The sequence below is a fragment of the Symphalangus syndactylus genome, chromosome 1, assembly GCF_028878055.3.
Source record: "Symphalangus syndactylus isolate Jambi chromosome 1, NHGRI_mSymSyn1-v2.1_pri, whole genome shotgun sequence".
Lineage (NCBI taxonomy): Eukaryota > Metazoa > Chordata > Mammalia > Primates > Hylobatidae > Symphalangus > Symphalangus syndactylus.
The window spans coordinates 152,249,498-152,366,551 of NC_072423.2; the positions used below are offsets into that span (position 1 = coordinate 152,249,498).

At 44.1% G+C, this 117,054-nt stretch overlaps 1 protein-coding gene and 1 non-coding gene across 3 annotated transcripts; one reads left to right on the forward strand and one right to left on the reverse strand.

The window, feature by feature from the left end:
* Positions 1–417: 417 nt before the first annotated feature.
* LOC129461229 (U6 spliceosomal RNA) lies at positions 418–522 on the reverse strand. The gene has a single exon (XR_008650431.1). It is a non-coding gene; the product is annotated as a U6 spliceosomal RNA (small nuclear RNA).
* Positions 523–2,711: 2,189 nt separating this feature from the next.
* On the forward strand, positions 2,712–113,073 carry MFHAS1 (multifunctional ROCO family signaling regulator 1). 2 transcript variants are annotated; one of them, XR_010114629.1, is made up of 4 exons: positions 2,788–6,284; positions 99,243–99,369; positions 105,989–106,099; positions 110,380–110,496. XR_010114629.1 is itself a non-coding variant. In XM_055288848.2 (3 exons), exons 1-3 carry the CDS (start codon positions 3,287–3,289, stop codon positions 110,411–110,413), a joined length of 3,159 nt encoding a protein of 1,052 aa, XP_055144823.1. In that variant the 5' UTR covers positions 2,712–3,286; the 3' UTR covers positions 110,414–113,073. The 2 variants fall into 2 exon arrangements, 1 of the variants encoding a protein (XP_055144823.1); XM_055288848.2 differs by lacking the exon at positions 105,989–106,099 and having other exon boundaries at positions 2,712–6,284; positions 110,380–113,073.
* The last annotated feature ends 3,981 nt before the right edge of the window (positions 113,074–117,054 follow it).

The following is a 117,054-nucleotide window of genomic DNA, read 5'->3' on the forward strand; positions in this document are numbered from 1 at the left end:
AGCCTGGGTAACAAAGCAAGACCCCCATCTCCAAAAAAAAAAAAAAAAACAAACGAAAAGAAAAGAAAAGAAAGGAAAATATAATTTTCTTTAGAGACAAAGTCTCACTCTGTCACCCAGGCTGGAGTGCATTGGTGTGATCTTGGCTCACTGCAACCTCCGCCTTCTGGTTTCAAGCAACTCTCATGCCTCAGCCTCCTGAGTAGCTGGGGACTACAGGTGCTCACCACTACGCCTGACTAATTTTTGTATTTTTTGTAGAGATGGGGTTTGGACATGTTGGCCAGGCTGGTCTTGAGCTCCTAACCTCAAGTGATCCACCACCTCGGCCTCCCAAAGTGCTGACATTACAGGCATGAGCCGTCATGTCTGGCCATTTTTCTTTTTAAAAAAATTTTTTTAAATAAAAATATTGTTAAAAAAATGAACACCATGAATTTGTGTGTCATCTTTGTGCAGGTGCCATGCTAAATCCTCTCTGTATTGTTCCAATTTTAGTATATGTGCTGCTGAAGCAAGCACAATTTTCATTTTTTCAATTGATTCCAGCTTCTGCAAAAGGAAGTATAATTTTCTGATGGCTTCTAAAGAGGAAGAGTTAGGTGTTATTGAGTCATAATCATGTAAGGTGGTGTAAGATGCTGATGCCTACTCCAGTCTCCTTACCCAGGCTGAGTTCATATTTGCGTTAGAAGGAGCTGCAGGATGGAGAATTTGGGGTCTGGCTCAAAACAGGGTGAGTACGGGTGATGATCACAGGGGAGTACATTCCACATGGGGAGTGAGCAGTCCTGCCTCTACTCTACCTTGCTGGCTGATTGAGAAGTCACTTACTTTGAGCCCATTTCCTCCTCTGTGGGGGGAAAAAAGGGTCAGCCTAGATGACTCAGAATATTTGTTGTAAAATTCTGACTGTCTCTGGGAGGGAGTGTGGGTAGGGCTACCCTGAGCCGTTTGAAGTCTGGGAAGTCCTTCAGAGTGAACACAGATCAGCTCTTGCTGTTCACTTACTCACATTTCACCTGTGGTGTCAGAGCCTCGGGGACCCAGCAGAACGGGGGAACATCCTCCAGTTACAGCATGTACTGCCTGCAGCCTGATAACCATCACTGCGGTGGATTTCCAGCCTCAGATATTCACGTGCTTTCTTTGGAAACACAAACTTCTCACGTTACTGCACCAAATATCGGTCCCCAAATGACAGCCATAGCGCACGTCGGGTAGAGCTGCAGTGGGTCAAGTGGTGCCTTTAACCAATTAAAGGCAGTTTTTGGTCCCTGAAAACTATTTGCTTCCTTATCAACCAACCTGAAGGGAATGATGGAGGCGACATTGGGAGTCTTGGTAGATTTCCAGGCTTTCATAAGTTCGGGAGAAATTATTGACTTAGCATAGATGTGAGCTCAAAGAAACATTTCCTAACAGCAATAAAAATAAGCATTAGAGTCGAACAATGGACTGTGTTTCCCGAAATAGCTATTTTCTTGAGTCCGCAGAACAACATGTGCTGTATTAATGGGGATATAGTATTTGTTTCACAGCGTTGTTGTGAAGATAAATGTGATACCCCAGATAAAACATCTTGTGTCCTCCCCATCTTAACAACTCTCATTTAGGCTGGCGGGCTACCTGCTCAAAAGCCTTCCCCAGGGGGGTTAAAACCGTGTTTTAGTAGGTCTGATACGGCTGGGCTGGGGGAGATACTCTAAAGCCAGTGCGACATTGACCCCAGCCAATGTCCAGGCTCTTGACAGTATCCAGAGAATGAGTTCAAGGACAACTCAGAAAATAGTGACAATATGGAGATTTATTGCAAAGGGAAAAGTACACACTCAGGAAAAGGGATTGAGGGTGTACTCGAGAGAGGGTCACGCACAACGGGGCTTGGGGCTGCTACCTTTATGGGTTTCTTTAACCAAGGGGTGAAATATTCAAGATAATCCCTGGAAAAGTGTGGAGATTTTTCGGGACTGTGGTTGCCATCCATTTTTACTTCAAATATGGGTGTCCCTGGAACTGTCATGGCACTGGTGTGATTTAGGACGTTAAAGAGTATATAATGAAGGCCTAGGAGAAACTTAAGTCAAATCCAGGACCACGTTGGGTCCAGCCGGTCTTAGCCAGTTTGGTACACACCCTGGTTTTCAGGGTCTTATCAGCCCATAACCTCTAGTCAAGTGAAACTGCTGCCTGGAATTTTTTATTCTCCTCTGACCACCCTGCATTACTCCTGTCTCATGTTCCACACGAAATAGGGCCTCAGGAAATATTTAACAAATGAATGAATGGTTGCCTGTTCTGCTTTTGTTTAACCACACTCTTGTCCTAAGCTCCTATGATGATACCCAGGGCTTCCGAGTTCTGCCAGTTCCACTACGGCGTGGATGCAGGGCGAGTGGCACGGGAGCAGGTAAAGGATGAGTAAGGGAAGCCGGCGGATCCGACGCATTAGAGAACAAGAAAAAGAAATCCTTAGAGACTGGGGGCCAACAAAGAGCCAGGCGCGGGCGAACCCACCAGGGGAGCCCGGGAGCCCCACATCCGCCGCGGGGACGACCTCCCGCCCGGCATGGTCTGGGGCGCAGGCCCGCCCCCCGCCAGGCGACCCCGGCCCCGCACCCGGCGCCCTCCGCAGCTCCCGCCCCCGGGGCGGTGCCGGGAAAACGCGGCGCCTCCGCCGGTCACGTGGGGGCCGCTCCGGCGGGCGGCGCTGCCGCTTCCCAATCGCGCCCTCCCAGCGCCGGGGACGCGGCGCCCGCGCTCCCGCCCGAGCCCGGGGAAACGGAGACAGGGAGGCGCCGCCGCCCCCTCCCCGCGGCTGCGCCCCGACCCTGCGCCCGCAGCATGCCCGCCGCCGGGCCGAGCGCCGCCCTCCCCCAGGAGCTCGAGGAGGCGACGCCGCTGCCGGCCGCGGGACCGCGGCTGCGAGGGTAGCGGGGCCGGAGCCGGGCACCCCGAGGGGCCGCGCGGCGGGCGGAGAGGGAGGAAAGCAGGCATCCTCCGCGGCGCGCGGGCGGCGGCCCTGCTGCCCGGCGCGCCCATGGCCCGGCGGCAGGGAGAATGCAAGCTGCTCTCCACGCGCTCGGCGTCCCCCAGAGCCGCTCGCGTCGCCGCCGCCGCCCCCTAGCCGCCGGCGCTCGGCCGCCGGCTGCGCTAGGACCCGCGGCCGCCGGCCGCCGAGCGCGGCAGGGCAGGCAGGGGCAGGAGCAGGAGGGCCCGGGGCGCGGCGCGGCATGTAGCCGCGGGCTCCCGCGTCCGCGTGAGGCTGTCGGCCGGGGACCCCGCCATGGCTGGGATGGACAGTGGCAACCTGAAGACGGCGAGGCTGTGGCGGGACGCCGCCCTGCGTGCCAGGAAGCTGCGGAGCAACCTGCGCCACCTCACGCTCACCGCCGCCGGGGCCTGCCCCGGGGCCGGGGCCGACGCGCTCGAGTCCCCCGCCTCTCCCCAGCTCGTGCTGCCGGCCAACCTCGGGGACATTGAGGCACTGAACCTGGGGAACAACGGCCTGGAGGAGGTACCCGAGGGGCTGGGGTCGGCGCTGGGCAGCCTGCGCGTCCTGGTCCTGCGCAGGAACCGCTTCGCCCGGCTGCCCCCGGCGGTGGCCGAGCTCGGCCACCACCTCACCGAGCTGGACGTGAGCCACAACCGGCTGACCGCCCTGGGCGCGGAGGTGGTGAGTGCTCTGAGGGAGATGCGGAAGCTCAACCTCAGCCACAACCAGCTGCCCGCGCTGCCCGCCCAGCTGGGCGCTCTCACTCACCTGGAGGAGCTGGACGTCAGCTTTAACCGGCTGGCGCACCTGCCTGACTCCCTCTCCTGCCTCTCCCGCCTGCGCACCCTGGACGTGGATCACAACCAGCTCACTGCCTTCCCCCGGCAGCTGCTGCAGCTGGCGGCCCTGGAGGAGCTGGACGTGTCCAGCAACCGGCTGCGGGGCCTGCCTGAGGATATCAGTGCCCTGCGTGCCCTCAAGATCCTCTGGCTGAGTGGGGCCGAGCTTGGCACGCTGCCCGCCGGTTTCTGCGAGCTGGCCAGTTTGGAGAGCCTCATGCTAGACAACAACGGGCTGCAGGCTCTGCCCGCCCAGTTCAGCTGCCTGCAGCGGCTCAAAATGCTCAACCTCTCTTCCAACCTCTTCGAGGAGTTCCCTGCCGCGCTGCTGCCCCTGGCTGGTCTGGAGGAGCTCTACCTTAGTCGCAACCAGCTCACCTCGGTGCCATCCCTTATCTCGGGCCTGGACCGGCTTCTCACCTTGTGGCTGGATAATAACCGCATCCGCTACCTGCCGGACTCCATCGTGGAGCTGACCGGCCTGGAGGAGCTCGTGCTGCAGGGGAACCAGATCGCGGTGCTGCCCGACAACTTTGGCCAGCTCTCCCGGGTGGGTTTGTGGAAGATCAAAGACAACCCACTGATCCAGCCCCCTTACGAGGTCTGCATGAAGGGGATCCCCTACATCGCAGCGTACCAGAAGGAACTGGCTCATTCCCAGCCGGCGGTGCAGCCCCGGCTCAAGCTGCTCCTGATGGGGCATAAGGCTGCAGGAAAGACTTTGCTGCGCCACTGCCTCACCGAGGAGAGAGTGGAGGGATGCCCAGGAGGAGGGGACGAGGAGAAGTGCTACCCACCGTCACCTCCCCCTGTGAGCAAGGGCATCGAGGTGACCAGCTGGACGGCCGATGCCTCCCGGGGCCTGCGGTTCATCGTGTATGACTTAGCTGGGGATGAAAGTTACGAGGTGATCCAGCCCTTCTTCCTGTCCCCAGGGGCCCTATATGTGCTGGTGGTCAACTTGGCCAGCTATGAGCCTCGCCGCTTTCCTACTGCCGTGGGCTCCTTCTTGCATCGGGTCGGGGCGAGAGTGCCCCACGCGGTGGTGTGCATCGTGGGCACCCACGCGGACCTGTGCGGAGAGCGTGAGCTGGAGGAGAAGTGTCTGGACATTCACCGCCAGATCGCCCTGCAGGAGAAGCACGACGCGGAGGGGCTGAGCCGCTTGGCCCAGGTGGTGGACGAGGCCCTGGCCCGGGACTTCGAGCTGCGCTCTGCCAGCCCCCACGCAGCCTACTACGGCGTTTCGGACAAGAACCTTCGACGGCGCAAGGCCCATTTTCAATACCTGCTCAACCACCGGCTGCAAATCCTCTCCCCGGTGTTGCCTGTTAGCTGCAGGGATCCGCGCCACTTAAAACGCCTTCGGGACAAGTTGCTGTCAGTTGCTGAGCACCGAGAAATCTTCCCCAACTTACACAGAGTACTGCCTCGATCCTGGCAGGTGCTGGAGGAACTGCATTTCCAGCCACCTCAGGCCCAGCGACTGTGGCTAAGCTGGTGGGATTCGGCGCGCTTGGGCCTGCAGGCGGGTCTGACCGAGGACCGACTGCAGAGTGCCCTCTCCTACCTGCATGAGAGCGGCAAGCTACTCTACTTTGAGGACAGTCCGGCCCTCAAGGAGCACGTCTTCCACAACCTCACCCGCCTCATCGACATCCTCAATGTCTTCTTCCAGAGAGATCCCTCTTTGCTGCTGCATAAGCTGCTCCTAGGGACCAGTGGAGAGGGCAAGGCGGAGGGGGAAAGCTCCCCGCCCATGGCGCTGCCCACTCCGAGCCAGGAACTGCTCCGAGCCACCCAGCTCCATCAGTATGTGGAGGGCTTTCTGTTGCATGGGCTCTTGCCAGCTCATGTCATTCGGTTGCTGCTTAAGCCTCATGTCCAGGCCCAGCAGGACTTGCAGCTGTTGCTGGAGCTGCTGGAGAAGATGGGACTCTGTTACTGCCTCAATAAACCCAAGGGCAAGCCTTTGAATGGTTCCACAGCTTGGTACAAGTTCCCATGCTATGTGCAGAACGAGGTGCCCCATGCAGAAGCCTGGATTAATGGGACCAACCTAGCTGGGCAGTCTTTTGTGGCTGAGCAGTTGCAGATTGAATATAGCTTTCCTTTTACCTTTCCACCTGGGTTGTTTGCACGGTACAGTGTCCAGATCAACAGCCACGTGGTGCACAGGTCGGATGGTAAATTTCAGATCTTTGCCTATAGAGGGAAAGTTCCTGTGGTGGTGAGTTACAGACCTGCCAAGGGAGTCCTGCAGCCAGACACCCTGTCCATTGCTAGCCATGCATCATTACCAAATATATGGACCGCATGGCAAGCCATAACCCCCTTGGTGGAGGAACTGAATGTCCTGCTTCAGGAATGGCCTGGACTGCACTACACCGTGCACATTCTCTGTTCTAAGTGCCTTAAGAGAGGATCGCCCAATCCACATGCTTTTCCAGGTAAGCGGAGAGAGGGAGAGGTTCTGTGGTATGCTGTAAGATACGTTTTTGGAGATACTTGGTTCTCATTTGGAAGAATGTTTATTTAACTTCAGGGGTTCTCCAGGAAAGCTGCATAAGGGAAACAGGGAGATTTGGAGATGAGCAAAAGGCGGTAAGTACCTGAGCCTTACGAAATGCAGTCACAAGTGTCATCCTCTCCTAATAGACTCAGACTTCCAAAATGGGTTCCAGTCACAACATTTGCCATCTGCTTTCTCCTCTTGTCGATGTAGCCCACATTTGGTGGAAGGAAATTTCAGGTGGTTGAACAAATGCTGCATAGTGTCTGATATTAGCCTCTTACTGATCCTTGGCTAAAGGGTTTATTAGACACATCTCAAAGGGGTAGATGAGTTTGAGTTTCAAGTGTCTGGTGTCACAATTTTTTAAAAAACTTTAATTTTCGTGAGTACATAGGTTTGTATATTTGTGGGGCGCATGAGATGTTTTGATACAGGCATGCAATGCATAGAAATCACATTGTAAAATGGGCTATCCATCCCCTCAAGCATTTAAGCACTCTGCTTACATTCAGAGTGAAATTAGAAAGTAAAAATTACTGATCACTTTTCTTAAGAAATTCCAGAGAAAATCTTTTGTAATTGGAGTGAACGATGGATGAGTAAAGACAAAAATTTCAGACTGTAATGCATGACTAAATCCTGGGGCTGCTGCTCCCCTCCGCCCACTCAGGGGCATGGAAGATAGATGACTGAAATCTTTGAGGGGCGTTTCCTGGGGAATTTCCTGGCAGTTTCGAGTTTTACAGACGTCTTAAGGTTGTTTTTGGTAAGTGTTAAGCAAATGAAGCTTTCTAGCAGTGCTTAATCATTGAGATGGAAGGGACAAAAAGCTAAGAGTTTTCTGGGGAGTGTTTTCCAGTAGACATTTTTTTCGTTTTCTTTTTTAAACCATCATAAGCAAGTGGAAGAATTCCAGGACTAGTTGTCAGGTGTTTTTTTTTTTTTTTTTTTTTTTTTTTGAAGACTTTTTTTTTTTTTCTTAGAGCAGTTTTAAGTTTATAGCAAAACTGAACGAAAGGTAGAGATTTCCCATATATCCCTTTCCCCACATGTGTAGCTTCACCAACATCAACATCTCCCACCAGAGCAGTACATTTGTTTCAGTTGATAAACCTGCAGTGACACGTCAGTATCAGCCAAAGTTCATAGTTTACACAGGGTTTACTCTTTGTGTTGGACATTCTGTGGGTTTGGACAAATGTCCAATGACCTGTGTCCCCCATTATAGTATTATACAGAGTAGTTCTACTACCTTAAAAATCCTCTGTGCTCTGCCAATTCATTCCACCCAACCTTGATCTTTTTACTCTCTCCGTAAGTTTTGCCTTTTACTTGTATGGGATTTTTTTTTTTTTTTTTTTGAGCGTGGTTAATTGGTATCAAACTAGTTTTTAGTTGGAAACATGTCCATTTCCTCATCCTTTGTAGTTCTTTAAACAACTGTTTTTGTGTGTGTGTGTGTGTGTATGTGTTTTGTTTTTTGTTTTTTTGTGGAGCAGGCTTGGTTAACAACATTCCAAGGGTCCGAAACACAAACCAGACAGAACAATAGCATCCTTGCACGTTTCTCACCTGGGTCCCCACCCCCAGGGGACCCGGAGGGGTGATGAAATGGAAGACTGCGTCCCACTCTGATCTTTGTCCTGGTCAGAGGGGGACAACAAGAATGCAGCTGGTAATAGTATCAGGAAGGAATTGAATACCAATATTTCCGAAGGTGACATCTTTCCTTTGCCCTAGATCTAGGTTGAATTTAATTCTTCAGTGTGAAAAAAGCCGGTATATTCAGTTACCAGTCAACTGAGCCATCCATTCTGTATGTTTATCTGGAATCTTGTCACACTCCATGACTTGGTAGACTCTTCAGTTTGTTTTATATTTGTCATTGTGTGTTATTCATGGAAGCAAGATACTTCTTTATTGTGATACCAAATTGAATAAAGTGACTGGGAGTTACACATTTACAGGGTAGTTTACTAAAGGAGCTACCTGAAGCCATTCTTAATCCAAAGTAATAAAACGAATGTTATTAACAACAAAAGGAGAGACACAGGTTATTGAGCAAGTAAAGATCTTCTAAGAGCTTTGAGGAGTAAGGGGCGAGGCTGCAGGTTTTTTTTTTTTTTTCCTAACCTCAGCTCTTTATGTTTGATTCTTACCAGTCATAAATTCCACAGACAAGCTTGCACTGAGATGCAGAAACAAGCCCCTTGTCTTGTTTTGTCTATTTGCCTTTCAAATGAGGCACACCTGGTTTTGCAATCCAGGCTATAAGGAAGAGATTTTTTTTCAACGTGGAAAACAAATGATTGAAAAATTGTAAAATTATCTTACAGATTGAATAGAAATAAATCATCAGTTGTTTGTAGAACACAATTATAAAATATATACATATACATATAATTATAAAATATGTACATATAAAATATATACATATATATACACCAACATACATATTTTTGTCTTATTTATAGTCTTTTTTTTTTTTGAATTGTGTTTTTTTCAAAAGTAGCAAAGGGCATAGAATAGTAGAAAACATGATTATAGTACATTTCTCATTACATTAAGAAGATGCAAATAACATTTTCCTCTTCTGTATTTCTCTGTGATAGCCATCATTTGTTAGTAATTGTTACAATTGCGAAAGACTTGGTAAGAGTTAAAATAATGAGTTAGAAATAAAAGCTAAATGTCGGAACAGAATTATGTGGAGTGTTTAAGTAGAGCATACGTTAAAAATAGATTCATTGAATCCCTAGATTATTAAAATATATATTAATTAAGCAGAAACCCTTTGAATCTATTGGTAGCCTTTGCCTTTTCATGTTTTTTTGTTTGTTTGTTTTTGAGATGGAGTCTTGCTCTGTTGCCCAGGCTGGAGTGCAGTGGAATGATCTTGGCTCACTGCAACCTCTGCCTCCTGGATTCAAGCGGTTCTCCTGCCTCAGCCTCCCAAGTGGCTGGGTTTAGAGGCATGCGCCACCATACTTGGCTAATTTTTGTATTTTTAATAGAGGTGGGGGTTTTGCCAGGTTGGCCAGGCTGGTCTTGAACTCCTGACCTCAGGTGATCCACCCACCTCAGTCTCCCAAAGTGCTGGGATTATAAGCGTGAGCCACTATGCTTGGCCACCTTTGTCTTTTTAAGAAGTCATTTTCCTTTTGGGGACATTAAAAATTGGTTACTTTTGTGTTTTATAAAAGTGTCAAGTTGTCCTATAAACTATAATAATTTTATGTGCAATGCTGAAAAAGTTGGACTTTGAATTTTCTTAACTTTGGGATATTAAAGTAAGAGTAAATAGTAAATTACCGTCTCCCTTGATTTTATACAAAAAAATGTATAAAGTTACATTAATATCTTTTAAAATATTTTTATGTGAAAAGCCTATTTTGGCCTTGTCCTGTTGGATTTTCTGGCCTGAGCTGCCCTACTGTGTTTGACCACGGGAAGTATAATGATAAATTCCTCTTTTCTTATTTTGGTTTATACAAGAAAAGTAATGGGCAGCTTGCAGTGGCTTATGGCTGTAATCTCTTTGCTTTGGGAGGCTGAGGCAGGAGGATCACTTGGGTCCAGGAGTTCGAGACCAGCCTGAGTAATGTAGCCAGACTCCTTGTCTACAAAAAAAAAAAAAAAAAAAAAATCAGCTAAGCATGTACACTTGTGGTCCCAGCTAGTTGGGAGGCTAAGGTGGGACAATCACTTGAGCATGGGAGTTTGAGGCTGCAGTGAACTATGATTGTGCCATTGCACTCTGACCCTGTCTCTTTAAAAAAAAAAAAAAAAGAAAGAAATGATTGGAAAATGCACATTCAGCAATCACTAGTTTCATAGTTTTTTGTAAAAACAAATCACATTGCCAGAGAGATGACCTATTTGTCCTGTTTACAATAGGTAATCTGACAACGTGATTATCTTTTTAAGACATCTTATTTAAGACAAAGGAGTTGAGTGACAGGGGATTCTTTTGGAAACTCGGAGATGGCCTATGATGAAGCCTAAATGTCACTGTGAAAGTCTTGACCTGCTTTCTCCATCCTGGCCAACATCCTAGCCTGGTCAACATGGTGAAACCCCATCTGTACAAAAAATACCAAAAAATTAGCTGGGCATGGTGGCTCATGCCTGTAATCCCAGCTACTGGGAAGAATGAGGCACGAGAATCCCTTGAACTTGGGAGGCGGAGGTTGCAGTGAGCTGAGGCTGTGCCATTGTGCTCCAGCCTGGGCGACAGAGCAAGACCCTAGCTCCAAAAAGAAAGTCTTTACCTGCTTCCTGCAGGTACCCTTTCTTTTCTGCAGACTTGCTGCCCGTAGCTGGTAGCCAGGATTCCCTTCCTTTTGCTGTTTTCTTTCTCATTAGTTCGTCCTGTATACTTGTCTTAGAGCAAGTTTCTTCTTGTGGGATATTTGCTTATGCTTTTATTTTGTTCTACCAGTATGACCTCTAAACTCAGAAAGTTGGTGCTCTCGAAGTCGAGCGAGGATATATTAAGATGTGGTGGTTAGAACATAGGCTTGCATCAAGATTCGAGTGCTTTGATATTCCTTTTAAGCAGATTAGTGAATACTGTGTGTTTTTGAATTGGAAGAGTGTGTCTTAGTGAGTCGAACTTCGCATTGACTGCAGATTTTCACTAAATATCCTACTCTCCAAATTATTTAAGATCATTTTAAAAAATAATGAGAAAGCAACCTAAATCATTAGATAGAATGAGTTATGTGGCTTTCTTTAGCTTTACTGTCTTTCATTTACTCAGTAACTTGATGCCTTTCTGTATCTCCTGCCAAATGTCTTCTGTCCTTTAGTTTCTTGCACACGGAGTGTACCTCTCCGACAACACTCAGCATATTTGACTTGTTTTGTTGGTGTTTGGGTGCGTCATGATATATCTTTGATTAGGTTGTTCACTTGCTGCTTCTGAGCCAGAGACACACCCGAGACTTTGTAGCCTCTGCAGAGCCTCTCAGATGTTTGCTGAATGATAGTTTGGTCTTTTTATGAGAAATACCTTTTCTTTTTTTTTTTTTTGGGGGGGGGACAGGGTCTCACTCTGTCACCGAGGTTGGAGTGCATTGGGGCAATAATGGCTTACTGTAGCCTCGACCTCTTGGGCTCAGGTGATGATGCTCCTACGTCAGCCTCCTGAGTAGCTGGGACTCCAGAATCACCCTACCATGCCTGGCTAATTTTTGTGTTGTTTTGTAGAGACAGGGTTTCGCTATGTTGCTCAGGCTGGTCTCAAAGTCCACCTGCCTCAGCCTTCCAAAGTGCTGGGATTATAGGCTTGAGCCACCAAGCCCTGCCTGAGAACTATCTCTTTTTCTTTCTTATTCACACACTCAGTGAAAATCCCAGGTGGTATTGTAATGATTATCTGGCTTTGTTTAGCTTCCCAACTCCCTCCCCCTCACAGTGTTCCTCCAGCACTCCCGTTGTGTCTCTATGACTGGTCTTACCCTTGAATGGGTCCTTCATTTTGACCACTGAAGCAAAGCAAAATTCTTGCCTTATTATATCTAAGTTTTAGAATTACTGGAATGTGAGCATGACCTAGTTGTTTGGATTGAATTAGTCATTGTTTTTAATTAAACAAAGGTTATTCAATATGTCTTTGGTTAAGCTTTGTTAATATTGATGCTTCTTGGCTTTTCTTTTTTATGAACAGGCCTCTGAACTCCCTGGGACTTTGTTTTATGTAAAAATCAAAACCTTAATCAGGCACTAGGATAAACAAATACTGTGCAGAATAGAATTCTAGAAGGCTAGAAAGGCCTTTGGAGTATTCGAATTATTTTAATATTGGGTGCCTCTTCTTTCAACCCTGGAATAGGCTCTCAAGTCCATCCCTGCACAAGTAGTTTAGAATTTCCTAAAGTATTTTTTCTTTAAAAGTTTTTTTCCTTTTGTGTGTGTGTGTGTGTGCGTGTGTGTGTGTGTGTGTGTGTGTGTGTGTGTGTGTGAAAAATAGAGATAGGGCCTCGCTATGTTGCCCAAGCTGATCTTGATCTCCTGGCCTCAAGTGGTCCTCCCCACTCAGCCTCCCAAAATGTTGGGATTAGTGGTGTGAGCCACCATACCCAAGCAGTATTTTTTATTTAATGGATATTTTATGTCATACTCTGAGGTTATTTCCCTTTGTCTGTGAAGAGGTGGGGGGTTTTAGCTCCATCTTACAGGAGGGGAAAGAGTGGGGAAAGCTGGAATTGGACATTTCTGGTTGTCTTCTCATCTACCCATTAACTTGCGAGTCTCGCTCTGTCGCCCAGGCTGGAGTGTAGTGGCGCTGTCTAGGCTCATTGCAACCTCCACCTTCTGGGTTCAAGTGATTCTCCTGCCCCAACCTCCTGAGTAGCTGGGATTACAGGTGCATACCACCACCCCCAGCTAATTTGTGTGTGTGTGTGTGTGTGTGTGTGTGTGTGTTTAGTAGAGACGGGGGTTTCACTATGTTAGTGAGGCTGGTCTCGAACTCCTGATCTCGGGTGGTCTGCCCACCTTGGTCTCCCAGAGTGCTGGGATTACAGGTGTGAGCCACCATGCTCGGCCTATGATGTTCTTTACCTTAAAGTATGCATTTTAAAGGAAGCCAGTGTCATTTTCCCATGTGGTTTTTCTGGTATACACATTCCTGCCTTCCATATGTATCGCCTAATTCTTATAGAAATGGGGGAAGAGTGGGCAAGGGGCACTTAACAGCAGAATGGAGGTGTGCATTTAATGTAGGAGCTGGCCGCAGAAAGCCTTCTACCACCTGACCTTGAGGGAGTGAACACTCCAACCTCCCAGAGCTGATGTCCCTGGCTGCTGCTTTCTTTCTTTTTCTTTGTTTTTTTTTTTTTGAGACGGAGTCTCGCTCTGTCACCAGGTTGGAGCGCAGTGGCTCAATTCTCCTGCCTAGGTTCAAGTGATTCTCCTGTCTCAGCCTCTCGAGTAGCTGGGATTACAGGCAACTGCCACCACCCCTAATTTTTATATTTTTAGTAGAGACAGGGTTTCACCATGCTGGCCAGGCTGCTCTCAAACTCCTGACCTCAGGTGTTCCGCCCATCTCAGCCTCCCAAAGTGGGATTACAGGCGTGAGCCACGATGCCCAGCCAACATTCTCTAGTGGGGAACATATGGATGGTGAGGAGCGTGAGGTCTGATGGTGGAGGTGGAGTAGGTGGAATAGGTGCAGGAAGGAAGGTGTTTTCAGTGGTTCCCAGAAAGTGTGTGTACAGGTTACACCTGCTGGTGTGAGTTCCTGGAAGGTCATGGAAGAGTGGCTGGCATAATGCAGAGATGATCGCATGTGTACTCTATACCATGGTGGCTGCGTGGATAACAGTTCCCAGATTCCACTGCCAGTAGGGCTGACTTATTTGTGGAGAGCAAGAATGAAACATTCTGAGTTATTTTTATTTTTGGCACTAAATCCTTCAAAACATTTTTCCTTCCTCAATCTCTTAGCTGAAAATACTGGGGCTTTGTTTATTAAAAGAGTAAATTTAATGAAAAGCTATCACCAACAAGTTTTTTTCTTTCACTGTAAATCTATAGAAGCAAAGAGTCTAAAAAGTGCACGTTAGAGCAGGAGAAGAATGTGGGCAGAGGAAGACAGAGGCACTGGGTTACTGCTGGTGGGCTTGCAGGGTCATTGTGAGTTTGGAGCCTGTTTCACCCATCTTAGGAAGGGATGGGTCAGGCGTGGTGGCTCACACCTGTAATCACAGCACTTTGGGAGGCTGAGGAGGTGGATCACTTGAGGTCAGGAGTTCGAGAACAGCTTGGCCAATGTGGAGAACCCTCATCTCTACTAAAAATACAAAAATTAGCCAGGTGTGGTGGTGTGTGCCTGTAATCCCAGCTACTTGGGAGGCTGAGGCAGGAGAATCACTTGAACCCAGGAGGCGGAGGTTGCAGTGAGCTGAGATCGCGTCACTATACTCCAACCTGCGTGACAAAGCAAGACTCCATCTGGAAAAAAAAAAAAAAAAAAAGGAAGGGATGTCCTGCCCTAGACCAACAGCCTCCAGCACCCAGCCTGTTGCAAATGGTTTCCTTCACTTTTGCAAATCTGAACAAGCACACTTGAGAGAAGGGTGAGGAGGCGGGGAAACTGGAGTCATGTTAAGACTACTCTCTGGAGGTTTCTGTTTTGCATGTGCCATTCTGCTTTTTCGGTGATGTGGCTTAATGAGTCAAGCCCTGATGACTGATGCTGCTTTTCTTCCTCATCTTGCTCCTCCTCCTCCTCTTGAGTGAAAGTCACATAATATGAAACAGCCATTTTAAAGTGAACTATTCCATGTCATTTAGTACATTCCCAGTGTTGTGCACCTGCCACAGGTGGAGGGATGGGGCAGATACATTGGTGTCATTCTTCCTGGGGCCAATTGACTGGGAATTCTTTTGCCAGACTTTGTAGCAACTTTCTTTCCAAGGTATGACTTAAGAAGAGTAGGGGTTTTGGGGCTGGGCCTGGAGATGCCATGTTGATTGGAGATCTTTGACATGGTTATGGGGATCCTCTTACTGTGGATGAGAGGACAGAAAGGAGGGCATCCAAGCCTCCTGGTCTGTTGATTTAATGAGGGGTGACATACACGAGCTCCATAAAGAACACATAGAAGAGAAGTACAAATAAATGTTATGTAATTCCTGTCTTCTGCATAGAGCTTTTTTTAAAAAGATAAATTTTAAGTTTAACTCCTGGAATGACTGGCAAGACCTAATGAAGGTAGAGTGGCAGCGGGTGGTGATGGTGGCAGTGATACAAATTTAGATGATGACCAAATTAGATAAGTGTCATCAATCACTGTTGAATACCTGCTCTATACAGAAGTTTGTACTGAACTGGGAGTTCTAGGAAAATCAAATACGTGATCTTGGGCTTGGGGAGGTGTGTTGGGATCTTGGTTAATGTCATTGTTGATTCTTGTAAGTACAGAATCTGACCCCGTATGGAGAAAATCATTTGCATATTTGAATATTACTTTGGGGGGAACCCTGGCTTTTGATTTTTCCAGGAAAAATATATGATCCTACTGAGCAAAGCAGGCCACAGCTTTGAATTTCCTTCCGACGTACAAGTAGGTGGAAAGTAATGCTCAAGTCCTTCTTTTGAGTTGACTTTCAGTTTGGATTACTTGTTTGCGAGAAATCTCAGGCAGAACTTGTGAGGATGCTGGAAAAAGGAAATTCATTGTACATGAGGATTTTTAAAAACTTCCCAAACTAATCAGCCTTTCCGAGGAAAAGAAATGCCTCTTCTTCAGGAGTCCTTACCTTTTTTTTTGAGACGGGAGTCTCGCTGCCACCCGGGCTTGAGTGCAGTGATGCGATCTCAGCTCACTGCAGCCTCCACCTCCTGGGTTCAAGTGATTCTCCTGCCTTAGCCTCCCAAGTAGCTGGGACTACAGGCATGTGCCACCACGCCTGGCTAATTTTTTTTGTATTTTTAGTAGAGACGGGGTTTCACCATGTTGGCCAGCCTGGTCTCAACCTCCTGACCTCAAGTAATCCTCCCGCCTCGGCCTCCCAAAGTGCTGGGATTACAGGCATGAGTCACCATGACTGGTAGTAGTCCTTACCTTTTTTGTCATTTATAGACTTGCTCCCCTTTGGGGAAGGATTCAAATCATCAGTCATTTCTGAACACCAAAGACTACATGAATGCTGACTCCAAAGACAGCATCCATTAAAGTGCATACCATCATAATAAAAATATATGACTGCTGGATTTCTTTGCTGAGAGATGCTTTGATGAAGTCCTTTTCTACTATTAGTATATTAAATGTGGAGAAAATTAAAGAGTTTAATTTTCTTAGATCCTCCTTATTCCTAAAATGAAGTCTATGCTATTAACAGTGTGTTAGTACTAGGTTATAGCAGTAGTGAATTTTAGGTCTCTAGAACAAGCCTCCCTCCTTTCCTCCTCACTCCTTCTGTCCTTCCCTCCTTTTTTCCTTTTTTTTTTCTTTTTTCGAAAAGAAGGAATTTTTAAAAAAGTAATGGAAAGGGAAAATATAAAACTAGAAAAATATTTCGCCTGGGTGCCGTTGTTTGACTCACCAACTTTATTATTGTTTTAATATGATTCTTGTTTTTCATGTCATAAAGGTTATTGTGTTAATCATCACATCAGTCTCCCTATTTTTGGAGAAAAATAGAAAAGGTGACAATGTTGACATTTTCTCATGTTGCAGAGACGGTGCTAAGTGCCTCCTAGGGGTGATCTCATGTAATCCCCACAGCAGACCTAGGAAGTAGGTATTATTACTGTCTTTGCTTTCAAAAGGAGAAATTGACATTTAGAAATTAAGTGAATTCCCTAGAGTTAGAGAACTCTAGGATATCAGCCCCGAACCTCAGCTCTGACCCACCGTCGTGTGGGTCTCACTTAGGTTGCCATTGATTTACAGAGTACACCAGCTCACCTCCTTTCCCTTCATATTCTAAGTTCTGGGCAGACAGAGTCTGGTACTGCATGGGAGCTGCCCGTGCAGAGGTCAGCGGAGGTCATGGTCAGGTGGAGGTAAGGTGGGGAGAGCACCATCGGGGATCTCAGAGAAGGGGTCCCAGAAAAGCCACACTGCATTTGAGTGTCAGAGGATGATTTCTAGTTAACCACCTGAAGAAGGGAGGTGGAGCATTTCAAGTTAGAATGCCCTTTAAAAGGCAGGGAGCAGACACAGATTTCAGCAGGCCTAGGTATGGGCATGTGTGCACAGGGGCGTTTTGCATTTAGAAATTATAATAAGGGAGAGACTTCTTTGTTTAAATGACATTCATGGAGTGGTAGACACTTGCCAGTGACCCACTGGCCCATCAACTAGAGTTTTGGAAGCACTGTTCTAGCCTGTCCCTTTGTCATTGTGCTGGGCTCTCTTGAGACCTTGGAAGAGATTTATGGCTGGGAAGCCGGAAGGGTAGTTGCACATGATTTGCTCAGACTCATCATCAAGTTATTGTTAAGCTGACAGAACACCTGCTCTGCAGCGCCGTGTCTAAGTGTGCTGCTGGTCACTTTGACTATGTCGGAGTAGAGGGAGAAGAGGAGCATTGGTTCTTCATTCTAACATCAGCCAGAGAGCCGCATGCCTCTGTAATCCCTAGGAATGTGTTCCAGAACATCGATTTTCCCTGCTCTAAATCTTACCCTAATAGACCCTGCAATGAAGGCAAATTCGGATCTGACACAATTACCATTTTATTGTGGGCTGTTTCAGTTTCACTATATTTACTTTATGCTTTTTTGTGTGTGACACTACTCACTGACTGAAAATGCCATTTTTATTAAATTTGCATTAATGGAACACCATAGTGTTTTTTTTTTTTTTTTTTTTTTTTTTTTTTGAGGCTGGGTCTCACTCTGTCACCCAGGGTGGAGTGTGCAGTGGCAGAATCACAGCTCACTGCAGACTTAGCCTTCTGGGTTCCAGTGATCCTCCCACCTCAGCCTCCGCAGTAGTTGTGACTACAGGCACATGGCACCATGCCCAGTTAGTTTTTATATTTTTTGTAGAGACAGGATTTTGCCATGTTGCCTGGGCTGGTCTCGAACTCCTGGGTTCCAGCAGTCCACTCACTTGGCCTCTCAAAGTGCTGGGATTACAGGTGTGTGCCACTGCGCCCAGCCCTGGACCACCATGTCTTATGCATTTCATTTGTTGGACACTACTTACCACACTATGACAGTGGTTTCATTTTTTTTCTTTTTTTTTTTGACTGAGTCTTGCTCTGCCATGCAGGCTGGAGTGCAGTGGCATGATCTTGGCTCATTGCAACCTCTGCCTCCCGGGTTCAAGCGATTCTCCTACCTCAGCCTCCCGAGTAGCTGGGACCACTATTTAGAAGAGTGATAAGTTTGTGGATAAAAACTCTTTTCTTCATAGAAGAGGTGGAATACAGTATGATCTCTGTTCATATGAACACCTTATGCTCTTTTAAAAATGCTTTTCCCCCTTTATAAAAACTTACAGGCTAGGTGTGGTGGCTCACACCTGTAATCCCAGCACTTTGGGAGGCCGAGGTGGGAGCATCACGAGGCATACACCACTATGCCCGGCTAATTTTTGTATTTTTAATAGAGAAGGGGTTTCACTATGTTAGCCACGCTGATGTCGAACTGCTGACCTCAGGCAGTCTGCCTGCCTCAGCCTCCCAAAGTGCTGGGATTACAGGCATGTGCCACCACACCCGGCCGACAACAGTGGTTTCTTGCATCTTATCATCATTTGAGTTTGTCTTCCCTTGCCTGCCAACTTATCAAAGTTTCCTCAATTACATTTAATCAAATCCTAGGAAGGAGAATATGTTTTTAAGTGTTAGTTTATATTTTGTTTGTATTTGCTTTATAGTTTGACTTGAAACAGTTGGGATTTTGTGTAGTTTTCTAATTGAAGCATTATAATATGGTGGTTAGTTGCAAGAGCTCCTGCAGTAGACTGCTGGGCTGTAATCCCTGTGCCACTCCTTCTTAGTTGTGTGACTTTAGGCATCATAATAGTTTGTGTTGGTTCTGAGGATTGAGTTATATGTGTTAAATGCTTAGAACAACGCTTGTCACCTGGCAAGAGCTCAACAGGACTTTGCTGCTGTTTCCACCATTCCAGAAGGTACAAGAGTCTAAACATACATTTAGAAGAGTGATAAGTTTGTGGATCAAAACTCTTTTCTTCATGGAGGAGGTGGAATACAGTATGATCTCTGTTCATATGAACACCTTATGCTCTTTTAAAAATATTTTTTCCCCTTTATAAAAACTTATAGGCTGGGCACGGTGGCTCACACCTGTAATCCCAGCACTTTGGGAGGCCAAGGCGGGCGGATCACGAGGTCAGGAGTTCGAGACCAGTCTGACGTGGTGAAACCCCATCTCTACTAAAAAAATGCAAAAATTAGCTGAGCATGGTGGTGCGCACCTGTAATCCCAGTTACTCCGGAGGCTGAGGCAGGAGAATCGCTTGAACCCGGAAGGCAGAGGTTGCAGTGAGCTGAGATCGTACCACTGTACTCCAGCCTGGGTGACACAGCGAGACTGACTCAAAAAAACATAAAAAGTTTGGAGGGTAGAAGAAAAAAAAAGTTTCTCCTGGTTGGTATCTAAAGTAATCACTACACATTTTGCTCTGTGTCTTTTAGCTTTGTTTCCTCCTTAAGCTTAGGTTTTAAAAATATGTAGTTATAATTGTATAAATAATTCAAATATTGATTTTTTTAAACTTATGCTAACATGAATATAATTTCCTGTGATTAGTATTTATACAGTAATTAAAAATGCTGGCCTAATAGTACATCAAGGTGATTTTTCACCTTTGTTTATTTAAGCTTGTGTTCTTTTTGTTTATCCAACCATTTGTGCTCTTGTTCCCAGTTTTTTTTGTGAGTGATTCTCTGATGACTGTATTTCTTTATGAAAACTCTTTTTTATTTGGGCAGTAATCCCCGAAGTAGAGTCATTGAGTCAAAGGCAAAGAATGTCATTAAACCGCAGTGCACGTTTACGTTGCTTCCCATGAGGATGGGCACGTCAGATGCAAGATCTTTTTCACTGTACCTCCTCAACATTCGTATCATCTATAAAATGCACTCACGTTTAATGGAAAACAGTATGTCACTGGTGACTGAAGATTTTAACTAGTGGATGTGTACGTTTTCTTGTATAAATGTTGCCTAGTTGTGTTGCTTCTTTTCCGAATCCTCTAATAACATCTTCTGGCATCATCTTGGTGGTTTTTCTTTTTTTTTTTTCGATCACAGTGTTTTATCAGTTTATATTAACTCTTCATATATGAAAGATAATAACCTTTTGTCTATCATACTTAAGGCATTTTGTTGTAGCTTGTTTCCCTTTTTGCTTTAAAAACCTTTAATGTTTTGAAGTTTTAAATTTCATTCAGTGTATTAATAGCTTCCGCTGTGATTTCTTCTAGAGCTTAAAAAAAACCACATAACATTTTTCTAAATACAAAGGTGACAGCAAGAATCACATAGTGATTCTTCACCCTTATAACTTTAACTGAAAATAAAAAAAAGTACTATCCATATGTGGATGGTAGATTCATTAGCAAAGCCCCCTTTTTCATAACCCCTTCCCAAACTATCTCCTCTGTAAAATGTTTGTTGCTGATTTCTTCGAGGAAAATAAAGCATGTATTTGCATATATTTCAACAGGAACGGGATCATGCTGTACTCCTTGTTCTGCACCTCGCATTTGATCACTTCAAAATATATTTTTGAGATGCCTCCATATGAACAGTTATAACCCTATTATAGAAGATTATTGTATATGTGTGTGTGTGTGTAGAATGTTATAGTATATCCTACAAATACAGCATAGTGTTCTACTAATGGATGTATTGTTTAGTCACACCTATACCGACAGATCTTTGATCCTTTCCAGATTGTTAAACTAAGTACGTTCTCCACCTTCCAGAGGTGTGGGAAATACTCAGTTTTATTTCCTTCAGGGTTAATAATCCCTCTCCGTGCTCGAAACACTCTTGAGATGCAATTGGAAAAAGACAAATCTCTAAATCAAAGTGGTGGGACTAAAAAAAGCCTCGAGGGTTAAGAAGCCTTCGCTTTGTGATTTGAAACAAGGTAATTTTTTAAAATTGGCTTTGGTAATGCATATGGGAACACCATTGTTTTCAGCATAATTATGCATTTCACAGCTTAATTCAGCCATTACATGTGATGCAGTGTTTAGACATAGCAATAATTACAAATCGTACATGTTTACAGATAAATATACTGCTGATCAAAATAAAACAGTGGCAGCAAGAATGATGTTCTGTCCGTGTAAGAAATCAATGAAAAATAATTAAGAACGAACTGTATCTCAGTGACTCAAAACATTGCATCTGCCTTTCTGTCCCATCTGTTTTCTAAACAAAAATCTGCCCGTGCTGCGTGGTTGTTTTATTTGTATCCTATAACCATCCTCTCGAGTTCCACACCGTTGTATTTTCTACACCTAAGCTTGGTGTGTTCTGCACAGGAAATGTTTCTTGGATGTTTTATCCTCATACCAAGTGGGAATTTAAAATTTAAGAGATTACCCACACTCTTTGCTTTTCTGTATGTGTGATGAAGAAAGAGTGGGTCTAACCCAGCACTCTAAAATGTCTTTGACCTGTAAAAAAAAAAAAAAAAAAAAGTAAGCAATTAAATCCTGTTATAGTTGCTTCTGTGTTTAAAACATACTTAATGACATATATATTTATTTGAAGCTAACACAGTCCTCAGTCAGGTTCTTGGGAGTTTTTTCACAGGACTCATTGAATTATTTGGTCTTTAAAATCCTTCATCTCATGCTAACTGCCAAGTCAGTGCAGACAGTATGGCCGAACAGAGCTGGTCACATTTTCCCTGAACATGCTATTAAAAAATATATTCGCTGAGATTCTCTTGACTCATGGCATAGCTGAGGTGCCTTTGATTCAGCAGGGCTGTTGCTTATTAATTGCATGTGGAAGAACTAAAAATAGCAATGTGAATTTTCCAAAAGAACACTAAGATACCAAAAATGGCTCACTGGCTTGCCTAGAGCTGGGCTGTTCTGTGCCCAAGGTACAGTAATAAGAACTGGGTTGCAAAGCCCCATAGGGTGCATCTGTCCCCTTCCCTGACACCACTCACCCCCAGATGGCTCATGAGTGGCACTGCCTGGTTGTCTCCATCTCACTCTTGCACGATGTTCTGCTGCCTGTCTGGGATGGAGCAGGTGTTTTTTTGAATCCATTTGTTAAGCCTCTGAAATATGTGCATTTCCCCCTCCCCAAGAAAAACACACATGTGCTTTTCCCTGGTTACTGTATTGTTCCCATCTTTTTTTTTATTTTTATTTTTTTTCTTGGGATAGGGTATATCCACTCATTTTCTGTTTGGTCCCTTCAGGAATTTGCCTTAGGGGCTGTTGGGCCAGGCTTCACTGCAGCCAGCCAGAGCTTATCAGTTGTGTGTTAACCTCTTCCAGACACTTCTTGAACGCTGTTCATGCATCCGAGCCTATGCATCTGAGCCTCCTCTGTGTAATGTGGTGCGGCATTAAAAGCTTACCCAAATAGCAGGGATGATTCCATCTTGTTGATGACTAGGGCTGATAACATTTTCTTGCTTAGCTAAAAAGAAAAGCCAGATGACTGTTTCCAGGAACTGATAAACTGCCATGCATCCGGCCCCAGGTGGTCCGCATAAAGGAAGCTACAAGGTTGGAATCCTCCTGCTGTCCCCTTTTACAGTTCATAAATCTTCTGATTTATGGGGCCGTTTGTGATTGCAGACACATTTATTCATGGGGGGATTTCCATCGAGATCATAACCCACTGTTAAGCAGGAGGAAGAATCAGGAATTAGAATGGTGTACATTGTTCTTTGTTAGAAAAGAATCCGATTCTTTGGTCGTAGACAAATATTTGCTTTTGAAGAATCTGGTGGTGTGTCGGTGGCTTTGTTCATATCCGTGCACAATCACATGCTCCCTTGCCTCCCAAGGACCTAGAAGCTTATGTTACACAGATCGTTTTATAATGCTTGCCATCCGGGCATGTTTTATTCAGAGTGTGAATAACTTTTTACCTTAGCTTCTTCTTCCTTCCTTCCTTCTCCCTCCTTTGATTTAGCTCATTTCTGGAATGGGGCAGATTTTCATCTCAGGGAGTTGATGTGGTTTCCTAGGGAGGGTGACAGAACAAGTGTCACCTTAGCTATAGCTAGAGATGAATATTGCCATGCAGCTTACTTGCTTTATGTGAAAGCAGCATTAGAGAAAGAGGCCTTGCATCTTTTATCAGCAGTGTGTTAACGTCTCCCAGACACTTCTTGAATGCCATTCATAAATCTGAGCCCATGCATCTGAGCCTTGGATGAAATTAAATAAGTGGATTAGGAAGTCGGGGGCCTGGACCTCTGGGAAACCACTTGGCCTCCCTGGGCCTCAATTTCTTCTGTAAATAGGAAAAAATAATTCTAACATTTCCTAAGATTGTACACCTGCTATCAGAGTCTCCCTAGACGTTGTGAGGGGGAAATGAATGAATAGATGTCAAGTCCCTAAGTAGTTTTTTGTTTGTTTGTTTGTGGTCACTCTGTTGCCCAGGCTGGAGTGCAGTGGAGTGATCTTGGCTCACTGCAACCTCCACCTCCCGGGTTCAAGTGATTCTTGTGCCTCAGCGTCATGAGCAGCTGGGATTACAGGCATGTTCCACCCCGTCCAGCTAATGTTTGTATTTTTAGTAGAAACTGGGTTTCACCAAGTTGGCGAGGGTGGTCTCAAACTGCTGACCTCAAGTGATCCATCCCACCTCGGCCTCCCAAAGTGCAGGGATTACAGGTGTGAGCCACCACGCCCAGCTGCAAGTAGTTTTTACCATATAATAAGGGCTCAGTAAACATTAGCTCTGATTACCATCATCCTGGTTTACAGATGAGGAGCGGAGACACACAGGAGGGCTATGTCATGTGTCTAGGGGCACACAGCATGTAGCAGAGCCCAGGCTGTCCTCAGGAACCTGTGGTCTTTGCTGTCACCCTGTGTTGCTTCTCAGGAAGGCAATAGCTTGTCACCCATTAAAAATGGGTAGTTATTTGAATGAAAAACAGAATAACCCCGGGAGGCGGAGGCTGCAATGGGCTGAGATTGCACCATTGCACTCCAGCCTGGGCAAGAGAGCGACGCTCCTGTCACACACACAAAAAAAGGTAAGGACTCCTTGTGTGAAATGCACATGCTTGCTTTTAACATTGCAGTACTGGACTATAAACATTTGCGGGGGATTGGCAATGACCAGCCATGGGGCAGAGCATGGGGCATGGGAGGGGAGCAAGGCCCTGACCCCGGGAAGCTGCAGTCCAGGGAAGCAGTGTGGACAATAAGCAGAGACTTGCAGGGCTGTGTAATAAATTCCAGGAGAAAAAGATCTCCAGGGGCTTGGAGAGGCCTGCGGGATGGAATCCGTCTTGATCCAGGTGTGTGTGTATGGGGTGGTTAGATGGATGGGAGGTCTCCAGGGGAGGTGAGGCTTAGGGACTTTCTGTAAAACCAGGGCCTCTGATGTGTGATGGGCTGTACGAATTACTGGAAGCCTAACTATTCATTTATCAACACAGGTCTGTAAATATTTTTGTTTTCTTTTTAAACCTTTTTTGTTTTCCTAGGAGACAGAGTCTTGTTCTGTCATTTAGGCTGGAGTGAGGTGGCACGATTTCAGCTTACCACAGCCTCAACTTCCTGGGCTCAAGCTATCCTTCCACCCCAGCCTCCCAAGTTAGCTGAGACTGTAGGCACCTGCCACGATGTCGGGCTAATTTTTTTGTTTTTTGTTTTTTTTGTAGAGACAGGGTCTCACTGTGTTGCCTAGGCTGGTCTTGAACTCCTGTGCTTAAGTGATCTGCGCATCTTGTCCTCCCGAAGTGCTGGGATTACGAGTTCAGCCACTGTACATAGCCCGTGTAAATAACTTTTAGCCTATCTATTCACTAGCTAGCACTTTTTCACCACAAGGAACTTCTGGCATCTCGGTGTTAAGCTAAATTAAAGTCTGATGGTTTCTTTCAGAGGGTGAGAGGGAAATACTGAAGGGTCAAATGGGGAAATGTCAAATTTCCATTTTGTCAGCACACTTAGGGCAGCAGTGTGGAAGATGGATTTCAATGGAGTAAGAATGGAGTCAGAGGGACCACTTAGAGGTAATTCAGACAATAATAAACGATAGAGGCCCCCAGGTAGGTCCTTGGGGATGAAGGCAATTGAGTCTCAGATGTTAATGAGGCAGAGTCCTGGGCCTCTTTCCTCCTAGCTCTGAGCTCTTGAACCTTCCCAGGCTCCGGTTTCCTCATCCATCAGACAGAAAGCATGACTGATTTAAGTGTATGTTTCAGGAAAAATTTTAACCACAGTGGGAAGAAGACTGCGGCATGTTTTAAAAAACAGAAAGCGGAAATGATTTGATAAGATTAATTTCAACAGGACTGATGTGGAACGGCTGCTAGCTTAATTGGTTTATTAGGGTCGTGTGGCCACCCTCTTATGATGGATACCAAGTGAATTCCAGGAGATTTATAGTCTTAGGTTTGTAAGCAGTGCCATTTGCAGAGGAATAAGGTCCTTTATTTGTTAAATTTAGGAGGGTCTCATAGAAATAAGGGACTTTATAAATATCTAGTAACCTGTCACGGCTTTAAAATACCGCAAAGATAAATGATGCTGATTGCCGCGTGCTTGGCATGATGAATTATGTATGTAGCGTGCCCTGGAGTTCTTTATGGCTGCACATAACGAATCAGCTTTTGTTCTAGCTTATTTTCAGTAGTAGTGCTTGTAAAAGAAGAGGTCAAAGCAGATGCATTGAAGAGATGTGGTTGGTGCAGGATGATCGGGTTTTGCTGTCCTGTTCTGTGCATTGCTCTTGTTTGTGCTTTGATTTTTCATTATCAACTTTGGGGAGGGTGGAAGAGCAGCCTTGGGGCATTAACAGCTGCATGATAGCACAGAGCAGGCAGCGACTCTTCTTGGTTCATGCACCTTGAAAGTGGCTGTCTTTTTGCCTTCCTCCTCCTCCTCTCTGCACCTGCTTTGCATAGCTCTTAACTACTTTTCCACCTAATAATAAAGGAAATTAAAATAAATGGTTAGGAACATGCCCATGACCTTTTTTCTCACTGACTTTCTCTAGACTAGACGAAACTATAGAGGATTAAGAAACATAAAACACAGCAGAGAATGTCTTTTTTTCCCTGTCCCTTTTTCTCTTCCCCTAGCAAAGATTTCTTTAGAATCTGAGTGAGGTATCAGAGGTGCTGTTTACATATGAAATAGCGATGACTACGGGTGGAAGCCAGTTGTAACGTTGCATAGTCATTTATAACTTCTTTCTATGTGAAGGTTACTACCGACTTTTTGAGAGGAGCCTCCCAGACACAGGTGTCACGCCTGACTCATGAGTAATTCATTAGAAAGGGCCCAAGCTGTGTGTTTCATTGTGGGTTTGTGAGTGGCCTTATCTTACATAAGGTGATCATTTGTTGGGCTGATCCAAGGCAGAGATCCGAGTAGTTGGGAGTAGCTCGAAATTGAGATGAACCCAGGCCTACTGTGCATATCTGTTTGGAAGGGCACATCTGCCTACCAATGGCTGGTTCCAGTGTATTAGCAGAGTGGCACTAGGTAATCAGTTTACAGTCAGTTTAAAAATGTTGAGGCTATCCTTCTCGATTAATTATGGCTTTTGGCTTATACTAGATTAAAAAAAAATCTTTGCATCTTTGCAAGAATAATCATTAACTTAGTTTGTCTATATTATTAGCTGAAAGATGCAATACAGTGCTCATGCAGTGTAGAGAAATGAGATAACATGTAGAGTTTACATGTAAGTAGCTATTGGTCAGGATATTTATTCATTGATTCTAGATTCATACAGCAGGAATTTCCAGAGGCCTTGCAGCAAGGGATAAGCACCTGGGAGATTCAGCTGAATCCCCTTCAGGGCCTATGCGTTGGGAACTTGGTCTAGAAAATGGATCGGGTTTGTGTGCTATACCACTTGTTATAATAAGTGGTAAAAGTAAATCTGGACAGAGTGCCACAGGAGTTCAGACGAGAAGGAGGATCCTTCCAACTGAGTGGGGCCATGGAAAAACTGCAATTCCATTTATTAGTGGTAGGAAATGTATGTTGAGAAAGAAGGATGGAGTTAAACAAATGGTCTTTCCCTCAAATCCCAGGGTTTTTAACCTGTTACTAAAAAAGTATAGCAATTTATGGCCGGGCGCGGTGGCTCACGCCTATAATCCCAGCACTTTGGGAGGCCGAGGTGGGCAGATCACGAGGTCAGGACATCGAGACCATCCTGGCTAACACGGCGAAACCCCGTCTCTACTAAAAATACAAAAAATTAGCCGGGTGTGGTGGCGGGCGCCTTTAGAGCCTGAGGCGGGAGAATGGCGTGAACCCCGGAGGCGGAGCTTGCAGTGAGCCGAGATCGTGCCACTGCACTCCAGCCTCGGAGACAGCGAGACTCCGTCTCAAAAAAAAAAAAAAAAAAATGTATAGCGATTTATAATGTTTGAATTATCATTAGCCTATTGGCGTGTAATAATACTTTGCATACTTTTAAAATCCTGGGGTTGGATTAATAATAAAAGAGTAGAAACATTGTTTTTATAAAAAAAATTTTCTGTGCGACACCTATAGGGAAGTACCTATGGGCCTCCTTTTAATTTTAGACAATTTTAGGAATGTTTTATTTTATTTTTGGTATCTTAGGAACCATAAGAAGCATACTTTGAAGAATGTGAGGGTATATTTTTAACTTTTGGTATAAAAATGTTACAAAAAGTTTATATGGTGAAGAATTTAGTGGATTTGCATATGCTAATAACCTTTGTGATTTTAATAAAACCACAGCTTGTGTTTAATTGCATTTCCTACTAGCATAGACTTGAAGAGTTCAATCCATCTGCTTTATTATCTTGTTTCCTTTAATCTATATTAATGCACCTTAGCAGTATCAGAATTTTTGTTAATATATTATGTGTAGCTGAACTGTAAGCTAAAAATAGATCATACCAACCCATCTCTCTTTTTTTTTTCCCCACTGTCACCTTCAAATTTATTCTTAGTGACTTGTAAATGATGGGATTACACCTTAAAAACTGTCTTGTATGAGGTATGTATTTCCCCATTCTCTAAAGAAGGCTAATTATGCAAGTACACGGTTCTTTCCTGATTCATGAATTCATATCATGATTTTATTTTCAGATTCCTCGAGGTAATTGCTTGTTAGACTGGTTGACAAGATGAGAGATATCCAAGTAGTCATATGAACAGTTTCCATCCCATTCATGCCGTTCTATCTTCTTTAGAAAATGAGTCAATCACTGTTTATGAGAATGTATAAGAGACTGGGGAGAGAGAAGGGACTCACTGTCCATTTTGTATCGTGGATCCTTTTTACTAGGCATAAGAGTGATCCTTACTGGCTGACTGCAGTGGCTCATGCCTGTAAGCCCAAAACTTTGGGAGGTTGAGGTGAGAGGATCGCTTGAGCCCAGGAGTTCAAGACCAGCCTGGGCAACATGGCAAAACCCCATTTCTACGAAAAATAGAAAATTAGCTGGGCGTGGTGGTGCATGCCTGTAGTTCCAGCCAGTGGGGAGGCTGAGGTGGGAGGATTTTTTGAGCCAGGGACGCAGAGGCTACAGTGAGCTGACATTACGCCAGTGTACTCCAGCCTAGGGGACAGTGAGACCCTGTCTCAAAAAGGAAAAAAAAAAAAAAAAAAGAAGTGATCCTTACTAAGTCGCCATAGATCCCTGTTCTAGGTTCCCATTCAGTGTCAGAGTTTTATCGTCTGATAAAACAGAGATCAGTTAGAGAGCTTTTAGCAGGCAAAATGACACTGAGTTTACTGGACCAATGGTAAAGAGAAGTGCTCCTAGGTTTCCAGGCCCTCTTTTTCTATATTCTTCCTGCTTAGAAAAAGAGAATAATAAAACCACTTCAGCTAGGAGTAAAGCTTTCCAAAAATTGTCCAGCCAAGTCCCCAGGGAAACCAGGATTTCAGCTTCTCTGTCATCACCTCTGTTTGAGGTTGGCATGCTTTGGCACTTTTTCCATGGCTGCACTGTCAGGAGAGCAGGCCAAGCCGCCTGAACAAGGAGGGGTGCGGAGAACAGTCATTCTGTAGCTGGAATAACCCTGCCCTAGTTTTTCTGCCTTCCTGAGAAAAATAATAGACACCACTTGTTTTACATCAACCAGGCTTCTGACGTTTTCCGACTATGAAGATTAAATTCTTCTAAGACACTAAGTGTCAAATTTGGGAACCAAAAATAGTTGGACTAAGTGGCTGCCTGGTTTAATAGTGGCAACTCAGTTCAGATTATAATTACTAGAAATTTCAAAGAAGTTATAGGAGCCTCACCTTGAGTAGACTAGGATTTGACATTTGAGTGATATAAAACTGTACTTAACAGCCACTTTCTAAAATGAAGTTTTCTGGAGAGTCATTCATGTCAGGTGTTATCTGTTGCTTTTCTATGTGATTCCACTTCACCAGGACTGTCCTGGGAGGGTTCCTGGTTGTGTTTAGCTTTCATCGAGTTAGGGTAGTAACTGGTAGTCTCCTTCCTCTCCATCCTCTGTACCTTGTGTCTCTCTTCCCATTTTTGATTGTTGTAACCAGGAGTTCCTAGTTTTTGCCTTTTGAGTTTTGTTTCTTAAACTAAGTGGAGCTAGGTTTTTATGGGGAAATAATTTCTCAGCCTGTCATCTTGAGAGTGAAACATTTTTTTTGTTTTTTATGAGACGAAGTCTCACTCTGTCATCCAGGGTTGAGTGCAATGGCACAATCTCGGCTTACTGCAACCTCCAGCTCCTGGGTTCAAGCGATTCTCCTGCCTCAGCCTCCTGAGTAACTGGGATTACAGGTGCACAGTACCGTGCCCAGCTAAATTTTTGTATTTTTAGTAAAGATGGGGTTTCACCATGTTGGCCAGGCTGGTCTTGAACTCCTGACCTCAAGTGATCCACCCACATTGCCCTCCTAAAGTGCTGGGATTATAGGCATGAGCCACCACCCCTGGCCTGAAACATGTTTTTGGTTTGTTTTTTAATCTAGATGGAAACTAGATACCCTTTCTAGTAACTAATATGTGGTTCATACCTAAAGCCAAAAGAAATCTCAAGTAATTTTTTTGGATGAGACAATTTCAGCACCATGCTATGTAACTTTATGATATCATCTTATCTGAGTCCTCTCTCTCTCCCTCTCTGCTTCCCTTTCCTTTTTTCCCTAGTGCCTCTGTAGGTGTGAGTTTAAAGATAAAATGACTGCCAAGTGAGCCCAAGTTCAAGGACTTTTATCCTGGCATGCAGCTGGAAAATTCAGTTAACATGATACATTTCAAAACTGTCTGGTGGGTGGCTGGTACAAATGATAGGAAGAGAGTAGCTAATTTTATGCTCATTGTGGTTCTATAAGGTGATGTAAATATATGAGGATTTTAGGAGAAATAAATGAAAAAGTGATCTCACTGAAACAGTTATTTGTAGATTGCATTTTGACTTGTCTGAAACACATCAAGGTTAACATAAGAATATTTAGGATATGAATTTGGTCCAAGGAACATTAAAAATATTTTTACTTGGTGATTCTGATAGGAAGACATTGTTTCTACTAATGTGGGAGGGTGGGCAAAGAGGAGGAGGAGTCGGGCAGGGCCATTTTGTTGTTCGGTGTGAATGGCATCCTTGAATTGTGCCGTGGACGGTCCTCATGGCCGGTAGCAGCAGATTTGGTTGAGCATAGGGGTAGAAAATTGCTTTGTTTTTTTACCTTACCCTTCTGTGTTTATGTTACCAAAACACCAGAGATTTCGTTTAGGTCCTGCTGCTTGCCGCACAGAAAGCCAATCACTGCTGAGACGAGTGTTGCCAGGGAAGAAGGCTTTAATGCGGTACTGCAGCCATGGAGATGGGAGCTCAGTCTCACATCCATCTCCCTGACCAACTAAAATTGGGGGCTTATATAGTGGGAAGGCAATGTAACTACGTGCGGGTAAACAGGAATTAGGGAGGTATAAGGAAGAAGGTTGGTCAACAGAAAGCTGGTGGTCACTGAGGCAGCCCTAATGGGTGAAAGGTCTGGTATCTCCTTGTCCAAATGCAGTGATCTGGTGAATTTCAGCTCCTTGATATCTGGGAGCCCTGATGGTTGGTTTTCTGAGAAAGGAATTCAGATAAAACAAATGTAACTTTCTTAAGTTTTAAGACAGGGTGGGTCAATTTCTAAGCTCATTAGAAACTACATATTAATATATTAGTTCTGTGAGATGATGGGGCGGGTTTCAGTTAGAGGTAAGGGCCAGACTCTGAGTGAAAACATGTCATGGTCTGGGTTAAGGACCAGTATGTTAGGGAAATGATTCTCTGAGGCAATCCAAATAGGTAGGAATCAGATGATCAAAACAGAGGTTAGAAACCTTTTAATGATATGGTCTGGAAAAATCTAAGGTCTAGAGACCACAGGTACATGGGGTTATGGCTAGTGGAACAAGAAAAGAACGTACCTGGTAATAATATAGGTAAGAGTCCATTCTGGATGAGGTCGACTGGGCAGGAATTCTTTATGCTCCATCTAAGCAGGAAATACATGGAGGCCTTTGAAGTCCCACTGGCATGTGTGCAAGGAGCCACTGTTAATTTACAGAGGAAAAAGGAATGGAGGGAGTAACAGCATCAGTTTGAGGTCCTGTGATATATCCATTGGGGGTGAATTGTCCCACAGTTATTAAATTATTTAAAAATCAGTACTGTATTCTAAGTTACACTGCCTGATTTCAATGCTTACTTTCCAGCTATAGTAATTAAGACAGTGTAGTATTGGCTTAAGTATTGACAGATAGATTGATGGAACAGAATAGACCCACGCATACATGGCCAACTGATTATGGACAAAGGTACAAATATAATTCAGTGAGGAAAAGAATATTTTCAGGCGGTGCCAAAACAGTCAGGTAATTGTATTAATAAAAATGAACCTTGAGTTATTCCTTGTACCATATACACAGATTAACTTGAAATGGGTAGTAGATCTAAATGTAAGTGCTAAAACTGTACAGTCTTACCAAGGAAGCATAGGAGAAACTCTTTGTGACCTTCAGAGGGGCAAAGATTTTTATTGTTAAATAGACTTTATGTTTTAGAGAAGTTTTAGGTTCACAGCAAAATTGCACGGAAGGCATGAGATTGCCCATCTCTTCCCTGCCCCCACACATGCGCAGCCTCCCCCATTAGTAGCATCCCCAAGCACAATGGGACTGGTTACAATCGATGAACCTACATTGACACAATATTGTCACCCGAAGTCCAGTAGTTCACACTAGGTGGGGTTCACTCTTGGTGTTCTGTGAGTTTGGACAAATGTGTAATTAGATGTATCCACCATTATAGTATCATACGGAAGAGTTTCACTGCTCTAAAAATCCTCTGAGCTCTGCCTGTTCATCACCTCCACCCCCTAACAACAGATATTTTTTCTTTTTAGCATAGAAACTAAATAATTTTTTAGTTTAAGAAATTTTTTTTAACTTAATCTAAATTTAAAACTTTGGGTCTTCAAAAGATCTGTTAAGAAGATGAAGAGGCAATCTATAGTCCAGGAGAAAATATTTGAAAAATATATATCTGATTAAAAAAAACAACCCCTTATAGCTGAGACAACCCAGTTAAACATGAGTAAAATATTTTGAGTAGAGATTTTCCAAAATATGATGTGTGAATGGCAGGTAAGTATAAGATGTCAACATCATTAATCATTAGTGAAATATAAATTAAACCACTGGGAGATACTACTGCATATTCCCTAGAATGGCTGAGATGAAAAAGACTGACCACACCAAGTTTTGTTGAGGAGCTGTGACAACTGGAGCTTTCCTACACTGCTCTTGGGAGTGGAAAATGATACAGCCTTTGGGGAAACAGTTTGCTAGTTTCATATAAAGTTAAACACATGTTTACTAGCTAACTCAGCAATTTCATTCCTAGTTAATTCACCCAAGGGAAATGAAAATACATTTTAAAAAGACTCACAAATGTTCATAACAGCTTTTTCCACAATTGCCACATACTGGAAACAACTTGTCTGGTGCATGGAGAAACACATTGTGTTACGCAACACAGCAAGGAAAAGAGATGAACTACTGATAAAGCGATATGGGTGACTCTCAAAAGCATTATGCTGAGTGAAAGAAGCCAGACAAGAGTACATATTGTATGAGTCCATTTATATGAAGTTCTAGAAAAGGCAAAAGTGATACAGTGTCAGAAAGCAGGTCCGGGGCCGGTGGTATAGGGAAGGGATTTACTGCACAGGGGTACAAGAGAACCTTTTTGTGGTGATGGGAATATTCTACCTCATGATTGTAGTGGAGATTGCAAGACTATATCTGTAAAAATGCATCAAGTTCTACGTTTAAAATTGGTGAATTTTATTACACGTAAAATGTCTTTATTGTATCTTGTTAATTTAAAAAAAAAGTTTTGATTATACGATTTCCTTAGATGTCCTGAAACGTGTCCTTTTCACACTAATTTGGTATCTGCCTTGTGACTATATCCTTTGTGTATGAATATTTTGGTGAGCGGAACCTTGTTGTTGGAGATATATCCAGATTTTCCACCTTAGTTTGTGTGATTGATTATATTCTCTTAGACTGAACCACATGAAATTGTTGATATCCAATCATTCTTGACCTACAAATGCAGCAATTTCGCATGGCATAAGTATAGTAGAAATTTTGTTTGCTTTTTAATTCGTTGGAAAGACTTGGCAATGGTCACATCTCGATTGTTAAGTTTCAAGGATTTTGTGAGACACAAGGCCTCAGTGTTCTGTTTTAAATTACATGTTTTATTTTGCTTTAATTCAGTTTGGCAGATGTTTTATATATGTCTACCACTTTTCAGGCATTCTACTTGAAATTACAGTGGATGAATGTAGAGATGAGTTTGATATTACCTCAGCCCAAGAAACGTTAAGTGATGAAATTAAGAGGCATGTGTAGACTTTCTGTCATAATCGCTGATAAGGACTGTGAGATAGAACTCCCAGTTCTTGTCATGTCCATTGCAGTGATTATAATAAGGTATTTGGGCTTTCATAGTGATGAAATAAGTGGTTGTGGGTTTGTATACGTATGTATACATAAATATGTGTGCATAGGAGCCCAGAAGAAATGGAAACGAGACCAATGATTTAATATGCATGAAAATTAGAACAGTCTGCCAAGAGCAAACATCTCTCTCAGCCTTTTTCAAGAGAAGAAAAGGTCTTGTAGTTTGGCATTACTCAGTGGATGACCTCACACTGACTCTCCTTTAGTTATTGGTTGAATGCATGGAGCCCTCAGTCCTAAGTGAGATGGTCTGGATGATGTTACGGCGTTTCACTTGGGAAAGTGGCTGTCACTTCATCCTTAAGCCTCCCGTTTGCTGTGACGGTGGCAGAGCCACACTCAGCACCACAGGAAGAGCCCTGGGGAATTCCTGAAGACACATTCTAGAGAATCCAGTACAAGTGTACGTAGGTTGGTCACCTTGATGCCATATTTTCTCAGGCTTCTATTAGAGATGCATGCCAGCAAAATGGAAAGGAACAGAGGGCGTTCTTGAAGTTTCCTAACTGCCATATTTTCTCCTTCCCTTTTTGTAATAATTAAGTACAGGGGAGTGAGAAGGCAGGGGTTGTTGTTATTTTTACATGGAATGGACCTACCCTAGCAATCAGATAAGATTGTTGACACCGTAGCACAGTCTGTTGTCTTTGGGCATCTGCCACCAAAGAGAGTGTACCCAAGAAGGGCTTTCATGTGAGTGGGATGGGTTTCCATCTTTTGTTCTGTGCTGTTTCTGTGGAATCTTAGGCCTCCGTGTGCTCCCTCTGACTGTACCTTTTCTCTTGATGAAGGATTTGCAGCCCTGAGAGGGAGCAGGCAGACCCAAATTAATTATTTCCATTTTTTTGTGGCACTGTGGGACAATGGGAGAGAATACAGGCTTTGGAGCCATCCAAATGTGGTTCCTATCCTAAATCCTCCACCTAAGGTATGCAGTCCTGGTGAGCAAGTTATTTTAATTTGTTTGAACTGCCACTTACCTGAAAATGGGATTAATACCAGATGTCACTTAAAATTAGTAAAAAGTACAGTTGACCCTTGAACGATGCAGGCATTGGGGGCGCCAACACCCCATGCAGTTGAACATCTGAGTATAACTTTTGACTTTGCAAAACTTCACTACTAATAGCCTACTGTTGACTGGAAGCCTTACTGATAGCGTTAACAGTCAATAACACGTATTTTGTATATTATATATATTATATATTGTATTCTTACAATAAAGTAAACTAGAGCAAAGAAAATGTTATTAAGAAAACCATAAGGCCCCGTCTCTACTAAAAAATACAAAAAATTAGCCGGGCGCGGTGGCGGGCGCCTGTAGTCCCAGCTACTCGGAGGCTGAGGCAGGAGAATGGCGTGAACCCGGGAGGCGGAGCTTGCAGTGAGCCGAGATTGCGCCACTGCACTCCAGCCCGGGCGACAGAGCGAGACTCTGTCTCAAAAAAAAAAAAAAAAAAAAAAAAAAAAAAAAAAAAAAAAAAAAAACCATAAGGAAGAGGAAATATATTTACTGTTCCTTAAATGGAAGTAAATCATTGGTAAAGGTCTTCCTCCTTGTGTTAAAATTGAGTATACTGAGGAGGAGGAAGAAGAGGAGGGGTTGGTCTTGCTGTCTCAGGCATGGCAGAGGTGGAAGAAAACTGTCATATAAGTAGATCTGCACAGTTCACACCTGAGTTGTTAAAGGATCAATTGTATTTTATTAAGCCGTCTTTGAATAGGACCAGTATCTTAGTGTGTGAGAAGGCCTTTGAGAAGTTCCACAGTTAGGAAACATGGTGAGCTTTTTTTCTTTTGGTGTGAGGGGCACAGAGTCTTGCTCTGTCACCCAGGCTGGAGTGCAGTGGTGTGATCTTGGCTCACTACAACCTCCACCTCCTGGGTTCAAGTGATTCTCCTGCCTCAGCCTCCTAAATAGCTGGTACTGCAGGCTTGTGCCACTACGCCCATGTAATTTTTGTAGAGATGGGGTTTTGCCATGTTGGCCAGGCTGGTCTTGAACTCCTGACCTCAAGTGATCCTTCCACCTCAGCCTCCCAAAGTACTGGAATTACAAGCATGAGCCACCACACCCAGCCATGGTGAGCTTTGTTTAACGAAGCATTTTTCAAACTTAGTGACTGAAGAATCTTTGTGTGTATGTGTGCACATGTGTAAGAAGGATCATCCCCTGGAGCTGGTATTGTGCAGAAAATATGTTGAGAAATAAAAAACAGACATATCTAGCTTGTGTTCATCGATATAGTCTTTTTTGACTGAGAATGCTTTATCCTTGTTGTTACAGATATTTTTACTTTATTTCTATTTTGGTCTGAATCATGAATGTAGTTGATCCTTGAACAACATAGATTTGAACTGCGTGGGTCCACCTAGACGCCACCTGTGCATACGGAGGTCTGTCTCATCTCATATGCAGGTTCCGAGGGCCAAATTTAGTACTTTATGCATAGATTTTGGTATGCTGGGGGTGGGGGCCCTAGAACCAAACTCCCCATATATACTGAGGGAGGACTGTCTATTTTCGTTTTTTACCCAGCTGTATTGACGTGCAGTTGTCATACAGTGAACTGCACACATTTCAAGTATACAGTTTGGTCAGCTGAGATGTGTGTATACCTGTGAGGCCATCGCCACAATCAAGAGAGTATCACCCAAAAGGCATATTTTTAATATAGTTGTAATCATAGCATTGCGTAATCATTTTCAGTACCATAGGTCTCATCTGTTGCTTTAGGTCTTAGTAAAATAAATCACTCTTATTGAACCCTTCCTAGCCTCCAAAACTGCATGGGCCATTTAATAGAATTTTTTATATTTAATAGAATTTTAAATATTAAATATAAATTTTCTTTCATTTATTAGAAATTTCAAAGGGTAATCATGTTATATGTTTAGATTTTGATGACATGGAGACATCTGGGACTTGCTTAGTTTTAAAAAAGCAAAATTTATGTCATACAGCTATTGTAAGGACTGAATAAAATAATGCATATAAAAATGCCTAAGACAGTGCTTGGCATGTAGTGGGCTCTTACTAAACAATTTCCTTCCTTCCCTTGCTGGCTCCTTAACTACTCCCTGCCTTGCATACCCCCTCTGCTCTGTCCCAGTTTGTGTTCAGATACAAGACAGATGGCTGTTGCTTTGGGATAGGTCAAAGGCTGTCAGGCATGGAGGCAGGCGAATGACCCAGATCAGTGAACACCAGTCCTTGTCTTAGAGCATTTTGTTTTGTTCAGCTCAGCTATTTGAATCATCTTGGATTTTCTCATTTGTTTAGAAAAAGGTTTCCCCAAAATTGGTGGTGTTGGGTTCCTGATAGCAAAATGTGTCAACAAGTGGGCAGTCAGCAGATGGAATTTGCCCAACTCTACAGGGAAACTTGCTTTAGGTATTTTAAAAGTTAACTTGTCAATGTCACTGTAGGACAGTTATGTATCTACTGAGTTTACAGACAAAAGATTTTTTTTGTTTTTTGTTTTTTTTTGAGATGGAGTCTTGCTCTGTCGCCCAGGCTGGAGTGCAGTGGTGCGATCTTGGCTCACTGCAACCTCTGCCTCCCGGGTTCAAGGTTCAAGCGATTCTCCTGCCTTAGCCTCCTGAGTAGCTGAGACTACAGGCACCCGCCACCACGCCTGGCTAATTTTTATATATTTTTTGGTAGAGATGGGGTTTCACCATATTGGCCAGGCTGGTATCGGACTCATGAGCTTGTGATCCACCTGCCTGGGCCTCCCAAACTGCTGGGATTACAGGTTTGAGCCACTGCGCCAGGCCTGAACTCATTTTTAATTAGAATTCTTATTATTTCAGTCGCTGAGTGGAGGAAAAAAGAAAGGACCTAAGCCCAGAAAATTTCACAGGTTTGTTTCAGGGTAGAAAAATTTGGCATGTTTTGGCCTGGAAGATGTCTCATGGAGTCACAAATCCGAAAGGGATATTAAATTAGGAGCAAACTTGTCTTGTGTTGGTTAACCACTGAAAGTTGCATTGGCAGTTTAATAACTAAACAATAGGGCCACATATGGAATTTATTGATCTCTCATGAACTTTCTTTTTAAATCTTTATTGCTTTGAATTGATAGGCTTCTTTTTTTACCTTCCACTTTGCTTAAGGGACTGAATCTGTTTTTGGCGTTCTAAGACTATTTAGAATTTGGCAGTGCCTCTCTAGGATGTTTTCTTCTGCACTGCCTCCAAAAAAAATTATAAACAGGCTGACTCTTTTGGGATCTCTCTCTCTTTTTTTTTTTTTTTAACTTCCCTGATGTAAAAGTGTCAGGTTTTGAGCAAGTTTGGAAGATGAGAACTAGAATATATTTCTCTTTCTGATCTAGAGAATCCTAGTGGCTTGTAGGGCAGTGTATAAACAAAGCCATGTGGCTGCAAGGTTTCCCGTGTGCAGCAGTAAACTGATAAATGCCGATGACAGGAATCTGGCTCATGGGCTTGAAACCATCCATTAACTCATTGATTGATCAGACATCATGGGGGTCTGCTAAGTGCCATGGTGATGCTCTGTGCTGGGAAAGATGCAAAGGTGAATAGGCTAGGAATAAAAGACCAATTTTATTTTTTAACGTGTCAGTTTTTTTAATATTGAAATGTAGGACCTTGCAAGTAAAATACTATTAAGCTAATTTCTCAATTTAGAGTCTTTGAATTTTTGTCTTGGATATTAAATATATTCAGTGTTTCCCACCAGTGGATCCCAAAGCCTCACCTGATACATTTGGCAATGGCCAGGCCCTCTTTTTTATAGTCCACAGGAATTCCAACAAGAAATATGTACACACCACCCCTTACCTCCCTTACTTCTTTTCTTTTCTCCCTCCTACTTTCTTTGATCTTGAAATAAGGGGAAGTATCTTCTGGGCAAGTGCTGTTTCTGTGCCAGGCTGTGCAGATCATGCTTGCCCCAGTGCCATGAGAAAGACGCTTGAGTGAGCTCGGGACAGATCTCTCCAGCACTGTCCTGGCTTGACCCCACCTGACCAGTGACTCTTGTACCTTGCCCAGCTCCTTTGGCTGCTGGTGCAAAAAGAGCTAGGGAGTTTGTTTTCTAAATATGGGCCCCAGATCTTACTTTCAGAGCTGTGCCTGTGAGGAGTTCATGGGAAATCCCTCATCTCAGCAGACACGGGGAAGACTGTCTTCTAAACTGTAGTTCTGAAACAGGTAAACATTCAGTCCCCAGTCGCTCTCAAAGTACAGAAGTGAGGAGGCTTATTTGGCATTGAAATAACTCAGTGTCTTTTCTCACCTGTGTTTGTGAATCTCTTATGGCCAGTGTTTTCTAACCCCCTTCACATTACCTTGTCAGTAACTTGCTTCAGATGCAAATAACGGCAGAAAGCATAATTTTTTGTTTTTTTCTTTTTTGAGACGGCGTCTCACTCTGTTACCCAAGCTGGAGTGCAGTGGCATGATCTCGGCTCACTGCAACCTCAGCCTCCCAGGTTGAAGTGCTTCTCCTGTCTCAGCCTCCCGAGTAGCTGGGACTACAGGCGCCCGCCACCACGCCTGGCTAATTTTTGTATTTTTAGTAGAGAAGGGGTTTTGCCATGTTGGCCAGGCTGATCTTGAACTCCTGACCTCAAGTAATCCACGTGCCTTGGCCTCCCAAAGTGCCGGGATTACAGGTGTGAACCACCGTGCCTGGCTGAAAACACTGTAGCAAGTTCATGAATCAGGATTAAAGAATCTGCGGGATATATAGAATGATAGAATAAATTCTATAATGTTCATTTTCATTGTGCAGGATAGAGACATTAGTGTGCATCTCAGTTAGGATTTAATTGCTCCTTCCCTGTGTTCTTTTTTTTTTTTTTTTTTCTTCCCTGTGTTCTTGAAAGCGCTTGGTAAGTGCCTCTAATCCTCCATTGTATGATTCTAGTTCAGGTCTGGCTCTTTCACCAGACAATGAGCTCCTGTGGTAAGATGCCATGTCTTAATTCATCTGTTTTCCCCTTGTCCTGGTACAATGTTATGATTGCCAGATAAAATACAGGATGTCGGCTGAGTGTGGTGGTTCACGCCTGTGATCCTAGCACTTTGGGAGGCTGAGGCGGGTGGATCACCTGAGCCTGGGAGTTCGAGACCAGCCTGGGCGACATGGCGAGACCTCTCTCAACAAGAAATAAAAAATAATTAGCGGGGGGCACACGACTGTGGTCCCAGCTTCTTGACAGGGTGAGATGGGAGAATCACTTGAACCCAGGAGATGGAGGCTGCAGTGAGCTGTGATAGTATCACTGCACTCCAGTGTGGGGTACAGAGTGAGATCCTGTATCAAAAACAAACAAACAAAACCCAAAAAACCCAAAACCAAAAAAACAAGATCGCCAGTTTGAGTTTCAGATAAACAATAAAGTGTTGCTTATGGGTGGGTGTCATGTGTACATCTGTTGTTACATCTGAATTTCACATAAGCAATGAATAATTTTTAGTGTAAATATGTTCCATGTGATGTTCTGATTTAGTCATAATACATATTTTTTTCTTTCTTTCTTTTTTCTTTGAGACAAAGTTCCCCTCTGTCACCCAGGCTGGAGTGCAGTGGCTCAATCTTGGCTCACTGCAACCTCCGCCACCCAGGTTCAAGCGATTCTCATGCGTCGGCCTCCCGAGTTGCTGGGACTAGAGGCATGTACCACCACACCTGGCTAATTTTTTTTTTTTTTTTTTTTTGTTTTGAGACAGAGCCTCACTTTGTTGCCCAGGCTGGAGTGCAGTGGTGCGATCTTAGCTCACTGCAAGTACCACCTCCCGGGTTCATGCCATTTTCCTGCTTCAGCCTCCCGAGTAGCTGGGACTATAGGCACCTGCCACCACGCCTGGCTAATTTTTTGTATTTTTAGTAGAGACGGAGTTTCACTGTGTTAGCCAGGATGGTCTTGATCTCCTGATCTCGTGATCTGCCCATCTCGGCCTCCCACGGTGCTGGGATTACAGGCGTGAGCCACCACACCTGGCCTAATTTTTGTGTTTTTAGTAGACATGGGGTTTCACCATGTTGGCCAGGCTGGTCTTGAACTCCTGACCTCAAGTGATCCTCCCACCTCGGCCTCCCAGAGTGCTGGGATTACAGCTGTGAGCCACCACACCCAGCTTATATTTTTGTTTTGTAAATTGGGCAACCTTATACAATGCCCATGACTTAGAAAGGATTTTTTCTCCTAAATCAGTGTAATTTAATAATGTGAACACGATAAGACAAATCAAGGTGTTCATGGAGTTGGTTGGTCTCTTTTATGGAATGAACAATGGGAATTGGAAATAGTAATTACCCTCCTTCACCAGTGTGTTAGTGAATATGGACCATTTAACCTACAACAATTAGATAACCTTGACAATAGAAATAGGTAGCTAAGCCAGGGGTGGTGGCTCCTAGCACTTTGGGAGGCTGAGGTGGGTGGATCACTTGAGGTCAGGAGTTCGAGACTAGCCTGACCAACATAGTGAAACTCTATTTCTACTGAAAACACAAAATTCACCAGGAGTGGTGGCACACACCTGTAGTCGCAGCTACTCAGGAGGCTGAGACAGGAGAATCCCTCGCACCTGGGAGGCGGAGGTTGCAGTGAGCCAAGATTGCACCGTTGTACTCCAGCCTGGGCGACAGAGCAAGACTCCGTCTCAAATATATATACGTAGGTAGGACCTGAACTAATGGGCATGCCCACACTGTTTGCCTTGTACATGCCAGGCACTTGCAATCTAAGTTGTATGTGTGTGTGTTTTTTTTTTTTTAGAGAATGAGCAGACATCTTGTGCAATTGTCCAGGTTAACTAACAAAAATAGTTGTCTGGGTTTATGGAACTGTAATTAGGAGTCAGATCGTGGTTCCCTTCTGTCTTCTCTGCTATTTCTGGTTGCTCCTTTTTATTCCCGAAAGGTAGAAAGGGGCAGGTAGGACAGGAGCTTGTCGCCTGTTGAGCTAGAGGGAGTAGCTTCAGAGCAAACTGTGATAACATGGGGCCTTTTAAGCCTCCATTGTTTTGTGGGGTACGTGAGTGTGTGCGTGAGTCGGTGTATACGTACACAGTACAAGTAAATAAGCCTGAGTGGATGGCGAGAGCCTTGTTTGTGTAGTAGGAGAAATGGAGCCTGTAGGGGCAGAGTCGGGGTCTTGAGAGCAGACACACGGACTGAGTCAGGCAGTTGAGAACAGTCAGGACCTCCTGCTTCCTTTGGGTTATATTGGGTTTTTTAGGCCACCTTCCCAGCCGCAAAGTAGGACTGTGAAATACATCTGGGTGTAAATGTTCTTATGGAAATGCAATCCCTTGTGACTTTAAGTATGTAGAAGTGAGGGCTCATACCCTTCTCCCAGAATGTAAATTTGACTCATCGGGGCTAACAGCAATGATAGGCTAATATAAGAAACTGTTTACTGGACTTTGTTCTGATGTCAGCCAAGCTAGAGCTTTGCATGGTGGGAAGCTTTCTGTTGGCTGTGCCCTCTTAGGGAAGGCAAAAATAGAAAGCTTTTTCTCTGGACTTCAGAACGGAATCAATGCATGGTTATTAAAAGCATCAATGGCAAATGGCCATGGAAGTCAGAATCTCAGCCTTAATGAAGGGCGATCGTGTCCACAGAACCGATTATTTTGCAAAGAAATAAAATAATAAAATCCTCCCATTGGTTTTAGAGTGGCTGAAACCAGCAGGCACCAGGTATAAACCCTCTTTCGGGTGTGTGTGTGTGTGTGTGTGTGTGTGTGTGTGTGTGTGTTTGAGACAGTCTCGCTTTGTTGCCTAAGCTGGAGTGGCGTGATCTCAGTTTACTGCAGCCTCCACCTTCCAGGTTCAATCGATTCTCTTGTCTCAGCCTCCCAAGTAGCTGGGATTACAGGTGCATGCCACCACACCCAGCTATTTTTTGTATTTTTAGTAGAAATGAGGTTTCACCATGTTGCATAGGCTGGTCTCGAACTCCTGACTTCAAGTGATCTGCCCGCGTTGGCTTCCCAAATGTGATTACAGGTGTGAGTCACCGCACCCGGCCATTGTGATGTGTTTTAAGTAGTCATGCTAATGACATTTATACCTTGCTTGGCACTCCTGAAACCTCAGCTCTCTGGAGGACAGAATATCTGCTAAGGGTACGACTCCCGTGGTGCTGGAGAGGGGTATCCTTTGAATGGAAGCGGGAATTCCACCACCCACTCCCTATGTCTCCAAAACTGGGCTTGGCATCACTGTTCCTGAGGGAGCGCTTAGTCCTTATTAGGGATCCTCCTGGTGACCTCACATTTACACTTTTCAGCTTCAACTTTGTCTAGAGAAAACATTTTCTCTCTATCACCAAGAGAATGAAGAACACTATGATCGCTTTTCAAGTCTCACCTGCCAGGAAATCTTTATTTTGCGGGGGGCATCAAAACTTCCTCTTTTTCCATGTACCTTAGTTTACTATTACTTTAAGTGTTTTGGTTGGATTAACTTCCTGTATTTGTTCTTAAGTACATTCTTTAGTTAAAGTGTTACTCGGTGAATGGAAAGAGAAAAACAAGGCAAGAGGAAGGGGTATAATATGAAAGAATAGAGTTTTGTTTCCAGTTTTGTTTTGCAACAGTAGATAAGAACCGTAAACTTTCTAGTCCCTGTTTTTTTAATAATATGTGGAAACTCGATTTTGTTGTACTACATGGTAGGATGAATTTAATTAAGCTGCCAAGCAAACTTGTTGATTTAGATAACAACTCCACACGTAGAGTTTGAAGAGGCTGTTTTGCGGTATCTAGACCTCACTTTTAAGAGTATTTCCCTGAACTTATCCATGCATTTCTGAGACGGTTGTTTTCTGACTGTTCGTTTTATGTTCGTGCAAAGCCTAGTGTCCTACTGACTTGTAGGGACCCATTGAAATGGCAGAAGCTGTGTGCATATTAATTGCCGGAGAAATGGTAAATATAATCTTTGGGATCAACCACAAAATCTAGTTTCTATTTATAAGACACCCAAGACTAAGTAAACTGTAGGACAAATGAAATGTGCACATTCTTTTTGGTAAAATTCAGCATCCTGAAAACCACCAAGGGTTAAGAAAAAGAGAAAACTGTATTTCTTCCTATTCTGTAATTCATCTAGCCTTGGGATTTTCTCCGAAGCTCTTGAGGCACACTTACATACATGACCCTATGTAAGGCTTTTGGGTGACAAAGTTGAGAATCATGAAGGAGGAACAGAGCAGGTGTAGGAGATTAGTGCCCAGGGTGGTAAAACCATGGATGGAGCTATGGGGGTGAATATGGAACCTACTGGCTGGAGATGGGGAAAGAGAAGAGATCACTGAGATTACGTGAGTGTTGAAGGGTTAGATGAATTGGTGTGTAGCAGTGCTGGCCTGGTCTTTCTGGGTGTTCTGATTTTTTTTTTTTGAGACGGAGTTTCACTCTTGTTGCCCAGGCTGGAATGTAATGACGCGATCTCCACTCACTGCATCCTTCGCCTCCTGGGTTCAAGCGGTTCTCCTGCTTCAGCCTCTTAATTATAGGTGCGCGCCACCACGCCCGGCTAATTTTTGGGTTTTTAGTAGAGGCAGGGTTTTGCCATGTTGGCCAGGCTGGTCTTGAACTCCTGACCTTAGTGATCCACCCGCCTCGGCCTCCCAAAGCGCTGAGATTACAGGTGTGAGCCACTGCGCTCGGCCCTGGGTGTTCTGATTTTATCTCTACTAATAAACTCTGTGGCTTTGGACATTTCAGAGTCTCTGGTTCTGTCTCCTAATCTTTAAAATGAGAAGCTGGATTAAATGATCTTCAAAGTCTCTTCCAATTTAAAAATTCTTTTTTTATTTTTTATTTATTTTTTATTTTTTTAATTTTTTTATTGTACTTTAGGGTTTTAGGGTACATGTGCACAATGCGCAGGTTTGTTACATATGTATCCATGTGCCATGTTGATTTCCTGCACCCATTAACTCGTCATTTAGCATTAGGTGTATCTCCTAATGCTGTCCCTCCCCCCTCCCCCCACCCCACAACAGTCCCCGGAGTGTGATGTTCCCCTTCCTGTGTCCATGAGTTCTCATTGTTCAATTCCCACCTATGAGTGAGAACATGTGGTGTTTGGTTTTTTGTCCTTGTGATAGTTTACTGAGAATGATGTTTTCCAGTTTCTTCCATGTCCCTACAAAGGACACGAACTTATCATTTTTTATGGCTGCATAGTATTCCATGGTGTATATGTGCCACATTTTCTTAATCCAGTCTATCGTTGTTGGACATTTGGGTTGGTTCCAACTCTTTGCTATTGTGAATAGTGCCGCAATAAACATACGTGTGCATGTGTCTTTATAGCAGCATGATTTATAGTCCTTTGGGTATATACCCAGTAATGGGATGGCTGGGTCAAATGGTATTTCTAGTTCGAGATCCCTGAGGAATCGCCACACTGACTTCCACAATGGTTGAACTAGTTTAAAATCCAATTTAAAAATTCTATCGTTTGCTAGGAAAATTTAGCACCACAGTCTATCTCTCTAATATGGGAAGTTTTTTCAGATTGGGTATCAGTGAGACTTACATTGCTATTAAACATTTAATAAAAAGTGGGAAATTATTAGTGTGTATTGTGACAGACATGTTAAGCTATTTGCATTTTAATGAATGAAAGAGAACTTTGTTAACATTTACCAAGGGCTGTAGCTGAGAGTTAATAGTTTACAAGGGGTATAGGTGAGAGTTAATGGTTTATAAATGTTAACTAGTTGAATAGCTGTTAGTTGCCTCTGGATTTAAAGGTATACACACCGACTTTTGGTTTTGGTAGTCTCAAACCTAGTCAAGAATCATACAAAATTACCTTCATTAGAACAAGCATAGTATTAGCCATCCAGTGCTATGTAAGGTAAAGATTTCAAACTCTCTGTGAGGCTTCATTAAATTGCTTTCCTGAAAGTTTCTGCCATCCTGAGAAAGTCTAGCAGGTTCTTCAGAGACCTGGTTGCTTTCTGTCTCAGAATATTTAAAGGAAAGTACATTTTCTCAAAATGGAATTTTCCCTGGGTCATACCAGGCAATTAGGGCTTTGAGCCATGAACTGTCTTCAGGATTTGGTTCCCTCTGAGAGAAAGGGAAAGGAGATAACTTTTGCCCTTGCTAGAAAGTAAAGCTTATCTACTCTTACCTATTTGCAGTTCAGACAAAGGAATAGTTTATTTATACAAAAGCATAGTTTCCCTTGACCACAATGAAGCATCCACTTAGACTGCTCATTTCTTGACCAGGAGACCCAAAATGCATTTTCAGCCCAGAAGAAGCTCTTTGGGGCCACATTTGGACTGAACAGGACCGCAGCTGTGAAGGTCTAATTTGCAACTGGTAAATATCTTTATAATAACCCCAGATTTTTCTTACTGACACAGAATACACACATGTGTAAGTGCACACACATTAGGCACATGTGGGCTGGTGAAGGGAGAAAATCAGTGAACTGATACCTTTCAGAATTAATTGTTGCAAGGTCGGGTGCGGTGGCTCACACCTGTAATCCCAGCACTTCAGGAGGCTGAGGCAGGCAGGTCACTTGAGGCCAGGAGTTCAAGAGCAGCCTGAACAACATGGCAAAACTCTGTTTCTATTAAAAATACAAAAATTAGCTGGGCGTGGTGGCTCACGTCTGTAGTCCCAGCTACTCGGGAGGCTAAGGCAGGAGAATCACTTGAACCCGGCAGGCAGAGGTTGCAGTGAGCTGAGATCGTGCCATTGCACTTCAGCCTGGGCAACAGAGCTAGACTCTATGTCTCCAAAAAAAAAAAAAAAAAAAAGGATAAAAAGGAATTAATTGCTGCAGAGCTGTTCTTTGCATTGTGTACCTTTACCCTGCTACTGGGAGGAAGTGGTCAGTTCCATCATGTAGCAATTTAAGAAAAAAGTAAATATAATAGTGTTTTGAATTCAGAAGTAAATCCCCCTTCCTACCTTCAGAAGAAAAAAGGTAACTTGATTTAACCACTTTCTAAAAACACCAGTTTTGAGAACGGAAGCCGACTTCGCACTGTTTGATTAAAGTGGTTCTGTGGCTATTTAATTCATTTGTGTTAAGTAGCCTGTGGGTCGATGGCTTGCCATGGCAGTCTGTGTTTTTAATTTGTTTGCTTTAAAAAACACGTCCTAATGTAAGGACCAAAATCTTTGTCCATTCTCTATTGTGTACTCAATTTATGGTTTAAAAATAACTACCTCTTGCGAGATCTGATTGTTTAAAAAAAATTAATAACTGCCCAGCTCCGTTAGTAGTAAAAGGGCTTGTCGTTATCTCATGAAGTATTTTAATTCAATTTCCAGTTAAACGATCAGGGGTTTTTGAGTTCTGCTTGAGCTGTTTGCCCTTTACGTGTGTCTCTTTATGTTAATGGCTTTCACGTTTATTCCTTTGCCTGCAGTGGAGAAGAAAATGAAATGGGATGGCATAGTTTTTTTTTTTTTTCTTCCTCTTTAGGCCTGACTGGCCCTTTTTAAAATGGAAAGTAGAGGCACTCCCTCCAAATGGCCAACACGGGTTCAGCAGTGTGTAAATTGGAGTCATAATCCCTTCTTTGAAGACTAGGAGGAGGCTATTATGATAAATGTTGGAGAAATGATTAAAGAGATGAGAACAGCAGGATGCAAGTGGCAATGGAAACCCTGTGGTGTCAGGTGGGACACTCTGGGAGCTCGGCTAAAAGGGACAGAGAAGCAATTAGCCATTGCAGCCCTGGGCGGGCTGGGTGGAAAGCAGCCGTCCGGGATGATTGTCCCAGCAGTTCAGCTGCAACCCAGTGTCTAGGCTATGCTTTGTTTTTTCTCACCTTTTATCCTAGGACGGGGAAAATATCCCCTAACAGGGAAGGATGTTTGGATAGTGCTTTTCATATTACCTATGTGCATCACAGGAAGTATACTGCCTCTTTCAATATTTACAAATGTTAAGCATAACTGTGGTGCGAAATTGAGGTTACTCAGCAACATGGGCTATACCAGGTATTGATTAGACTAAGCTGAGCATCCCTCAATGAATGAATTGACTTTAAACACCTGCTGTCTGAAGCGGTTGGGAGTAGAAACTTTCCTATCACTGTTTATGATAGAATGGAATTTTAGTCCATACACATTTTCTGAAGGTCCAGAGTGTGCAGGGAATTTACTGCAAAATTGTTTTATACGTCTGTCATGAGTTGTCTTCATCAGGTAGTTAGTAAATGACAATTTTAAGCATAGGGCTGTTTTTATTTTTTTGTATATAACCACCAGCTGTCTTATCAATAATGAATTTCCATTCTGCCTTTTTTCAAGTAGATCCTGCCTGCTTCTTTGTTTCTTAAGATATTTCTGGCCGGGCGTGGTGACTCACACCTGTAATCCTAACAGTTTGAGAGGCCAAGGCAGGTGGATCACTTGAGGTCAAGAGTTCGAGACCAGCTTGGCTAACATGGTGAAACCCCATCTCTACTGAAAATACAAAAATTAGCTGGGTGCGGTGGCGCATGCCTGTAATCCCAGCTACTCAGGAGGCTGAGGCAGGAGAATCGCTTGAACCTGGGAGGTGGAGGTTGCAGCAAGCCCAGATCAAGCCATTGTACTCCAACCTGGGTGACAAGAGCGAAACTCTGTCTCAAAAGAAAAAAAAAGCAAAAGATGTTTCTAACTAGTTAGTATACACAAGTACCTGTGTCTCCAGTCTTCCTGCCAATTAAAAAAAATATCATTGGTGTTACCCTCATTTTGGTGATTCCTCTGAGAAATCTAAGACAGTTGTTCTGCTGAGTGTATTTGGAGGAGGGATGTTGGAATTCACTCATTCATTTGTTCATCCATTCAACAAATATTTATTGTGTCTGGCATGTAGTAGATGCATAATAAGTTTATTCATTCATTCTGCAAGCATTTGTTGAATGCAGTGTATCAGAGCTCGTCATAGACACTGCACAAAGTCATTGTTTTTATGGGTTTTACATACTTGTGATGAGAGACAGAATGATGGGCAGGGGTGGGTCGGTGCTATTTTAGATAAAGCAGCCAAGGAAAACCTGTCTGGGAGGGATAATTCAGCAGAACCTTGAATGAAGTTCCCTTGAATAAGGGAATGAGCCATCTTGTTATGTGAGGGAAGAGCATTTGAGGCAGGGAGAACAAGTGCAGAGGCCCCGAGACAGCTGTGTTCTTGGTTTGTTTGAGGCACCACAGGAAGGCTGCAAGCAGGGGGAGAAGGAGAAAAGAGATCAGAGAGGTGCCCGTAGCAGAGGGAGATTATGTGATGGTTGGGAACTTTGAGCTGAGAACATTTTAAATGAGCTAGTTTTAAAAGGTCCTGGAGAGTGTGTGGTGAATAGGTAAGGGTGAAGGGAGGGAGGTAAGGCAGGAGACTTTTGCAGTAGTTTGGGCAAGGAACTCTGATACCTTGGACTTGCATATTATCAGTGGAGCTGGTGACCAGTGGTCATTTTCTTCTTCTCCTCCTCCTCCTCCTCCTCCCCCTCCTCCCCCTCCTCCTTCTCCTCCACCTCCCCCTCCTCCTCCCCGTCCTTCCCCTCCTTCACCTCCTCCTTCTCCTCCTCCTTCCCCTCCTCCTTCTCCTCCTCCTTCCCCTCCTCCTTCTCCTTCCCCTCCTCCTTCCCCTCCTCCTTCTCGTTCTTCTCCTCCTTCCCCTCCTCCTTCTCGTTCTCCTCCTCCTTCCTCTCCTCCTTCTCGTTCTTCTCCTCCTTCCCCTCCTCCTTCTCGTTCTCCTCCTCCTTCCCCTCCTCCTTCTCCTTCTCCTCCTCCTTCCCCTCCTCCTTCTCCTTCTCCTCCTCCTTCCCCTCCTCCTTCTCCTTCTCCTCCTCCTCCCCCTTCTCCTCCTCCTTCCCCTCCTCCTTCTCCTACTCCTCCTCCTTCCCCTCCTCCTTCTTATCCTCCTCCCCCTCCTCCTCCTTCTCATCCTCCTCCCCCTCCTCCTCCTCATTCTCCTCCTCCTCCCCCCCTCCTTTTTTTTTTTTGAGACAGAGTCTCATTCTGTCGCTTGGACTGGAATGCAGTGGCGTGATCTTGGCTCACTGCAGCCTCCACCTTCCACATTCAAGCGATTCTCCTGCTTTAGCTTCCTGAGTAGCTGGGATTGCAGACGCGTGCCACCATGTCTGGCTAATTTTTGTATTTTTAGTAGAGACGGAGTTTCGCCATATTGTCCAGGCTGGTCTCAACCTCCTGATCTCAAGTGATCCGCCTGCGTTGGCCTCTCAAAGTGCTGGGAATACAGGCGTTAGCCACTGTGCCAGGCCCATTTTCTAGATGTATTTGGAGGATCGAGCTGAAGGGGTTGTTGATGGATTTGTTCTGGGTTTTGAGAGAAAGAGGTAAAGACAAAACTTTTTGGCCTGACAACCAGAAAGATGGAGTTCCTATTTATTGAACTGGGAAAGCTAGGGAGAAGAGCAGATTTTGTGGGGAAAATTAAAATTGGGTGTGGGACCCTTTTAGTTTTTTATTGTGGTTGTTATGAAAAGCTATTATTGTCTCATTCAGTCTTCTCTATGCTTTTCTATAGGGATAAGTGTGGTTTTGTTAACAAATCTCAGAGTATAACACTAAGCTTAAGATAGGGAAATATTGTCAAAAAAAGGAAAATTGAGGATAAAGACTAGAAAAGACCACTGAGGAAGAAGCATTCCCAGGAGCCTGCCATGGGCCCCCCAGCAGGAAGGTCTTGTCAAAGGCCATTTAATGAAACTGTAAGTGTCTTACTGAGAACCTGTTTCCTGCAGCCTCACAGATGCCACTCACAATCTTCTGTTCCTGCCTCTGCCTCTAGATAAGTGTACACCCAGGCTTGGGTTTCACTACCCGATATGCTCTGTGATATGCTAATATTACTAAAAAGAAATATGCTTTTCTACTGCTTCACAGATACATCAATTGTAATCTTGCCAGTATTGGTATTGACAATGAAAGCACCTTTTTAAAAAAGTTTTTAAGTGTTTATAGGACTTTGTCTGACTTTTGTATGAACTAACCTAGAAAACTACTATTATTTGTTCAGCTGATTAAATCTGAAAAAGAATGGCAGTTGAAGCAGAACGTAAAAAATCCACTTGATTTTATCCTCTTTGCGTATGAATGACAGAGTGCCAGTTTAAATTTCTGTTCCTTACTCTAAAGTGCAAAAAAAATCATGTGCATTCAGAATACTGAGGGTAGTTTTATCCTAATCCATTTTATAGGTCTTCTTAGTTTTCCTCTTACTCCAACAAAAATGAGTTCTTTCTTCTTTTTTTGTTGCTCTTGTTCATATCTTCATCCAAGGATTGCTTTGTCATGTCGATAGTTTTGGGCCTTCTTTTTAAAAATACAGCAACAACCTCACTGACCAGTATTAGAAGTTAAATTTGCTTTTTTGGCCAGTGGTTATGGCCTGTGTGCCAGACACTGTTTTGATGTAGTAGTAGTGCCAGGTAACACCCCTCCTCTCTAGGAGTTGAAAATCAAGTTGGGGAAGAGGAACAGTCAGTAATCCAATATGCCAATGCATAATGTAAGCTTTGAGAAGATATAAGAGAGGTTCAGGGGATAGAGAGTGATGGGTGGTGCATGAGAGATGGTCTGAGAAGGAGGCATCTGAAGCGGAGACCTGACCTCGCAGGAGCCTCCCGTTTATGCCAGGAAGGTGGACAGAAGCCAGCCCTGCTTCTGCAGAATTAGAGCATGCCAGTTGTGTCATTTTTAGATCTTTTCAGATAAGAAGCTGGTGCAAGAGTCATGCTAACTTTAAACAATGACAGGTGTGCTGTCTATATGCCTAGGCATATTTGTATTTTTGTAAACAAGACTGGCTAAGTGTGAATAGACTCATGTTTTGAAGAAGTCTGGACTATTTCCTGAAATGAGCAAATGACACATTTGAAGCCTGCATCTGGTAAGACTACCTGTGGGTCATTTTTCCCATTTTAAAGAGAAATAGTGATATTGAGACAATGATTAATTGACTTAGAATCATACAGTTTTTAGGGCTTATACGGAAGGACCTTTGGAGACAACGTTGGCTGATTTTTCCCATTTCTTTGGATGACAAAGCTGAGCCTAAGAAACTGCCCACAGTTCCCCTGCTAGGTTAGTAGTAGAAGGGCTGACAGTACATTCTGGGCTTGCTGACTTCAGAGTTCTTTCTTCTCCAGCTGTCATTCTTTTCCAAAGGATTAGAATCTGTGTCTCCGTGGCTTTCAGCATGACACCCGTGTAGGTAGAGTCCCAGAGAACAGTGGATTGTTAATTACTTAAATTGATCCCACAATCACTTATAAAATAAGATTCTGCTATTTTTTAATATTTTGTCCTCTTTAGGCAGGTAATTCTGCTTTGGTTAATGATAAGACAGAGGTAATTAATTCTTCAATTTCTACCTTTCCATTTTTGGACTGTAGCGTAAAAGTTAAGTTTAAGAGAAATGCGACTCCTTCCTTTCCAGCCTGTTAGATAGGGATGAGTTCGCTGGTGTTTACGGGAGCAGGCACAGGGTGAAGTGTGGCGAGAAATGAGCCTCTGCCCTCTCTTCTGACCTGCTTCTTCTACACTGGACCTGCTCATCTTCCACTTTCTTTTTTTTCTCTCCCAAACAGACCCCGCTCCCTGCTTTCTCTCTCACTTTATTTGTTTATTTATTTTTGAGACGGAGTCCCACTCTTTAGCCCAGGCTGGCGTGCAGTGGCGTGATCACCACTCGCTACGGCCTTAACCTCCTGGGCTCAATCCATCCTCCTGCTACAGCGTCCTGAGTAGCTGGGACTAAAGGTGCACAACACCATATCTGTGAGTTTCTTTATTTTTTGTAGAGATGGGGTCTTGATATGTTGCCTAGGCTGGTCTTGAACTCCTGGCCTCAAGTGATTTGCCCACCTGAGCCTCCCAAAATGTTGGGATTACAGGAGTGAGTCACAGCGCCTGGCCCTCTTTCGCTTTCTTAGATGCTAACCAGATACTACTCTTGTTTTCCTAATAATTCAAACCATGCTAATTTGTAAATGCAGATTGCCAAGGCCCAAGTGAGAAATTGGAGAGATCACAGGGAGCACCGTGAGCATCCGTACGTGGGTCCTGCAGCATCAGGTGGGAAGGAAGAGGAGGCAGCGTCTGGGACTTCTCTGTGATGATGCATGGGTTACCAGGATTAGGGCATTGCTTCTCCAGCTTTAACATGCTGTCCGATCACCTGGGCACCTTGCTCAAAATGGATGATGCTGAGTCCAGAGATTGGGGCAGGGACTGAGGTTCTCCTTTCCTTACCAGCTCCTGGGTGATGCCGGTGCTGCTGGTGCAGACCACACTTGATAGCAAGGCTGTACGGATGAGGCTTCTAGTGCGGTTTTAGTGCGGTTTACACATGCCTCCTGTGTACTTTGATGTTGTGAGTTACTGTGTACCGAGGAAATGTTAGCATTCAAAATCAGATGTGGGGTCGGGCATGGTGGCTCATGCCTATTACAGTCCAGCACTTTGGGAGGCTGAGGTGGGTGGATCTCCTGAAGTCAGGAGTTAGAGATCAGCCTGGCCAACGTGGTGTAACCCCGTCTCTACTAAAAATACAAAAATTAGCTGGGCTTGGTGGTGGGTGCCTGTAATCCAAGCTACTCGGGAGGCTGAGGCAGGAGAATCACTTGAACCTGGGAGGCAGAGCTTGCAGTGAGCTGAGATTGTGCCATTGCACCCTAGCCTGGGCAACAGAGCGAAATTCCATTTCAAAAAAAGAAAAGAAAATCAGACGTGTGAAGTTAACAGTTTCTCCAGGAGAAGGTAGGGTGGGTTGTGCTGCTTCTTTTAGGACTTCCTTGAAAACCTGCAGCAGGCAGTCCGGTTACTAAGATGATTTTAAAGGCGCAGCCTTGTTGGCACTCAGCCTCCCACATTGCTTGGCTCTCCGTTTCATTCTTTCACCGTAGAGAAACACCGGCCCTGATTATTTTTAACTGCATGCCTTGCTGAGACTGAGTAGGGGTTTTTATTTCTGGAACTAATGCAGAACACACATCCCTCTTTCTTTAAATGCAGAAAATCTCACATAGGGTTGCCAAAGTAGGATGGCATATTTCCTAAAATTCTGCAGCAACATAAGGGTGGCTTATTCTGGGATACGAACAGGAAGATCAAGTCTTTTTGGTTCAACCCAAACTCTCGTACCAGTGGGGTGTGGCACATGTGGGGTCTGGAAGGCTTCATGGAGCAGTGAAGAGTAGAACCAGGGGCTGGCTTCTTATTCCTGTTCAGTCTCTCTGCAGCCTGGAAGGAGCTACTTAACTCCCTTTTGGCCTTACCATTGCCATTTTTGAAATAAAAATCCTCCACTCGACTGTCTGACGGAGTGATTGTCAGCTCACAAGGCCGCTTACATTCAGCATGTTTGCTTGAGGGGAGTGAGTGAGTGTTTTGCATGTGGTGGATCCATTCCCAGCAAACAACAAAAAGAAGTCTTTTTTTTTTTTTTTTTTTTTGAGACGAAGTCTTGATCTGTCGCCCAGGCTGGAGTGCAGTGGCACATTCCCGGCTCACTCCGCCTCCCGGGTTCAAGTGATTCTCCTGCCTCAGCCTCCCGAGTAGCTGGGATTACAGGGATGTGCCACCATGCCCAGCTCATTTTTGTATTTTTAGTAGAGATGGGGTTTCACTATGTTGGCCAGGCTGGTCTTAAACTCCTGACCTCAGGTGATCCGCCTGCCTCGGCCTCCCAAAGTGCTGGGATTACAGGTGGGAGCCACTGCACCCGACCCAAAAAGAAGTCTTAAAGTATAGCCCGCCATCGGTATTTTTAGCACATTAAGAATGTCTTAAAAAATACGCGGAGATGTTACATAGTTAGCTTGACCTTTATTAAGGCAGTTGGTAATTGCCCTACGTTTTATTATTTTTTACTTATTTAAAGGTAAATGAAGGTATTTAAAATATTACATGTGATGGGGCTTATAGTTTTACATACAATGTCAAAGTTTGTGTGCCTTGTTTAAAACAGATCCAATATGAGAATATGCTTTTGTGTAAGAAGTGTATCGTTTTACAAAAGGATTTATAAGATATTTAGAAGCAGGAATCCTGTAGTACTTTAAAAAGTGGTACCTTCTACACCGTCTTCTTACGAGCATATTTATCACAGAAGGCAAGGCAAATCACTAAGTTAGGCATCCAGGTACATAGAATTAGACTAGAAGTGTAGGGAGGTGTGAGATTTAGGGGGACAGGGATTCTAAGAACCAACGGCATCGAACTAATGGACTTGTTCCTAAAGGAATATTGAAGAAGTGATCATCCATCTTAAAAGATTGTGCCTTCAGAAGAATTCAAGGATACTTTTGCTCTCTTGTACAGTGTGCCGAGTTTGATGATATGTCATCACCGGGTCGGGTCCATGAATGACCAGCACCATCATGGCTGCCAAGTCCTTGAGATTTGATCAAGGTGTTCCAGATGGTAATGAACCATTCTTTTTTTTTTTTGTATTGAGATGGAGTCTCACTGTGTGGCCCAGGCTAGAGTGCAGTGGCACAATCTCAGCTCACTGCAACCTCCGTCTCCTGGGTTCAAGTGATTCTCATGCCTCAGCCTCCTGAGTAGCTGGGACCACAGGTGTGTGCCACCATACCTGGCTTATTTTTGTATTTTTAGTAGACACAGGGTTTTGCCATGTTGGCCAGGCTGGTCTCAAACTCCTGACCTCAAGTGATCTGCCCACCTTGGCCTCCCAAAGTGCTGAGATTACAGGTGCGAGCCACTGCGCCTGGCCAGTAATGAACATTTTGTTGCGTCCCTGGAGTCTTCCTAAGAATGAGGTAATGGCAGTGGGGTTGGAACAGTAGGTGCTTGGATATATCTTTTGATGGATAACAATTCTTTAAAAACATTGAGTTACACTGTACAAATATACATGTGTATATATATGTGTATATATATCCATTTACTAGAATTAAGAGAATGCATTCAAATACTAGTGGGTCTGTATCTTTTTTTTTCTTTTTCCTCCAATTATTGTGTTTATCTTGACTTGCTATCAAAGCTCTGGAAATACTCATCTGAGACAGTCCAGGCATGGTAGGTTCTGGATCTTCCACTGTAATACTACCTGAAATGAGATATTCTTTGTTTCTTAGAAACAGGTGGATTCAGCCAGGTGATTGTTAGTCTTTGGGCCCGTGTTACAAGGATATCATGATGGTGTTCCACTGATACATGTAATCAATAATATATTACGTTATTTCAGCCAGACTCAGGAATAAATAATACTGCTCTCTTTTATTGAGAGCAGCTTGGTGATTTTCAAAGTTTGTTTATATGCCATCATCAGATCTGCAGAGCAAGCTTATGAGATGAGGAAGGCATGGATTGGTGGACATAAGAAATGGAGGGTTAAGCCAAGTTGTTACTTACCCACAGTCACTAAATTCATAATTGGTAGATTTGGGACCAGAACTAGGATATCTCATTTCCAGCCCAGTGTTCTTTCTGTGATATTTGTTAAAGGGGCCGTCTGGTTAAAAGGACAGTCTGGCTCTTTAATGATGATAGCTTTCAAATATATAACACTTTAGAGTTTGACAGCCTTTTACATAGATAGCACATTTTCTTCACAAAAAGACAAATAATGTCTTTACATACGTTGGATGAAGATGTGGAGAAATTAGAGCCTTTGCATACTGTTGAGAAGAAAAAAAAACTTTATTTTTCTCTTTCTCAGTCAGTTTTTGCATCAAGTCTTTTATAGTCCTTATTTTTTTTTTTATTGTCTCTTCCCCAGGTTTAATTTTCTTAAGAGGCGGAATTATAATACTAAGTAATATCCAGAATAATAGATAGTTCCTGCAGGAAATGGGTTTATTGTTCTCATAAATTTTAATGGTCTAGTTTGTCAATATTACTCTCATTTCTTAATAGCATTTGTCTTTCTGCGTAATAACTTGTACTTGAGTTAAAGTCTTTCAGATGTGTAGAGTGGAACAAAGAGACCCTGCATATATTATAAAAGGGTACATGCCTTTGGTTGGTTGTCATTGTGTTAGATCAGAGAAAGAGAAAGTCCTTTAAAATATGAAAATAACTGGTACCCAGGAAGGGAGAAGAGAAGGTTGAAGATACGTGGAATTTTTTTTTTTTTTTTTTTTTTTTTTTTTTTTTTTTTTTTTTTTTTTTGAGGTCGAGTCTTGCCCTGTTGCCCAGGCTGGAGTGCAGTGGTGCAGTCTCGACTCACTGGAGCCTCCACCTGCCAGTTCAACTGATTCTCCTGCCTCATCCTCCCAAACAGCTGGAATTATAGGCACCCACCTCCATGCCCAGCTAATTTTTGTATTTTTAGTAGAGACAGGGTTTTGCCATGTTGGCCAGGCTGGTCTTGAACTCCTGACCTCAGGTGATCTGCCCGCCTTGGCCTCCCAAAGTGCTGGGATTACAGGCATGAGCCACCGTGCCCAGCTGATATATGGAATTTTATGTGAGGCTTATTAGGAAGTGTGGGGTATAGGGAGAAGAAGGACAGCTTCGCTTCTTTTCATCTTTCAATATGAAAGCATAGCAGGATAGTGTAAAATTTTTTTAATGATGTATAGTTTGCATGCAATAAAATGTACCATTTTAACTATACATTTGGGTGAGTTGTGACAGATTTAGATACCTACTACGACAATCAAGAATATAGACCCTTCCCCTCAATCCTGGGGTTCCTTCCTGCCTCTTCCCAGCCAGGCCTCCCTCATGCCAGCATCAGGCAACCTCTGATGGGCTTTTTGTCACTGTAGATTAGATTTGCCTTATCTAGAGCTTCATAGAAATCCTAACGGATAGTCTTGTCTGACCTTTTCACTCAGTGTAATGTATTTGGCACTCTTGAGCTGTTGCACAGGTCAGTACTTCATCCGTCTTATTGCTGAATATGCCAGTTTATTTATCCATTCACCAGCTGATAGACATAGAGGCTGTTGCCAGTTTGGGGTGATTATAAATAAAATTGTTATGAACACGCGTGTACAAGTCTTTGTGTATTAGACATGTCATTGTTTCTCCTGAGTAAATATGCCGGGGTGGAACTGGTGGGTTGCATGGTATTAAATCATTTCACTGATTTTACTGAGCAGCCATAATACTGTTTTCCATAGTGGTTGTACCATTTTACATTCCCACCCACAGTGCACAAGAGTTCCAGTTTCTCCACATCCTAGCTAACACTTGTTATTTATTTATTTTTTTCATAGTAGCCATCCTAATAGTTGTGCAGTGATAGCTCATTGTGTTTTAAATTTGCATGTTCCTAATCATAAGTGGTGTGGAGCTGCTGCTGCTGCTGCTGCTGCTGCTGCTTCTTCTTCTTCTTCTTCTTCTTCTTCTTCTTCTTCTTCTTCTTCTTCTTCTTCTTCTTCTTCTTCCTCTTCCTCTTCCTCCTCTTCCTCCTCTTCCTCCTCTTCCTCCTCTTCCTCTTCTTCTTCCTCCTCCTCCGCCTCCTCCTCCTCCTCCTCCTCCTCCTCTCTTCTTCTTCCTCCTCTTCTTCTTCCTCTTCTTCTTCTTCTTCCTCTTCTTCTTCTTCTTCTTCTTCTTCTTCTTCTTCTTCTTCTTCTTCTTCTTCTTTCTTCTTCTTCTTCTTCTTCTTCTTCTTCTTCTTCTTCTTCCTCTTCCTCTTCCTCCTCTTCCTCCTCTTCCTCCTCTTCCTCCTCTTCCTCCTCTTCCTCTTCTTCTTCCTCCTCCTCCGCCTCCTCCTCCTCCTCCTCCTCCTCTCTTCTTCTTCCTCCTCTTCTTCTTCCTCTTCTTCTTCTTCTTCCTCTTCTTCTTCTTCTTCCTCTTCTTCTTCTTTCTTCTTCTTCTTCCTCTTCCTCTTCCTCTTCCTCTTCCTCTTCTTCTTCTTCTTCTTCTTCTTCTTCTTCTTCTTCTTCTTCTTCTTCTTCTTCTTCTTCTTCTTCTCCTCCTCCTCCTGTTGAGATGGGGTCTCACTCTGTCACCCAGGCTGGAGTGCAGTGGCGCGACCTTGGCTCACTGCAACCTCCGCCTCCTGGGTTCAAGCAATTCTTGTGCCTCAGCCTCTCAAGTAGCTTGGGAGTATAGGTGTGCGCCACCATGCCTGGCTAATTTTTGTATTTTTAGTAAAGACAGAGTTTCACCATGTTGGCCAGGTTGGTTTCTAACTCCTGATCTCAAGTGATCCTCCCACCTTGCCTCCCAAAGTGTTGAGATTAGGCATGAGCCACCGCGCCTGGCCAAGCATCTTCTTATGTACTTAATGGATGTTCTTCTTTGGAGAAATGTCTATTCAACTCCTTTGCTGCATTGCTTTTTAAAATCTTTGGACTTGAAAGCCCAGCAAGGATAACTATTTTGTTCTTCTGCTCTAAGAATATATAAAGATCTTGCTCAACTCAGCAGAACATTTGTGCCATCATTTCAGAACTGCAGTGGTATGAACATCTAGTTGCTAATTACATATTTAGAATAGTTCATATTTCAAAATGCTAAATAAATATTTGTGGGCATTGAGCCTAGTTATTATGTTTTGCCAGAGTCACAAGTTCCCCCATTGCACGTCCCAATCCATTCAGCTTGTACAAAAATGCTTAAAATCTTTTTTGCATGAAACTGTGTTTTGGTCCTGACATTAAGAAGAGAGAATGAGACTTATATGTCTTTAAAGAGTGATTTTAAATAAACAACAAGATGACTATCACTGCGGGGGAACGAAAAGAGGAAAGAAGAAAGGTTGGTTAACTTAGAGAAAAATGGCAAAATTCAGATGGGAAAGGGAATCAGCATTTTTAGACCCCTGGGAGTAGAAAGGGAACTAAAGGAAGTTATCTAGCTCTACTTCATTTGTTCTCCCCAACCTTGAGTTCATGGATAGAGATGAATGGAGATACCAGGAAGTGTTCAAAAAGGAAAACTGGGTGGTTTGGTGAGGTGGCTCATGCGTTTAATTTCAACACTTTGGGAGACTGAGGTGGGGGGATCACTTGAGGCCAGGGGTTTGAGACTAACCTGGGCAACATAGCGAGAGCCTGCCTCCACAGAAAAAAACAAAATTAGCTGGGTGTGGTGGTGGACACCGCTAGTCCCCAGCTTCTTGGGAGGCTGAGGCAGGAGGATCACTTGAGCCTGGGAGTTTGAGGCTGCAGTGAGTTCTGATCATGCCACTGCACTCCAGTGTGGGCAACAGAGCAAGACCCTGTCTCTAAAAAACAAAACAAAACAATAAAGTAGAAGGAAAGCTCGGTACTTTTTCTAAGAAGCTAGGAGCCGTTGATAATTACCAATCACAGAAGCAGACTTTTTGAGTGGGACACCACCCAGAACCTGAGGCTACTCAAACTCTTATTTTGTCAGAAGCAACAGGGTTGCCTGAAATTTGCATTTGAAACAGTATCCTTTTCTCACATACACAGCCTTTATGTAATTGTTCAGTTGTGTTTTAAAAATAAATAACATCATCGAGGTGTTTGGTTTTCTCCTTTTCTTTCCTCTCTGTCTTGCATGGTTCAGCATGTTGTTTTAGGTCAACAGATATAGATTGGAGTTCAGCAAACTTTTTCTGTGAAGGGCTAGATAGTAATTATTTCTTGCTTCGTAGGCCATAGTCTGTCTGGCAACCACCTACCTGTGCCACTGTGTAGCATTGGTTAGCAGAATTGCACCATCTTGGAAAGCAGTTGTAGATAATACGTAAATGACTGGGTGTGGTTGAGTTCCAGTAAAACTTTATTAACAAGAACAGGCAACAGGCCCTCTTTTGCCAACTTTTGTTCTAGATAAGCACAAGAGGCCATGAAAAGTTTAATTTCCATACATGAGAGCTGGGTCTGAATATTGATTCTTCTACGTAGTATAATGGGTGTCCCAAATACTGTTACCCAGTAAAGGATCTTTTAAAATTTTAATTTGAAACCATATTCAGTGGCAGGAATCCTGAGGGAGTGAGAGAGAAAAGCTTTATAAATATTAATAAGTGCTGAAAATTAAGTTGTTGAAAAAATTGTTCTCATAAAAGATCATTATATAGCAAGTTTGGAATTTAGTTTCAATTTTCATTTCCTTGTAGAAACATCTTCATCGTGAGGAAAATGAGGGAATTAATGAACATTTGTTTCCTGAGTGTGAGCTATGATACCTTGTAGTCACTGAGATGGCGGCTGCATGGTGGGCATCTCATAATTCTGCTCCGGGATGCCCACCATCTAGAAAGATGCTCAAGACCCATGGGACAGGATATTTTTTAGGAATGTGCGTTTTAAACTTTCCTTGCAGTATTTAATTTCTAAATAAACTTTATTAAGGTATAATTTATATACAGTAAAAACGCACCTATTTTTTTAAGTGTACGATAGATTCTATGGGTTTTGACATGCATTCACTCCCAATCAAGATAGGGAGCGTTCCCATTACCCCAGATGTACCCTCCCCTAAGGCTCACCCTCGAACAACCACTCATCTGCTTTCTGTGCATGGGAATTAGGTTTGCCTATTAGAGAACTTCATATACATTGAGTCATTTAGTATGTGCTTTTTTTGGGTCCGGTTTAGAGGTTTCCAAACTTCCTTGGTTCACAGCACCTTAAGAATCTATAATTTTTTCATGGTGTTGAAAGTGAAAAGGGATACCTACCAGTTCCATTAGATCCAGAGAACTCATTAAAAGTAGCTTACATGGTGTCCCACAATTATTGCTGTTTGCTTCAAAGATGTAAAATATCCAGTGGCATGTCTGTGAGTTCACTGGGGGCCCTGGGGTGATTTCATGCACCGTTGAGGAACCACAGATCTGGCTTCTTCTACTTAGCATAATGTTTTGGAGGTTTATTTATGTTCTTCCATGAATGAATACAGTCATGCGTCCCTTAATGATGGGGATACTGAGAAATGTGTCATTAGGCAATTTCACTGTTGTATGAACATCATAGACTGGACCTACACAACTTACATGTTACAACCTATTGTGCACCTAGGCTATATGGTCAAGCCTGTTGCTCCTAGAATACAAACCTGTGCAGCATGTTACTGTAATGAATACTATAGGCAATTATAACACAATGGTAAGTATTTGTGTATCTCAAATCTGAACACAGAAGAGTTACTGTCAAAATACAGTACAAAAGACAAAAAATGGTGCACTTGTATAGGGCACGTCTCATGAATGGAGCCTGCGTACTGGCAGTGTCTCTGGGTGAGTCAGTAAATGAGTAATGAGTGAATGTGAAGGCCTAGTACATTACTGCACATTACCGTAGGCTTTATAAACAATGAACACTTAGGCAACACTAAATTTATTAAAAATAATTGAGTTATGGCAGCTAGGATGTCACTCCGTGATAGGAATTTTTCCATTGCATTATAATCTTATGGGAACACCATAGTATAAAATGTCATTATGCTGCATGTGACAGTAGTCCGTTCCTTTTTTTTTTTTTTTTGACAGAGTCTCACTCTGTTGTCCAGGCTGGAGTGCAGTGGCACAATCTTGGCTCACTGCAGCCTCCACCTCCCGGGTTCAAGCGATTCTCATGCCTCAACCTCCTGAGTAGCTGGGATTACAGACGTGTACCACCATGCCCAGCTAATTTTTGTATGTGTAGTAGAGACGGGGTTTCACCATGTTGGCCAGGCAGGTGTTGAACTCCTGACTTCAGGTGAACTGCCCACCTCAGCTTCCCAAAGTGTAGCTTGTTTCTTTTTATTGCTGAGTAGTAGTCCATTTTAGGAAGTACTGCAATGTGTTCATTCATTCGATGGGACATTTGGGTTCTTCTCATTTTTTTGACAATGTGAATAAGTCACTATGAACATTCACATGTAAGGCTTTGTGTAAGCATATATTGTCCTTGCTCTAAGATTAGAATTGCTAGGTCGTATGGAAAGTCCATGTCTAGCTTTTTAATTTATTTGTCGATTTAATTTATTGATTCTTAAAGACAGGGTCTTGTTCCGTCACCCAGGCTAGAGTGTGGTCGTGCAATCATGGCTCACTGCAGCCTTGAGCTCCTGGTTTCAAGCAGTCTTTCTGCCTCAGCTTCCTGAGTAGCTGGGACTTCAGGCATGCACCACCATGCCTGGCTAATTTTTAATTTTTTTGTAGAGATGGAATCTCCCTATGTTGCCCAGGCTGGTCTTGAACTCCTGGCCTCAAGCGATCCTCCCACCTTAGCCTCTCCGTATGTCAGGATTATGGCATGAGCCACTGCAGTCAGCCCATGTCTAGCTTTATAGGAAACTGCCAAACTTTTCCAGCGTGTTTGTACCATTACATTCTGATATGGTTTGGATCTATGTCCCCACACAAATCTCATGTTGAAATGCAATCCTTAGTGCTGAAGGCAGGGCCTGGTGGGAGATGATTGGATCGGGGGGCAGTCTCTAATGGTGTAGCACCAATCCCCCTTTGGTGCTGTTGTCCGGATAGTGAATTCTCATGGGATCTGGTTTTGTAAAAGTGTGTGGCACCTCCGCCTCTCTTTCTTCCTCCTGCTCCTGCCGTGTAAGACACCTGCTCCCCCTTTGCCCTCCATGATGAGTAAAAGCTCCTTGAGGCCCCCTGGAAGCAGATGCTTCCATGCTTTTTGTACAGCCTGCAGAACTGTGAGCCAATTAAGCCTCTTTTCTTTATAAATTACCCGGCCTCAGGTATTTCTTTATAGCAGTGTAAGAATGGGCGAATACACAATTTGACCAATAGTTTGTGAAAATTCTTAGCCTGGGCAACAAAAAGAGACCTCGCCTCAACCAAAAATTAAAAGTGAAAACTTAGCCTGGAGTAATGGCGTGTGCCTGTAGTCCCGGTGACTCAGGAGGTTGAAGTGGGAGGAACGCTTGAGCCTGGGAGTTCAAGGTGGTAGTGAGCTATGATTGAGCCACCACACTCCAGCCTGGGCAACAGAGAGAGACTCTGTCTTGAAAAAAAAAAAAAGAAAGAAAAAGAAAATTCTGGTTGCTCCACATGTTCATCAGTACTTAGTATTGTCAGTCATTTTAATTGTAGGCATTCTAGTGGTTATGTTGTGTATCTTAGTGAGGTTTCTATTTGTGTTTCCCCGATAGCTAATGATAAGCATCTTTGCTCATTGTGCCATTTGTGTGGTTATCAGCCGTGTGTGTGTGGTGTGTGAGTGTGTGAAGTGTCTTGTTCTAATTTTTGCCCATTTTTAATAGGGTTGCTTGTCGTCTTATCATTGAGCTGTATGAGTTTTTAAATATATTCTAGAAACAAGTCCTTTGCCAGATGTATGTATTACAAACATGTTCTCCTAGTTGGTGGCTTGCTTTTTCATTTTCTTCAAGTGTCTTTTGAAGAGCAAGAGTTTAACATTTCAATTTGTCAGAGTCTTCTGGTTAGTACTTTTCTTTTTCTTTCTCTCTGTCCATGTCAAGGTTAAGAAGACCTTCACCTAGAAGTTTGTAATTTTGGCTTTTGCATTTACGTCTAGGATCCATTTCAAGTTACTTTGGTGCATATGTGTGTGTGTGTGTGTGTGTGCGTGTGCGCCTTGAAGTAAGGGTTGAGGTTTATTTTCTTTTCCATACAGATATCCAGTTGTTTTAGCACCATTTGTTGAAAAAAGCTATTCTTTCTCCTTTAAATTGCCTGGGCTGTTGTCAAAAATCAATTGACGTCTAAGGGCGGTGGCTCACACCTGTAATTCCAGCACTTTGGGAGGCTGAGGCAGGCAGCCAGATGACGTGAGGTCAGGGGTTTGAGACCAGCCTGGCTAACATGGTGACACCCGTCTCTACTAAAAATACAAAAGTTAGATGGGCGTGGTGGTGCATGCCTGTAATCCCAGCTACTCAGGAGGCTGAGGCACAAGAATCACTTGAACCTGGGAGGTGGAGGTTGCAGTGAGCTGAGATTGCACCACTCCATCCTGGGTGGCAGAGTGAGACTGTCTCAAAAAAAAAAAAAAAAAAAAATTGACCATTTGTGTGTTTGTCTATTTCTGAACTCTATTCTGTTCTACTGATCTATATGTGTGTTCACATTACCTTGATTCTTGTAGCTTTGTGGTAAATTTTGAAATCAGATAGTTATGGGCCGGGCACGGTGGCTCACGCTTGTAATCCCAGCACTTTGGGAGGCCGAGGCGGGCGGATCACGAGGTCAGGAGATCGAGACCACGGTGAAACCCCGTCTCTACTAAAAATACAAAAAATTAGCCGAGCGTGGTGGCGGGCTCCTGTAGTCCCAGCTACTCAGAGAGGCTGAGGCAGGAGAATGGCGTGAACCCGCGAGGTGGAGCTTGCAGTGAGCCGAGATCGCGCCACTGCACTCCAGCCTGGGAGGCAGAGCGAGACTCCCTCTCAAAAAAAAAAAAAAAAAGAAATCAGATAGTTATGGAGATATATTTTTCCCATCCAAGTACTAACCAGGCCCAAACCTGCTTAGCTTTCGAGATCAGGTAGTATGGCTGTAGACAAGAAGGTGTATTTTTAAGTTGGATTTATTCGATCAAGCTTTTATCAAATGCATTATTCTACTCATATTGGAAAAATGAAGTAAGAGTATCATTTTTCAAAGTTAGCATTGCTTGGGACTGATTTGTGACTCCCAAATTATATGTTGAAGCCCAACCCACAATGTATATTGGAGATAGAGTCTGTAAGGAGGTATTAAGGTTAAATGAGATCATAAGGGTGGTTGCTGATTCAGTGGGATTAGCGTCCTTATCGGAAGAGACCCCAGAGAGCCCACTGTCTCTGTCTGTGCCATGTGAAGACATAGCAAGAAGGCAGCATTCTACAAGCCAGGAAGAGGCCCTCACCAGACACCAGACATGCAGGCACCCTGATCTTGGACGTCCCAGCCTCTGGACTGTGAGAAACTGCATTCCTATAGTTTAAACTACCCAATGTATAGTATTTTGGTGTAGCAACCTGAGCAGACTAAGACAAAGAGCAAGCTGACTTTAAAGGAAGGGAAAGTATACTGAGAATATTGGCTGGGCACGTTGGCTCATGTCTGTAATCCCAGCACTTTGGGAGGCCGAGGTGGGCGGATCACCTGAGGTCGGGAGTTTGAGACCAGCCTGCCAACATGGCAAAACTCCGCCTCTTCTGAAAATACAAAAATTAGCCGGGCTTGGTGGTGCTGTAATCCCAGCTACTCGGGGGGCTGAGGCATGTGAATTACTTGAACCCGGGAGGCGGAGGTTGCAGTGAGCCAAGATCACACCACTGCACTGCAGCCTAGAAGAAAGAGCAAGAATCCATCTCAAAAAGAAATATATAGGATAGGATTCCTTGCTTTAGGGCCAGCTTTGGTGACCTTGGGTGCATGTTTCCTTTCCTGTAAAATTAGAAAATTGGTACAGAGAACTCTAGAACAACCCCCACTTATGTCCTATTTAAATTCAATAACCTGCAATTTTAGATGGATTATGAATGATTTTCTCTTTTACTTGTACTCTCTGCCCTGATTCAGGTTTTAAAATAGCTGAACAAAAACAATACTGAAAGTGAAATCGTTTGATGCAAACAGTGGCTGACGCTTAATAATATTAGTCTTCTTTTAGTTAAAATGCTTCAGGAAAATCCCGATGTAGATAGAACCAGACTGTAGTTTATTTTAGGAGTTTTTACAGTCATTTCTTCCTTGGGTCTTTTGCTTGGTGTTTTCTGGCACAGGACTGGAATCAATGCTTTCTCGTTAGTTAATGGCTCCCCAGGTCAGGGGGTGTGGGGCCGCCTCTCATATCTGTGTCCTGGGACAGATCTCAGGATTGGAGAGTAATTAGAGGTCATGTAGTCCCCTCCGTTTCAAATGTGGTCCCTAGACTAGCAGCTTCGATCTCCCCTGGGAGAATATTAGGAATGCAGAATCCCAGGCCACACCCCAGACCTGCCAAAGCAGGCACACTCTAAAGCAAGGCTGAGAAGCACTGTTCTAGTTGAACAGTGAAGAGTCTTCTGTATGGTCTTCCCAGCAGACCATCTGGCCTCTGGACACCTCTGAACGTGACCTCACATGAGGCAATCTGTTCCATTTGTGGATAGTTCTGTTCAAGTCTCTTTTTTTGTATTTATCTGAAATGTATCTTCCCCTACCTTCTAGTTTAACTTGCTATCATCCATTGGTCCTGTCAGTGTGTCAGGCACTGAGGATACCCCACACAATCTCCTTTCTCAAAGATCTCACAATCTTTTGTTTGTTTGTTTGAGACAGAGTCTCACTCTGTCGCCCAGGCTGGAGTGCAGTGGCGCGATCTCGGCTCATTGCAACCTCCACCTACTGGGTTCAAGCGATTCTCCTGCCTCAGCCTCCTCAGTAGCTGGGATTACAGGTGCCTGCCACCTTGCTTGGCTAATTTTTGTATTTTCAGTAGAGATGGGGTTTCACCATGTTGGCCAGGCTGGTCTTGAACTCCTTACCTCAAGTGATCTACCCACCTAGGCCTCCCAACGTGCTCTGATTACAGGCATGGGCCACGGCGCTGGACAGATCTCAAAATCTGATACAGAAGTAGAGATGTCCATGAATGAACTAGAGCACAGCTTGAGAAATGCAGTGAAGAAGATGATGTCCAGGGTGCTGAGCTGCACGGAGAAGGGTTCTGGAGAAGGCCTCCAGTTGGGGGTGTAACCCGGTACACATACTGAGTTGGAATCTGCCAGACTCGGGATGGGGAAGGGGTTCTGGGAGGGCGCTCCAGACCCAGAGAAGAGCTTTGCAGAGGCATGAGAGGTGACGTATTGGGGTCCCTGAAAGGTTTGATTTCTTTATGTTAAAGTAGCAAGGAGCTGGGAAAGTGGGCAGGGGGCTGGATCACAAAGGGCCCATTCTGCAGTGTCCAAGGAGTTCACTTGAATGTGAGAGGCTGGGGCGAATAGATTTGCATTGTAGCAAAAAGGCTGCTGGCTGCAGTAACGGGCCGGAAGAGGGAGGCAGGGGTGCTGTCAGCAGATTGACAGAGCCTAATCTAAAGGAAAGACATGAAGGACTGAGCTAGGGGCAGGATAAGAGCTCGGCCCCTAGTCTCTAAGGAATCTCCCTTAGAAATCTAAAGCAGCAAATCCTGTCCCCTCAATTCTCCACTTTTGCTCAATGCTTATTCATTAGGGGCCAGCTCTTTCCAGGCTATGCACGCCATGAAGAGTGCACAGATAAAGGTGGCGTGGGCCTTGCCTGCATGACAGAGTGTCACTGCTTAGTGGACAGTGGGCATCTCCATGTATTCATTCTTCGTGTGGTATTGTTTTAAATGCACTTAGCTTTTGCGTTTTTCCTCCGTGGAGTGGTCTAGTTCATATTCCCCTTAACTGGTCGTGTCTGAAACTGAATTTCAGGGTCTAGGTAGTGGTGTGAGCAGTGTGGACTAGGGCCCGGGCTGTTACCTTGTTTCTGTGAAGACGGCCTAAGCTACAGTATGGCCCTGCGTCTTCGAAGGCCGTCTGAGAACACTGCAGCTTCAGACTGCCCTAGGTCAGAGCTACTGGCAGCATCCCAAGGAGGCCTTGGCATGTGTTCTGCCTCCCTACTATTTCTCTTCTGTGTCTGATGGCTTTGATTTCACTGCACCTCAGTCTAAGCTCAAACTATATCCTATTAGACATTATCTTGTTAAACATTTCCTGTTGCTCCAGGCTTTTGAGATGTTTTTTAATCTCTGGTTTCATCCTGTTAATTCATTCTCTTGGTTGTAAGCCACACAAATGATTGACGAGTTCCCTTGTATATTTGCATCAGCATCATTCACTGAAATGTTCACGAAGGTAGGGCATATGTCAGAGTCCTGGCAGATGTAGGCTGCTTCACAGTGTGCCTCCAGATTGGGAAAAGGTGGTATTCCTAATCAACGGGGGAAGTAAATTCATCAATAAATGTGGTTTAGGACAGCTGAAGAGCTGTTAGAAAAAAAAGGGAGCTGGGGTCCCTCCAACATTCCTTAGATAAAAATAAACTACGTAGCAAAGAAAGTCTCTTAAAAAAATTAAATTGTCTGAAAGATTTAGACTTAAACAATGAACTCATAAAAATTATTAGAAGAAACATGAGTAAATTTTAAATATATCTTGGAATGGAGACAGAAGACTTTTTTCCCCCCTAAGTGTGTCACAAAACACAGAAGCCGTAAAGAAAAAGACTAACTTTCCTAAAAGAAAAATTTCATGAGGAAACTTTAAAGTTCTGTTGGGCAAAAATTCCATAAATGAGGTCAAAAAACAAGGAATATATTGGAGAAAAATATTTGCAGCCTATGTGTCAGAGCTAATTCCTTTGCCATAGAAAGAAGTCTTAGAAGTCAATAGAAAAAATGAAAAACGGATAAATGAACCAATGTTCATTGCTAGAAGTGAGCATGTGAATAATGGTAATACCTACCTTGCTGGTGAAAGGGTGAGAAAACAGACATACTGAGTTGACCAGTGTTGTTGAAGGGCATTTCTACAATATCCTTAGATTAGAATTTAAAAGGTTCGTATTCTTAGGCTCAGTAATTCCACTAATGACCCTGTAAATGTTTTCCAGCAAGTACGCAAAAATAGCTACACAGATATTTGTAATAATAGCATTTATACTAGCAAAAAATAGAGGCAGCCTATATGACCATCTGTGGGTGTCCAGCAAAATATGGTGTAGTGTTAAAAATGGCACAATTCTCTATGTGCTAACTAGGAAAGATACTACATGGAAAAGCAAATCACTTTGCATCGGAGGATATTGTGTTAAAAATTTAAAAAGATATACAGGATATCAGTAAGGAAGGGATTAGCTATAAATTAACAGAAATGAAGGGGATGTATTTACCTTGTACAACAAGGTGTGTGTGTCTGTGTGTGTCGCACACTGCTAGCTGCCTACCCAATATCCCTTCTCCTCTTCTTCCGTATTCACAGAACTCTGGATTGTGTGTCAGGTAAGAATGCGTATGTCATATGTCACTGCATATGTCAGCAGTGCAGGGTTGAGACAGGGTCTCACTATGCCATCCCTGCCTTACATACCATCTTTCTGCTCTGCGGTACTAATTATGTGGGCCTCTGTCTTCACGGCAGCAAGATGGCTGCACTGTACCAGACCTCACATCTGCATTTCTGATGGAAAAAAGATGTAAGGAGGAAGGTAAGAAGTTGGAATCAGAAAACCCAAAATATTTCCAGAAATGTCCAACCAACTTCTTTTTTGAGATAGAGCCTCACTCTGTTAACCAGGCTGGAGTGCAGTGGCATGATCTCGGCTCACTGCAGCCTCCACTTTCTGGGTTCAAGCGATTCTCCTGCCTCAGCCTCCTGACTAGCTGGGACTGCAGGCGCCCACCACCACGCTCAGCTAATTTTTGTATTTTTAGTAGAGATGAGGTTTCAGTGTGTTGGCCAGGCAGGTCTTGAACTCGTGACCCTAAGTGATCTACCCTCTTGGGCCTCTCAAAGTGCTGGGATTACAGGCATGAACCACCGTGCCTGGCCCAACTTCTGCTTACATTTCACTAGCTAGAACTATCCCATGGCTACCCAGACCTTCAGGGAATCTGTCAAGGCAAAAATTTTGATTAGGCACACGTTCTTACCTGACACACAATCCAGAGTTCTGTGAATATGGAAGAAGAGGAGAAGGGATATTGGGTGGGCAGCTAGCAGTGTGCGACACACACACACACACACACACACACACACACTGTGTTTGCATGCAGTATTTCTGGAAGGTGCCCGAGAAATGGGTAACAGTAGTTACCTCTGTGGAATAGACGGGCAGTCAGGAGGAAGGTGGACGTTTATTTTTCACTTTATAGTGTTCTTTCCTGCAAATTTAAAAAAAAAAAAAAATGAATATGTGTTAACTTGAAGGAAGTTGATAGCAAGCTGACAAGAGTCCATTATCAGAACCTCTTGAGTACAGCTGTCTAAGCAGTTACTCAGAACCAGGTCACATAACCTCTGTGGACTTCAGCCTCAACTGCAAAATGAGAGGCAGTTAGTATAGATAGTATCTTAGGCTCCTTTTACCTCTGAGCCTCCTCCAGTTAATTACACAACCTCCAGGAGCTGAAAGAGAGAACTAAGAGTCAGCTCCTTTAGCAAGAAAAGACATCCAGCATTTTAAACAGATTCTTATTTAGCCTTTGTTATGGCTGAATTGTGTTCCCTCTAAAATTCATATGTGGAAATCATAATCCCTAGAAGGTAACTGTATTTGGAGTTAGGGTCTTTAAAGAGGTAATTACGGTTCAATGAGGTCATTAGGTTGGGCCCTAATCCAGTAGGACTGGGGTTCTTACAAGAAGAGGAAATTTGTACCCAAACATCCACAGAGGAAAGGCCACGTGAAGACACAGGGAGAAGGCAGCCACCTGCAAGCGGAGGAGAGAGGCCTCAGAAGAAACCAACCCTGCCAGCACCTTGATCTTGGACTTCCAGCCTCCAGAATTGTGAGAAAATAAATACCTGTTCTTAGGCTGGGCACAGTGGCTCACACTGATAATCCCAGCACTTTGGGAGGCTGAGGCAGGTGGATCACTTGAGATCAGGAGTTTGAGACCAGACTGGCCAACATGGTGAAACTCTGTCTGTGCTACAAACACAAAAATTAGCTGGGCGTGGTGACGCGAACCTGTAATGCCAGCTATTTGGGAGGCTGAGGCAGGAGAATTGCTTGAACCTGGGAGGCGGAGGTTCCAGTGAGCCGAGATTGCGCCACTGCACTCCAGCCTGGGTGACAGAACGAGATTCCATCTCAAAAAACAAAAAAACGCAACCCTTTTGTTTAAGTCCTCCAGCCTGTAGTCCTGTGTAATGATAGCCTTAGCAAGCTGATGCAGTCTTCTGTCCCTTTACACTTTAGTGACGGGAGGTCTGCATTTTGCAGAATCTCCAGGACAGCATGAGATTGCACTGACTTAGCTACTGCCCCTGTTCCCTTCTCTGGGGAAAGCAGGTCCCCTAGGAGTCTAGCCTGGGAACCTGCAAATGCTAAACGTGGGCTGCGGGCAGAGAAGCACATCTGACTGGAAGAAGCAAATCTGTTCCCGTGAGGCCAGCGCAGCCTTCCTCCAGGGTCCGATCGCCGTGCACACCTCCTTCCTGGGTTCCTTGGGGACTTGCCTCCCGCTTGCTTACCTGTTCTCTAATGTATTTTCTTTCCTTGAACTTCAGAACTGATGGATACCCTGTCTCTCTCTTGATTCCTTGCCTGGCTTCTGACTGCTAAACCCATCTGGACTACCAATGGTTTATCTTTTAGAGATGATCTATATCTCTTCAGCTGGTGAGATTTGCGAGCAGGATCTTATGTTGTATGAGTGACCTTATAATAGATATTGGCAAGAATCATTTTTTTCTTCTGATGGAGCAGAAAGGGGTGTGTGTGTGTGTGTGTGTGTGTGTGTGTGTGTGTCTGTGTGTGTGTGTGTGAGAGAGAGAGAGAAAGAGAAAGACTTTCATTGCCCTTTAAGCCGTTACCCCAGCATGGCATCTGAACTGGAAGACTCTGAAATGGCCTGCAGTGTTCCAGGCCATTTAAGGGAGACTGAATCTTCTCTGAGGCTAAGTGAGGGCTGGTTTTCCTGTGCTGGAGTGCGTAAGAACTCCGGGGTACCCTGTGTGCTGGGAGGGAGGCAGGCCTGTATTTCCAACAGATGCTTAAATGATAGAAGGTAAGGAGAGGTTGGCCTCCAGGCATCCTGCTCCCTGCGGAGCCCCTGAGATGGTGGCCTTATTTATGGAGTTTGCCTGTCTATTTACTGGCTTCTTCTTATGGGAGCGTAGAGGACCCCGCTGGTCAGGTGTCAGACAAGAGAGCTGTACGGATGCATAGATTTAGTTGTGGCTCGTAGGCAGGTAGCCTGAGCTCCTAGGGGGAACTGTTTTTGCTAAGTAGGGAATGAAAAGCATGTTTATTTATGGACAAAATTAAATCTCTCCTATTTTTATACGATTTACCGTTGTTTTCTTCCCCGTAGGGAAACCTGCTGTGATAGAGAACTGAGTAACAGGCCTTTTATGTGAGCACTGACTCATACATTATGCACGACGTGGCTAAGATCTTTGAAGCCCAGGGAGACAGGCACATCTCTGAGTGGAGAGATTCTTTCTTTTTTCAGCCCTCACTATCTTCGGTGCTACATCAGAGATGGAGCACAGCCACCGTGGGTCTGTTGAAATTTAGCAGATGTTGCTCTTCTCGGTGACCTGTCGGTTCATTACCTGTGTCAAAGACTGAACACGGGAGAATTAGGGAAGTGGTGGGAGGGTGGCCTGGGAGAACCAAGGACATGTTTATGTGCCCTATTTAGGCGATTGTTCTACTTCATGCTAAATTTGTGAGTTTTATGAAGCCTAGAAAACTAAGTAGAAACTATATTTTTACAGTATTTTAAGCTGGAACAGACTATTTAAAGCTGGAAGAGACCCTAGAGATAAACCAGTTCAGTCTCTTGGTTTTGCAGTAGAAGGGGCGAGGCCCAGAGGACTCATGGTGTTTCGGGAACTTGCAGGGAGTTAGCGCTGCACCAGGATCAGAGCGCGGGGCCGTGTCCAGCTCCTTACTCTTTTTGTTCTGGCAGTGATGCCCACCGGGCCTTCACAGTACATTTCTCTGGATACAGAGCAAAACATTATTCATCTTAAAGCCAAGGTTTCAGAAGCTGTTTTTATAATAATTTGTTAGAGCCAGATAATAACTTACAAATAAACATTCACAGTTAATGAGAAAAATGGATACCCCTGAGAAAAACCGTTTGCAGTTACTGTGTTCTAGTCAGAGCTCTTGAGCTAATTTAAAAGGAAAGTCAGGATTCTGGCAGAAGGAGGGCTATCCCCAGATTCCAAGGATGGGAAAGAGAATCTCTCCGTGGACTGGAATTGGAGACTGTTCTGTGTCCCTCTGTCTTTCCTTCCCGGTCTTCTGTCTGTGTCCTCTGTGTGGGATCCCATACCTGGCTCTATTACCCTCCCTTCCCACCACCAGCCTGTCGGTACCTCCTGTCCTGATTTTCTGATTTTCAGTCATTCCGACCCCTTCTCAGTTTCCCTGACTTGGTCCCTGTCCCCGTCTCAGTCCTCCTGACTTGGTCCCTGTCCCCGTCTCATTCCCCCTGACTTGGTCCCTGTCCCCGTCTCAGTCCCCCTGACTTGGTCCCTGTCCCCGTCTCATTCCCCCTGACTTGGTCCCTGTCCCCGTCTCAGTCCCCCTGACTTGGTCCCTGTCCCCATCTCAATCCCCTTGATTTGGTCCCTGTCTCCGTCTCAGTCCCCCTGACTTGGTCCCTGTCCCCGTCTCAGTCCCCCTGACTTGGTCCCTGTCCCCGTCTCATTCCCCTTGATTTGGTCCCTGTCCCCGTCTCATTCCCCTTGATTTGGTCCCTGTCCTCATCTCAGTCCACCTTACTTGGGTCACTGTCTCCATCTCAATCCCCCTGACTTTGTCCCTGTCCCCATCTTGGTGCCCCTGGCGTGGTCCCCTGTCTCCCGCTCCATCCCCTGCCCCCATCTCTTCCCTCTACATCAGGCATGGTCACGTCTTAGTGCCATCTCACCCTCTCCCTGAGGAGTCGCTCCATTTTCCTCTCCCCTCAGACCAGCTTCCTCTGCAGCTGCGCACGATGCAAACGATCGCTCCAGCCTCTCTTGGCTTCAGTCCCCCACCACAGACTAATTCTATCTCTCACCCCAATTTCAAATCCCCACGGAGCAGTCTGATCCGCCTGCTTGAGCTCCTCTCAGCCTGCCTGGTGCTGCCACACAGAGGAATTGGCTGCCTGTGGCTGGGTGGACATTCCTCGTGTTGTGTGTGGCCAGGGTCTCAAGGCCTCATGCTGCACACTTGTGTATAGCATCTCATGCAGGCTTCACCACAGTCTTATGAGGCATGCAGTGACCTCACCCTTAGACATGTGCAAACTCAGGCCTAGAGCTGTCACAGCCATTTGTCGAGGGACCCACTGCTAGGAGATGGCAGAGCTGGAGCCAGTCCGCAAAGCCAGTGCTGCGCTGTTCTCCTTTTGATGCGGGCTTATCCAGAGTTAATCAGTGAATTCCTCAGATGTCCACATGTTCCTATGCTGAGTAAACCCAACTGTCTTTTGCACATATTTGGAAAAGTTACTGTTAGGCACCTAGACTAGGTTTGATAGCAATAGGATTTCATTAAAACCTTGATGGAAAACCTGCGTAGTGTCTGCTAACATCTTTGCATGCTTGGAGGCAGAGGAGGATTTAATATACATCAAGTCTGTGTAGCAACATCAAAGGAAGATTTAAACACTGCTGGCTTTTTTGTGCGATATTTAAAAAGCACCTCCTGCCTTTTAAGAAAATGTGAAGCTCTGGCATAAATCAAAGTGTGATTAATCAGTGATGATTGACTTGTATTTTCATAACCTCTGGCATTAGTAACAAGTTTGTATGGACATAAGAGTTGTAAGCACATTTGGGAGGGAGGTGACTGCTTCATGCTGTTCTCCATGCCGATCTTTGTACATACTTACTTGGATTCTGTAAAATTCAGCATGATGAAATCCAAGAACCAAAAATGCAGGGTGGAAATAGGCTTAGTACTAAGTGACCTTCTATTTCCACTTCCCTCCTCCTTGTTAAGATTCTTTGACCTCCTGCCACAGGGGCCTTAGAGGCATCCTGTAAGCTTTGCACAGAAGCTGCTAATCCCGCGGCAGGCAGTTCATTCCATTTCCATCTGGCAGCTGCTCCCTCTCACACCCAAGGACTCACAGGGAGTGGCCGCTGGGCCTGCAGACCCCGGGGGACAGGCATGGGGAAGATACGTGGAACTGAGACCCAGTGGCCTCCCCACTTCCCTGTGCTGACTCACGTAGGCTCTCATCTCTGTTGGCTTTTAAAGGAAGAGGGGTAGGAAGGACAGTGAAATTAGAAGCCTTTCCAGGTCTTGCTTGAGAGCTTCTGTCTCTCAGTGCTGCTATTTTTTCTTCATCAAATGTGTGATGTGGGTTTGTTCAAAGCATCCAGTGGCTTCTCCACTTAGATCATTTAATTCCACAATGCAAATGGCAGCACAGCTTTGGCCTGGAATCACACTTTGCACTTGGTCAAGGCCACCTTTAACTGCCTGGCCAGGCAGCTAGAGATTTTCCCGGAGCACCCCTGGAGTTTTTCCCATCCTGACTAGAGATAATCTCAGAGTGGGAGCCAGCCCCAAGTGGGAGGGCCTCTGAAAGACCACAGGATGGGAACATGGATGTGTGGACTCATTTCCTCAAGGGGATGCAAGGAGATTGATTAGGAAACGGGGTATTCCATGAAAAAAAAAAATTATGATATTAGTCCACTTACGTAAAATCGTTTGGGCGAGCGCGGGCGGAGGGGCAGGGTGGGGAAGAGAAAGACATTGAGATCAAGTGAATAAAGGAATTGGGACCAAATACCATTATCACGCTAACCTGACTGTCAGATAATACACTGTCAGATGAAAGAAGAGAATATTGCAGTTATGCTTATGGCTTGATTCTGCTTGGAAGGAAAGAAATCAACACAAAAAATTCCTGGTGTGTGCATGCGCTTTTGGAAAAAGGTGTAGGGAAGGGCACACAGCAGTCTAACCCTGGGGACTTGAGAAGGGGGCACACAGCAGTCTAACCCTGGGGACTTGAGAAGGGGGAGCACAGCAGTCCAACCCTGGGGACTTGAGAAGGGGGAGCACAGCAGTCTAACCCTGGGGACTTGAGAAGGGGGAGCACAGCAGTCTAACCCTGTGGACTTGAGAAGGGGGAGCGCAGCAGTCTAACCCTGGGGACTTGAGAAGGGGGAGCGCAGCAGTCTAACCCTGGGGACTTGAGAAGGGGGAGCGCAGCAGTCTAACCCTGGGGACTTGAGAAGGGGGAGCACAGCAGTCTAACCCTGGGGACTTGAGAAGGGGGAGCGCAGCAGTCTAACCCTGGGGACTTGAGAAGGGGGAGCACAGCAGTCTAACCCTGGGGACTTGGGAAGGGGTAGTAAGGGAAAGGACTGTATCCTTTTCTTTTCACATCTTTATATTTATTTACTTATTCAAACCAGCACTGTTAATTTTTATAATTTAATAAATTTAGGGGAAGACTTTTTAAATGTGAGAGCTGTTCTGGGGGAAAAAATCAGAACAAAAACTAAATTTACGCTGGGATAGATTATTTTAAGTTTTGTGTTTCACAGATAGTCTATATAGACCGGGTGTGGTGGCTCACGCCTGCAGTCCCAACACTTTGGGAGGCCGAGGCAGGAGGATAGTTTGAACTCAGGAGCTTGAGACCAGCCTGGGTAATGTAAAGACTCCGTCTCTATCACAAATAGAAAAAGTCAGCTGGCCGTGGTGGTGTGCACCTGTGGTCCCAGAAACTCGGGAGGCTGAGGCAGAAGGATTGCTTGAGCCTGAGAGGCTGAGGCTACAATGAGCTGTGATCACGCCACCACACTCCAGCCTGGGTGACTCAAAAGGTACAAAAGGCTCTGTGGGGAAAAGAAAGTTGTCTGTTCTGTCCACAGCCATGTGTTTCCCTTCCTGGAGGCAGCCACTTTGGCCAGATTCTTGGATATTCTTTTTTTTTTTTTTTGGGATGGAGTCTTGCTCTGTCGCCCAGGCTGGAGTGCAGTGGCGCAATCTCGGCTCACTGCAAGCTCCGATTCCCGGATTCACGCCATTCTCCTGCCTCAGCCTCCCGAGTAGCTGGGACTACAGGCACCCGCCATCGTGCCCGGCTAATTTTTTGTATTTTTAGTAGAGACGGGGTTTCACCATGTTAGCCAGGATGGTCTCAATCTCCTGACCTAGTGATCCGCCCGCCTCGGCCTCCCAACGTGCTGGGATTACAGGCGTGAACCACTGCGCCCAGCCAATTCTTGGATATTCTTAAAGAAATGCTCTACGTTTTAAAAAATCTAGAGATTTGTTTATAATGTATATATTTGCATGTATATAATGCGTAGGGAAAGAAAGTCTCCCACCCCAAAATGGTAGTAGAATAGAAACAGTGTTTTGTATGCTTTTTTAAAGTTAAATATATACACTGCAAAATACTGGTATATAGAGAGCTGTCTGATTCTTTTTTACTGGCCGTGTGATATTCCATTATATAAGCCGACTTTATTTAGCCAGCTTCTATTGATGAGCATTTTGATTGTTTTCAATATTTTACTCCAGAAACAACACAAAAGACTCAAGATTGTATTCTTTGACACGTGTTAGCATATCCGTAAAATAAATACCTTGAAGCGGAATAATTTTTCTCCAAAAAGGGGCTAGAAATAATACACTTCCTTCAGAAACATGTGAAAGTGCTAGATATTCTTTATAGAAGAAGGTCTGCGTTGGAAGTGGGATAAAATATAAGGATAGTGACAGGGACTTTAGAGAAGGACGTAGGAAAGTCAAGGCCCTTGCAGTTGCTTCTCTCTTTCCAGAAGACATTTTTGCTCAAACTTTGGTTTTGATATTGCAGGGTAACAAGGGTGTGAGGAAGGAAGTCAACATTGAGTGAGTTGCTATTATGTGCCAAGCCTAGGGTTAAGTCAGCTGCAAGTATTGTTTAATTCTTGTGGCATTCCTGTAAGGTCCATATTTGGCATTTACTATCCACAGTTCACAGATGAGAAAAATGAGGTCAAGAGGCTAAGTCAGTTCCACACGGTTATCCAGTGGATAAATGGCAGAGTCACCTTTCAGACTTCATGAAAGTACTTGTGCTTTTTACAGTCCTTCTCCTTCACTTCCTTGTAGAAAAATAGAAATCTCTGTAGCTCTTGCATTGTGAAGGATCTGGGGATACATAAACCATGAACTAGGTGGAAGACCAGTTTCACCTGAGGTTGACCTGTGATGTATGACTTTGCTTGTGCTTAAGAAGTCACTTTTAATAAGTTTGTAGGGTGTGCAGAGAAAATGTACTGTTGGATTATGTGGATTGTCTTTAACCACAAAGGCTGTGTTCCAGAAACTCTTCTGAGTCTACTGACTTTAAAGGAGAAGAGCCAGCCCTGAAATGTGATGCTCTGAAAGCTGGTCAGGTTTCAAGGTGGACCCACAAAGCCCCCATAACTTAGAACATTCTGAAAGAGTATGATGTATGGGTGGCCATGATTTCTTGGTGTTCTCAGTCCATAATGGGATGCATTGGTGAGAATGTATGGATAGATACAGGCTAGAGCAGGGGTCCTCAATCCCCGGGCCACAGACCAGTACCAGTTCATGGGCTGTTAGGAACTGGGCTGCAGGGCAGGAGTGAGCAATTTCATCTGTATTTATAGCCACTCCCCATAGCTCACATTACTGCCTGAGCTCTGCCTCCTGTCAGATCAGTGGCAGCATTACATTAGATTCTCATAGGAGCGTGAACTCTATTGTGAATTCTGCATGCTAGGGATCTGTGCACTCCTTATGAGAATCTAATGCCTAATGATCTGAGGTGGAACAGCTTCATCTAGAAACCATCCCCCTGCCCTGCCATCCCTGGAAAAATCATCTTCCACGAAACTGGTTCCTAGTGCCAAAAGGGTTGGGAACTGCTGGGTTAGAGCCACAGCAAGGAGAATAGGAGGGGCGAGAGCCCCCCCATCTGTGGGCTGGGATGGAGTTCAGGGGCGCTGCGGCAGCACTTGAGGCTGCAGCAAGGCTGGGGCTGTGGCCAAGGATACAGGGCAATAGGTGGCCTCTTAGGTGGAATTGTTGAAAGCCTCAGAGAGAGCACTGCGTGGAGGAATGAGGCCATTTATTATTTTTGAAAGTCAAGTATGTGTAGGTTGGCACCTGCCGATACTTTTTATTTCAAATGGCTTTATTAAACGAATTACCTCTGATACAAATGGACGTCAGTTAACAAAGAGCTTGGGTGTAATTTGATGTAATTTCTCAGCTCAAGAAATCAAGTGCTTTTTTTTTTTCCTTTCATAAAAGCCAGGGTAAATTTTCTCATAGCTGGTAGAGATTATTATGGTAGTTTCTCATTTTATCAGAAGTGATGTAATAGCCAGTCTAGATGGCGAGAGGATGGTGCTCTTTGGAGCTAGTTTTTGGAGTCTGCCACTAGATTGCTGTGTGCTTCTGTACTGAAAGCAGCCAGCGTCCTGATCTCTAATTACCCTTAGCCTTGGCGTCTCTTTGACATTTGGAGGGGGATAGTGTTGGATGAACTAAAGCTTGTGTCTCACTTTTAAGTTACAGTTCTCTGAACCTTGTGAACAGGTAGGGAGTCATTTCTGCGGTCGAAGAAGAGGAGAAAGAAGCCATGCTTGTATATATCTTTAGTTGATTAGAGATGGGTGAGAATATGTTAACCTTGACTTACCTTTCCCTAAATGTCAGCTCTTACATGTGAGTCCTTCAGTCACTAGGTGTGTTTCCACGTTATTGCTACTCCTTCAAAGTTTGTAACCATCAACTATCTTTAACTACTTTGACCTACTGATATAATAGCCATTGCTAGGTAGTGTCATCTACCAATTATTATTAGATAGTATCTAGTATTATTAGTATTAGAATTTTCTACATGTTTGCTTCAGCTTGAGTTTTATCTCATAGAATATACTTTTTTTCTTTTACAAACAATACAGTGAGGCACAAATGAAATAATCATAAATATTTCACAAAAAGATGCATGCTTATATGGCATTTCTGGCTGTGTGTGCATTCGATCTATGAGATTCCCTGATTCTTTAGCATGAAACTCCTGGGATATGATCAATGAAATTTGTCCCTCTCAGAACCTGTCAAGCATTTTATTTTCTTGGGGAGGATGGTCATGCCATAACCCCAATTGGTATTTCTTGGTGATAGTTTAGGTTTTGGGTTAACCATAAGGTTTTGTGTTTTTGTTTGTTTGTAATTGAGATATAACTGGCACACAGAAAAATGCATAGTTGAGTGTCCAATTTGATAGATTTTGACATATACATACACCCATAAAATCATCACCACAGACCCCGTGATGAACATATCCATCACCCTCACTCCTTGCTCACTTCCATTCCTTCCTGGCTCCCATCCTCACCCCCGGCAACCGCTGATCTGCTTCCTGTCACTCCAGGTTAGCTTGCATTTTCTAGAGTTTTGTATAATGGACTCATCCAGTATGCACTCTGTTTTTGGTCTGCCTTCTTTTACTCAGCATAGTTATTCCCAGGTCATCGATGTTGGCGTGTATATCCATGGCTCATTCCTTTTCCTTCCTGGGTAGTAGTCTATTGTATGAATACACCACAATTTGTTTATCTGCCGACCTTTTAACAGACATTTGTATTGCTTCAAATGAGGGAGCTTCTAGTTTTTGACTACTTCAGATGAAGCTGCTACAAGTCTTTGTATGGATGTATACTTTCTTGTCTGTTGGGTAAATATCTAGGAGTGGCGTAGCTGGGTAACATGGTAGGTGTATGTTTCAACTTTTCAAGAAATGCCACCCACAGTATAGGAGAGCTCCAGTTTCCCGTACATCCTCACCAACACTTGATTATGCTGAGTGTTTTTCGTTTTAGAAATTCTAGTAGGCATGCAACAAACTTATGAAAAAAAGCTCAACATCACTGGTCATTAGAAAAATGCAAATCAAAACCACAATGAGATACCATCTCACGCCAGTCAGTATGGCAATTATTAAAAAGTCAAGAAGCAACAGATGCTGGCGAGGCTGTGGAGAAATAGGAATGCTTTTACACTGTTGGTGGGAATGTAAATTAGTTCAACCATTGTGGAAAACAGTGTGGCACTTCCTCAAAGACCTAGAACCAGAAATACCGTTTGACCCAGCAATTCCATTACTGGGTATATACTTAAAGGAATATAAATCATTCTGTTATAAAGATACATGCATCTGTATTGTTCATCACAGCGCTATTCACAATAGCAAAGACATGGAATCGACCCAAATGCCCATCAATGATAGACTGGATAAAGAAAATGTGGTACATATACACCGTGGAATACTATGCAGCCATAAAAAGGAACAAGATCATGTCCTTTGCAGGGACACGGATGAAGCTGGAAGCCATCATCCTCAGCAGACCAATACATGAACAGAAAACCAAACACCACATGTTGTCCCTCATAAGTGGGAGCTGAACAATGAGAACCCATGGACACAGGGAGGAGAACAACACACACTGGGGCCTGTGTGGGGGGCGGTGAGAAAGGGAGGGCATCGAGAAGAATAGCTAATGGATGCTGGGCTTAATACCTAGGTGATGGGTTGATCTGTGTAGCAAACTGCCATGGCACACGTTTACCCATGTAACAAACCTGCACATCCTGTACATGTACCCCGGAACCTAAAATAAGAAAAAAAAAAATTCTAGCAGGCATGAAGTAGTATCTCATGTGGTTTTATTTTACAGCTCCCCAGTATGCATCACGTTGAGTGTCTTTTCATGCTCTTATTTACCATCGGTTTACCTTCTTTGGTGACTGTTAGAACTTTACCCATTTAAAAAAAATATTTTATTTATTTTCTTAAGTTTTGAGAGTTCTTTACATATTTGGCACATAGGTCTTTTATCAGATATATAGTTTGCAAATATTTTCTCCCAGTCTGTGACTTGTCTTTTCATTCAGCATTTTTGGAAGAGCTTAACTTTTTTAACTTTGATGACAGGCTTACTATTTAAAAAGAAACTACAGTCATTCCTTGCTTAACAATTTGGATATGTTCCGAGAAACGCACCCTTGGGCGCTTGTGTCATTGTGCGAACATCACAGAGTGCGCTTACACAAACCTAGATGGTCTAGCCTACTACTCACCCAGGCTGTAGGGTCTAGCCTGCTACACACCCAGGCTGTAGGGTCTAGCCTGCTACACACCCAGGCTGTAGGGTCTAGCCTATTGCTCTTGGGCTACAAACCTGTACAGCATGCGACTGTACTGAATATTGTGACCATTGTAACACAATGGTAAGTATTTGTGTATCTAACCATAGAAAAGTTACAATCAAAATACAGTATAAAGATAAAAAATGGTGACCAGGCATGCTGGCTCATGCCTGTAATTCCAGCAGTGTGGGAGGCTGAGATGGGCAGATCACTTGAGGTCAGGAGTTTGAGACCAGCCTGGCCAGCATGGCAAAACCCTGTCTCTACTAAAAATACAAAAATTAGCTGGACGTGGTGGTGCACACCTGTAATCTCAGCTACTTGGGAGGCTGAGGAACAAGAATCGCTTGAACCTGGGAGGTGAAGGTTGCAGTGACCGAGATCATGCACCTGCACTCCAGCATGGGCAACGGAGCAATACTCTTTGTCTCAAAAAAAAAAAAAAAAAAAAAAGATAAAAATGTGGTATACACCTGTGTAGGGCACTTAATATAAATGGAGCTTGTAGGAATGGCAGTTGCTCTGGGTGAGTCAGTATGGGTGAATATGGAGGCCCAGGACATTACTACTGCTGTAGACTTCAACACTGTACATTTAGGCCACGTCCAATTTATTAAGTCTTTATTTCTTTAATAGTAAATTAATCTTAGCTTACTGTGACTTTTTTACTTTATAAACTTTTAATATTTTAACTTTTTGATTCTTACGATAACACTTAGCTTAAAATACATTGTACAGCTGTACAAAAATATTGTTTATATCCTTATTGTATGAGTTTTTTTCTATTTAAATTTTATAGTTTTTTAATTTTTAAAGCTTTTTTGTTAAAATGAAGACACACACACATTGGCCTAGGCCTACACAGGGTCAGGATCATCAATATCAGTGTCTTCTACCTCCACATCTTGTCCCACTGGAAGGTCTTCAGGGACAGTGACAGTGATGGAGCTGTCATAGCCCATAATAAAAATGCCTTCTTCTGGAACACCTCCCAAAAGACCTGCCTGAGGCTGTTTTACAGTAGTTTTTTAAAAATAAGTAGTACCCCCTAAAAGAATGATAAAAAGTATAGTATAGTAGGCACATAATCCAGTAACATAGTTGTTTGTTTCTATTACATACTGTACATAATTGTATGTGCTAGCATTTTATGACTGGCAGTGAAGTAGGTTGTTTACACCGGCATCACTGCAAACATGAGAATAATGCATTGCTCTACGACATCACTAGCTGATAAGAATTTTTCAGCTCTTTTATAATCTCATAGGACCAACCTTATAAATGTGGGGTCCACCATTGATCAAAAAGTCATTATATGAAGGCCAGGTACAGTGGCTCATGCCTGTAATTCCAGCATTTTGGGAGGCTGAGGTGGACGGATCACTTGAGGTCAGGAGTTTGAGACCATCCTGGCCAACATAGTGAAACCCCGTCCCTACTAAAATTACAATCATTCACTGGGCGTGTTGGTGCATGACTGAAACCCCAGCTACTCAGGAGGCTGAGGCCAGAGAATCGCTTGAACCTGGGAGGTGGAGATTGCAGTGAGCTGAGATCACTCCACTGCACTCCAGCCTGGGTGACACCGAGACTCTATCTCAAAAAGGCAAAAAAGAAGTCATTAGACAGTGCCTGACTGTATTTTATTCACAGTATCAAGCACTAAAAATCCTATGGCAAAAATAAGCACAAAGCAAAAGCAAAACATGCCTGTAGCCACAGTACCCCTTCCTGCCAAGACAGTGCCACAGGAACCATATTCATTCACGCACCTAGGGCAAAAACCCCCGTCAAATAGAAGAAGTAATGATTTCTAAGAAAGACCACGAGCATCAGGCAACAAAGGACAGTGATCCTGAGCTATGAGAAGTGAAGGAGGCAAGCCTGTCATTGCCCCAGCTTACTGTCTTGAGAGTTTTCAGGCTGTGGTGCCAGGAGGGTGGCCTCCATAGCCCACCCAGAGGAGAGAACTGCAGAAAGAAAGACCTCCAGAGATGTGCCCACCACCCTGGGACCCAGCAGGATACTGACCAGCCTGTGTCAGTAACCAAGACTGGAGGACAAAAAGGGGGATGCTAAGATCTTACTCCAGCTTCAGTCTCCCCCTACCCCACACCCCCGAACCACTAAATGATTCTTTGTATCTCTGCCTTCCCCCCTCAAAGGAAGCCATTTGCAACTACAATTCAGAAGAGGACATTTTGCACTACACTTACGGGCTTCTCCGACCCATATAATCCTCAGAATTGAGAAAATATTTTAAGAGGTTGGCATTAGAATCGCCCCAAATGGAACTTGACTTTGTTGTGGTTTTCTCTTTAGTCTGAAAAAGATCCAGTAATCTGGTAAGAAAGCAAGGCAGGGTGACCACTTCCTGGAGTGCTTCTGTTTTTGGGGTTTTTTGTTTGCCCTTAGACGGCATGCAGGGAAGGTGGTACTGCACAGGGAAGTCTGGAAGCTTCCTAGCTGGGGACTTGTGTGCCCTGTGGAAGAAGAGGGTGTGGACTCTGGACCCTGCAGCCTAACCCTGCACCACACCAGTGTGGGATTCAGAACCACACACCTGAGGGCACTTGAGAGACTTCCGTGTTTATGCCCCAACTTACGTATTCGGGGATGGATATGTTTAGTTCTTCAACATATATCTAAGGCCTGCCGTGTTCCTGGCACTGTTCTGGATGCTTGGGATCCAACAGTGAGTAAGGAAAATCCCACTCTTGTGGAGCTTACGTCCCCGCAGAGGAGACGCAGCATCAGCTAATAATGCGTCAGGTGGACGTTAGTTACCCAAAGGAGAATAATAGTGGCCTTGGCCAGGCATGGTGGCTCACACTGGTAATCCCAGCACTTTAGGAGGCTGAGGTGGGAGGATCACTTGAGACCAGGAGTCTGAGACCAGCCTGGGCAACATGGCGAGACCTCATCTCTACAAAAAATAAAAATAAAAAAATTAGGTATGATGGTGTGTGCCTGTGGTCCCACTTACTTGGGAGGCTGAGACTGCAGTGAGCTATGGTTGCGCCACTGCCCTCCAGTCTGGGTGACAGAGCAAGACCCTATCTCAAAAAAAAAAAAAAAAATTATTCTGGTTTGCAATTACAATTTTTCAGAGGTTGAAGAGGCTTAGCAGTGCTGGGTTTAAATTAGTCGTGCAATTTCGTGCTTTTCCTGTCATCATAAATGCTGTGGGTTTCAAATGGCCTCAAGTCCCGGCTGGATTTTATTCTGCACATGACACTTGGGTAGGAGTGTAGATAAAGAAAAGCTGGTGTTGAGAGAGCATTCCAGCCGGAATCCTCTCCCTGTAGTGCTATGGGAGATGTTTCCGCCTGTGTGAGACATTACTCATGAGCAAAAGGAGAAAGTTGAGCCATTTCAAGGTTCCTTCTGGTCTTGAGGCCCTGTGGGTCCGACTCCAAGCCTGCGGGTTTTCTCCTCTCCCAGGACTCTTCAGGGAGGCCTCAGCTCTACCAGACCTCCCAGTCCCAACCTTCACTGCTCCTCCTTCCTCCCTTCCTTGGAGAAAAATGAATTTGCAGAAATGTTAGGAGACAAGAAGCAAGTACACCTGACCGTTGAAGAACTCGGGGTTTACGGGCACTGAGCAGCCCCCTCCCATGGAATCACATCCACAAATAATGTTTGATTCCTTGACTTAACTACTGATAGCCTATTGTTGGCTGGAAGCCTCAACGGATAACATCAATAGTTCATCAACATGTATTTCGTATCTTTTATATATTATATACTGTGCTTTTACAATAAACTTAGCTAGGGGAAAGAAAATGTTTAGAAAATCATAGGAAGAGAAAATGTATTTACTATTCAGTGGAAGTGGATCATCATAAAGATCTTCATCATCGTCTTTGTATTGAGTGGGCTGAGGAGGAGGAAGAGGAGGGGTTGGACTTGCTCTCTCAGGAGGTGGCAGGGGTGGAAGAAAATTTTCCTGTAAATGGACCTGCATGGTTCAAACCTTTCTTGTTCAGGAGTTGACTGTGTATGGCTTCTGATCATTTTTTTTTTTTTCCCCAGGGTGGTCTTGCTTTGTCACCCAGGCTGGAGTACAGTGGCATGATCTAGGCTCACTGCAACCTCCACCTCCCAGGTTCAAGCGATTCTCCTGCCTCAGCCTCCCGAGTAGCTGGGATTACAGGCACCCGCCACCATGCCTGGCTAATTTTTGTATTTTTAGTAGGATGAGGTTTTACCATGTCGGCCAGGCTGATCTGGAACTTCTGGTCTCAAGCAATCTGCCGGCCTCGGCCTCCCAAAGTGATGGGATTACAGGCGCAAGCCACTGTGCCCGGCCTGGCTTCTGATCATTAATAAGGATGTCACATGATTCCCCTTAGTACTTCAAAGTCAGGTAGATTTTTATATGGTCCTTGGGGGCTAGTGTTTATAATTTCAGGTCGTAAAGGTTCCTCTTATTTTCTGTTGAAAATGAATGTTGGGAGGAGAAGGTTGTCGTCTGAATGCTCTTATGCCGTCTGCAGTAACTTCTCTGAGCCTGGAACCATTTTCCAGTAAGAAGTAGGTGACAGGCTATCAAAATAAAGAGTAACCTTTTGAAAGCACTTCAGTGCAGCACTGTGGGCTTTTTATAATCTTGACTTGCGTTTTGTGAGAGGAGAGGGCTGAGCTAGGTTTGGGCTCTATTCCTCCCCCTCCCCATCTCCCCAACTCTCTTTGATCTGTGAAGCTTGTCTCATCCTTAGCCAAGTCTGCTGGAACTTTATCCAGAGCAGGAAAAGGGGAAATAGTTTTCCTTTCTTGGGTGGATTTGTATTTATATAAACCCTTAGCGGGCAAAATGGAGCCAAGTGGCGCACGTGTCTGCAGGGAGGCGTGGTGGGACGAGTGATCGGCGGGAAGAGGCAGCTTTGACTTGGGTCAGATGGTGTCAGACCTTTTAAGGGTCAGTGAGGAAGGGATGGTGTAAGTCCTTGTGCACATTTTCTTAAGGACATACTTACATGTAGGGCCATTATAGAGCAACAAAGGGCAGGGTGTGTGTGCATCTCACTACATGTCTGTATCACCGTAGAGCAGCTGTCTCCAACCTTGTTTGGCACCAGAGAGTGGGGTTGGTGGGATGGTTTCACGATGATTCAAGTGCATTACATTTGTTGTGCACTTTATTTCTACTATTATTACATTGTAATAGATAATGAGATAATTACACAACTCACTATAATGTGGAATCGGTGGGAGCCCTGAGCTTGTTTTCCTGCAACTAGTTGGTCCCATCTGGCGGTGATGGGAGTGACAAATCATTAAGCATTAGATTCTTATAAGGAGCGTAGATCCCTCACATACACAGTTCACAATAGAGTTTGCCCACTCCTATGAGAATCTAATGCTGTGCTGATCTGACAGGAGATGGAGCACAGGTGGTAATTTGAGCAATGGGGAGTGGCTGTAAACAGATGAAGCTTTGCCTGCTCACCTGCCACTCACCTCCTTCTGTGCTGCCTATGGACCCGTACCAGTTCATGGCCCCGGTGTTGGGGACCCTTGCTATAGAGTCATTCCCCTAACCCTTATCTGCGAGGGATACTTTCCAAGCCCCCCGCTGGCTCCTGAAACCACCAATGGTACCAAACCCAATTGCCATCAATTGGAAAATGTTTCCGGTCATATCTTTTGCCCACAAATATAATGCCTTTTTCATTTTAGCTAAGCACTTAGCAGGTGCTGTAACCACACCTTTTGCAGTTTGAAGTGCAGCAGCAAAACTAGCACGGATTTATTTTTCCTTTTTCACAGTTTCACAGAATATTCATTCTCACTGTAGATCTAGTAATTTTAGCATGCAATTTTTTTTCTTTCCTTATTAAGTCAAGACCTTTCAGCTTTTTACTAACGCACTTAACAGCTTCTTTTTGGCAGTTCCGAATCACCAGCATCACTACTCTTACACTTTTGGGCCATTATGAAGTAAAATAAGGGTGACGTATTAAGCACTGCAACACTTTGACAGTGGATCTGATAACCGAGAAAGGGCCTAAGTGATGAGCAGGTGGGGAGCGTCTACAGTGTGGGGACACTGGACAAAGGAGGGTTCCCAGGGGAGCATCTACAGTGTGGGGACACTGGACAAAGGAGAGTTCATGGTGCTGGGGGTTATGGAGCTGGACAGCTCGAGATTTCATCATGCTACTCAGAACGGTGCTAGATTTAAAACTGACGATTATTTCTGGAGTTTTTCATTTAATATTTTCAGACCCAGATTGATGGCTGGTAGCCAAAATCTTTAAAAGCAAAAACCGCAGATGATGGGGGACCACTGTATATCTAAATATATCACTATATATATAATGATACATACAGGTGAATGACAAGTTCAAGTTCATTTCACTTTTTAAATTGTTACTAAGAGAATAATGTTGTAGAAGGCCTTAGCTGTTCTTTGCAACATTGACCTCGGAAGTTTTAGCTTCTTACAGTGTGTCCCACTATTAATTTACTTCCGTGAATTAGTCTCTTCACACCAGCTCTGGCCACTTCTTGTGGTTGGTGAGGTTTTTAAGTGTGCGTGCCGTCCACGTGAATGCTTTCTTTTCATTGTAGGGGGTGCAGGGAAAACTTTCCCTTTGCTCTCAGAAGAAGGTTCAGTGAAAATCCACTGATGAAAGGCAAGTTAATAAGAATAAGAAGATTACTAAGGCAAATAAATTTATTAACATTCGAAGGGAATCACAGTAGGATACAGAAGCTATACCCTTTTTCATAGGGGAGGGAAGAGATGAGAATGTAGACAGTTCTTTTGAGAGGCAGTAAGTGATGATTAGGGAGAATGAATGGACCACAGAGACCGAAATGAACTTGTAAGTGATTCTCTTTGGAATCGGAATGGGCCTGAGAGGCAGACACTATCTCGGGAAAAAGTCTGTCAGGTGTGGTCACATTCGTCAGGCTTTTTTTCCGAGATAATGAGATTCCAGGGAGGGCATAGAAAGCATTTATGTTTCTTTTGGTAAGCTCTCTTGGTCAGATAAGGACGTTCCAGGAATAGTCCCTGCCCTTGTGGTTTGGGGACAAGACAAGGTTAGAGGGGCCTTCATTCTGCGGCTTATTTCAGAGGCCTCTCAGCTTTCAAAAGCGCCCAGCGTGCTCAGGAGCCATATTTTGAGGAATGATTTTCTATACCCCCAACATCATAAAACCACCTCATTTAAGCTTCAAGTGGTGCCTCATGGTTCCTTTCTAGGTTTTCTTTTTTTTTTTTTTTGAGACAGAGTCTGGCTGTGTCCCCAAGGCTGTAGTGCAGTGGCACAATCTCTGCTGTGTGCAACCTCTGCCTCCCGGGTTCAAGTGATTCTCCTGCCTCAGCCTCCCAAGTAGCTGGGATTACGGAGGTGCACCACCTCGCCTGGCTAATTTTTGTATTTTTAGTAGAGATGGGGTTTCAACATGTTGGCCAGGCTGGTCTTGAACTCCTGACCTCTAGTGATCTGCCAGCCTTGGCCTCCCAAAGTGCTGGGATTACAGGCGTGAGCCACCAGGCCCCAGCCCCTTTCTAGGATTTTTGGAAATTCCAGAGAAATCTCATACAAAATCTGAAGAAAGCATCTATTGTTCTTGTGTTATTGCAATTTGTATAGTATCAGAGTTCATCTGGGACTGATGAAGATGCTGAGAACAGTAAGTTTAAAGAACTTTGATATAGAACAATATTTTACTTTGCTATTGTTCTGTCTTTTAGAACCAAAAATAAAGCCCTTCTTAGTAGGTGACTCAGCTTCCTGCAACCTCCCTGGGGAAATTTCTCCTACATATTAATACATGCCACGTAAGCCAGGTTCACTTGCTGGCCCTGGATGTTTATTCTGGCCCCCAGGAATATTTATTTTGTGTCTGGTAGAGCCTCACACTTCAAAGTGGAATCCTCCTGAAGTTTCTACCTGGCCTCTCATCCCAGTGTTGTAACGGACACTTGGGGAAGGAAACTCCCCAGGGACTCTGGAGATGCCAAGACCCTGATACTTTTGCAGCAGGTGGGCATCCCCGGAGGAAGAGTGGCCTGGAGGAGGGGAGATGGGCTCTCCTTCTGTTGCAGGTGTTGGAAACAGAGAAAGCAGGAGGAAGCGGAATTGCAAATAACTAGGCATGAGGAAGACGTAGGGAAGAATGCTACAGAGGATTGGATGTGTATGAATTGTTTTTAAAACAAAACAAAGCAAACAAACCGCCAAACAGGCCGGGCACAGTGGCTCACGCCTGTAATCCCAGCTATTTGGGAGTCTGAGGCAGGAGAATCTCTTGAACCCGGGAGGTGGAGGTTGTAGTGAGCCAAGATCATGCCACTGCACTCCAGCCTGGGCAACAGAGCGAGACTCTGTCTCAAAAAAGAAAACAAAACAAAACAAAAAAAACCCCTCCAAACAAAAGGTTATCATGAAAGGGAAATGCAGTTGACCCTTGACCACACACGAGTTTGAACTGTGCAGCTCCACTTACATTCGGATTTTCTTCCACCTCTACCACCCCTGAGATAACCAGACCAACCCCTCCTCTTCCCCCTCCTCCCCAGCCTCCTCAATGAACAGACAATGATGAGGAAGACCTTTATGACGGTCCACTTCCACTTAATGAATAGTAAATATATTCTCTCTTTCTCATGATTGTCTCAATAGCAGTTTCTTTTTTCTAGCTTATTTTATTGTAAGAATACAGCACATGCTATATGTGACACACAAAATATCTGTTAATCAGCTGATTACGTTATTGGTAAGGCTTCTGGTCAACAGTAGGCTTTTCGTATTTAAGTTTTTGGGGTGGTCAGAAATGATACGTGGATTTTTGACTGCTTGGGGTATTGATTGTTCAAGGGTCAACTATATAAGCTTGTAATGTGAGGGAAGAGACTAAATTCTGGTAGAGATTTGAAAAATAATTTTAATAGCAGTTTTTTCCCCTTGGCTTTCTGTAGTTGAACGTTTGCCAAATGCATTGGAAGGGGCATTGTGATCTGAGGCCCCAGCTTTTTAATCTAGAAGACACCTGACTGATGATCTCTCATGGGGCCCTTGGACCAAATGCAGCTCTTCTTGGTTTAGCAAACCTGAGATCATTTAGTCATCCTCTTCTCCCTCCTATCTTTCAAACCAAAAAATAATTTTAAAAAAGCCTTATGGAATTAGCAAGCAAACATTACTGTCAGGATGATTGTCTTCTGCCAGGAGTTGGGCTAAACAAGGAAAAGCTGAGCTCACGGGCTCCAGGTGGAGCACCTGCCATGAAAGGGAAAGTGAAAGGCGCCCGTCATCTGTGCCCAGTGTGTGGGCCTGGCACGGCTTCCCTGGTGTTATTCATTGGGAGAATCTGAGAACCATTGTGTGAGTCGCAGAAGTAATCAAGAGTGTGGCCTTTTTTCTTCCTTCTCCCTCTAACTGTCGCCGCTTTGGAGGATGCTTGGTAGAAGTGGAAGCCAAGTGCTGACACTGAGTTTGTTTAGTGTTGCCTAGTGATCAGGCCATGAATACTCACTGAAGATAGGTGCTGAGGGCATTCTGATTTAAGGGCATCTCTGAGAGGTCCCAACTGGCTTGGTTTGTTTGCCCTGCCGATTGTACTCTGTGACTGATAAGACTTCACAAATGGTTTCCAAAGCTTCGAGACACTGAAGGGTGTTTCTGAGTGTTCTTTTTTTATTTTTTTTAATTTTATTTTTATTTTTTTATTTTATTGAAGTCTCAGCATTCAGAATCAAAACCGGACTTGAGAATTCCACAAATGCCTGAAAATGGAAATTTCCTTACATTGTTAAATTGCCCAGAACTCAGTGGATTCCTACATTTTAAAGAGTTGCAGAGGTGTGTGCTGAAAATGAAAGCAGTTCTAGGAGAGGGTCATAATTTTTGATGGTGTAAGTTTTTGTAGCTGTCGTTGGAACCATACCTTAGGATATATTCAATTATCGAGTGACCCTATGAGTTTGAGTCGTTTTGAAAAGGAATGATATCTGTGGGGCATTGGTTCCAGGACCCCCATGGGTACCGAAGTCTTTGGATGCTCAAGTCCCTGATATCCAGTGGCATGGTATTTGCAGATAACCTATCAACATCCTCCCAGATGCTTTATTTTAGTTTAGTTTAGTTTTTTGAGACAGAGTCTCGCTCTGTCGCCCAGGCTGGAGTGCAATGGCACAATCTCGGCTTACTGAAACCTCTGCCTCTCGGATTCCATGATTCTCCTGCCTCAGCCTCTGGAGTAGCTGAGATTACAGGCATGTGCCACGATGCCCTGCTAGTTTTTGTATTTTTAGTAGAGCCAAGGTTCCACCAGGTTGGCCAGGCTGGTCTCTAATTCCTGACCTCAGGTGATTTGCCTGCCTCAGCCTCCCGAAGTGCTGGGATTACAAGTGTGAGCCACTGCTCCCAGCCTCCTCCCTTACACTTTAAATCATCTCTAGGTTACCTATAATAACTAATACAATACAAATGTTATGTAAATAGTTGTTATACTATGTTGTTTACGGAATAATGACAAGAAAAAAGTCTATACATGTTCAGTACAGGCGGAATTTTTTTCTCTTTCTTTTTCTTTTTTTTTTTTTCAGACTGGGTCTTGCTCTGTTGCCCAGGCTGGAGTGCAGTGGCGTGATTTCGGCTCACTGCAACCTCTGCCTCTCGGGTTCAAGTGATTCTTCTGCCTCAGCCTCCCCGGTAGCTGGGATTACAGGTGCCTACCACCATACCTGGCTAATTTTTATATTTTTAGTAGAGAATGGGGGTTTCACCATGTTGGCCAGGCTGGTCTTGAACTCCTGACCTCAAATGATCTGCCCCCACCCCTCAGCCTCCCAAAGTGCTGGTATTACAGGAATGAGCCACCATGTCCAGCCCAGATACAATTTAAAAACAATTTTTTCAACCTGCAGTTGGTTGAATCCATGGATGCAAAACTCACTGATAAGGAGGGCTGACTCTGTAATTGAGCCAAGAGGAAACCTTGTTCACAGGAAGAATGCAACATCCCTACAGTTTTTGGGAACCACTCTTTGAATCCCCAAAACCCCCTAAGAGTATATGTGGCTTAGTGCTAGAATATACCTGTGGGTTCTCCAGCTGACTTGTTAGTGGCTGTGCAGGAAGATTGTTGTGAAATCCACCGATAGCCTGCATACCTTGGGTAAGTCCCTTTCAAGTTCAGCAGCAACTCAGACCCTTTAAGGGTGTTCCAGCTGCCTTCCCTATGAATTCAGCATCCAATGTGGGTGGCCTTCCAGGGACCACAGCTGGTGCCTCATCATGTTTCCCAGAAAGTTCTATAGCCTGCTTTCTGCACAGCCTGCTCCTTCACCCCCCAAGATAGCTTCCCAGGGAATTTGTTGGCACCCAGAGGACAGTCCCCTGCCTGCTAGCTTTGGCCAGCTGATCACGGGCAGTCTGGCCTAGGGCAGCCCAGCCAGCTTCTCCACCTTTCTGGACCCTACCCTTCATTACTTATGACTGGGTAGCTTATAAGGAACAGAAATCTATTTCTCACAGTGTGGGAGGTTGGTAAGTCCAAGATGAAGGCACCAGCAGATTTGGTATCTGGTGAGGGCTTTCTGATTCACATACAGTGTCTTCTCGCCATGTCCTCACATGCGCTTGTGTGAACTCTTTGTATATTTAGAATAGGAAGCCTCTAGAAAATCTTCTCATGACCACAGTAATAGTGTCAAGTACTTACTCACTGCCAGATACAGTGTTTAGTCTGTTTCTTGTATGTATTACCTAATTTAAACATCACGATATCCTTGACACAGGATATCTGGTAGTGATGAGTTTAGTCAGTCCTGCTGTCAAAGTTCAGCACAGCCACTTCCTGTGACCATTGGCAAACTACCTGTAGCATCTGAGCCTCATTTTCCTCTTCTGTATATAATGAGGATAATTATTGTCCCTACCTTCTGGTGTTGTTGTGAGGACTGAGATGGTACATAAACAACATCAAGCCAATAAAAGGTGCTCACTAAATGTCAGTTGCTGCTGTGGTCATCTTTTCTTCTTCCTGGATTAACTTAGGCTTATTTTGCAGTTTGACATACGTTACACTATGATGGTAAGGTACAGTGCACGCATCGTTCTCCATTCTGATAACAAAAGTTGCTGGGTCCTTCGTCTAAGTGTTCCCCACTCTGAAGTCTTTCCCAGTCCTGTGAATCAGTATGAATCTCTCCTTCCCCGAACTCCTCCAGCATCTCGTGTAAATTTCCTCGGGGACCTCATCATACAGGACTGTAGTTCTTTGCACACCTGGTCTCCCCTGTGGACACTGGGATCCTCCATGGTGGAGGCTGTGCCCTCGACTCTCAGACCCTTGCATCTTCTTCAGTTCTCACACACAGTAAAGTCTCAGTAGTTAGTTACTCAGTGAAATAATGCACTTTACTTTGAAGATCAAGTTTATGTTAAATTTGAGAATGATTAGCTTCATTCTGCTAGATAGCACACACATAAACCGTTCTTCATATTTGAGTTAAGATCATTTTGAAAGGAAAAAGCTGTTTTTCTTATGTTCTTAATCTAGGAACTGTGCGCATCTCTTAAATCCTAAGGATACTGGCACCACATAGTAGGTTGTTGGAGTACACAAATGTGCTGGAAATCATGGACTGTTCTGCTTGTTGCTCAGTATTTGTTAACATCAAGTGAATTTTTCACGTGTGAAACTTCTCAGTGCCTTCCACCTTCGTGCTCTGTTTCCATGGATGGCAGTGCTGCTAGAGGTAAGACCCAAACAAAACCAGTTACCTGGCTCTGTGTGACACAGAGAGTCTAGGGTACAGTTAGAGTTGATAATGGAGGCTTAATAGTCTGCTGTACATTCTTTCTTTCTTTCTTTTTTTTTTTTGAGACAGAGTCTCACCCCGTCGTCCAGGCTGGAGTGCAGTGTCTCAATCTCGGGTCACTGCAACCTCCACCTCCCAGGTTCAAGCGATTCTCCTGCCTCAGCCTCCTGAATAGCTGGGACTACAGGCGCGTGCCACCACACCCTGCTAATTTTTTGTATTTTTAGTAGAGACGGGGTTTTACCATGTTGGCCAGGATAGTCTCTATCTGCTGACCTTGTGATCCGCCCACCTCGGCCTCCCAAAGTGCTGGGATTACAGGTGTGAGCCATTGCACCCAGCCTATTATTTCAAATTCTCTGGCAAAATGATCTGACCACTGAAAGCTATGACATACTAGTCAAGAAGGCTGCTGCACCAGGCTGGTGCCAGGGATGGGTGCTGAGGACAGGGGCTTGGCATCTGCACTTGTTATTCTGAGTGCCCAGGCAGATAAAAGCAGGTGGAGCTGGGGCCTGTGTGGAATTCCAACCAGGAGAGAGTTTTCAGAGGAAACCAAAGAAGCCGCCTCTGTGTTCAAGCCCTGGGGATGATTTTAGGACAAAAGTAGAACTTGAAGATAGCAGGCAAGGAGCTAGGTGAGGGCAGTCCCAGAAGTAAGGGTGTTAAGAGATTGGGGTGCCCACAGCAACTTCTTGATGGAGTCCTGGCCCCTGTGGTGCATGGTGGGTGGGTTGGTTTATAGACATGCAGCTCTCTGTGGGACTTGGAACAAATCTGTTAAACTCAGAGGGCTTCTGACTTATTAGTTGATGTTTGGACTGGACGCCTTCCAGGTTCCAGTCTAGCTCGAACATGCTGTTACTTGGGTTCATTTCATTACTTTGATAAGCATTTAACGTTTACATTTTTAACTTGCATTTTTATATTTGGGGATCTTTTCCTAACTGGTGTTTGAAGTGCAGTTTTGATATCCACATAGCCATGCTACAAGCTAATGATGCTAAATTAACTTTTGTAGCGGTTTGCTGTTTACAGGAGTTTGGTTAAGGAACTCAAATTACATTCAGTTAATATTGTGCGACACTATATAAAAATGTTCACATCAGAAAATTAACGTCTTTCATAAAAGTATGCTGCTTAGTTCATTAATTAAAAATAGCGTTTTTAGATTGCTCATTTAGGAAAGATGAGTTCTGGCATAAAGAAGCAGTCCCTGCTTTGGGGAGGCACTAGCCTGGGGGCAAAGAGTAAGGGCCCCACAAGTGGGTTCCCAAGTTCACATCCCAAGTCTGCCGCTGGTTAGCTCCTGACTCTGGGTACGTCGCATAACCTCCCTGAGCATTAGCATCCTCATTTGTAAAACGAGGATAAACCCATCTAGGGCCATTGTGAAGATTAAACAAGGTGTACATTTAAAACTGAGAGCCCAGTGCTGATATGGGCATGCGCTGTCAGTGTGGCCTTTGTGGGGGATGAGACATTTAGAAATATGGTATTTTTGTTTTGTTTTGCTCTTCGAGATGGGGTCTCACTGTGTCGCCCAGGCTGGAGTGCAGTGGCCTGATCTCAGCTCACTGAAACCTCTGCCTCCCGGGTTCAAGCGATTCTCATGCCTCAGTCTCCCGAATAGCTGAGATTACAGGCACCTGCCATCATGCCTGGCTGATTTTTGTATTTTTACCATGTTGGCCAGGTTGGTCTTGAACTCCTGGGCTCAAGTGATCCACCTGCCCTTGCCTCCCAAAGTGCTGGGGTTAGAGGCGTGAACCACTGTGCCTTGCCGGAAATACAGCACTTCGAGGCAAAGTAATTTCATGTCATTATATGTCAGCAGATACAGTGGTCGCCTTATCCATGGTTTCACTTTCTGTGATTTCAGTTACCTGCAATCAACTGTGGTCCAAATACATGTGAATGCAACGTAATAATATTTTTTGAGAGACCATATTCATATAAGTTTAATTATTAATTAATGTCCTATTTCTTATTGTTAATTTCTTGCTGTGCCTAATTTATAATTTAAACTTTGTCGTAGGTATCTACTTATAGGCAAACCATAGTCTGTGTAGTGTTTGGTACTGTCCTTAGTTTCAGGCATCCGCTGGGGTCTTGGAATGCATCTCCCAGGAATAAGGGGGGACTGCTGTTCTTTGGAGTCTCTAGAATTTCTTTCTTTCTTTTTTTTTTTTTTTATACAGATTCTCACTCTGTCGTCCAGGCTGGAGTGCAGTGGTGCCATCTTGGCTCACTAGAACCTCTGCTTCCTGGGTTCAAGCGATTCACCTGCCTCAGCCTCCTGAGTAGCTGGGACTACAGGCACCTGCCACCAACGCCTGGCTGATTTTTGTATTTTTAGCAGAGGGGGGTTTCGCCATATTGGCCAGGCTGCTCTCGAACTCCTGACCTTGTGATCCACCTGCCTTGGCCTCCCAAACTGCTGGGATTACAGGTGTGAGCTACTGCACCCAGCCCGGAGTCTCTAGAATTTCAAGTCAGCAGTGGAAGTGGTTGGTGCAGAGAATTGAAGTTTTAATTGCAGTAGTGTCTTTCCCCAGTTGGCGTACATTTCACATCCTTGATTTGGTTAATTGACTTTCCGGAAGCCAGACATGGTGGCTCACACTTGTAATTCCAAGACTTTGAGAGGCTGAGGTAGGAAGATTGCTTGAGGGCAGAAGTTTGAGACCAGCCTGGGAAACATATCGAGACTCCCTTCTCTACAAAAATAAAGTAAAAGGTTAACATTTAGCCAGATGTGGTGCTGCATACCTGTGGTCCCAGCTACTCGGGAGTCTAAGGTGGGAGAATCACTTGAGCCTGGGAGATCGAAGCTGCAGCAAGCTATGATTAGGCCACTGCACTTCAGCCTGGGTGACAAAGCAAGAGCCTGTCTCAAAAACAACAAAAAAAAATTTAGTTCCTGGGTTTAATTTAAGTAGGGCAGTTTGAACAATAACATGTCCCATCTGCAGCCAGGAGCTGTTACTTGAGTACTCTCTGAGAAAGGGCAGGGTGCCCAGGGTATATGGATGAGAGCATGGAAGTCATCACTGCTTTTAGAGATGTAATGACCTAGTTGAAGAGAGATTACATCCAGGGCATGCAGAGTAATAACCTTCCTTTAAGTATTGTGGTGATCCATTAGGTTAATTATGTGTTTTTACTAGACTCCTTAGATAGTGTTGTGTCGTGCATCCACGTCACACATACCTATCAGGGCAGTCCCCTTGCCCAGAGGAGGCTGGGCTGATCTTAGGCTGTTTGTCTTTTTAACACCTTTAGCCTGCTGTGTTTCCAGATCATTTATACAGGGCTTTGTTGAACAGTTGCTGTGGTCTGCTTGAGTCCCATCTGCCCCAAATCCTAATTATGAACACCTCCTTGGCAGCCCTTGCTTCAGTGGGCTCTGGGGACTCTGGCTCAGTCAATGATATCTAGATAAAGATCCCTGGAGTCAGTCTGTTAAAAGGAAGGTGAGCAGAGCAGTGACAGATGCTGTCTTTGTCTAGTGTGGGCCTTCCTGCCATAACCATGAGAATTTTCTCCACGGTGACGCAGAGGAAGATTTAGGCGTTAGAGCTGGTGCCCAGGCAATTCTGCTGTTCTTGGTTGCACATTTGTTCTCAGACCCTTCTCTGCTTCACCTCTGCCCTTCTCTGCCTGCCCCCATTCCCAGGCAGTGCTGTCTTTGTAAACTGAGCCCATTTTTAGGGCACATCTCCGTAACACATTTTTCTCTCTCCTCCTACAGGGGAGTTGCTGAGTCAGCCCAGACCAGAAGGAGTGGCAGAGATCATTTGCCCCAAGAACGGCAGCGAGCGAGTGAATGTTGCCTTGGTTTACCCACCCACGCCGACTGTGATCAGCCCCTGTTCCAAGTGAGTTCTCAAAGACCCTCTGGCCCCCGGACTTAGCTCCTGATCCCAGCTACATAGATATGACAACAAAAATCCAGGTTAAACTGTATCTGCACAAACCTTGCAAAGTCCTCCTGAACAGACATAATTCTTCTGGATGACATCAGCATCATGATTTATGCAGCAAAACAGGAACTTTTATTTCTTCTTTTTTGTGATTTTTTTTTTTTTTTACTTTTGCTAATAAAGTCAGAACATTTTTTAACAGCCTTTTTGAGGTGTCATTCACATACCGCAGTTCACTTACCTAAGTTCATTGGTTTTTAGTTTATTTGCAGGTATATGCAACCAAAAAGAACATTTTTTTTTTTTTTTTTTAGACGGAGTCTCGCTCTGTCGCCCAGGTTGGAGTGCAGTGGCGCGATCTCACCTCACTGCAAGCTCCGCCTCCCGGGTTCACACTATTCTTCTGCCTCAGCCTCCCAAGTAGCTGGGTCTACAGGCGCCTGTCACCACGCCCAGCTAATTTTTTTGTATTTGTAGTAGAGAGGGGGTTTCGCCGTGTTAACCAGGATGATCTCAATCTCCTGACCTTGTGATCCACCCGTCTTGACTTCCCAAGTGCTGGGATTACAAAAGAACATATTTTTTTGATGGGCAGTCTTAACTCTGTCATTGCAGAATTAAGTTGGCGCTTACGTCAAAAAACAGTGCAGGCCCATTCCATGAGCAAAGCCTGCAGAAAGTCAGTAATAGGCTGTTTTTTGTTGCATGGTACTGATTTTTGAGTCTGTCACTGAAAATCAAGGGCTGTGCAGTTTGCCACCACCTTGCCCCAAAATGGACTTGAAAACAGAGAACGTACACATGCAAAGTAACTTTTGGATAGAACATTAGGTTACTATTCTAGATAACACTCATCCTGTTTGTTTGGGTTTTGTGTATGTCTGTTTTTTGTTTTGTTTTGTTTGTATTAAGAACCAAAGAGGCCACTTTTAAGCTGAGATGAAATACCTGTTGACCTCAAATCCTGAAAAGCAGCAGCCACAGATCTTCTTGGGTCAGATCTCATGATCTGGGTGATGTCAGTACCATGATTTCTCCAGCAAAGTATTCATATCCATGCAGCAAACTCGACTTTTTTTTCCTAGCTGGCCACATGGCATTTTTTAGTGAAAAAATTTTGTATGAATCTAAGCCTTTTTTTAGGGAGGTCGGAAAGTGTGCCTTTGGGAATTGTGACCTGTCATCTCCTCTTGGGAAACTTGCTGTCTGGTCGCATTCCAGGCAGTGTGACAGGTGTCCGTCTCACCCCTCACGTGGCAGCTTCCCTCCCTTTGGTGTGCTCCCTGCAAAGCAAAGGTTTCCAGTGGCATTCTCATTCATTAGCTGCTGCAGTAGAAGTAGGGGGCACTCACCTCAGTGCCCCATTTCTCCAAACTGGGAAACTCATTACACAGAACATCTCTAATCTATCCTTGCTGGAAAATGTCACCGAACACCCAAGGGAAACTGTTTTCTAATGCTCTTGTATTCAGAGTACTATTTAACTATCATGTGCATAGTTTAATTTGTCACTGACCCTAGGACATTGTGAATCTTGCAGTGCTTCTTAAGTATTAAAATAGGATTACAGAGTAACTGTTATTAGGTTGGTGCAAAAGTAATTGTGCCATTACTTTTGCACCAACCGAATATTAACCTGAATATCCCCTGTCCTGAACATATCAACAACAGAAATTTTATTGTTTCTTTTTTAATTTCTTTGAAATTGTACACATTGGTCCCTTTCTTTCAGATACACCTGGGTGAGGATGGATAAGGGGATATTATGTGTTTTCTTTTTCTTCTCCTCTCTCTCTCTTTAATTCCCTGTAAGTTCTTAAAGCTTAAGGGGATATTACAGAACCAGCAGGGTATGAAACAGAGGAAACAAAAATTCAATATACTTTGCATTGGCGTAAACTTTCCAGAGCCCAGAAAGACATGAACCTATTGTTTTGCCATAGCCACATGCCATTGAATAGGTGCAATAGAGGTAGGAGTTAAAATATCCATTTGCACTAGAAACCTCCCTGGCACCAAGCGAGCTTTATCAGTGTTTTCCCGTGGGCTTCTTGTACTGCTGCAGAAAGACCACATTTATACCAACCTGAAAAAGTTGTTACCAGCCTCTCTCTCGACAGCGTATTGAACCTGAACGAACAAGCAGCCTTAAAGCCTTGGGTAAGCGGCGGTACATGGCGGCAGACATCTAGATGCCGAGAAAGCCCCTTTAGGGATTGAACCACTTTTGACCTAGCTATCAGAATCATTTTATTTTGAATAGGTTAAAGAAAAAGTCTCATGAAATGGATGACAGCTTTGCAATATAATTCTCAACTCTAAATGAAGGAATGTTCTCTAAATAGGGAAGTTTCATATTCCTGGCAAGACGTTTCTTGGAAATTACCATATTTTAGTGCAGCTGCAAGGGGTAAATGATCTCTTGTGTGACTTTATAGAAAAGCACACTTAGATGTGAAGCCTGTGCTCGAGCTGCCCAGTGTTTCCCCACCTTCACTGCCTTAAGCACCCACAGTTTACATCCATGAACACATGGACAAAAACCTGTGTGGAGGCTGGGCCAGGCTCCGGGGGAAGGTGCCATTCATGGGTGGATGACAGTGGATTGGAAGCGGGAGATTTGGGGGGATCAATGAGGATAGCTGGCAAAGAAGCTGTGGTTAAGTCAACACAGAGCTTGGGCCTGAGCCTGAGACTGGGGGTCTCAGCAGGCACTAGACGTTGGAAGTCCAGGGCTGTTGTGCTGGCTTTCAACTCCAGCCAAGGTAACTTAAGCAGGTCACCATAGAGGTCAGGCTTTTTTTTTTGACAGAGGGTCTCACTCTGCCACCCAGGCTGGAGTGCAGTGGTACGATCTCAGCTCATTGCAACCTCCACCTCCAGGGTTCAAGTGATTCTTCTGCCTCAGCCTCCTAAGTAGCTAGGACTACAGGCGCATGCCACCACACCTGGATAATTTTTTGTATTTTTTGGTAGAGACCGGGTTTCACCAGGTTGGCTGGGCTGGTCTTGAACTCTTAACCTCAAGTGATCCACCTGCCTCAACCTCCGAAAATGCTGGGATTACAGGCATGAGCCACCATGCCCGGCCAAGGTCAGGCTTTCTTAACGAGACATGTTAAGTTAGAATTTGTCAGGGAAGGGACCAGGCATGAGTCATTAAAAAACAAAAGAAGCCACCCAGATGAGTCTAATGTGTGTACACGACTTTCTGATGGCTCAGTTCCAGTCCATGCGTCTAAGGGTGGGCTCCCTGGCCAGTGGTGCCTTAGGACTGCTCTGTAGTCAATACCTGCTGTGTGGTACAAAGGCAAAACTGTCCATGCTGTCTGCTCTCAGCCTCAGCACAGTCCCTCCCACTCTCAGGTAGCGTGAACATATCACTTACTGTTCAAATCAGGAGAGGATTAAGAGTGATGGGACGGCTGTCAGTCATGCTGGGATGATGGATGCCCACCAGAAGGCTCCCAGGTAGACCAGAATAATTACCCTAGGTGATTGCTGGCCATTGTGGGGCTTAGATGGCTGATCTAGATCTCATGATGGTTTTAAAAAAGACATTCCAAGCTCTTCTTTGACTGGTTTAACCCTCTCCTTTGTTGGTCAAATCAGAGACTTGTCATTTAACTGTCTGTCTTTGACTAATGGTTCTGCAATGCTTTCTTTATAAAGAAGAAACCATAGATGACTGTTATCTGATTGGCCTTTTTTAATGAATTCCAAGCTTTTCTATTTCTAATTTTTAAAATTTTCTAGATGTTTTATTCCCCCGTTGGGAGAGACAGAGAATAAGAAGTAGGTAGTGATTTTTTTTTTTTAAAGAACATGATTTATTCTTATAACTTGTCTCAGTGGATTGGTGGTTGAGGTCTCCACCAGCATTTCACTGGGAAGAGGTTTCAGGAACAGGATGAAATGCCTCCCCTTCTGCACCTCACCCTCCAGGGAGAAACAGGAGCTGAGTGGCTTCTTCTCCCCCTTGCTGATTATCAGATAGAAATGTGAGTAATTTCCATGCTTTGAATATCTTGAGTTGATTTTCAAGGATATCTGCATTTAAGATGAGGTGAACATTCACCTAGTAGCAAATTTCTCTGGGTTGCTCTGAAAAATTCTGACCTCCTCAAGGATACAGATTGTGACAGCTACATTTTTAAAAGCTTTATTGATGTATAATTTCCATACCAGAAAATTCACCCGTGCAATGTTTACTAATGTATTTACAGAGTTGTATTTATACACCCATCACCACAATCTAATTTTAGAACATTTTCTCCACCCCAAAAAGAAATCTCCTGCCTATTTGCAGTTAACTTGTGTCTTATCCAACACTTAGTTCATGCAGTCAGTAAGTTTTTTTTGTTTTGTTTTGTTTTGTTTTGTTTTTGAGATGAAGTCTCTGTCTGTAGCCCAGGCTGGAGTGCAGTGGCGTGATGTCGGCTCATCACAACCTCCGCCTCCTGGGTTCAAGCAATTCTTCTGCCTCAGCCTCCAGAGTAGCTGGGATTGCAGGCACGCGCCACTGCACCTGGCTAATTTTTTATTTTTTGTATTCTTAATAGACACAAGGTTTCACCATGTTGACCAGGCTGGTCTTGAACTCCCGACCTCAGATAATCTGCCCGCCTCAGCCTCCCAAAGTGCTAGGATTACAGGCGTGAGCCACGCGTCCGGCCAATAAATATTTTTAGTGTCACTTTCAGGAATGGTTTTGCTGGCTGGTGTGTTAGTATGAAGCAGATTTCTGAGTTTTTTGTTTTTTGTTTTGTTTTTTTTGAGACAGTCTCACTCCTTCACCCAGGCTGGAGTACAGTGACATGATCTCGGCTCACTGCAACCTCTGCCCTCTGGGTTCAAGTGATTCTCCTGTTATCCCCCCTGAGTAGCTGGGACTACAGGCACATGCCACCATGCCTGGCTAATTTTTGTATTTTTGGTAGAGATAGGGTTTTACTGTGTTAGCCGGGATGGTCTCGGTCTCCTGGCCGTGATCCGCCCGCCTCGGCCTCCCAAAGTGCTGGGATTACAAGGTGTGAGCCACCGCGCCTGGCCGATTTCTGAGTTTTAAAGAGGTTCTCATAAGCACGTTGTCCTTGGCACAGTTCAGTGTAAAGGCAGTGGCTTGTCTTGCTCCTGCCACTGCCAGCCCCCTATTTCCTGGATGGTGGAGAGGAGCTGGAGCTGCTTGGAGAGCTCCTCCTTTAGAACTTCTTCATGGCAGCCTAATTAGGCCCTAGATATTTCAGGGGTAGTGAACCTTGACATTAGGAGTCAAAATACAGGGCAAACATATACTTCCGGTGGGCAAGGTAGGAAGCAAGTAGACCGCATTGTCTTTTAAAGCTTTTATTTGTGAATTCCTGTCTCTGTCCAGCTACTCTTCAGGTTGAGACCCAATATTCCAATTCCCAAAGAGCGTGAGCTTCTCTGGACAAATGGCAGCTTGCTGGTTGCGTTTCATTTGTAGGGATCGTGCAGAATGCTTGTCTTTCTCCATCCAAAGAGCTTTAGAGCAAATCCGTCCTCCACCAAACTAAAGACTCTTTGATAACCTGCCAGATAACCCAGTTTATCTACTGATTTTTATGTAAAAGACCAAGAAAATTCAACAGGTCATCGTATGAAAATGTTTTACCTTGAGGCATTACTGGCATGCGACCCACATTCCAACATGTGGTTTCTTAATGGACTGACCCTTGAATATACAGGAAATGGGCATGTGTCACTCTTATTTCCTGATGGTTGATGTTTGTCCTACAGTGATACCGTATCTGTCTGTGCTCCGATATGTGGGGAGTGGTGCGAGTTCTGAGACTGAAGAAGGAAGTTCATTCTGATATTGGCTGATCATGTGTTACAGAATTGGCAAAAAAAAAAAAAAAAAAAAAAAAAAAAGGTGGGGTGGTGGTTTGAAAATTATTGAGCTAAGCTTTCTCCATTTTTAGGAAGTACTAATAATAATAGAGGGGAAGGCTGAGTTATTGCATTTCAAAGTACCCATTTAAAATCTTGGATTATTGCCTATATACTGTAGAGTTCCCATTCAAGGAAGATACCCACCAAATTCCAGTTACTTGCTGTTTGTAAGTATTCTCAAAAGTACCGTGATTACTTTGCACAGGAATTTTGGCAGTAACATCATTTTGACATAAAGACATTTAAGACCAATTGCAGTAACCTTTCATAAAAAGCAGGATGAAGTCTGTAGCCTTTATATCACCAAACAAACAGGCCATGTATGCCTAACAGCACACAAATTAGTATGAACTTGATAAAATATTTTTAAAAAGCAATGGCGTGAGATGAATTAGGCTTTATCACAATGGAGAATTTTTCACTGACCACAGAATTTTAAAATAGAGTGAGGATGGGATGGTATTTTATAAGAAAAGGCCCTGTGGAGGTTGCCTGTGGGGTGTTTCACATTGATTTGCATTGATTTGTTTTGTTGTATGCAAGGAGTGAGACAGCTCTTTGCCTTGCTGTTTTAACAAGCTAGGAGGAATTGTGTTTCTTTAATTATTTAGTCTCCCATCAGCCACATTGATACTGGAATTTTTCCCTCTCTGCTTAGGTATCTTCATACTTTCTTGGAAAATTAAGTGGAAAAGATAGTGCTTCTTTTCCTTATGCCATCATTTTTACTGTACCCAAACTGTGACTTTAGGAGCACCAATTTTTAAGGGTAAGTCTCCGTGAAGCAGAGAGAATTTCTTAAATAGGTAAGGCCTTCTTGAGGACTCGGAGAGATTAGGGGGGATATGGCGGTGTTGGGATGAAGAGATTTTGGAGAACAGGAATCCTAGACAAACCTTATACATCTCTAGAATCAAGTTGCATATGGGAATTAGAAAGAAGGGAAATGCTTGATTCTTTTGCTGAATTTAGTATGATATTGCATAGACAGTGATCTTAGATATTCGTTCGAAAAAGGAAGTCATTTTTGAAAAATTTTACTATTATGCAGAAATAAAACATCAGGTGGGTCCACACCTTCAGGAACTACACAGGGAAGTATCAAGATGGTCACAAGGAGGGAGAAGGAGGGACTGGGGGCAGGAGGGGAGAGGGGAGGAACGGGCAAGGCCAGGTAGGCAGGTCTAGGACAGGTTCATTTGAATAATCTCAGTGGCCCTGGGGCAGAGGGGTTGCCTTAGTCGTCTGGCACCTGGCTCAGGGGTGATTAGGGCAGGTGGATGGTGGCCTGGAGTGCGAGAGCCAGTAAAGGAGGTGTTCCAGGTGTCGGTTCAGGATTAGTTGGTTTGTATTTGAAGAGTATACTGCGGGCAAGTTGTTTTACCATCTCTAGGAATTGGCTAATCCTAGGAGGGGCAGTCCCTCCAGAGTCTGCAAGGCCCAGAATAGGAAAGCACCAGAATACAGAAAATAAAAGACATGGTTAATACGACATGCCATGGCTTCAGTTTCAGCCTAAGTGTCTCAGTACCTTGAGTCATAATTTCTTCGTTGCATCCCGGAAGGGCAAATTTCAATTCCCTAACCTGGGAGGACTCGGGGGCTGGGTGGGCCCCAGGCTGGCCCCTCCCTTCAGCTCCAGACCTCTGTTTCCAGTGTCTCAGCCGGCATCATCCCTGGATGTCCTGTAGGCTTCACAGGTGTACAGCTGAATTTATTGCCTTCCTCCCCCAAAGTTCCTCCTCAGTCTGTGGCCTGTCTTGGGTAACAGCATAGCTTTACACCATGGGTTCCAAGCTAGGAGTTCATGAGCCTCAGTGCCTTCCTCTGCTGTTTTCCCTCTACATAGTAATTCTCCAACACCTGTTATCCCATCTCATCAGTGTCCTGACATGAATGAATTTGACCCACATCTTCAGCTTCAGCCTCGGGCTTCCCTCTAGGGCCCAACCCCCCCAGCTACCACTTCCCCCATCTCTGCCAAGGTTCCTGTGACTGAGTCTCAGCTGGCTGCCTGCTCTCTTATGTTTTTGTCCTTCAAACCGACAATAATTATCTTTTAACATCCAGACCCCATCACATCTCTCCCTCTTGAAAAGCCTTGGATGGCTTCCTGGTGATAATAGGCTCAAGTTCAAACTCCTGGCCGTGGCTCACAAGGCCCTGCACAATCAGACCCCGGCCTCTCTGCCAACACACAGGATACTCCCTTACCGTGGGAGGTCAACCATGGTGGGCCCTGGCTGCCTCTCGGTCCCCTGGCTGGCCGCTGCCCTTCTCTCCTACCCAGTGAAGGCCCATTGGTCACTGAGGCCAAGGTCATATGTCAGCTCCTCTGGGGAGCCTCCCCTAACCGTCCTAACTGTAACCAGTCACTCTGTTCTTCATGTGTCCTCAATACTTTTTGTTTCTTTGTTTGAGACAGAGTCTTGGTCTGTCACCCAGGCTGGAGTGTATTGGCACAATCTTGGTTCACTGCACCCTCCGCCTCCCAAGTTCAAGCGATTATCCTGCCTCAGCCCCCCGAGTAGCTGGGACTACAGGCGTGCACCACCACGCCTGGCTAATTTTTGGATTTTTAGTAGAGGCAGGGTTTTGGCATGTTGGCCAGGCTGGTCTCAAACTCCTGACCTCAGATGATCTGCCTGCCTCAGCCTTCCAAAGCACTGGGATTACAGGCATGAGCTGCCGCACCTGGCTCTCCTCAATACTTTTTATATACCTCTTTTGGTAATGATCTCATAGTATCTTGGCTACTTTTTACCTGTGGCTTTTTCGTTACATCTGACCCATCATTCATTCAACAGATCTTTGTTGAGTAATTATCCTCTAGTAGGCATTGGGCCGGGTGTTGCGGATACATAAAGAGCTAAATGAAATCCTGCCCTCCAGAACCTAATAGCCTCTTCAGAGAAGATGGGAATCAAAACCATAACCAGGCAAACTTGTCAGAGTCTAATTATAGTTGAAACATGGTACCTGCCGTGATAGGTGTGTGAACAGAGTCCTGTAAGCACAGGGAAGAAAGAACTCTACCAGGAATAATCAGTAAAAGTTCCAGGAAGTCGTATTTGCGGTGGATCTTGAAGGAAGAGGACAAGTTTATGGAGATAGAGAGGTGGGGAGAAACAGAGAAGGTTGGTGATTTTGATGGTTGTTTTCTCTAAGATCCCAAATGTGGAAAAAGGCATATAGATGTGAAACAATTTTCAAGCTGGTTGAACAGTGGGATATTCCCTCTAGGTGTCCTTGATTAGGTATTCTTGTGTTTCTCAGTCTTACGTGTAGCCCGGGGAGCAGACTGTCTGCATTTCTGAAGGTCTGTTAGATTCAGTGGGAAAAATGTTTATGTAACACATCTCCCACGTGAACCCAAAACTCACACCACCAAAGTTAGCTGCTAGGTTGAGACGTGTGTTTTTACACTGCCATCCTCCTTACAGTTAGATTGATTATATTATTAGTTGAATTTGAGGCAGTTTTCAAAACCCTCTCTTCTGGGAGTTTACTATACTAATAGGCATTCAAAAAATTCTCATGGCAGAGTGCCTTAGAAATGTGAAACTCTTTCCTAGGGCTCCAAATATCCAACTTCTCTTTTAGCTTTGAAGTCAGATCACCCTAGTGAAAGGCCTGGCTCTGTCACTTGCTAGTATGCACCTGTGGGGAAGATATTTCATCTTTTGGAACCTTAGTTCCCTTCTTAGTAAGATGCTGAGGCCAGGCGCGGTGGCTCACGCCTGTAATCCCAGCACTTTGGGAGGCCGAGGCAGGCGGATCATGAGGTCAGGAGATCGAGACCATCCTGGCTAACATGGTGAAACCCCATCTCTACTAAAAATGCAAAAAATTAGCCGGGTGTAGTGGTGGGCACCTGTAGTCCTAGCTACTCGGGAGGCTGAGGCAGGAGAATGGTGTGAACCCAGGAGGTGGAGCTTGCAGTGAGCCGAGATCGTGCCACTGCACTCCAGCCTGGGTGACAGAGCGAGAGTCTGTCTCAATAAACAAAAAAAAAAAAAAATGCTGAGTAAGATGGAACTTACATGGTGGATTATTAGGAGTTGAAGATAAATAATGCACTACAGTGAACAACCTAATTCCTGGCATGTAGTTAGCAAATGAGAGGTTTTTGGTTTTTTTGTTTGTTTGTTGTTTTGTTTTGTTTTGCTTTGCTTTGTTTTGGTGATGTCATTATTATCATGCTTGAATGAGCCCATGACTGTATCTTGTATGGACTGGAGAAGTGTTTAGGCAGATGCTGAATTATCAGTATCCATGAAATCAGTGTCTCTCCTAACGAGAGATGGGGGATTGGAGGAAACGAATCATAACTCTTTTTTCCTTTCCTTTCAGTGTCTTTGTATATTTTATTAAAAGTTGCTAAAAAAAAAAAAACCCCTTTCAAAAACATCCCATCACATGTCATTGTAGGGAAGCAAAAATGAGAAAAACACTTGATATTTTTTCCTCTAACCATTTTATCGGAACTGAATCCCACTTTATTTGCTGAGGCTGCAGTAGTTTATTCATTCTATATTGATCAGACTCCAGATTTTCGTGGACAACTTAACTTATAACATTTTAAGTAAAATCATGCATTTTAGGCGGACGGACAGCTCACTTTATAGTATATATTCCTTCTCCTAGAGGATTATTTGGTGTGTGTCTCTGTGTGACCGTGTGTGTTTATTGAAAGGAAACAGTTCCGTGTTTAGAGTTTTGGGTTGTTAGTTAGAGGTCTAGTTAAGCTATAAAATTACAGTGGAATAAGTGGTGACAGTCAGTTAGTACAGTTCCCTCTTTATAGCTGAACTGAGCATAACACACTAACAGAAATGTTTGGCAATGGACTGCTGAAATGACTGTTTCCTTTGTGGGGACATTCGTTGCCTGACATTTACATGTTTATAATGAGTCCTACTCCTAGAAGTAGAAATGAAAATATGTTCAGAAAATAGATTTCTATCATTACTTCCTTTTCTTATTGAGGGTAGCATTGTCCAGTAACTTTTTGTCATCTCTGTGCTTTCTTCTTGTCCACCCATACAGGAAGAACGTTGGTGAAAAGCACAGAAACCAGTGACGTTTGTGGCTGTGGAATTTCCATGGAGAAAAGAGAGCATCTGAACACCTGGACCATCTTTTGGACCTGGCAGACCCTCTGCACTCCCCCCAGCGTGTTCTGTGAACTTGAGTGACCACGTGTGCTTGCAGGGTGCTTTTTGGAAGACTGGGGAAGAGTTGGGGAGGGGGTGGTGGGGGGAAGCATGGGCGAGAACATGGAGCAAATGTTTTACAACCTGAACCTCAGAACTGTGATCCTCCAAGGAGCGCGCTACTTGAAGAAAAGAGAAAAAAAAAAAAAGTCGAATGGCTTCTCAGGGATTTTGTTTTCTGTGCACATATAAGCCATAGTTACAGTACAGGTGGCAGTATTTAGAACACTCAGATTTCAGTTCTGTTAAATGTGAAAGAGGGATCAACTGACGTTCATTGCTGTTCCATAACTAGTGTAAAATATGTATATGTTTATCTTTATTTTTATAATATGCAAATACATTTAAATTTATACAGTTTGAAGCTTCTAGCGTTAGTTCACACTGGGTGCAATATTCTGCATGAGAACTGTGCCAAGATGGGGCTGATTTCTTACTTTAGTATAAGACTTTTTTGTTTTTTCTTTATTCTTTAATCCTCCTCACATTAAAAAAAAAAAAAATCTCTCTGTTAGCCCTTGGATCAAGTGTTGGTTCATAGAGATTGCCAATAATCAGAAAGAACCTTAAATGTGCATTTAAGACTGTGTCCCTTCCCTTCTTTTCGACAAAGGTCCCTGCCTGTATAAATCTTCGGGCATGCTGGTGGGAAATCCTTTGCTCTCCAACGTGTTATTAGTGCTGGGCAGAGATGGGGCACACTCAGGGGCCAAAGAGGACAAAAAAGTCCGTGCCAAACTTGAGTCTTTTAATGGTTTAAGATAATCAGGAGTCAGTTCTGAATCTTACAAAGTGCTCTGCTTAATAAGTACCTTACTTAGCAGAGCACTTTGCAAACATATTACCTATTAGCAGAGCTCTTTGTAGACCTTCCACATCTGGCTGTCAGACCTTAAGGTTGTGAATTTAGGCTCCATTTATGTTCACTGGAGAGCATAATCCCACATGGGTTATTTATAAATACAGAGCCTCTGATTGGACGGTCTCCTGCCAAGAACTAGTAAAACCCTTGTTTTAAAATCTTCACGAGGTAAAACTTAAAAAGCCAACCAAACAAATTGCTCTCCATTCTACTTTTAATTGGGCCAAACAGCATATGCTACAGTAATAACATGTTTTTTGGAGAGTGTAAAAAACTCTGTTTACATTTGCCTCCTCCATGGGTTGATTGAAAATGTATAAAACTGCTTCTTGTCAGCCTCAGACAAGAGGAGTGAGTTGCTGGGACTCGCTACTCTTTTACTTCTTTTGTAAAGTATTGACTCTTAGAAGGCCACAGTATACAAATCTCAACATGTTTCTTAAAAGAAATAACGAGCAAGCTGACTGCCCTGCTAGAAATCACAAACCGATTTTTGTAGAATATTTTGTGCCCCAGGTGTTAATTTCACTGACTCCAGAACCTGCAGTTCAGAGAATGATTTCTCATGATCATAAAAATTGAATGAGATCAGATGATGTTTGCATTTTTTTTAGTACTTGAATAGGACACCTCAAGTTTGAGATTTCGTTTTCTTTTAGAACACAGTGACAAGATTAATCTGGTGAATCCTTTTGTCACAGTTCTCGTGTGTCTGTGCGCGTCTCTGTGTGCGTGTGCATGTGTGTAAAACTGAATGGTAACATTTAATGGTTTTTTGGGCCATTGAATAGTTGGGAAGTAAGAATTTTTTAATTGGCATGAGACAGTCCCTCAACTGTCAAATTAACCCACTTTGACCCGTCTTTAGAAAAAGGCTTATTTGTATGATTTTGGGCTAACTCCCCCGGGACCATATTAAATGACAAAAATGCTCCTTTGGGTGACACACCCTGAAAAGTATTTGCTGTTATGAACATAAATGCCCAAATTCTTAATATCTAATATTTTTGACAAGTGATGTTTTGTGCTGTCATCTGAACCCTAGAGAAGCAGTGTCAGAAGAAACCTTGGTGTCACATGTGTCTTAGCAAAAGGGTTACCATGATAGAGGGTCGTGTGACCAAAAGATGCTCCAGAGAAGCTTGAGAATTTGTTTCAGGGTGGGAGGAGGGTTGGAGATACAAAAATCACCCTGCTCTACAGGACTCTTCAGCTGTCTATGCAAGAAATTCCGTTTTCTCTTTCAACACCTGGAAAGTCACAGCGGCCCACCGAGGCGACAGGCGATTCACTAAGCACAAGAGGAATGTTTTCTAAGCCAAGGCGTCCCTTGCCTCTTAAACAAATGCCCTCCGAGTTTGTTAGGGTTTCTATTCCTGCAACTTGTGGTGTCAAAACCACTTCCTGGAATTGTCAAAGCACTGCCAAAATAAATGTTTTTCCCCCTTCTAAGAAAAAAAAATGACAGTGCTCATATTTGACACTTGTGTATTGGACTCTCTTTTGAATGAATAAAAAGGAAAGGGTTTGGTGTAATTCCTGATGGGGTGCGTGTTGTTTTTCATGCCATGGTTTGTGAATTGTAATTGTGGTTTTCCATTTCGTTGTCGTAAATGGGCAAAAATTAAAAAAGAAAAATCAATAAAAATACAAAGAAATGGTTAAGCAGTTGTATTCCCAGAGCTTAATTATTTCTGATTTTGTTCATTTGTTTTTACTTTTAATTCTATCAGTTAAGGAATGACTGTTTTATAGTTTTAGTTCTTAGTGGTACTGTTGGAGCTGTGGGAGGTGGGTGGTGGTAGCTATCATCTGTTTGGTAATTGGTCCCCGAAGAGAAAACTAGAGTCCCTGTTTTAAAACTGCCTCTGTTTTCAGGCTGAGGATGTAACTCTTGAATATCAGCTCTCTTAAATCAGAATCTTTTTTTTTTTTTTTTTCAATGATCCACTATATTCCTAAGTCACAGCTGTTGAATTTATGGTAGGTTTGGAAGTTCCCCTGATCTTTCCTTCAAAGGCTCTTAGCAGAAGTCCTGCTACATACTGCCCCAGGTTGCCCTATTTGCAAACTGGAAGAGCAGGCCCCTCAGGTACGCATCAGAGGATTTAGTCCTCCATATTGTTTAAATAAAGGCAAAGAAAAGAAGGAAGGACCAAAGCCAGGGCGTTAACGTGGTGCATCCATAACGAGTCTGCAGCAACCTCAGTTCTTGCCTCCTCAGAAGAAAGAATTCAACCGAGGGGCATAAGACAGCGGGAGAAACCGAGGCAAGTGTTAGGGCAGGAGGGAAAGTTTATTAAAAAGCTTTAGAACAGGAATGAAAGGAAGTACACTTGGAAGAGGGCCAAGCAGGCGGCTTGAGAGATAAAGTGCACAGTTTGACCTTTGACCTGGGGTTTTATACGTTGGCATTTTTCCGAGGTGTTGCCCTCTGATTCTTCCCTTGGGGTGGGCTGTCCACATGCGCAGTGGCCTGCCAGCGCTTGGGAGGGGGCGCATGCGCCATGTGTTACTGGAGTTGTGCGCATGCTCACTTGAGGTGTTCTTCCCTTACTAGTTGAATGTCCCTACAAGGTCCTATACCAGTTAAGCGCCGCCATTTGCCTCTTAATGCGCATGCTTGAGCCTGCTCACCCAACTCCTGAGCTCTCATCCGAAAGCTGCTGATAACCAGCTTCAGCTGTTTTCTATCTGTTGGGAGCCAGCCTTTCCCTGGCACCGGCTGTGACCAATTATTATTTTAGACAGTGTAACAACCACCTTACCATGTCACCTGATGGTTGCTGGGGGGTTCTTCTGCCCTGTTCATGTCGGCCTCACTACCTACTGTAACAAGAGGAGCCCTGCCCTGAAGACAGCAATCCAGGGAAGAAGGGATCGCCTCAGACCAGGAGAGCCTCACTGCAAGACTCCTGACAAGGCAGGTAGAGCCGCGGGGTGCCCAGAATTCAAAGACACTTCTGCCAACAGAACAGAGGAAACCAGGAGGCAGTTAGAATTTCCAAAAGAGAAGTGTCACTGGAGGTGCGTCCCACCTGGGAGAGGTGTGGCTGGCCCTACCGCTGCATCCAGCAACCCCAAGCACGCACTCTGTGCCACTGCTTCCCTCCTCCTGGTGAAGGTCGTGCAATTAGCACACATCAATTTGGGCCTTGTTTTTCTTTTTTTTTTTTTTTTTTTGAGACAGTCTCACTGTCGCCCAGGCTGGAGTGCAGTGACGCGATCTCGGCTCACTGCAGGCTCCGCCCCCCGGGGTTCACGCCATTCTCCTGCGTCAGCCTCCTGAGTAGCTGGGACTACAGGCGCCCGCCACCTCACCCGGCTAATTTTTTGTATTTTTAGTAGAGACGGGTTTTCACCGTGTTAGCCAGGATGGTCTCGATCTCCTGCCCTCGTGATCCGCCCGCCTCGGCCTCCCAAAGTGCTGGGATTACAGGCGTGAGCCACTGCGCCCGGCTGTTTTTCTTTATCAAGAAACTGAGTTCTTTGCTGAGCAGGCCACACAGAAGTACGTGTCAGTGGCGACAATTAGAAGTGCATTACTTATCACATATGTTGTTCCCTCCTAAGGCAATTTCCCCCTTTTGTGAGCTTTTTCAAAGAACTTCCAGGTTCACTGAACTTTTGTAAACCAAAAGGTGACTGAGGCAGGTTTCAATCGATTTGAGGTTTATTTAGCCGAGGTCAAGGACGCGCTTAGGAAAAAGCACAGGTCACAGGAGCATCTGTGACCTGTGCTTTTTCCAAAGGGGTTTTGGGAACTTTGGTATTTAAAAGGGAAAGAGCAAGCAAGAGGGAAAAATAGGGAGGGTAGGCAATGAGGCGGATGGTTACCTGTTTGTGAGGCTCTGATTAGCTTCAGTGAATTTACGTTTTACCTGTGAAAAGAGGGAATAGAGGAAAAAGGCAATTATGCATTGTCTCCAGCTTAGTAAATCTACATTTGACACAAGATAAGCTCAGTAAATCTATATTCTACACAAGATAAAGTTAACGTTTAAAGAGGGGGTAGAGGAAATGAGGCTGTGACATGAGATTGTGAAATTACAGCTGTCTGTTTAGGAACAGAAGGAACAGCAGTTTTTGCGTGACTCAGTTCCCATGCTGAACTTTCCCTTTGCCATCCTGAGTTTGGGATCCTGAGATTCTATTTTCCTTTCACTCTTTGAATACGTTGTGCCTGACACATGGTGGCAGCTTCTGTACCAAATTCAAATGCCCAGGGCTTCCTTTGCCCATGGCTGCTGGTGCCCTCCAGTGGAACTGGCAGTGACAAAGGCCATCACCTGGTGGAAATGTTGCTCCTGCTGCCAAGTCAGAAGGGGGTGTGGAAGGACTGGAAGGGGTGTTAGAAAGCAGATGACTTTCTGAAGTGATCTGTGTTCAACGGCATGAGAAAATTCACCGGGTAACAGAAACCCTATTTGAATATTTGTAACCTCTTTCAGGGAAGCAATACTTTCTTCATCTTTAAAAACTAGGAATATTTTTGAATGAAATGAATTTTATTCTAAATGCTGAGAAGGATTCAGACTGCTTCATGGAACATTTGCGTCTCCTGAGGTACAAATACATGGTCCTCTTTAAAATGATTCTGAGATCCAATAAGAAATGCTGCATTGAAGAAACCTTAAAAGAGGCTGGACACAGTGGCTCATGCCTGTAACTCCATCACTTTGGAAGGCCAAGTAAGGAGGATTGCTTGAAGTCAAGAGTTTGAGACCAAACTGGGCAACATAGTGAGATCCCCATCTCTACAAAAAAAAATTTCTTTTAATCAGCCAGGCGTGGTGGCATGCTTGTAGTCCGAGCTACTCAGGAAGCTGAGGTGGGAGGATCGCTTGACCTCAGGAGTTTGAGGCCAGTCTAAGCAACACAGTGAGACCACATTTCTAAAAAAAAAAAAAAAAAAAAAACAGCGCAGTGTGGTGGCACATGTCCCACCTACTCAGGAAGCTGAAGCAAGAGAATCACTTGAGCCCAGTAGGTCAAGGCTGCAGTGAGTCATGATCACACCACTGCACTCCAGCCTGGGCAACAGAATGAGACCTGTCTCTAAAGAAGAAAACGAAAGCTTAAGAGAGTCTTTGCTGCAGGACTCTGAGAACCCTTTAGATACCAATACAAAAGGTGCGTCTCCAAAAGCTGAGAGAATGCGCAGCATTTCCATGTGTATCTGAGCGTGGAAGGAAGACGCCTTTCCCCAGAGCCGTCTGGACATCCTCCCAGACCAATGTTTCCAAAGTAGGGCCGTGTACTCCAGTGCAGTGTCAGGCGTTCGTAATTGAGGCACAGATGGCATCAAGTCATAGAGAATCACTTGTCTTTTGCATTACGTAGGAGGCAGCTAGGTGCACTGACTCATACTGCCTCCGTTTGAATCCTGACTATCCTGAGCGTCTCAAGGTCAGATAACCAGATGCACACGTTTGTGTCTTTCCACAATGTCAGATTTTTGTTGGTGCTATTTCAATCACAGAAGCCACGAGCTACATAGAATTACCAAGCAGGCAATTCTCCTTTCTATTACCCATTCACTCAGTAGTCAGAGCTGTGAGGCTCAAACCGTTCCATAAGTTAGTCAGCATTGCAAACCGTACATAGTGTGGTATGCTTAATCGATATATAAATGTTATAGATAAA

What these genes read in the sequence shown, in the direction of transcription:
- MFHAS1 (XM_055288848.2), top strand. Translation starts at nt 3,287, where the DNA reads ATGGCTGGGATGGACAGTGGCAACCTGAAGACGGCGAGGCTGTGGCGG. An exon ending in CAATCCACATGCTTTTCCAG is followed by an intron (nt 6,285 to 99,242) that starts GTAAGCGGAGAG and finishes CTCCTCCTACAG; the next exon opens with GGGAGTTGCTGAGTCAGCCC. An exon ending in GTGATCAGCCCCTGTTCCAA is followed by an intron (nt 99,370 to 110,379) that starts GTGAGTTCTCAA and finishes CCACCCATACAG; the next exon opens with GAAGAACGTTGGTGAAAAGC.